Raw genomic sequence first — 138732 nt, 5'->3', positions numbered from 1 at the left:
ATTTCAGAAATTGGAGCAGAAACCTCTTGAGAAGATTATTGTGAAGCTTTACACAATTCTGGTGCAAACCAACGAGAAAGAATGGAATTGCATTTGGGAATTCAATTTGGCTGGCCAACATCTCAATTAGGTGGGGACCGCGAAGACTTGACCATTGTGTAAAGACCATTTCCTTTCTTGATTCACGGTGCCTTTGTGGAAAGTAGCCTTTGCTTTTGTTTTCGGTGGAGTTGATTAGGTAGGGAAAGGAATGTTTTCTTTGGTCAGCGTAGAGTGAAGTTTGGGGAATTGGTGTGTTTTATGGGGGAAGCCGCACATTTGGCCAGAGTCAGTTTTTCTTCTTCTCTTCCGTCTAGGCAGAGAAGTTTTAGTTTTGGGGTGAAGATTTCTTGCGTGTCTTGTTTTCTTCCGTCTCTTCCATGAAACTATTTTTATTGTATTAGACTACAGAGAATACAATTCTTATTTTCAATTATTAGTAAGAGATAAATGTCTTTGAGTTCAATTAAATTGCGTGGGAATTTTCTTATGAGGCGTGGCTAATTTTCTCATCTAGTCAAGGATCAACGCGAAGACGCAGTCCCAAATATCTGTGAGATCTAATTAATTTTACGTGTTCCTTAATTTGTTAATATTTGCATGTTTTCTATTTTAATTTCCATGGGATTATTTTGTTAGTTGGATATCAAGGGCCCGATGTGCAATTTGACTTATTAATCTCCTGTCAAATTAATCAATTAAATCCGTAATTGTTTAGTCGGTTAATATTAGTGACAACTAGTATTTTCACATACTAGGAGAACATGCAATCTGATTTAAATAACCCTCGTAGCGTGTTATTAATTTGGGTTAGGCTTTTCTAGTTTTTAATGCAATTAGGAAATTAATTCCTACGGTCGTACCTAGGAGTATTTCCTGGTTAGAGGTAATCAACGGTCGTACCTTGGTTATCAATAAATTAAGGAAAAGCTGGTCGTTAGAGTTTTTCGGCGACTATAACTAGCCTATTAATAAAATTAAGTGAACCTTCTTTGCATCAATGATAAGATGAATGGACTGTGTCTGCGTAGTTGTATCCTTGGCTAGAAATATAATATTAATAAATTTATAATATATATTATATAAGTATAATTATATTTAACTAAATAATTATAATATATAATTATATAATACAATAACATCATTATTATAAGTTTGTAACTAATTAAATTAAATATTATATATATAATTAATTATAATTATACAAACGCTATAAAATAAATGCATAATTAAAATTATATAATATATAAATATTAATTGTACTCATATTTTATATAAGTATAATGCACATTAATATTAGATATAGTAATTATTATATATTATTGTATTTAAAATAATAAATATAAATATAAATATAAATATAATTATATAATTTATTAATATTATATACATGTGTATATTATAATCATATGCACATATAATATGCATTTATAAATATACATATATATTATAAATATATTATTATATAATATTAATAAATTTATAATATATATTATATGAATATAATTATATTTAACTAAATAATTATAATATATATTTATATAATGTACTAATATTATAATTATAATATATTATATATATGTATATATTATAATATATAATATATATAATATATATAAATATTAATTATATCATTGTATAATTATAATATGTAATTGGATTTGTTTCTTGGAATCAAACTTGGAAATCGGACAAAACCCACCAAAATACTTGGGAATGGAGAAACACCAAATTTTTAGAAATCATTCCAAGATTTCAATTCCCATTCCAGTGAACCAAACACCATTTATAGGGTTCATTCCATTCCCCGAATCCGATACCCTCTTACCAAACGCCCCCTAACTCATGATGACTTGGTTTCCTACTTGATTTGATCAAGGTTGACCAAACTAATTTAATGTGTGGGGCTAAGTTGTAACTTAACCAACCAAATGGGCTAGATCACAAGTCCAACACAAAAGCAGATAAGCGAACGTGCTTGATTCTTGACCGAAAGCAAAATAAAACCTGCCTGCCTTAAGCTTAAATTATAGAGCCCACAGTCAAAGCAAGAAAGAACATAACATGCTACTAGAAGTGGAGCCCCGAGGGAGACGATTAAATTAATGGAAGAGGACAAGATGGAGAAGGGAAGAGCGTGTGTAACAGGTGGAACTGGATTCTTTGCATCATGGTTGGTCAAAAGACTTCTTGAAGATGGTTATTCTGTCAACGCCACAGTTAGGTCCTCTTCAGGTTCATTTTATCAAGGCCACTTCTCCTACTTAGTTTACCATTTTTTTTTTGTACTGTTTTCTCATTGAATCCCTGCTGGTTTTGTCATGGAACACTTCGTTTCTCATTGAACTGTTGTAATGATAATATTCTGTACAATGAGTTGGGCCCTTGGTTTCATCTGATGAGACACCTTCTTACACCACCTTCTAGCTTTGTTGATGATAGAAGTTTAGTGCTCAGTTCCCATTATGCATAAGAGGGACCAAGAAAAAGGGACAGAAAAAGAAAGAGAACAAAGAATAAATGGACGCACCTGATGGTCCTGATCCCCCCTTAGGTACCCTTGATGGTTTATTAAAGATTTCCCTGTTGAATTCGAGGTGGGATCTGTCAATAGTTTTATCAAGATTTAACTACGTTTCCAGTATGCAAATAACCATCCCGCATTTTATGACTTCACTATGATTTCCCAAGTTTTATTTCAAGATGTCTTCCCCACGAGATAGATAGCTTGTATCAGCTACAATTTTACAAAATATGCGTGATAATGTGTCCTAGCTTGTACTCTAGATAACGGTCCATAAATACAACAACACATCTATGGATACTGGACAAGGATTGGAACTATGTCAAATTAAGTCATGAAATGAACTCAATTTTGTTTCAGTACATGCTAAAGAAAGGTTTATCGGCTGAACGTAAAATGGAAATTCATAAAGTTATCCAATCTCAATTCAATTTTTAGAGTGAATGTTGATTAAGTGTTATTGGATTGTTATTTGTCAAAAATGACATTTGAAACTCACTGGTGCCAGACCGAAGGAAAAACATTAACTACCTCACAGAGCTACCCGGTGCATCAGAAAGACTGCAGATTTTCAATGCTGATCTTGATAAACCAGATAGCTTTGATGCAGCAATTGAGGGCTGCATTGGAGTCTTTCATGTTGCTCATCCTATTGACTTTGAAGGCAAAGACACTGAGGAAACAAAGATCAAAAAAGCGGTCAGTGGAATAATTGGGATTCTTCAGGCATGCCTTAATTCAAAGACAGTGAAGCGAGTTGTTTATACTTCCAGTGCATCCACTGTCGTTTTCAATGATGAGGGCCTAAACATGGTGGATGAAAGCATCTGGAGTGATGCAGATCATATTAGGAGGATCTTTGGTGGTAGTGGGCTGGCCTCTTATGCAATCACCAAGACGTTAACAGAAAAAGCTGGCTTAGAATTTGCAGAGAAAAATGGGCTTGATCTTGTGAGCATAATTCCTACCTGGATACATGGCCCCTTTGTATGCCCTTTTCTGCCTGGCTCTGTACGCTCCTCGATGGCAATGATCATTGGTAAGCTTTTGTTTATCAGAATAGCATGACTCACTTCTTTCTGTTACTCTTTCTTAATTAGTTTGCAAGCATCAGAAAGACAACATTAGGTATTTCTTCACTTGAATTTGTCTGCATGATTCGAAAAGTTTCAGATAGCACATGAAATTTAGGTTGAAGTTTGCAAGAAATATAACTGGGTAAACATATTTCACGAGTAGTGACTAGTGAGTAATGCTTGTCTGACTAATTTGCCTGAGCTACCTCAGAAATAGCTATCATCAACTCTGCATTAGCTTGAAAAAGGCAAAGAATGGTTTAAAGTCTAAGAATGCTAGTCATCAGAAGTTTCACTTAAGGATCCTATCAGCCCGGAACTTTTCTTATTGTGCAGGTCATCAAGATGAATTCAGCGTTAAGTATCTTTATAAAACACCATTTGTGCATACTGATGATGTGGCCAGGGCACACATCTTTCTGTTTGAGTATCCTGAAGCCAAAGGGAGGTATATTTGTTCTGCTGTTGAAATCACTATTGATAAGTTAGCCGAATGCCTGTCCGCTAGGTACCCGGAGTATGCAATACCAACTGCTGAGTAAGTTCTGTTATCTTACTGTTATTTGAGTACATATTGATGAAATGAAAATCTAAGTGAAGTCAGTTCCTTACAGTTCCTTGAAGGAGATTACAGGATCCGAAGAATCTGGTAGCCTTTCATCCAAGAAACTTTTGGACACTGGATTCGAATACAAATACAGCATTGAAGACATGTTTGATGCAGCAATTCAGTGTTGCAAACAAAATGGTTTTCTATGACTGGTGTTTGGCTTGCAAACTGAGTGACTTTGATTTATCTTCCACTGTCATAGTGCATGATTTTCCAAAGGCTAGCACTTGTTGTTACGTTTGGTTCAGTGTAGAAAACTGGAATACTTATTTCATCCTCGCGTTTGTTTAATTATGGGAAATTCTGTCACCAGAGTTTTTTTCCTTTTGATTCTCCAATATAGTTGTTGATCACTAAGGACTGGAAAATGAAACTCTTATTTCTTAATGACCATAGGATATCATGCAGTGATGAAATTAAAGTATTAGCCTGCTTGCTAATAAGATCGTTGCCTCTACTTTGGCCAAAAGAAGATCATAACCTGCTTTACTCTAAAACCGAATTCAGGAGAAAACTGATGACAGAAACTTTCCTTCTCCGTTCAGATAGGACATCTGAAACAACCCAAACAATAACATTCATTCTGGGTATTGCTACTCAAGAGTCCAACACAAACCATGATTGTATAGTTGATAGGCAGGAAATAATGCAGCAGAGGCCAAAACAAACCATGATCAGTCCAAGGAGATTCGAGTAATTTACAATTGGGTCCTCGGTCGTTTTCCTTGGGCTTGTTATGGATTCCCTTCTATTCGTTTCTGGAAGTTCTATTTTGTTTAGACCTTTTGGTTTTTATCCGTGGTCAAAATATTGCTGCTCTGGGCATTTGGAATATTTCATTTGGCTCAGCGATTGAGAAGTGAAATCTGATTTCCTGATGAGACTTACGTTGGAATGTTTGATTTTTTTTTCCACTTAAATTTCATTTTTTTTTAAGAATTAATATTCTATATACTGTCAATATTAGATGAATAATAAATTATATAAAATTTGAATTTAACATTCAACTTTTACACTATGCTATAAATGTAACAGTGATAATGTATACGCTATCAATATATATATATATATATATATATATATATATATATATATATATATATATATATATATATATAATTTACTCTTTTTTTAATCTATTCATTCATTTTAGTCATCTGCAATTCTGCATGCACATTTGACTAGGAAGTCCTCCCCCTCCAAGTAATCAAAACAATGAAAATGTACGGAGGGGATGTCGAGTGCATCAAAAGAGAAATAAACAGTACCAATAAGTCAAATTCCAATTTTTTTTTAATTAAAACAAAATGAAAAACTGTAATACTCCACAATACAATTCAAATAATGGCAACAAACAATGATAACACTTTTTTCTTTTTTTGAACAATGTGGTAACTGGTAAGTGGCCAGGGACGACCCATGCACTTCATCTCGAAGATTACGTCTCCTTTGATAAAGACTTGGAGCCAGCAGATGATGGATATCGACATTCTGCATTTTCCATGTAATCGACAAAACTCAGTACCTCATCATTATTTCCCCCTTTTGGGAAACAAATATATTGTTTATTTTGGCATAAAAAGAGATACCAAAGAGAGAAAGAAATCGGAATAGACGATAGACTGACCTGTTAGCAGCATAGGTAAAATGCCTCAGACTCGATGCTCGGCTGGTGTATCAGGCTGTTTTCCTGGCATATTATCTTGGAAAGCAGGTAGCTCCATATATGCCTCAAACAACCTTGATAGAAGAGGAAACTCATCCTAAGAAACAAAAAGTTCAATAAGCCATGAATCACTTGATAACAGAAACAACATATAACGCTAACTCGTTATAATGCAGCTAACATGCAATTGGATCTTCTCATAATAGAAGCTCTATATTTGAAGATTGGAAGGGAAGGATCCTTCATGAAACTAATGGTAAAAGTTAAGCAGCTGATCAATGACTTCAGCACAAAAGTTTATGAATCAAGTACTATAGCATGTATTTGCACATTAGAAATAAGGATACTTCATGAAACTCATGCCAAAAATTAAGCAGCTGGTCAAGAATTAAACTGAATTAGAGACTTAAACTTCAAGGCATAAGACAGTCCTTTGGGGACGTTACCATCTCGACCTTGAATCTTGTAATGGCAGCATGAATTTGGGGTGCTAGGAATAAATCAACCTGCATATTTTGGCCAATGAGATACTATATGTTTTAGAAAGCAGTAAGCACAGATATTGCTCATATTAATTCTTAAGTTGCAACCAGTGAGTACTTCAGTAGATTCTTCAATCGACATTAAGTATTTGCTGCATCAGATTTTCTCCTTTAGGAACAAAATGCAACATCAACATCGTCATCATATATTCAACTGTTGTTGTTTAGCGAGTCTTAGTCAAACATGCAATAGTAAGGAGTAGATAGTCTCGTCCATGAATAAGCTAAAAAGGTAATAAGGCTGGAAACAGACCAGGAAAACTTCATTGCCAGTGGCATATCGACCAGCATAATCTTTCAATAGCTTCTCCAGCGCTGAAAATGTGCATGAAGAATCAGGCAATATACTCGGGAGGTAATTGAAGGCACAAATGATTGTCAAATCTTACCAGCAAAGCCTGTTCGTATATCATCTTGCGCACAAGCGATAGCTTCTTGAGGTCCTAATTTTTCTCTCATATGTTGCTTCACAAAAAAGAGAAGTAAAATAGCCATCATATATTCCAAAACTTGAATCATACAAGAATGGCATTGTCTGAGCCATCAGCTCAAAAGCACTCTTACGTACAAGCATAAGTTGACGAGGCTGTATACTCGAAGAAATAACATTTGCCGCCTGCAAATAAATTATCAACCAGAGATTAGGTGATCTTACTGCTTGAACAGGGCACTTTAAGGTTTTCTTTTAAGGAATTTCCAAGTAGGCATCACTTCATAAAAAAGATTCATTTATGTAAAGACAGGATCGTTCCAGGTAAGAGGTTCAGAATCTTTACTCTTTTTTTTTTTTAATCAGAATGTTGTTTCAAGTGATGATATAAAGCAACAAATAGCATACTTATCTTACAAAAATACAAACCTTGCATCCATAAGTTCTGTTAATGAGATGGTACTAAAAAGAACATGAACATGTATTTACCTGGAAGTTGATAGCCCTCCTCACAGAATCCTTCGGTAACAACGGATGTTGAGGAAACTTCTCATCTAGATACTGTGCATTAAAGCCACACTTTAGCACAGTTATCTTATAGGACTCAATATCAAGTGCACAAATTGATGTAAGAAACTAAGAAGCACACCAACAAGATGGCAAAAGAGTCTGCAAGTACTATGTCCCCATCCACCAGTACCGGTACGTACCCCATGGGGTTCAGCTTCAAAAACTCTGCATCTCAAATTACCTCAGTTTAGCACAAATCCGTGGAAACTACTCTGAAAAACACTCGATCATATGATCGTTGATGATTGATAATAGCTCAGTGACTCAGTCGCACATGCTTCTGTTATATTTTCCTCAAACTTCACATCATTAATAAAGTAACAATATGTCATAAATGCTAACTGGAGAAGAGAGAAGAAGAGGTGTCTAACCAGGTGTCTGCTGTTCTCCTTCAGGAAAATTCACCGCTACGTACTCGTACTCCAATCCTGTGTCAAATTTTATTACCGGTTCAGAGACATTTTCTTTAACAAAATTTTCAATAATTTATCCAAGCAAACCAGATGATTAAATGAACTGGGATTTACAATGGATTAGAACCTTTTAAGTCGAGACCAATGCGAACGCGACAAGAACAAGAGCTCAGCCAGTATGAGTAAAGCTTCAGCTTCTTCGGCTCTGCCTCTTCTCTGGCACCATGACCGCCGGTCGCCTGCAATAACTTCTTTGAAATAAATTTGAAACTGAAACGATGCTTCTTAACTAGGAACCAAATATGAGATGAAAGTGAAATCAAACTTAAAAAAAAAAATTGACGGACTTGATGGTAGAGAGGACTACTGACCATGATGAAACAGAGAGGAAATGGATGGATAGACTAAAAACTGGAAAAATGGTAAATATTACACTGATGCCTGTATAATTCTTGGATGGACCATTGCTTCTGCGGCTAGTAAGACAAGACATTATTTATAGTCAAAGTGGGAAAGTTCCGTTTGTAAGCTATAGTCAAAGTCAAGCGCAAGGCCACTTATTTGTATCGCAAGTCTCCACGGGTAGGATCGAAGTTTACTTATTTGTACAGCTGTTGGGAATATTTTTGAAATATTTTATAGTAATAATATATATAAAAAAATTCTACTGTAAATATTTTTAGTAATATTTTCGGAGATATTTTTGGTATATATGTTGGGGTATTTTTAAAATTTAAAAATTTTTAGGATATTTTTAAAAAATTAATACTACTATCCATCACCACCATCGATCCCTCCCTTGTCCTCTCTAAACCTCCCTCCTCCTCCTCCTCCTCCTCCCTCTCTCCCTTCCTTTCCTTCCTTTACCCTCCTCTCTTCCCTTCCTTTTTTCCGCCAAACCCTATCCATCCTATCCCTTCCCCTCCTCTAGTACACCGCAGGAAACGGGAGGTGAAGAGGAAGGGAGGAGGAGAGGAGGAAAGGGAAGGAAGAGGAAGGAGGGGATGGTGATGATAGATGAAAAAAGAAAATGATGTAAATTTTTTATATATTTGAAGTTCATTTTGATATATTATATTGACGTGATATTTTTGGAGTTACTTTTGTTTATGTATTATTATAACATTTTTATATGAAAAACTTGTTTTTAAAAAAATAGAGAATCCAAAAAGAACCTAGTCAATGCAAGAACTCATAGAGTCATAGTTGTTAGACAATAATATTGATTAAGCTCAACTGCTCGAGTAGGACTTTTGTTTTTGTTGCCTTTTTTCTTTGAAAAAATCCTTTTAATGGCTACAGGAACGGTTTTGTGCATTTTGCACATCGCGTAATTTCGTTTTCGCACGGCGTAACTTTGTTTGTATAACGTGTAACTTTAGAACAAATTTTTGTGAGCTCCACACACGTTGTTAAAAACAAGGTACAAGAAATGATCTAAATCGTACATTTTTTTGGGGTCAAATCTTGGCCATTAACAGCTCAGAAGCGGTCCATCTGATGACCGCTTCTGCCCCTCATCCCAGCTAAGAGCAGATGAAACCAAGAAGCAAAAGCAAATTCGACACATCTTTTCGTGTATGCATTCGTCAATGCAAGAACTCATAGAGTCATAATTGTTACACAATATTTTGATTAAGCTCAACTGCTCAAGTAGGACTTTTGTTTTTGTTGCCTTTTTTTCTTTGAAAAAATCCTTTTGATGGCTATAGCAACCAGCTAAGAGGAGGTGAAACCAAGGCGCAAAAGCAAATTCGACGCATCTTTTCGTATTCGCATTGTTGGCCTGTTTGGTAGATTTTAGGTACAGTTGATATGATTGCTATATTCCTTTCAATATTTAATGTTCACTTACAAAAATTAGTTTTACTCATGTATTTAATTAATAAGATGAACAAAAAATTACACTAAATTTATGTAACATACACAAAAACAGCAGCAAAATCTCAATTATACGTGTCCTAATATGGGCGAATGGAGCTCTTATCTGTTTAGAGAACTAAAATGTGAAAAACTGGATTAAGTGTTTGAATGCGTTGGTGGCCAAGTTGTGGAACATGTGACAGCTTCCGGTTTCACAAATTGGAGCATATGTAAGGCGTTATATAGCTTCGATTATTTTCCTCTGCTTATTGAGAAAATAATAAATGTTTCTCTGTTCTTTTAAAGAATAAGGTATTATTACTTGCTCTCCTTAGTCAAAATTCAACAATAACTTGCTTTAAATAAAAATAAAAAATAAAAAACATTGATTTATTTTACTTGGTTTATCAAGTCGAAGACGACATGCTAAGGAACAAGTTAAACACAGTAGTATTGCTTACAAAGGTACTGCTGCATCCTGGGATGAAGTCAGTTCACTTCTTCTTTGGAAATGAAGCAAGTCGGCCATGGGAAATAAACAAACATGGATGAGTAACATTTGTACAAAGAAATGGTCTACAGAGTATAGACATCAGTGGATATTGGTCATCACTTATTTATCCTGCTTTCGTGATTTCCTGTTTCCACCACCCCATGTTTGCCATGCCATTTAGAAGAAAAAGCCGGGATTTCATATTGAATACCTGATGAAGAACAGCAAGCTGCAATACAAACGCACGTTAGAGTAGACTGAGAAGGGGACAAACATGCAAGACTCAGAAGGTAAAGAAAAATACAGGATTCTACTGATATCAGATGCACTGAAAAGCTAACATGCGACCACCGGATCACCAGTCAAGTTAGTTCTCTGTCTCTCTTCCTTCAGTCAAAGATACTTTTCTTAAGAAAAAGTTTGGTTTAAAAAAGAAGAAATCAGTTACTCTGTCAATAGGTTGAATACCTCAGTCTCGATGCTCAGCTGGTGTATCAGGTTGCCTTCCTGGCATAGCATCCCGAAATGCAGGTAGCTCTAAATATGCCTTGAAAATCCTCGCCAGAAGAGGAAACTCATCCTATGAATACAGAAGGTTAAAAGTCTTAAGAGTAATTTAACAACAGAAACAAATCCACTAATAATGCAGATGAAACCCAGGAAAGGTAATTACAAACGTTCTATAACATGCAAAACATATTACAAACTAGAAAGTCAGGATCCTTCATAAAACTCAAGGAAAAAGTTAAGCAGCAGCTTGAAGATGCATATTGCTAGAAAGAATCAGCATAACAGTGCAAAATGTATTTCAAGTAGGTGTTAATTCAGAACCGGAAAAACAGCTAAAAAAATAATACCATCTTCAAGTTAGCTCCAATCAGAATAGTGCGATTGACAATTAACCAAAATATAGATCTTTGATAATGCCACAGTAGCAAACAAGTACGCAGTTGCTAATCAATTGAAATTAGATGAGAAAAAGGTAAGCACCAAGTAAAAATGCACCCAAAACATAACACACTGAGGAGATTACCATGTCAACCTTGAATATTCTAATGGCACCATCAATCTGCGGTGCCAGAAATAAATCAGCCTGCAAATAATGGAAAAGCAGACATACTTATCAGAAGCAGCAGAAAAATTACATCTAATTCTATTTGCGAAGTTATAGCAGTAAAAATTCACTAAGCACCTATCCTTCAAGAAAGTCTGACTTGAACAGACCTTACAAAGTTACGTCCACCTCATTTTCTCCTCCAAGGAACCTAATGCATTATGATTCTCGCTGCTGACATCAGATTCATACATCACGTTGAATAATTGGAAGTTATCTAGACATTTAGGGGGACATGCAACACCTAAGTCTTCACTAAATTGAGACCTCAATGCACCTTTCAATACTACGCTACAGGAATTGTGATGGGAATATTAAGTAGTTTCTAGACCAAAATTGCCTGCTTTAATTGGTGTTAGAATTCATTCGTCATCTCAAACTCTGTCTGATTTCTCAAGTCTTTCATATGATGCTTTAATTGGCCTAAATATACCAACTTTTCTCAAGTAAAAACCCCATCTACCCTTCAGAAAAATGGGTGGAGACATATACAAATATCAGCTAAATGGGTTATCCCAGACCGAGAATAACATACAGGGTCCAAGTCACCAAATGCAAAAAGAGACGGAACTGAGTGCAAAATAAGTTCACTTGCACAAATCCACCAAATTTCTATATAAGAAGATACACTAGGCTAATTTATTTAAGAAGATAATCTAAACTAAAGATAGTCATATTAGCCACGAGACTTGCTATTAGCACTATCAGAGTAAAAAACAGAAACTTGCATGCATCAATAAAGGCAATAAAGTGCAATAAGAAGGAAACGGACCAGAAAAACTTCGTCCCCGGTAGCATACTTTCCAGAATAATCTTTCAACAGCTTCTCAAGAGCTGCCAGTAGAATTCCGGAATCAGCCGATGTGCATGGGAATAGAGATGGTAAATAGCAGCTAATAGAAAGGCTGACACAATTAAAAGTACTTTTACCAAATGTATGCCCAAACATAAAATACAATGATTAACTGAAATAATTCAAGTTCACAAGAATTGTTAGTCAACGAACTAATTCCTTGATTAGGATCAAAGAAAATATTAGGTCATTTCCTTAACATCCTTGTTACTTTGCCTGATAAAGGAGTAAATTGAAAAAAGAAACGGACAAAAAAAGGAACCAGCTGTGTTCGTCAAGCATTTTGATGTTCTTCAACTAATCAATATTTGGGGGACATATGTCAGAACATTATGCATCTCTTCCTTGTGATGGATGGCAAACCTCGGTATCTGTTGCCTCAGTCCAGGTCAGTCAAATCTCATCCTAAAAGTGTAAATTCCCCACAACTGTCTTCCCATACTACAATATGAGTTATGATGAAGAGTTGCAGTGACCAGTCAACTTGAGCACAAATCATAACTCATGCTCCTTGTATTGGACAAAATAATCACTACATAAGAGCTTGTCTCAAAAAGGAAGACAAGTTGTGGAATCAAAATGAGACTGCACCATAAGACAACTAGTCCTCCTCAAATTGTGAATGATCCAATAAACTAACAATTGAATATTGAACAAAACCTCCAAAAATATTGTGAATCACTTGCCTTACACCAATTGTAGTGACATTAAGTTATTTGTGTTGTGTTACCGCAAATGACAAGGACACTGTTTGCTTAAATGGACAAAATATAGCAGTAACACATAGGAATGCATGACATATCAAAAACTTGTGAGTTTTTCTGTCCACGTAAAATGACGATCAAGGAACATGGAAACCTATTAGATGAGAGAAAATTGACTTCATTACGATGTCTGATGGAGTTTCGTTTTGCCTAAGCCAACGAGCAAACCACACCAGAATCTGAAAAAAAAAATGATGACCAACCAATTCATCTGAATTGATTATAGTAAGTTGAGAAGGGCCCATTTTTCCAGAGCTGCATTAAGTACCTCAATTACCAACAGCAGAACCAAACCCATTGATTTTATATATATTTTGCGCTCCTCAGTCTCTTAACAACTAATTTCGTGTAACCTTTGTCAGGAAATAGCAGAATAGACACTCTTAAATAGTTGAAGATAAGTTGAGAAGGTATATCTTGGTAAGCCAGAAGGGTGATATAGTGATTCTTCTCAAGTAACAGAATTAGTACTATAATTGTTGTTGCAAAGGAAATTTAAAGGCTTACCAGCAAAGCCTCTTCGAATTTGATCTCGAGCCCAAGCAAAATCTGCATCAGGACCCAATTTTTCTTTCATAAATTTCTGCATAGATAAAGGAAATCAAACATGATTTCTTATGGTTAATATTTGAGACATGCACGAATGACCATATGTCAATGAAAATCCATAGAGCACTTCTTCTTACAAGAATAGATATATTCTGGTAAGGCTGAATACTTGAGCAAACGATATTCGCAGCCTCCACATAAATGACAAACAAGATAGGAAACATGTTAGGATTCAACCATAATGATCAAGAAAACACATACACAAGAATAAGTATTTACACCTTAAACTAGAAAACAACCTCTCATACTTTACATATAGGTAATTTAAGTTTCAACTCCTTTTTTTTTTTTTGGGGAAACAATAAGCTACTCCAACCAAACCAAAAATCTCAAAGCATATACCAGCACCAGCATTGAGTTAAAGGACAACCCTAGCAAACATGAAAAAGTCTCATGAGTGGCAGCTTACGTTTGTATAGACTGTCTATCCCAATTCCATTGACCTTAAAAAAGTTCCACCCTCTCCATATAATAGGTATAATTTGAGCAACCCATCTCAGATCACAAAGTGGGGTCTATATAACTTGAAAAACTATCTCTGTTGCAGGGGAAGTCAACCATAAGATCAACGTAGCTGATCCTTCTAGTTACTTGAACATTAATGGGCAAATTTCTCCCAAATGACTTGAGATTATAAGACGAGCCAGGGTAAAACTTTGTATCCATATTCTTAAAATGAACAAGACCACTCCAGGTTAGCAGGGGCAGAAAACAGTCGAAAGGAGTGACATAATGTTCCAACAAGATGTCAAGATCTTATGAGTCATAAAATTAGTCATAAGTCAATAATGGTAGAAGAATTCCCACAAGATTAGCATTTGCTTTACAGTGACGAAATAAAGAAAGCAGTGACTAGATAACGAATTGACCGGCAAACATAAGATCATTAACCAGCTATATACCACACCTTTTTTATGCCAAAAATAAAATAAAATTAAAGTCTTTAATATAGTGGTGAATTGGCAAGCAGTATATCCTGTAACTCCTATACCTGGTAGTTGATACCCCTTCCATGAAGATCCTTAGGTAACAAGGAATGCTGAGGAAACTTTTCTTCAAGATACTGCATAGAAAAGGCACACGCTAGCATCAGAACTGGGTATTATACAGCCAACTGGATGCATAAAATCAAACAAGATGCCCACCATCAAGATGGCAAAAGAGTCTGCAAGTACTACATCACCATCGACCAGCACGGGCACAAACCCAACAGGGTTAAGCTTCAAAAACTCTGCATTTTCAGTTACACAAAGTGTTAGATTTTTTTTCTTTGCACCAGATAAAATTATTGCAGAAATCCTTCGAAAGGATACTAATGGTCTAAAACCACACCAAACATTCACTTCGTTCCTTGTGTTAGTGCACCAGAAAACAATAATGATATCACTGACCCTCCTTAATTACCCTCTCCCCCCCCCCCCCAAAAAAAAAAAAGGACAGACATACGTTCATTACATTTTCTCTGTTGTTCCACCACATAGTTATGCAAATAGCTTAAAAAGTAAATCGTATATTGAATGAAGTTGATGATCAGATTGTTAAGGAACTGATATTCATTGAAGCCGATTATAACAGTACCTTAGCATATTACCAGGAATAACATAATTAATCACAAAAATTACAGATAGGAGAAAGAGTGGAAGAGGGTGTCTAACCAGGAGTCTGTTGTTCTCCTTTCAGCAAGTTCACTGGCACGTACTCGTACTCTAATCCTGATGCAAATACACATATATATATTTTTTATATTCAATTTCAATTAAATATCCACCACATTGATTTTTCGGGAATCAATCAAGAAAAAGGAGGATTATCATTAAAAATCAAATAAAAGCAGCGAAAAAAAAAAAAAGCGGAGGGATCAATGAGGAGAACCTTTCAAGTTGAGACCGATGCGAACGCGGCAAGCGCAAGAGCTCAGCCAGTCCGAGTAGAGCTTCAGTTTCTTTGACTCCTCTCCGGCCTGCAACCCAATTTTTTTTTTTTTCCAAAAAACAATATTGATACGAAATTTGGATTAAATTCCAGAAATAAGATAGAGAGAGCAATATGTTACTAACCATGAATATGATGATAACGATGAAGAAGAAGTTGAAAGTATGGAGTGGACTCGAAACCAAAGCCTGACGAGAATGAGAATTTGTGGACTTGTTTACACCATCAAACCCATCTTTTTATCCATAATTTAAAAAGTCCACTTTATAAACACACAGTAATGAGTTTTCTAAGAAATTTTACAATTTTTATAAATTTTGGTATTATTTTTCTCTGTTTCTGTTCACTTTTGGACAAAAAAGCCGGCTGACAAGAAATTCCTCGTATCCTGTCCTCTTCGTCCTTATCCTTTCATTTTTTTCTTCTGAAAAACTAGTCAAACATTAAAAATTTTACTCCTCCGTTTCATTTCTTTTATTTTCCCTCCTTTCCTGTTCCCTCAAAAAAGAAAAAGAGTCTTAGTACCTAGTACTACACTAGTACTCTGTATAGTTGGGTCGAGATTTTTTTTTTTCTCTTTAACACTCGAAGGCTGCGTTTGGATTGATCATTTTTTGAAAAACAAATATTCATATATAATGCTACGATAATACATAAATAAAAATATCAAAAACAACTTTAAAAACACCAAAAATAATCTCAAAAATACCAAAAACACTCTAAAAAATAGTTAATCCAAACGAAAATTTTTTTTTTTAAAAATTATACATATTGAATAGGTTGAAAACTTTTCTTTTTTTTTTTCTCTGGTTGAACAAGGAATATTTTATGGTCAAATATTTTTTATATTTTATGTTTTGGGTTTACTCACAAAATGAAAGGGAATTTGGGATTGAGGAAAGTTTGAGAGTTAAACAAGACCTGGGAGTAAGAAAGTAGAAGAGCTAATCAACTAAATAAAGCTTGAAATTACTTATATATAACCCACAATTATAGTATTAATTCAATGAATTACAACCGATTCAAATTACAAGTTTACAACTAATCCAAAACTCAATGAGACAAAACCAACATAAAATTCAAATAAACTCATAATTTGGTGGGACTTGGACCCAAGACTTCTCGATCCAAGATACTCAACCTTGATTTGTAAATTGTAGACCAAGACCATCTCAGCAAACTTCTTTTTTTTTTTTTTTTTTTAAGTTCAAGAGAGATTTACAAAATAGGAAGAAATAAGCAAAATCTTGGGAGTTGAACAAAATAGGAAGGATTGGACTCTTGCCCACTGGACCAAATCGCTTGTGGCAGTGGATCGTGGGTTAAGTGAATGGACCAATTCTCGACGCTGCTAAATGCTCTAGGTCCAAATAAAGTATTGTGCTTATTGGACAAAAAATGGTTTGTTACTTGAGGATCAGTTTATATCCCAGGCCTCTACTAGATAAACACTACTATATGCTGTAGACGGAGTACGACATTCCACCCCAATCTCTGCAAAATTTGGACCCTGATTGGCCTTGTTTGGTAAGCAAGTTTTTTGCCAAATTTATTTACTACAAGTTTTTTAATAACTTTAACTACAGTAATTTCAAAAAAATTTTCAAAATTTTAATTATACGCTTCAAAATATTAAAAAATTTACATACTTTAAAATTTTTTTCTACACCTTCTATAATAAGTTACAATAAAATTTTAGACAAACACCTAAAAAACTCACTTACCAAACGGGGGTTTTTTAGGCGCTTGTTTAAAAATTTACTGTAACTTACTATAGAATTTGTAGAAAAAAATTTTAAGATTGAAACCTTTTGTTTCTTTTTTCTTTTTTTTCTTTATTCTCCTCTCCTTCTCTCTCACATCACCACTAGCCAGCCACCCCCACCGGCAGCAACAGGCATTCTTTTTTTTTTTTCTCTTCTTCCTCTCCTTTTCCCTCTCCTCCTTCCTCTTCCCCTCCTTCTCCCCCTCCCCTCCTCTCTCAGCCGCCGCCTCTTCCTTCCCCCATAGATTGCGTGACGGATAGGGAGGGGTGACGGGGAAGGAATGGGGGGCAGAGAGGAAGCTGGTGAGAAGGGAGGGAAAGGGAGAGGGAGGAAAAAGAGAAAAAAAAAAAAAAAAAAACCCCCTCTATTGATGCCGAAAAAGGTGGCTAGCGTCGGAACTGACACAGAAGAGATGCCAGTCGGTGTTGGCTGGCAACGGACCAGCAGAAGTGGTGATGGGTTGAGGTGGGGGAGGAAGAAGGGAAATTTTTAGACCTTTTGGTTTTTATCCGTGATCAAAATATTGCTGCTCTGGGCATTTGGAATATTTCATTTTGTCCAGCGATTGAGAAGTGAAATCTGATTTCCTGATTAGACTAATGTTGAAATGTTTGATTTTATTCACTGATATTTCATTTTTTTAAAAAAATTAATCTTCTATACACTATCAGCATTAGATGAATGATAAATTATATAAAATTTGAATTTGAAATTCAACTTTTACACGTATTCTATGAATTCAACAGTGATAGTATATACACTATCAATATATATATATATAATTTACTTGTTTTCTAATCTATTCATTTGTTTTAGCCATCTGCATGCACATTTGACTAGGAAGTCCCCCCTCTCCCTCAAAAAAAAAGAAGCAAGCAATCAAACACAATGAAAATGTATGGAGGAGATGTCAAGTGCATCAAAAGAGAAATAAACAGTACCAATAAGTCAAATTCCAATTTTTTTTAATTAAAACAAAGTGGAAAACTGTAATACTCCACAATACAATTCAAACAATGGCAACAAACAATGATAACACTTTTTTTTTTTTTAACAATGTGATAACGGGTAAGTGGCCAAGGACGACCCATGCACTTCATCTCGAAGATTATGTCTCATTTGATAAAGACTTAGAGCCAGCAGATGGATATCGACATTCTGCATTTTCCATGTAATCAACAAAACTGAGTACGTCATCATTATTTCCCCCTTTTGGGAAACATTTTGTTTATTTTGGCATAAAAAGAGATACCAAAGAGAGACAGAGATCAGAATAGACAATAGAGTGACCTGTTAGCAGCATAGGTAAAATGCCTCAGACTCAATGCACGGCTGGTGTATCACGCTGTTTTCCTGGCATATTTGTTGAGATATGCCAAGTTTTCCTACAGATTTTATAAGATTGGATTTGATATCAAAATAATTTAGTTATTAGAAAATAAGGATATTTGTTAAGCAAAGATCATGTTGGATTGTTAACAAATATATTAGCTAAGATTTGCTAGTAGTAGAAGATTATATTTTGTTAAGATTTTTAAGATAATTATTAGTTGGATATTTTGCTAGTTTGTTTCATGTAATCACTATAAATAGTGAGTTGATGAATGTAAAATATAAACTCATTTTCTACTTTTAATACAAGTCTCTTATAAGTTTTTTTTTGCAACATTAAGGTGTTGTTTCTTAGTTTATACCCTAAAAAACCAACAAAGTGGTATCAAGAGTCTAAATCTTAAGGGTCTGTTTCTTTAAAAGTGAGTGAATCTGGTGAGAATTCCTTTTTCACACTTAAGCCTTCAACATCAAAATGCCAGGAAACAACTTATTGTCCAATCCTTCAAGTTTCACTGGTGAAAATTACCAAATCTGGGCTGTCAAAATGAAGTCCTATTTGGATGCTAATGATCTTTGGAATGTGGTAGAGACAGATCATGTTCCTGAATTGTCAGAAGATCCAACTATTACAGAAATGAGAGCCCATAGAGATGCAGTCAAAAGGAGATCAAAAGCCATGACTTGCATTCATTCAGCAATTTCTGATGCAGTATTCACAAAAATTATGACTTGTGAAACTGCAAAAGAAGCTTGGGATGCTCTCAAAGTGATTTTTCAAGGCAATGACAGAACAAGACAGATGCAAGTTTTGAACCTTAGGAGAGAATTTGAACTCCTTAGGATGAAAGACAAAGAAAATATTAAAGAGTATTCTGACAGACTCTTAAATGTTGTGAACAAAATCAGATTGATTGGAGAACAACTTTCAGATAGCAGAGTTGTGGAGAAAGTCTTGGTGAGTTTGAAGCCAAGATTTGCTCTCTTGAAGATTCAAGAGATCTCTCGGATGACCTTGCTAGAATTGATCAATGCTCTAGAGGCACAAGAACAAAGACGAGTCATAAGAACTGAAGAAGTCATTGAAGATGCTTTTCAAGCAATAAACAATGATCAAATTCGACAAGGTGAAAGAAATGATCAAGAAAAAATAGCAAATATGAGAAAAAAAATGGCAGAAATCCTCTGTGTCCACACTGTAAGAAAACCTCACATCTTTCAATATGTTGTTGGTTTAGACCTGACATTCAATGTAGATTTTGTAAGCAAATGGGGCATATGGAGAGAGTTTGCAAAAATAAAGGAAAAAGAGAACATCACGCTCAGATGGTTGATGAACAAGATGAGGAGCAACTTTTCATGGCCACATGTTTTGCAAGCAATAATTTCAATACTGAAACTTGGCTAATAGACAGTGGTTGCACTCATCACATGGCATATGATGAATCTATATTTAGGAAATTTGATAAATCGCAAATCTCCAAAGTCAGAATTGGAAATGGAGATTATATTAAGGTGAAAGGCAAATGTAGTGTTGCTATTGATTATGGTTCAGGTACCAAAATTATTTCTAATATTTTGTATGTACTTGAAATTAATCAAAATCTGTTAAGTGTTGGACAGTTATTGGAGAAGAATTATTCTATCATCTTCAAAAATAGGACCTGTGTTATACATAATCCAGTTCGAAATGAACTTTTCTCAGTGAAAATGAGAGGCAAAAATTTTGCTTTGAATTTGTCAAAAATTGACAATTCTAAGGTGCAGTATGGTGAACCAAAAAATTCAGATGTTGCTAAAATTCAAGAGGAGATCACTGATGAGGCAATTGAATGAGGTTACATTGTGAAAATTCATGAAATGCTACCCAAGGATGATGATGGTGACATAGCTGATAAAAGGCTATACAAAAATTTGAAGGATTGTTTTATGTCTCTCATAGCAATCATTTTTTGTATTGTGAATTTCTTCTTCAGGTTCATCTATTACGTATGGGAGTTCCACTTTCAAGTTGCAAAGAAATCATTTGAATACATCGAAAAAATTGGTATTAATTTTGAAGTTTGGCTCAAGAAACATTGCAAGACTGATGGCCAAATTGCAGACATTTTTATGAAAGCCTTGTCTAAAACAAGGTTCAAATATTTGAGAAGGCAATTGAAAATCTGCAGCAAAAGTGGCAAGGAGGAGTGTTGAGATATGCCAACTTTTCCTACAGATTTTATCAGATTGGATTTGATATCAAAATAATTTAGTTATTAGAAAATAAGGATATTTGTTAATCAAATATCATGTTGGGTTGTTAACAAATATATTAGCTAAGATTTGTTAGTAGTAGAAGATTATATTTTGTTGAGATTTTTAGAATAATTGTTAGTTGGATATTTTGCTAGTTTATTTCATGTAATCACTATAAATAGTGAGTTGATGAATGTAGAACATAAGCTCATTTTCTACCTTTAATACAAGTCTCTTATAAGTTTTTTTTGCAACACTAAAGTGTTGTTTCTTAGTTTATGCCCCAAAAAATCAACAATATTATCTTGGAAAGCAGGTAGCTCTATGTATGCCTCAAACAACCTTGATAGAAGAGGAAACTCATCCTAAGAAACAAAAAGTTCAATAAGCCATGAATCACTTGATAACAGAAAGAACATATAACGCTAACTCGTTATAATGCAGCTAACATGTAGGACAAATAATTCGATCTTCTCATAATAGAAGCTATATATTTGAAGATTGGAAGGGAAGGATCCTTCATGAAACTAATGGTAAAAGTTAAGCAGCTGATCAATGACTTCACCACAAAAGTTTATGAATCAAGTACTATAGCATGTATTTGCACATTAGAAATAAGGATACTTCATGAAACTCATGCCAAAAATTAAACAGCTGGTCAAGAATTAAATTGAATTAGAGACTTAAACTTCAAGGCATAAGACAGTCTTTTGGGGACATTACCATCTCGATCTTGAATCTTGTAATGGCAGCATAAATTTGGGGTGCTAGGAATAAATCAACCTGCATATTTTGGCCAATAAGATAATATATGTTTTAGAAAGCAGTAAGCACAGATATTGCTCATATTAATTCTTAAGTTGCAAGTAGTGAGTATTTCAGTAGATTCTTCAATCGACACTAAGTATTTGCTGCATCAGATTTTCTCCTTTAGGAACAAAACGCAACATCAACATCGTCATCATATATTCAACTGTTGTTGTTTAGCGAGTCTTAGTCAAACATGCAATAGTAAAGAGTAGATAGTCTTGTCCCTGAATATATATGAAAAATTTCCCTCTCCTCTCCAATTTGGCAAATTTTCCTAATATATATGAAAATTTTTACTACAAATATTTTTGGCATATATTTTAGGCTTTTGTAAAATTTAAAAAATTTTGAAATATTTTTTAAAAATTAAAACTACTATCTATCACCATCACCAATCCCTCCCTCCTCCGCTCCAAACCTCCATCCTCCTTCTTCCTCTCTTTCTTCCCGCTTATCTCTCTTCCTTCTCCCTCTCTCCTCTCCTTCGTTTCCCTTACCCTCCTCTCCTCCCCTATTCTTTCCTGTCACACCCCACCCCTCTCATCTCTCCCCCCTCCTCTAATACATTGCCTCGATAGGTGTGGCATGAAATGGAAGGAGAAGGGAGGAGAGGAGGAAGAAGATGAGAGGAGAAAAGGAAAGAGAGGATGGAGGAAGGAAGGGATGGTGGTGATAGATGAAAGAAGAAAATGATGTAAATTTTTTGTATATTTTTTAATTTTTTTGTATATATTTGAAGTTTTTTTATATATTATATGAATGTAGTGTTTTTGAAATTATTTTTATTTATATATTACTGTACCATTATATATGAAAAACTTATTTTTCAAGAAACGAAGAATCCAAACAGAACCATAGTCGATGCAAGAACTCATAGAGTCAATAGTTGTTAGACAATATTGATTAAGCTCAACTGCTCAAGTAGGACTTTTGTTTTTGTTGCCTTTTTTTTCTTTGAAAAAATCCCTTTAATGGTTATAGCAACCAGCTAAGAGGAGGTGAAACCAAGAAGCAAAAGCAAATTCGACACATCTTTTCGTATATGCATCGTTGGCCTGTTTGGTAGATTTTAGGTACAGTCGATATGATTGTTATATTCCTTTCAAGATTTAATGTACACTTACAAAAATTAGTTTTACTCATGTATTGAATTAATAAGATGAACAAAAATTTACACTAAATTCATGTAACATACACAAAAACAGCAGCAAAATCTCAACTATGCGTGTCCTAATATGGGCGGATGGAGCTCTTATCCGTTTAGAGAACTGAAATGAGAAAAACTGGAATAAGTTATGGAACATATGAAAGCTTCTCGTTTCACAAATTGGGCCATATGTAAGGCGTTGTATAGCTTGGATTATTTTCCTCTGCTTATTGAGAAAATAATAAATAATAAATGTTTCTCTGTTCTTTTAAAGAATAAGGTATTATTACTTGCTCTCCTTAGTCAAAATTCAACAATAACTTGCTTTAAATAAAAATAAAAAACATTGATTTACTTGACTTGGTTTATCAAGTCGAAGACGACATGCTAGATAACAAGTTAAACACAGTAGTATTGCTTACAAAGGTACTGCTGCATCCTGGGATGAAGTCAGTTCACTTCTTCTTTGGAAATGAAGCAAGTCCGCCATGGGAAATAAACAAACATGGATGAGTAACATTTGTACAAAGAAATGGTCTACAGAGTATAGACATCAGTGGAAATTGGTCATCACTTATTTATCCTGCTTTCGTGATTTCTTGTTTCCACCACCCCATGTTTGCCATGCCATTTACAAGAAAAAGCCAGGATTTCATATTGAATACCTGACGAAGAACAGCAAAGCTGCAATACAAACGCATGTTAAAGAGTAGACTGATCGGAATTCAAAAGACAAGGGGACAAACATGCAAGACTCAGAAGGTAAAGGAAAATATAGGATTCTACTGATATCAGATGCACTGAAAAGCTAACATGCGACTGCTGGATCACCAGTCAAGTTTACTTCTCTGTCTCTCTTCCTTCAGTCAAAGATGCTTCTCTTGAGAAAAAGTTTGGTTTAAAAAAGAAGAAATCAGTTACTCTATCAATAAGTTGAATACCTCAGTCTCGATGCTCAGCTGGTGCATCAGGCTGCCTTTCTGGCATAGCATCCCGAAATGCAGGTAGCTCTAAATATGCCTCGAAAATCCTCGCCAGAAGAGGAAACTCATCCTATGAATACAGACGGTTAAAAGTTTAGAGTAATTTAACAACAGAAACAAATCCGCTAATAATGCAGATGAAACCCAGGAAAGATAATTACAAACGTTCTATAACATACAAAACATATTACAAACTAGAAAGTCAGGATCCTTCATAAAACTCAAGGAAAAAGTCAAGCAGCAGCTTGAAGATGCATATTGCTAGAAAGAATCAGCATAACAGCTGCAAAATGAATTTCAAGTAGGTGTTAATTCAGAACTGGAGAAACAGCTGAAAAAATAAGATCATCTTCAAGTTAGTTCCAATCAGAATAGTGCAATTGGCAATTAACCAAAATATAGATCTTTGATAACGCCACAGTAGCAAACAAATATGCCGTTGGTAATCAACTGAAACTAGAAGAGAAAAAGGTAAGTGCTAAGCTAAAATGCCACCCAAAATATAACACATTGAGGAGATTACCATGTCAACCTTGAATCTTCTAATGGCACCATCAATCTGCGGTGCCAGAAATAAATCAGCCTGCAAATAATGGAAAAGAAGATATACTTATCAGAAGCAGCAGAAAAATTACCTCTAATTCTATTTGAGAAGTTATAGCCGTAAAAATTCACTAAGCGTCTATCCTTCAAGAAAGTCTGACATGAACAGACCTTACCAAGTTACGTCCACCTCATTTTCTCCTCCAAGGAACCTAATGCAATATGATTCTCACTGCTGACATCAGATTCATACATCATGTTGAATAATTGGAAGTTATCTAGACATTGAGGGGGACATGCAACACCTAAGTCTTCACTAAATTGAGACCGTAATGCACCTTTCAATGCTACGCTACAGGAATTGTGATGGGAATACTGAGTAGTTTCTAGACCAAAATTGCCTGCACTGATTGGTGTTAGAATTTATTTGTCGTCTCAAACTCGGTCTGATTTCTCAAGTCTTTCATATGCTGCTTTAATTGGCCTAAATATACCAACTTTTCTTAAGTAAAAACCCCATCTACCCTTTAGAAAAATGGGTGGAGACATATATAAACATCAGCTAAATGGGTTATCCCAGACCGAGAATAACATGCAGGGTCCAAGTCACCAAATGCAAAAGAGACGGAACTGAGTGCAAAATAAGTTCACTTGCACAAATCCACCATATTTCTATTTAAGAAGATACCCTGCTAATTTATTTAAGAAGATACATTGCTAATTGTGGAATCTAAACTAAAGATGGTCATATTAGCCACGTAACTTGCTATTAGCACTATCAGAGTAAAAAACAGAAACTTGCATGCATCAATACAGGCAATAAAGTGCAATAAGAAGGAAACAGACCAGAAAAACTTCGTCCCCGGTAGCATACTTTCCAGAATAATCTTTCAACAGCTTCTCAAGAGCTGCCAGTAGAATTCCAGAATCAGGCAATGTGCATGGGAATAGAGATGGTAAATAGCAGCTAATAGAAAGAATGAGACAATTAAGAGTACTTTTACCAAATTTATGCCCAAACATAAAATACAATGATTAACTGAAATAATTCAAGTTCACAAGAATTGTTAGTCAAAGAACTAATTCCTTGATTAGGATCAAAGAAAATATTAGGTCATTTCCTTAACATCCTTGTTACTTTGCCTGATAAAGGAGTAAATTAAAAAAAAGAAACGGAGAAAAAAAGGAACCAGCTATGTTCATCAAGCATTTTGATGTTCTTCAACTAATCAATACTTGGGGGACATATGTCAGAACATTATGCATCTCTTCCTTGTGATGGATGGCAAACCTCGGTATCTGTTGCCTCAGTCCAGGTCAGTCAAATCTCATCCTAAAAGTGTAAATTCCCCCACAACTGTCTTCCCATACTACAATGTGAGTTATGATGAAGAGTTGCAGTGACCAGTCAACTTGAGCACAAATCATAACTCATGCTCCTTGTATTGGACAAAATAATCACTGCATAAGAGCTTGTCTCAAAAAGGAAGACAAGTTGTGGAATCAAAATGAGACTGCACCATAAGACAACTAGTCCTCCTCAAATTGTGAATGATCCAATAAACTTACAATTGAATATTGAACAAAACATGTGAATCACTTGCCTTACACTAATTGTAGTGACATTAAGTTATTTGTGTTGTGTTAGTGAAAATGACAAGGACACTGTTTGCTTAAATGGACAAAATATAGCAGTAACACATAGGAATGCATGACATATCAAAAACTAGTGAGTTATTCTGTCCATGTAAAATGAAGATCAAGGAACTTGGAAACCTATTAGATGAGAGAAAATTGACTTCATTATGATGTCTGATGGAGTTTCGTTTTGCCTAAGCCAACGAGCAAACCACACCAGAATCTGAAAAAAAAAATGATGACCAACCAATTCATCTGAATTGATTATAGTAAGTTGAGAAGGGCCCATTTTTCCAGAGCTGCATTAAGTACCTCAATTACCAACAGCAGAACCAAACCCATTGATTTTATATATATTTTGCGCTCCTCAGTCTCTTAACAACTAATTTCGTGTAACCTTTGTCAGGAAATAGCAGAATAGACACTCTTAAATAGTTGAAGATAAGTTGAGAAGGTATATCTTGGTAAGCCAGAAGGGTGATATAGTGATTCTTCTCAAGTAACAGAATTAGTACTATAATTGTTGTTGCAAAGGAAATTTAAAGGCTTACCAGCAAAGCCTCTTCGAATTTGATCTCGAGCCCAAGCAAAATCTGCATCAGGACCCAATTTTTCTTTCATAAATTTCTGCATAGATAAAGGAAATCAAACATGATTTCTTATGGTTAATATTTGAGACATGCACGAATGACCATATGTCAATGAAAATCCATAGAGCACTTCTTCTTACAAGAATAGATATATTCTGGTAAGGCTGAATACTTGAGCAAACGATATTCGCAGCCTCCACATAAATGACAAACAAGATAGGAAACATGTTAGGATTCAACCATAATGATCAAGAAAACACATACACAAGAATAAGTATTTACACCTTAAACTAGAAAACAACCTCTCATACTTTACATATAGGTAATTTAAGTTTCAACTCCTTTTTTTTTTTTTGGGGAAACAATAAGCTACTCCAACCAAACCAAAAATCTCAAAGCATATACCAGCACCAGCATTGAGTTAAAGGACAACCCTAGCAAACATGAAAAAGTCTCATGAGTGGCAGCTTACGTTTGTATAGACTGTCTATCCCAATTCCATTGACCTTAAAAAAGTTCCACCCTCTCCATATAATAGGTATAATTTGAGCGACCCATCTCAGATCACAAAGTGGGGTCTATATAACTTGAAAAACTATCTCTGTTGCAGGGGAAGTCAACCATAAGATCAACGTAGCTGAACCTTCTAGTTACTTGAACATTAATGGACAAATTTCTCCCAAATGACTTGTGATTACAAGATGAGCCAGGGTAAAACTTTGTATCCATATTCTTAAAATGAACAAGACCACTCCAGGTTAGCAGGGGCAGAAAACAGTCGAAAGGAGTGACATAATGGAACAAGATCTTATGAGTCATAAAATTAGTCATAAGTCAATAATGGTAGAAGAATTCCTACAAGATTAGCATTTGCTTTACAGTGATGAAATAAAGAAAGCAGTGACTAGATAACGAATTCACCAGCAAACATAAGATCATTAACCAGATATATACCAGACTTTTTTTATGCCAAAAATAAAATAAAATAAAATAAAGTCTTTAATATAGTGGTGAATTGGCAAGCAGTATAACCTGAAACTCCTATACCTGGTAGTTGATACCCCTTCGATGAAGATCCTTGGGTAACAAGGGATGCTGAGGAAACTTTTCTTCAAGATACTGCATAGAAAAGGCACACGCTAGCATCAGAACTGGGTATTATACAGCCAACTGGAAGCATAAAATCAAACAAGAAGCCCACCATCAAAATGGCAAAAGAGTCTGCAAGTACTACATCACCATCGACCAGCACCGGCACTAACCCAACAGGGTTAAGCTTCAAAAACTCTGCATTTCCAGTTACACAAAGTATTAGAATTTTTTCCTTTGCACCAGATAAAATTATTGCAGAATAAGCAGAAATCCTTCGATATGATACTAATGGTCTAAAACCACACTAAACAGTCACTTCGTTCCTTGTGTTAGTGCAAAAGAAAACAATAATGCTATCACTGACCCTCCTTAATTAACACCCCCCCCCCAAAAAAAAAAAAAAACCAAACCCGAAAATATGACAGACATACATTCATTACATTTTCTCTGTGTTCCATTCCATAGTTATGAAAATAGCTTAAAAAAGTAAATCGTATATTGAACGAAGTTGATGATCAGATTGTTAAGGAACTGATATTCTTTGAAGCCGGTTATAACAGTACCTTAGCATATTTCCAGGAATAACATAATTAATCACAAAAATTACAGATAGGAGAAGGAGTGGAAGAGGGTGTCTAACCAGGAGTCTGTTGTTCTCCTTTCAGCAAGTTCACTGGCACGTACTCGTACTCTAATCCTGATGCATATACACATTTTTTTTTTATATTCAATTTCAATTAAATATCCACCACATTGATTTTTCGGGAATCAATCAAGAAAAAGGAGGATTATCATTAAAAATCAAATAAAAGCAGCGAAGAAAAAAGGGGGAGAGAGCAATGAGGAGAACCTTTCAAGTTGAGACCGATGCGAACGCGGCAAGAGCAAGAGCTCCGCCAGTAAGAGTAGAGCTTCAGTTTCTTTGACTCCTCTCCGGCCTACAACCCAATTTTTTTTTCCAAAAAAACATATTGATACAAAACTTGGATTAAATTCCAGAAATAAGATAGAGAGAGCAATATGTTACTAACCATGAATGCGATGATAACGATGAAGAAGAAGTTGAAACTTGAAAGTATGGAGTGGACTCAAAACCAAAACCTGACGACAATGAGAATTTATCAGAAACTGAACGGCCGTAATGGTTTTATTGCAAGACCGGTATCCCATGTGTCGCTTCCTACGTCTGCCACGTTAAGTGTGATACTTTATCAGTTTAATGAAGGGTTAATTACATTGACCTCCCCTGAGGTTTGACCAAATAACGAATCAATCCCTGAGATTTGATCAAATAACAAAAAGGTCCCTCAACCTTTAGTCTTTGCTGTTGACTGTTAGGGTTAATTACATTTACCCCCCTAAGATTTGATCAAATAACGAATCGATCCCTAAAATTTAATCAAATAACAGATTCCTCCCCCACACTAACTTCTGTCATTTATATGTAACGGAAATAGCCAAAAGCCAAAAGTATCGATTTTGAGTTTCCAACCTCCTCTTGATTATTAGGTACATCTTCTTTCAATACATATTTTTTTAAAAAAAAAGGCATGTTGATCTTCAATTGTAAGAGTTTAGTAACATATCTTGAATTTTGTTTTTTTTTGTTTGTTTTGTATGAAGACATAGAAATTGATTTAACATGCACGTTTTCAGTCCCAAAATATAGTTGATTTAATGTTATATATTTTAATTGGTTCAAAGACCACTTTGGGTAAAATAATTTTTTTACCGTCCCAAGTAGATAACTCTAAATAATTGAGTGATAAAATTATGCCACCTGCTCTTTGTAAGCAGAACATGACAAAACGAGCAAGATCCATTGAAAAATTGTCAAATAGAATTTCCATCAAATTTCTTTAATTGATCACATGCATCGAATCAGAAATAAGTTTTAAGGGAATCGCACATGCAGTCATGCACGCGTCAGTCCATTGAAATGGGTGCACCCGTTAAGTGGATAGCTTTGGAGTCTTTCTTTCGACCGATTAATGCGAAGATCAATCTCATGACCTTGACTAAAACGGAATCCTATTGGGCCTTTTCGAATACATGATAATTTTCAATTTTTAAACATGTCAAACAAATGAGAACAAACAATTGCTGAAAGATTCAAGTTTACAAGATGAATGAAAAGTTTAAAAATGATGCAGCTATGCTAAGTAAAAACTTCGGTAGACGGACAACTTCCTTGACTAACTAGGTTTCGCATGGATTGCCATTTTTTTTTTCAAAAATTACGTATGTTTTTCGTAAATATTTTTTAATCAAATTTTCACCTCATATATATAAATTTTCATGGGTTTTGTTGTCCAGAATTTTTGTAATAAAATTGTTTTCAGCGAGCCAAAAGATTCTTTTTTTAAAAAATATGTTCATCTTCAGATGTAAGAATTTTATGGAAGTAAATGTTATTGTTGATTACGTCCCATGTTGTTCTTAAATTTTTAATAATCAATTGACTAAGACATTTCTTCACGAAATTTGTGTCTTTAGCTATTATTACTGTTAGTTACTTTAGTTGAATTTTTTTTGCTATGTCTAACACTGCTGTTAAATATTTATATTATAAGCATTTGGCCTATGCCTCTTTAGTGATCATGAACTCAAAGGGAAAATTTTATTTTGGTTCCTTTTGCGAAATTTATGTATGTTGGTATTCAAGGATCAACACAACAAGATTTTCATGGGCATAATATATAGTCAATTAAGTCTACAAATATAATTTACTATAAAATTATTACCCACTTTAATACATCAAATACCATAAATAGTGTGGCTAATTAAATCTTGCTTTGCTATCATGCAATAATAATGGAAAATCAATAAATGCTGAGTTGTACGGACAAATGGAGGAGAATGTTCAAACAGAAAAAAAAAAAAAGTTTCTGAATAGTAGAATATTATTTGATACTATTTACTGCACTTTTTATTTATTTTCAAGTTTTTGAATGTTACGGTATTGTTGAATGTTATTTTTTCCATTTTTAAATTATTATTCACTGAATTAGATGTTCAAATTTATATTATGAGAATAATTTATATAAGTTTGTATACTTTACATAGTAATATACTTAAGACAAGTTATAATAGATTATACATTACAAGTTATAATAGATTATACATTAAATCTGTATTTTATATTGACATTTTTATAAAATTGACTAAATAGTTTATTTTTTTTCGACGATTCCGGTTCAACGAACGGGTACAAAACTAGTTTTCAAATACAATACTACAGTAATATAAAAAAAAATTCAAAAAACAACTTGTAAATACACATAAAAATTTTAAAAAATAAATTTTACAATATTTTCTACCCATCACCATTGCCACCGCCGCTGCCGCTGCCGCCGCCACTGTCACCACTCCCCTCCCTCTTCCTCCTCTCCTCCCTTTTAAAGACTGGAGGTGGAGTGGAAGGGGATGGGTGGAGAAAGAAAGAAATGGAAGAGAGAGAGAGGAGGAGGAAGAGAAAAGGGGTGGTGGTGATAGAGGGTGGCGTTGTAGTTGTGTGTAGTAGTATTAATTTTTGAAAAATACCTTAATTTTAAAAGGTACTCCAAAATATATTTCATAAACATTACAAAAACATCTACTGTAAATTATTTTAAAAACACCCTCAAAAACAGATAATTCAAGCTAAGAGTTTGTTTGGATTGCACATTATTTGTACCTTATTTACACACATTTAGGATTAATCTTTCCTACACTGACAGTGTATACACTATCAGCGTTGGATGATTGACAACTATGCAAAATTTGAATTTGAAATTCAACTTTTGCACATATGTCATGAATCTAACGATGATAGTGTATATACCGTCAGTGTAGGAAAGATTTACTCTTATTTCTTTGCATCATCAACACATTTTTTTATTCATAATTTAAAAGTCCAATTTATAAACACACAGTAATAAGTTTTTTAAGAAATTTTACAAATTTTATAAATTTTGGTATTATTTTCCTCTGTTTCTATCCACTTTTGGACGAAAAAACAAGCTAGCAAGAAATAACTAGACCTCGTTCACGTCCTTTTCCTTCCTATCCTTTCATTTATTTTTTCTTCAAAAAAACTATTCCAAACATTAAAAATTTTATTCCTTCATTTCCTTTCTTTTCTTTTCCCTCCTTTCTTGTTTCCCTCAAAACAAATACAGTTTTAGTACATACCTAGTACTACACTAGTACTCTCTATAGTTGGGTTGAGATTTTTCTTTTCTTTTTTATTCTCTTTAACACTCGGAATTTTTTTTTTAAAAAAATTATACATATTGACTAGGTTGAAGACTTTTCTTTTTTTTTTTCTCTGGTTGAACAAGGAATATATTATGGTCAAATATTTTTTATATTTTATTTTTTAGGTTGACTTACAAAATGAAAGGGAATTTGGGATTGAGGAAAGTTTGAGAGTAAGAAAGTAGAAGAGCTAATCAACTAAATAAAGCTTGAAATTACATATATATCACCCACAATTATAGTATTAATTTAATGAATTAAAACCGATTCAAATTACAAGTTTACAACTAATCCAAAACTCAGTGAGACAAAACCAACATAAAATTCAAATAAACTCATAATTTGGTGGGACTTGGACCCAAGATTTCTGGATCCAAGATCCTCAATCTTGATTTGTGATTGTAGACCGAGACCTTCTCAGCAAACTTTTTTTTTTTTTGAGTTCAAGAGAGATTTACAAAATAGGAAGAAATGTGCAAAATCTAGGGAGTTGGTCAAAATAAGAAGGATTGAACTCTTGCCCATTGGACCAAATCGCTTGTGGCAGTGGATCGTGGGTTAAGTGAATGGACCAATTCTCGACGTTGTTAAATGCTCAAGGTCGAAATAAAGTATTGAGCTTATTGGACCAAAAATGGTTTGTTACTTAAGGATCAGTTTATATCCCAGGCCTCTACTAGATAAACCCTACTAAGTGCTATAGACGGAGTACGACATTCCAGCCCAATCTCTGCAAAATTTGGGCCCCATTTGGCAAATGAGTTTGCTAAGTGTTTGTCTAAAATTTTACTGTAACTTACTAAAGAATTTGTAAACAAAAAAAATTTAGATGGAAAAATTTTTTCTTTTTTTATTATTCATTTTTTTTCTTTTTCCTTTTCTTTCCTCTCCTCTCCTTCTCCGTCATCTCACCACTCGCCGACCACCGATGCCCCAACCTCTGTCGGCAACAGCAGCTGGTTTTTTTTTTTTCTCTTCTCCCTCTCATTTTTCCTCTCCTCCTTCCTCCTCTCTTCTCACCCACCACCTGTCCCCCCCTCCATCCCTCCCTCTCTGTTGCGTGATCTAGTCGCGCGACGGAGAGGGAAAAGGAGGGAAAGGGTGTCCGTCGCAGGTGATCTGGTCATGCGACCAGATTGCGCGACAGAGGGGAGGGGGGAGGGTGGCTGATGAGAGGGGAGGGGAGGAAGAGAAGGAAATGAAGAAGGAGGAGAAAAAAAAAAAAACCTCTGTTGGCCTCGACATTGGAGCCGGAAGAAGTGGCCAACACCGGAACTGGCATCGAAAGAGATGCCAGCCAGTGTTAGGCGACGGCGAAGGTGGTGATGGGTTGAGGTGGAAGAGGAAGAAGGGAAAATTTTTGTGTCTTTGAGTATTTTGCAGTGTGTATTTTAAAAAATTTTACTAGTTTTTTTAGGCTATTGTAGATAATGTTGTTAAAAAAATCTGTAGGAGAAAGCCAAACAGGGCCCAGTTTGAGAAACACAAATGATTACGAGAAAAAAATTTTTTTTTTTTTGAGGGACTAATAATCACAAGATTAAAGCCTCGTTTAGATTGCCATTTTTATGAGTTTTTGTAAAAAAAATATATTATAACGATTTAATATATATGAATTGAAAAAGGTGTTAACAGAAAACAAAAAAACTTTATTGTGGAAAATCGCAATCCAATCAAGGAAGAATACGTGCGAATTAAGCTTCCGAGGATTTGAGAATGTGCAAAGATGTCACCTCAATTTGCAGAGGACAAATTTATAAAAAGTCCCTCTTGTAAAGGATACATATATTCTCACTTTCTCAAGTGTTTTATCATTACATAATTGTTAGTACAAAATTATATGAAAATGGTTCGATTCATGGATTCCAATCTTAGGCATTATTTGGATTAAAGTTTCTCAAACAAAAATTTTTGTATTTTATATAATCACATTTGTTTTATATCACACGTTACTTTACTTTTCAACAGACAATCCAAAAAAACAGCAATCTTAACAGGGCCACTGTCAATTGGGCCTAAAAGAATTAAGACATTCATGCGGTGGTCACCACCACTATTGAGTTGGAGGTATTATTTGCATTGATTGAGAAGCCTACGGAGGTGATAAATGTGATATGGATTTTTTTGTTGCATAAGCTTTGCCTGCGGTTGAGCAATTTTTGCCTTCAATTACCACACAAGTAACCATCATCTCATCATCTGTTTCCCAGAAAACACACACTTCAATCGCTTTAGATACAAGCGTTTTCAGGTTAAACTAATTTCTTTCCCTCGTTTCCATCAAGATGGCAAAATAGTCTATATATAACTTGAAAAACTATCTCTGTTGCAGGGGAAGCCAACCATAAGATCAACGTAGCTGATCCTTCTAGTTACTTGAACATGGGCAAATTTCTCCCAAATGACTTGTGATTACAAGACGAGCCAGGGTAAAACTTTGTATCCAAATTCTTGAAATGAACAACACCACCCCAAGTTAGCAGGGGCAGAAAACAGTCGAAAGGAGTGACATAATGGAACAAGATCTTATGAGTCATAAAATTAGTCATAAGTAAATAAAATGATAGAAGAATTCCCACAAGATTAGCATTTGCTTTACTGTGATGGAATAAAGAAAGCAGTGACTAGATAACGAATTGACCAGCAAACATAAGATCATTAACCAGATATATACCAGACTTTTTTTATGCCAAAAATAAAATAAAGTCTTTAATATAGTGGTGAATTGGCAAGCACTATAACCTGTCACTCCTATACCTGGTAGTTGATACCCCTTCCATGAAGCTCCTTAGGTAACAAGGAATGCTGAGGAAACTTTTCTTCAAGATACTGCATAGAAAAAGCACACGCTAGCATCAGAACTGGGTATTATACAGCCAACTGGATGCATAAAATCAAACAAGAAGCCCACCATCAAGATGGCAAAAGAGTCTGCAAGTACTACATCACCATCGACCAGCACAGGCACAAACCCAACAGGGTTAAGCTTCAAAAACTCTGCATTTCCAGTTGCACAAAGTATTAGATTTTTTTTCTTTGCACCAGATAAAATTATTGCAGAATAAGCAGAAATCCTTCGAAATGATACTAATGGTCTAAAACCACACTAAACATTCACTTCGTTCCTTGTGTTAGTGCACCAGAAAACAATAATGATATCACTGGCCCTCCTTAATTACACCACCACCCCCCCCCCCCCCCCCCCCCCCCCCCAAAAAAAAAGGCAGACATACATTCATTACATTTTCTCTGTGTTCCACCACATAGTTATGCAAATAGGTCCAATAAAAGTGTTGAGCTTATTGGACCAAAAATGGTCTGTTACTTGAGGATCAGTTTATATCCCAGGCCCCTACTAGATAAACATGACTAAGTGCTACAAGCGGAGTATGACATTCCAGCCCAATCTCTGCAAAATTTGGGCCTCGTTTGGCAAATGATTTTTTTAGGTGTTTGTCTAAAATTTTATTATAATTTACTATAAAATTTGTAAAAATAAATAAATTTAAGATTGAAAACTTTTTTTTTCTTTTTCTTTTTCCTTTTATTTCCTCTCCTTTCCTTCTTCCTCACCTCACTACTCGTCGACCGCCAATGCCCGAGCCTCTATTGGTGATAGCAGCAAGCTTTCTTTTTTTTCTCTCTCTCTCCTTTTCTTTCTCTTCTCCCTCTCCCTTTCCCTCTCGTCCTTCCTCCTCCCCTCCCCTCCTTTCCCCTCTCACCCACCACCTCTCTCCCCCCCCATCCCTCCTCCTTTGTTGCGTGATTTGGTCACGCGACGGAGAGGGAAAGAGAGGGAGAGGGCGTCCGCGCAACCAGATCACGTGACGGTGGGGGAGGGGAGAGGGTGGCTGGTCAGAGGGGAAGGGAGGAGGAGAGGGAAAGGAAGAAAGAGGAAAAAGAGGAAAAAAAACCTTTGTTGGCCTCGGCGTCTGTACCAATGCCGAAAGAGGTGGCCAGCGCCGGAACCGGCATCGAAAGAGATGCCAGCCGGTGTTGGGCGATGGCGAAAATGGTGATGGGTTGAGGTGGGAGAGGAAGAAGGGAAATTTTTTGTGTCTTTGAGTATTTTGAAGTATGTATTTTAAAAAAATTTACTAGTTTTTTAAAGTTATTGTAGATAAAGTTATTAAAAAAAATCTATAGGAGAAAGCCAAACAGGGCTCAGTTTGAGAAATACAAATGATTACGAGAAATTTTTTTTTTTTTTTTTTGAGGAACTAATAATCACAAGATCAAAGCCTCGTTTAGATTGCTATTTTTATGGGTTTTTGTAGAAAAATATACTGTAATGATTTAATATATATGAATTAAAAAGGTAATTGAAAAAGGCGTTAACAGAAACATAAAAACTTTATTGTGGAAAATCGCAATGCAATCAAGAAAGAATCTGTGCGAATTAAGCGTCCGAGGATTTGAGAACATGCAAAGATGTCACCTCAATTTGCAGAGGACATTAATTTATAAAAAGTCCCTCTTGTAAAGGATACATATATTCTCATTTTATCAAGTGTTTTATCATTACATAATTGTTAGTACAAAATTATATGAAAATGTTCGATTCATGGATTCCAATCTTAGGCCTTATTTGGATTAAAGTTTTTCAAGCAAAAATTTTTATATTTTATATAATCACATTTGCTTTATCTTAACAGACAATCCAAAAAAAAAAAACAGCAATCTTAACAGGGCCACTGTCAATTGGGCCTAAAAGAATTAAGACATTCATGTGGTGGTCACCACCACTATTGAGTTGGAGGTATTACTTGTATTGATTGAGAAGCCTACGGAGGTGATAAATGAGATATGGATTTTTTCGCATAAGCTTTGCCTACGGTTGAGAAATTTTTGCCTTCAATTACCACACAAGTAACCATCATCTCATCATCGTTTCCAGAAAACATACACTTCAATCGCTTTAGATACAAGCATTTTCAGGTTAAACGAATTTCTTTCCCTCGTCTCCATCAGACGCATTCAGTTGCATATATGCCACAAACTAACTTGACAATATACTGCATTATCGTGGCCTGCCAGATTATTTTTCCTGAATACAATAAAATGCTTTCAAGAACACTGGTACAAAAATCATCAAAGCTAGCCTGCCGTGGCCATTGTCCTATCCACCTAAAATCAAACCGAGCTGGGAAATAAAGAAGTTGTTCCACTGCTGCTTCGCATCGATCAACGCAAAAATCTTCCAACAGTTCTCATTTTAATTTTTAGAATAATTTGAAGTTTAGAGAAGAAGATGGTAACAAGTGTTTGCTCCTTTTTCTTAATTTCTGTAGGTAACAAGTGCTATTTCCTTCGTTCTAAATAAGAAAACTCTCACTTTTTATTTTCTTTTTCGACCAGAAATGCTTTTTTTTCTCAAGGGTTCTTTTTTGCTTTTCTCAGTTAGCTTTATAAAAGCTAACAAGTGTTACTCAGAAGCAAACAAAGATGTACGATGTTATGATGACACAGAAGAACAATTGACCCCTGTGCATATGTGGAGCGAATGCTTCCAACTGTCAAAGCAAAGGTAGAACATGTTTCTTTAGTAGTTGTCTTCATAGTTTTCCACAGTAATTTGGGTCCCCGTCGTAGACACTGAAAGGAATATAAAGATGGTTGATGACAACTAAAAGCAAGTTGCAATGTATGAAATTAGAGTCATATTTTGGTGACAGCAACTAAATTACTCAACAAATTTCTAGTCCTAAAAGTATGCCTCAGTTATTAATTTCCCTTAATCAAGTCTCCGATTTTGCAATTACCCTCATTGGAAATTCGTTAAACAAACTCAACGAAGAAAATGGCTGGCCTGGCCTAAGAAAAGATGTACTCGTAAATAGCATAATGAAAGCACTTTTCCATTCATGGCAGCGATGTCACATTAGAACTTAGCAAGTACAACCTGCTGGCATGCCTAAGGGCCTCTCAAAACTTTCTCTGTTTGTCATCCACCATTACTATTTTGATTGATGCTTGTTGAAGCACTCTGGCCTTTCATCCCTTATCTCATAAATGCACATTTTTTTGGGAATAACATCCTTACTGTCAAAAGAATTTACTGTGACAATCAGCAAAGTTTTTTTTTTTTCCAAAAAAAGTAACAATCTTCAAGCTAGTTATACACGAATGCTATATCTTACAAAATGAGCATTGATTCAAAACAATTTTGGCATGCAACTATGCATTGCATATTTGCATTACTTCTTGTAAGTCTCAAATTTTGGATGTCTGTCACTGTGATTACAATTGGTTGACACTTGATGAAATGCCTTGGACTTTCATCCCTTGTTCTAATTGACTGGCAGATACAGAGAAGTGACCTTGTTAATTATTCTCTGGAGTTATTATGATTTGTGTTAATTAAGAGAATTAATTTCTTCACATAATCTCCAATAATCTTATTACTAGAACGTTGCCAAATGTGCAAGTTTATAGTAGGGTGTACTCAACAACTTGCCGAGATATTTGTGAGTCATTCTTTACAGATTAGGCAAGCATTAGATGTATCACCTCATCCGCAACCATTTTACTGCCTATATGGGATTCACATTCAGTAATTTTGACTTCTCAAATCTGGGCTAAATTTTCTAATTTCTACTGCTTCAGTCAATATAATTGTCACCAATTGGATGAACAACGGTTCTTTGTAGGTCTCCCTTATATTGCTTTCAGACCGATATTTTACTCTTAAGTGGGTCTAAATTAGTTGGGTGTGTGTGTTCTTTTCGTTTCGAAAAAAAAAGAAGAAAGTCAATATAATTGTTTATTTTCTTCCTTCAATTTTGATATATGTATTGTGCTAGACAATCTGTGGTCATTTTCGGATCTGGCACAGACTTTATATTTTGTGCTGTTGCTTTGGCTTTTGTAGTTAAACTAGGCTTGGTGCCCCGCGGGGTTCCGCGGGGTGCCCATTATTAACTGTCTTAAGCTAATGTAAGATTTATTTAATAACATAAATTTAGAGTATTTTATATGATAATGGAGTTGGAATAGTGGATAGAGAAGTGATATATTGGATTGATTTATTTATAAATAGATATAGTAAAATTGATATGATTTGTATTGTGTTTTTTAAAATTAATATGATCTGTATTGTGTTTTTTAAAATTAATATGATATAAAGATTTGATGGATAATATTGGTTTCAAAAAATTTTGTTTTTTAATTTTAATTTAGTGATAAGTAAATATTATTTAAATTAATGGAATATATATTAATTTTTTAAAGTTCATATGATGGAAAATTAGGTGGAGAATTACATTGAGAGTGTTATAATTTATTGTACTTTGGGCATAGGTAGTTTATGTATTTTAGGATGATAATATTTTCATAAATTGGATAGCTAGGATGAGAAAGTGTGCATTGTTGCAGTGGAAAAGTGTATGGAAAGGATATAAAAGAATAGGAAGTTTGTTAAAAAATAAATGGATAATAGATATTTTTTTGACCAAATTTGATATAGTTTGGGTGTTGTGTGATGAGATAAATTAATAATTTGGAATAATTTGATACTATATCTTGGTAAAATATGTTTTATTCATTAAGTAGGTTTTTTCGATAAGTAAAGATGATATTGATTTAGTTATGAATGGATGTGATTGAAATATATGGAAGCTGTATTTTTTTAATTAATAGAATCTGAATAGGTAAAGGATAATATTAATTTTGAGAGCTGAGAGATTTTATATTAATAGTTTAGTAATAAATGGATATTATTGAAAGTAAGGTGATGTGTATAAATTTTGTTTTATAAGAAATAGAAATGATTGCACATGAAAATTATAGAGTCTAATCATTGTAATTTATAGTAGAATTTTTAAATATTTATTGTTTGATGTTTATGCGACTTATTTTATGGTACTCAAAGTTGTAGTGAATTTTGTATTAATATATATATAGGTATACGATATATTTTGTAATATGTGTGCATATATATATATATATATATGCGCGTGTGTGTTTAGTATTTTATTTAGGAGATATGATGGTTTAATTTTTTATCGTTTATATTTTTTGTGGTTTTGTTTGTTTGTTATATTTTTATTATTTATTTATTTATATATGTGTATATATATATGTGTGTGTGTATGTATATTTAATATTTTATTTGAGTTTGTATGATTGTTTAATATTGTTTTAGCGTGTCTATCTTTTCTAGTTTTGTTTGTTTGTTATATTTGTGGTGTTCCTATTTGTCTTGTGATTCATGTGTCAATATGATAATTTTTTTTTTAGTTGCATCATGTATATTTTTGCTATATATATAGGGGTGCGGTTTTAAGTATTTGTGTATAAATTTCTGGTAGTTTGGTTATCTTTGTTATAGTTTTAGAGAAAAGTTTGTCTTTTTTATTTTGGTTTTCAGTGGTATATTTTTGAATTTTGAAAATTTTGAAATATTATCGAAGTAACATTTTTGAAATAGAGGGAAATTATCCTGTATTTTTTAAAACAATTAGTCGTATTAATGCAAGCAAATACAAAGCGGCACAATTGATTTATATTTATTAGATGCACAAAAAATTTAATATTTGCATTAATTTTTTGAAAATTAATAAGATTCCAAAATCTAAAGATAACACAATTTCGAAGAGTTCGTTATTTCATTGATATCGAAAATTAATAATGCTTGATTGAATAGCATACATGAATAAATATCTATTTAATGATGAAGTAATTTATTTATTGATTAATCAATATCTTACTTTAAATCAACGAATAGCACATGGACTTATGCGTAAGGGAAATTTAAATTACAATTAGCTGACTCGAATAACACTCATTATCTGTTAATATGAAGTAGCATAGCGTAATACATAGAATTTGTATTGTTTTGTATATATTAGATGCACACAGAATTTTTATCGATTCGCATATTTTTTAGAAAATCAATATCTTTGTTAATATATATATTTTGGGGAAAGTTAATAAATATAAAAGAGCAGAGGAAAATATATTTTGAAGAAAGACACGTTAATACAAAGTTAGGAAATTGAGATTTTTGTGAGAATTATATTTTGAAAGGAAGTTATATGTTGAAGGAAGTTAATAAATGAAATCGATAAATTAATATTTTTGTTAATAAAGTCAGATAACAATTGCAGCAGTGGAAGATGCGCAAGAAAAAAAGGACGAAATCGATTGCAAAATTAAGTTAGACAACAATTGCAGCAGTGGAAGATGCAGAAGAAACAAAAGGACAAAATTGGCCACAAAATTACAAAGAAACCAGGACAAGGGCACAATCGGAAGAAGGGAACAAAAGCAGAAATGAGGAAAAGCGCACCAGGAACCAAAGCCGTTGCATGGAGCCTGCCAAAAGACCAAAAAGGACGAAATGAGCCGCAAAATCACAGCGAAACCGACACAATCAACTGTAGATGAAGCTTCCGCGCTTTATGTAGTTTAGGATAGGATATAGTCAGCTACACTTTTCAAGTTTTTTTTTCGCAATGATAATTTATCATAACATTTTTATAACTTAATATATTGTAATTTAAGGGGGGAGAGCCTCCGAAGGCGTATGAATTAACGGTGACATTTTTCAGGTCACATGAATTAAGTGAAATGACAACAACAAAACAGCGTAGTACATGGCTAAAGTCAGGACACTGTTTGCTTTGGCATGAATCCATTATCTAGTAGGTGTAGAATACCTTAAGCAAACTAGTTATACCGAACTCAATTAATGAGGACCTTGAATCTTTCCACAAGTTTCTACAGAAATGTCACCAAAAAGGACATCCATTTTTAAGGAAATTGAAATTATGAGTGGTGAGAGATTTTTATGGTATTGTGGTTTCAGTTTCTCCAAAATCCCTTCATCTTTAATGAAAGAGACAAAGTTGAATGTTGACATATTTGGCTTCTCCAGTGAAAGCTTGTATAATTACGGCTGCTGGTGATCCTGCACCGTTAAGAAGCTCTAAGCAAAGCTGAGAAGTGGTGAAGAATTAGGCTCTTCTTCACTACAGGGACGCTTTTCTCTTCTTTCCCTGAAAATGAATGGAAGTCCAGCCAAAGAACCTCTTCTTTCCAGTAAAGAAGATGAATTGGGATGTCTCAAGAAGACATCTTTATTGATATCATCAGCCAGATGGATTATTAAAGGTGCTATCTTGATCATTTTCATAGCCTGGGCAACATTTATATTTCTGTATCCATTGGAAGCCGTGAGTGACTGGTCTAGGAAATGGAGCAATGTTACGGCAGGATCCTTGTTTGGACATACTGGTAAGTTGGCTACTTAAGCCTTTGTTTCTTTCTCATAATTGTCATCATAATCTTGGAAAGACTTCAAAATGATCTCCCGATGTCAATGTTTTGCAGGAAGTACTTTCCTTCTGTTTGGTGTCCCTATTCTGATCATTGCATTTCTAGCCATTGCGTACCTTATAATCTCTGGGGAGGAGGAATTTCCCGAGTTCAAGTACATTTTTATGGCTTTTTTTGTTTTGCTTTCCGCCATTATGATCCTATGTGCTCATGAATTTCGCAAAATTCAACTGAGTAACTTGCGGTTGGAAAACTGTCTATGCAGGAAGAAGGTTTCTAAGATTCCACGTTTCAGCTTATGGACATTTCCTGTGCTTGTTGATGGCCCTTTTGGGGTTGTATCAGCAGCAGAGATGATTGGGATCCTTCTCTTCTCTTTGTACATCATCTGGGCTGTTTCTGTTTTTACGATGAGAAATTACGACTTATTGTCCTCGTTTGAATCACAAGGCTTTCCATCGAAAGATAAGCTGTATGATCCAATTACGATTGTGTTTGTTAACCATTTGATAGTATCTAGCTATGAGTGGTTTCTTTACCAGTTGACAAGTATGAGATTGCTTTCGTCCCACAATTTCCTTATCATTTCTTCATGTCGTTTCGTTTGCAAGGTTGTTACCGTAACTGAGTGACATATGCTGATTCTGAATTCCGGGACAAGTTTTCTTTTTGCCAATCGAAATGTGAATCTGTTTTCTTGACCAGTTACCCTCTGCTAATTTGTGCTATTTTAGTGCTTTGATGCTAGAACTCACGGGCCTTCGCTTCGGATTAATTGGACAAATGTGCTTGGCATTTCTGTTCTTGCCAGTCGCAAGGGGGTCAGTTCTTCTTCGATATATCCATATCCCTTTCGAGCATGCAACCAGATACCATGTTTGGCTAGGACACCTCACAATGTTGCTTTTTACTCTCCATGGCCTCTTCTATGTAGTTGGCTGGAAGATGCAGGGGCGTCTCGCAGAAGAAGTGAGTTCTATGGCAATATATTCCATGCATTTATCCCTCCAATCTCCCTAAAAGAAACCTATAAGCTAATGCATTTCCACGTTTGTATTGCGCAAAATGTTGTTTGATATCAACTGGAATAAAGGATATCTGCAACTGTACTAATATTGTAGAGTCTCAGCAATCAGCTTGAGATCAACCAACCTTGAATCAATTGATTCTGTATTCTTACAGTTAATCTTGATGTGTTGACTTACTACCTTGATAGAAATTGGACAAGCAAATGATAGTGAAAAGATAAAGAAACGAAGTACCACTTTGTTGAAACAATGCGAACAATTTCTCTAGTGAATGCAGGTATATTATCTGTAGGAAGATGTCTTCGTGATATCAATAAAATTAGATAACACATCCTTACTATCTGGTCCGAGCAGTAGATGTTTTCCTGGCTCTCTTAGTTATTTCGTGGTTCTCATCCAATCTAGTGAACAACAAGATAATCATCTAAAAATATTCTAGTACACAAATGCCTGCGAGTATATTTATGAGACAGTTCTACAATGGTTAGACTTATTGAGGAAAATGAAGGCTATACAGGAAAAGAGAAAAGAAATACAAAAAAAATTTTTGAAACCTATAATTTCCTGATGTGCAGCTAAGGCAATGGAGAAATATAGGCATTTCCAATTTTCCTGGAGTTATCAGCCTTTTAGCTGGCTTGTTAATGTGGGTGACATCACTTCCTGGAGTGAGGAGATGGAATTTTGAACTATTTTTCTACACGCACCAACTGTATGTGGTCTTCGTCGTCTTCTTGGCCATGCATGTTGGTGATTTCCTCTTCAGCATGGCTGCTGCTGGAATCTTCCTTTTCATGCTTGATCGTTTTCTAAGGTTCTGTCAGTCGCGCAGAACAGTAGACATACTCTCAGCCACATGCTTTCCATGTGGTACAGTGGAACTAGTCCTCTCAAAACCTGCAAGTAATGACATTTCTCCTTGTATCCTCCTATTTACTATTTGATGTTTTGCAAGTCTTTAACTTAGTGTAAATTTCTTCGATGTAGATCTGCAATATAATGCACTCGGTTGGGTTTTTCTTCAAGTTCGTGACCTATCCTGGCTGCAGTGGCATCCTTTCAGCGTCTCCTCCAGTCCCTTGGATGGTAAACATCATCTTGCAGTTCTTATTAAGGTTCTTGGGGGATGGACTAATAAACTAAAGGAGCATATCTTAAGTATTTCTAAGGATGGACCTGATAAGCAGCAACGCTTGCAGCCTCAGTCCAGGATATCTGCCTCAGTAGAAGGGCCATATGGGCATGAATCGCCATACCACCTTACGTAATTATTCTTCTGACTCTTGTTCTCAGAAATGTGACATCAGAGGTTGTTTGCAGATTAGGAGCATATAAGATAAAGGGATGTTGATTATTCTACTGCACCAAAAGCAAGCAAAAAGAGTATCCATAAATATCACCTTGATATATGGCTTATTGCAACAACCTTAGGCTTCATGAATCAAGAAATTGCACGATTTATTTAAAATACTTACTTATATGGTTGAATTAATATTCATTTGGCCAGAGTAACAAAGCTGTTCACACTGAAAGAGAATAATTCAAAGCTGTTCTGCCAAAATCTTCTTGATCATTCTCAAAAAATCAAATGCATGCGTTTTATGGACTTTGCCTGTTATGTACTTCAATGGATATCTATGAAGCATTTAACTGAGTCATATTTCATCTTCTAGGTATGAAAACCTCATTTTGGTAGCAGGTGGAATTGGAATTTCCCCATTCCTGGCCATCTTAAGTGACGTCCTGCACCACATAAAGGAGGGAAAACCATGTCTGCCGAAAAACATTTTGATAGTTTGGGCTGTGAAAAAATCAGATGAACTTCCACTTTTTCAGACAGTTGACATGGAGTCCATTTGTCCATTCTTTTCTGAAGCACTTAATCTTGAGGTTCAGACCTATGTTACTCGAGAATCAGAACCTCCATTGGTAGGTGCATTTTACTTTCTTGAATGGACTCTGATGCTCAACATCATTCTGTCAAATGCTGATGTTTGGCATTTTTTTCGATTCAGGAAGAGGGCGAAATTTACGAGCCTCCCAATTTTTGTGCCTTCCACCATTCAAAGAAAAGTGGAATGTCTGTTTTGGTAGGCACTGGCAGCATCATATGGCCTGGGATGTACGTCATCGTCTCTACAATTGGCTTAGCTGTTCTTGTTGGCTTGCTAAATGTGTTTTACATAAATCCCTTTAATATAACTTGCTGGTGGTACAAGGGGCTTCTGCTCGTAGCTTGCATGATTGCAAGCGTCCTCCTATTTGGTGGTCTTGTGATTGTCTTATGGCATCTCCGGGATAGACAAACTTCAGTAGAGGAGCAAACCAAGGATGCTGGGAAGATTGGCAGTGTTCAGCAGAATGGTCATGCAACGCATAAAAATGTTGGCCAGGAAAAATATGTTAGTTCCATTCTCTACGGTCAAAGACCAGATTTTGGAGGTATGATCCTATAAGTCTGCATCATAATGATTCCAACAGCAGGATCTAGAGGATCAAGATCACCCCAGAAAGAAAATTTATCACCACAAAAATATATCTCCCTACTTATCTAATTTGTAAAACCAAAAGGGCTTTCTGTAATTCTGATCAACTCTCTGACCTTTCGCTTTTTGCTGCAGAAATTTTTGGATCAATTTCAGAAAGCTGGGGAAGTGTGGATATTGGTGTGATTGTTTGTGGACCTTCAACTCTTCAGACAAGTGTTGCTAGGGAATGTAGAACTAAGAATTTGAAGAGAAGAAAGAATGAGCCAATATTCCATTTCAACAGCCACAGCTTCGACCTCTAGTCACCATCCCGTGCATACTGTATAAATTTTCTGTAGCTGTATGATGTATAGGAAGAATAAGTCCTTTCGTAGGGACTTAATTATTAGCTTCTTGATTGCACATTACGGATATATAAATAGATGCATGTATGTCTGAGTATGAAGATTATGTAGCTAAACTATTACCCCTACAGGGATTATAAATAGATGCATGTATACTTGAGTATGACGATTATGTAGCTAAACTATTACCCCTACAGGGATTATATTGTTGTTCTAAATTAGTTCGTTTAACCAAGTTAGCACTCATTGTTTCTGTCCTAAGTGATAACTTTTAGTTTCTGCTTTAGAAATCAGAACAATCAAGATATACAAGTCCAAGTTGGAAGATTGCAGGACTGCAGAAATTCCAATGTTAATAACCCTAGTCAAAAACCATTTGCTGATAGTTGAGGTTACCTTGCACTTCGAGTTTTCAGCTTTCCTGGAAAAATATCATGCTCTTATGAGTCTGTGACCAGTTCAACTAAGAAATCAAACTGCTCAACCTAAAAGAAACAATACCAACTCAACCCATCTCTAAAACGCGAAGCTTATCTAAAATCCCATGCAAAGCCCAAACTGAAGTCTTTATTGCATATTAGAGCAAGCTTCAACCATATTTTTTTTCCCTTTTAAGAGTAATCCCTGGCAATTGGAAAGCTAGAAGCAAGTTTTCCTACAGCAAAAGCTTTCCCTTGGGTTCCAAGATTGACCCGCCCAAGTTGTGCAGTATCAGACAAGAACTCAACGCATATGAAATAGTTTGCCTGGACACTATTGAGATATGCCAACTTTTCCTACAGATTTTATTAGATTAAGTTTGATAACAGAATCATTCAATTGGTAGAAGAATAAGTCTTATTGTTAGGATCAAATATTTTAGCTAAGATTTGCTAGGTAGAAGATCATGTTATCAAGTAGTTTTTGTTGAGATTTTCTAGAGAATTGTTAGCTAAAATTATTTTAGTTTGTTTCTTTGTAAGCACTATAAATAGGGTGTTGATGAATGAAGAAATTAAGTTCCTTTTTCAGCCCTCAATATAGTCTTGATATCTTTGTTTATGCTTCAAAAACCAACAAAGTGGTATCAAGAGCCTAAATCTTAAGGGCCTGTTTCTTTGAGAGTGAGTGAACTTGGTGAGAAACCCTTTTCACTATAAAATTATACACTTAAGCCTTCAACATCAAAATGCCAGGAAATAACTTCTTGTCCAATCCTCCAAATTTTACTGGTGAAAACTACCAAATCTGGGTTGTCAAAATGAAGTCCTATTTGGATGCTAATGATCTTTGGGATGTGGTAGAGACAGATCCTGTTCCTGAATTATCGGAAGATCCAACTATTGCAGAAATGAGAGCCCATAGAGATGCAGTCAAAAGGAGATCAAAAGCCATGACGTGCATTCATTCAGCAGTTTCTGATGCAGTATTCACAAAAATTATGACTTGTGAAACTGCAAAGGAAGCTTGGGATACTCTCAAAGTGGCTTTTCAAGGCAATGACAGAACAAGACAAATGCAGGTTTTGAACCTTAGGAGAGAGTTTGAGCTCCTTAGGATGAAAGACACAGAAAACATCAAAGAGTACTCTGACAAACTCTTAGATGTTGTGAATAAAATCAGATTGATTGGAGAACAATTACCATATAGCAGAGTTATAGAGAAAGTCTTGGTGAGCTTACCTGAAAGGTTTGAGACCAAGATTTCCTCCCTTGAAGATTCAAGGGATTTGTCTCAAATCACTTTGCCATAACTAATCAATGCATTACAAGCACAAGAGTAGAGAAGAGCTATCCGAAAGGAGGAAGCAGTAGAAGGTGCTTTTCAGGTGAAAGACAAAATTCAAAATCAACAAGGTGGCAAAGAAAAGAAACAGCAATGGAACAAGAAGAGCAAGAAAGAATGTGAGTCTAGCAGAGATGAAGGAAGAAGAGGAAAATTTCCTCAATGTCCACATTGCAAAAAGACTTCACATCTGCAACAATATTGTTGGTGGAGACCTGACGTCCAATGTAGGTCATGCAATCAGAAGGGACACGTCGAAAAGGTATGCAAAAATAACAGAAGAGACCAACATGCTCAAGTAGCTGACCAACAAGAGGAGGAGCAATTATTTGTGGCCACTTGCTTTGCAAGCAAGATCTCCAGTGAAGCTTGGCTAATTGATAGTGGCTGTACTCATCACATGGCATATGATGAGTCCATATTCAAGGAATTGGATAAATCATATATTTCCAAAGTTAAAATTGGAAATGGAGATTGTATTGGGGTGAAAGGCAAAGGTAATGTGGTTATTGATTATGGTTCAGATACTAAAATAATTTATGATGTTTTATATGTACCTGAAATTAATCAAAACCTGTTGAGTGTTGGACAATTGCTTGAGAAAAATTATTCTGTTGTCTTCAAAATAGGAGCTGCGTCATTTATGATCAAAATGGAGGTGAACTTTTTTCAGTAAAAATGAATGGAAAAAGTTTTTCTCTAAGTTGGTTGAAAGCAGGTTCAAGTGCATACCCAAGTTTAGTGGATCAATCTGAATTATGGCATAAACGATTGGGCCACTATCACTATTTTGCACTTAACTACATGCATAAGAATAGTCTTGTGCAGGACTTGCCTTTTATAGAAGATAAAGGTGGAGTTTGTGAAGTTTGTCAGTTGGGAAAACAAAGCAGATTGTCATTTCCTCACAACAAATCTTGGAGAGCTTCAGAAAGGCTTCAACTTGTTCACACAGATGTATGTGGTCCAATGAGAACTTCTTCATTAAATGGCAGCAGGTATTTCATAGTTTTCATTGATGACTTCAGTAGATATTGTTGGGTCTATTTCATGAAACAAAAATCAGAGGTTGATGCTATTTTTTTGAAGTTTAAAAATTGGATTGAAAATCAAAGTGGCAAGATGATTAAAGTGATTCGATCAGATAATGGAACAGAATATACTTCTAATCAGTTCAACAAGTTTTGTGAAGATGCAGGAATTGAACATCAATTAACTGTCACTTACACTCCACAACAAAATGGAGTAAGTGAAAGAAAGAACAGGACAATCATGGAGATGGCCAGGTGTTTGTTGTTTGAGAAAAAATTGCCAAAGAAGTTTTGGGCAGAAGCTGTCAATACTGCAGTGTATCTTTTAAACAGGTTGTCTACAAAATTATTGAATGGTAGAACCTCGTTTGAAACTTGGTTTGGATATAAACCTTCAGTACAAAACTTGAAGGTGTTCGGCTCCATTTGCTACACACATATTCCTGATGTAAAGAGAGGCAAGCTTGACGAAAAGGCAGAAGTTGGGATTCTAATTGGCTATTGCAGCAGTACCAAAGGTTATAAAGTTTATCAACCTTTGACTGCAAAAGTGATAGTCAGTAGAGACATCCATTTTGATGAATACGCAACATGGGACTGGATCAATTCCAAAGTTGAACATTTCAAGGGATTAGAATCTAAAGAATTGCAGGAGGAGAATATTGATGAATCAATAGATCATATTCCAGTTAGAAGTACCAAATTACTCTCTGACATTTATAACAAATGTAATGTTGCAGTTCTTGAACCTGCAGATTATGAAGAAGCTGCCAAAGACTTGAAGTGGATCGAGGCAATGAAGGAGGAGTTGAGAATGATTGAAAAGAACCAGACTTGGGCACTTGTGGACAGACCAATTCATAAGAAACCCATTGGTGTAAAGTGGGTTTTTAGAACCAAATTAAATGTTGATGGTTCCATCAACAAGCACAAGGCAAGGTTGGTCGTCAAGGGATATGCTCAACAATTTGGAGTGGACTTCTCAGATACATTTGCACCAGTAGCAAGATTTGACACCATCAGGTTGATCCTAGCACTTGCAGCTCAAAAAAATTGGAGAGTTTATCAACTTGACGTCAAGTCAGCATTTCTAAATGGCTATGTGGATGAGGAGATCTTTGTGGAGCAACCTCAAGGATTTGCAGTGAAAGGTCAAGAAGACAAGGTGTACTTACTTCACAAGACGCTATATGGCCTAAAACAGGCACCAAGAGCCTGGTACAGCAGGATTGATGATCATCTTCTGAAGATTGGATTTAAGAAGAGTTTGAGTGAATCAACTCTTTATGTAAAAATTGTCAATGATGATATAATTGTTATTTCACTATACGTTGATGATTTGCTTGTCACAGGAAGTAAGCCAATCTTGGTAAATCAGTTTAAGGAGCAAATGAAGCAAGTCTTTGAAATGACAGACTTGGGAGAGATGTCCTATTTTCTTGGTATGGAGGTTATTCAATCTCAACAAGAAATCTTCATAAGTCAGCACAAATATGCAAGAGATGTGTCGAAAAAGTTTAATATGAAAAGTTGCAAATCAATTAGCACTCCATTGATGGAGAACGAGAAGCTTAGTAAAGATGATGAAGCTGCCAAAGTTGATGAAGGCCTATACAGAAGTCTTGTAGGTTGTTTGATGTATCTTACAGCAACAAGGCCTGATATTATGTATGCTGTGAGTTTACTGTCTAGATTTATGCATTGTGCAAGTGAGTTGCACTTCAAAGCTGCAAAAAGAGTACTCAGGTATGTCAAAGGCACTGCTGACTTTGGAGTTTGTTTCAAAAAATCAGAAAAATTGGAGTTACATGGCTATTCAGATAGTGACTGGGCTGGTTCATATGATGATATGAGGAGCACTTCTGGATACTTGTTCAACCTGGGTTCTGGATGTTTTTCATGGAATTCTAAGAAGCAAGATGTGGTAGCTCAATCTACCGCTGAGGCAGAATATGTTGCTGCTACGGCCGCTGTTAATCAAGCCTTATGGCTTAGGAAATTGTTAGCTGATCTAAATCAAGTTCAACAAGAAGCTACTCAAATTTTTGTTGATAATGAAGCTGCTATAGCTATTTCCAACAATCCAGTGTTTCATGGGAAGACTAAGCACTTCAAAATTAAATATTATTTTCTTTGAGAAGTTCAAAAGAACGAAGAAATTGTTCTAGTTCATTGCAAGACTGATTATCAGATTGCAGATATTTTTACGAAGGCCTTGTCCAAAACAAGGTTTGAATGCCTAAGAAGACAGTTGGGGATCTGCAGTAAAAGTGCCAAGGAGGAGTGTTGAGGTATGCCAACTTTTCCTACAGATTTTATCAGATTAAGTTTGATAACAGAATCATTCAATTGGTAGAAGAATAAGTCTTATTGTTAGGATCAAATATTTTAGCTAAGATTTGCTAGGTAGAAGATCATGTTATCAAGTAGTTTTTGTTGAGATTTTCTAGAGAATTGTTAGCTAAAATTATTTTAGTTTGTTTCTTTGTAAGCACTATAAATAGGGTGTTGATGAATGAAGAAATTAAGCTCCTTTTTCAGCCCTCAATATAGTCTTGATATCTTTGTTTATGCTTCAAAAACCAACAGACACGAGTAAGAGGTTTCTTTTTTGTTGGTTTTCTTGTTTTTGGATCAATAGGCTGCGTGAGCTCAAAAAGTCACATTCCTCTAAGACGTCAACAATAAAAAACATGCAAATGCAATAGTATACAGCCTAGTAACATAGCAACAAAAATTGCATAATCCAGCAACTCCAAAATCTGTACTTAATCGGGCCACGAACTCATGTACAGCAGGTGTTAATATCTGCTTTTCCTCGATGCCAGCCAGAATCCCGACTCTCAAATTTGCCCAAGACCAGCGCACGGAACAAAAATTGACCATCATTGGATACAAATTTCACCTAAGCCGCGGCCTTGCCTGGCAATGCCAACAAATTATCCCCGTAGCAACTACTGCCAGCTCCACAATCTCTCTTGCAACAACACTTCCCATGTTTTTGGAATTTGTCAATGATTGGCAATCTTAATGGAGATCTAGGCTCACGTGCAACAACTTCAAGACCATCAAGAACTTCAAAAGGGATTGTCCCGTTACTCCACCATGAACACACGCTTTTGCCACAGATTCTTGTCTCAATATTTGTTTCCACAGGCCAAGAAATTAGTAGAAGAAATTTGACATCATTCTTCTTCAAGTCAGTCTAGACAAACAACAAGATAAGCAGCAATTAGCCGTGATCCCTACCCAGGAAACACTCACTCAAGAGACGCACACTCTAGTTGGTGCTTATCCTTTTTCCGCTAGCAACAATGGTCGGCATAATTAAACTTAAAATTATGGAAGGCTAGTGACAGTCTTATTGTTTGCAAAGGCAATCCTGTCTAGATTTTGTGTCGGTCTCAATATGAGAGTTCTTTTCTCACATATTTTTATATGTCAAATATCCTCCGTTGCAGATTTTATGTACTAACACCAGCTGATGTTCGTTACCAAAAGCAGCCCTCGGTTAACTCGTTTCTGTCCCCTCCCAGCGTCAGTTCACTCAAAAGATAATAGGGATAATTTCAGAAACCTCCAATCCAATGAGGTTTCTGACAATTTCACTAGCTTCTTCTGAAATTTGTAAGATTACACAAACCTCCCTTGAAATTAAGGTTTTGATAACAAAATTAGTTCAATTAGAAAAAGTAACATTAAAAAAATACTTTAAGAAGAGAGATGAAACTTTTATTTCATAAATACCCCTTACGCATATATATAAGTTGTATTAGTAAAAAAATAAGAATAATTAAAAGTTAAAAACAATTAATACATACATTTCACCGTTCGCATTTAATAAATTAAACAACACAAATAAGTAACAAAACTATACTAATGATCACAAGATTCAACAAAATATACTAGTCATCTCTTTTGACGTGATGTTTGCTATGATTCTTGTGATTTTGAATAGAAAAAATTTTCGAATTTTGTCTTTCTTTGCCCTCCATTCTCCTTTACTAATATCTAATGATTAAATAATTAGAGCACTAATTAACTATTAGTAACTAATTATTCAAAATAACTATTGAAAATTTCTTAATTGATGAACGATGACTTGTATTTACAAAATAACATCAATTGATATACCTAATAGAGAAATGAGGAATTAGAAAGGCAAAATTAGAAAATTTTTTCTGATACAAGAATCATAACAAATATCATCGTATCGAAAGAGATGACTATTCTATTTTGTTGAATCTTGTGATCATTTATAGTTTTGTTACTTATTTGTGTTGCTATGCGTGTATTAATTATTTCTAACTTTTAATTATTTTTATTCTTGTACTAATACAACTTATACACATGCATAAGGGGTATTTATGGAATAAAGTTTCATCTCTCTCCTCATCAAGGAAGGTTTGTGTAATTTTGTAAACTTCAGGGAGGCTAGTAAAATTGTTAGAAACATCAGGGGAGGTTTTTGAAATTATCCCAAGATAATAATAAGATGGAGCTTTAGGTTGTTAGAACGTTCTGACCTGAAGATTTTGAGAGGATTTGATTATGCCTTTCCTCGACAATGTAATATTTAACATAGGAGCCTCCATTTTATTCATAACCAAAATTAGCTTGGACACCCCGAGGATCTTTTCTGGCAGTTTGCTGGCCCTTTTGGGGTACTTAATGCTTCTACTGTTATGCACCACAAGGGATGCCACCAACCAATTACGCATGGCTGGAATCTACGACAAGCCGGACAAGACCAATGACAGAATGTATATACTCTGTAAACGACACTGGAAATTTAAAAGGTGAGAGGGAGAGAGAGAGAGAGACAAAAGGAAGAAAGACTCGAGAAAAGTACAATGGATTTTGGGGAGATTGCACCAAATTTTCCGCCTTGTAAATGGCAAGTTGAGTCGTTTTTCGAAGATGCATCAGCATGTAGCTAGAATATGGATCCGAATTTTTCAAGACAGCCTTAAATAAATCAGTATATTTGACAAGGACGTAAAATTACTGTATAAAGCAAGAACATATGATTGGCCGCTAAACCTCACTCAAGAATCCTATAATGAAATCAGACGGGATATGAACTCCGGATAATCCAATCAAGAAAGAATCAAATGAATATGCCCTTCTGCCGCAATTTTGTTTGAAGTATCTAACTTCCCCTTTCCTCCCTCACTTATCTCGACGAATCTCTATTCCCCACAGCAGGATTCACCCCAACATGGCTTTGGAAATGGAGAGTGATCATAAAGATGACCACCCCAGCAAAAGCCTCCTGCAAGCCCTCGTGCAATCTTCTGCCGATACCAACTTCCGATGGCTAGTCCGCCGGAGACTATCATTTCGGAGACGGAGGCTGCCCACAATCCGACTAGGAGGGAAGAAGAAGAATGTTAAGCCCCGGAGAGGATTCTTTCTTGCAAGACATTTCAGGAACAGGAGTGAAAAGCTGAGGTCCTTTAAGCATAGGTGTTTTTGCATGTTCAGAAGGTTCAAAAGCTATTGTCGTTCAGTGGTTAAAGAAATGATTCAAGCAGAAGGAACCATGGATTCATTGCGGCACAGAATGATTTGTGACAGCCCATTTGCAGCTCCTGTGATTTAGCAGTACGTCTCCCTTGTATCAATAACAATAATGACTTAAAGATCGACCACAGCTCTTGAAACTTCAATGTATTCGCTTTCCATGATCATACGTATGGTTCCTTTTTTTTTTTTTTTTTTTTTTCCTTTTTACGTACTTATAGCAGAGAAGCCGGTTAGAGTCGATCATGTAAATAGAATATTGTAAATTAAAGAATAAATTCTGTAGAGTGACTCCTGAAAATTTTTTTTCAACTCCTACAGATTGAGGTGTAGTAGTCTATCCAAAAAAAAAACTATATGGAAAAATAGCAAGGAATTAATACCGAGTCCTCATTTCTAGGAGCAATGGATTGTGAGTCAAAAGCAATTTTGGACATGTTGATAAAATATGACAAGAACAGACGTTTCATACATCTAGTCTATTTATATATTGTGTTTCTTTTTTTGGGTAAGAAATTATTTTTGGTGAGTTCAGTTCCGATCACCATCATGGATCAGGGCATGCTTTTGAAACAGAATTTCTTATAGATGGATCCGAACGCATATATTGTGTTTCACACCATATAAAATTACAAATGCATGCACATGAACATGAGATGTGGGAGCGCTACTGTTTGCAATTCACATCTTCACGGTTAAATTGGTTCAATTGGTCAAGAGTCTCAAAGACTTTCCGTAGAAAATATTATCATTTTCCGTGATCACATTTCCCTATCGCCTTTTTCCCTCACATATATCAAATCGCTACAGTAATTTTTGCATGAAAAATGACGGAAAATGCAATCCAAACACAACCTTTCTATTATTTTCTATTGGTATATATTGAACGTAATCTCTTCTCTTTTTTGGGTTATGTGTGTTTCTTATCCATCATGCTAACATTTGATTTTGTCCCATATTCCCTTTGTCGATCTTAAAATGAAAAAGTCTTTATCGGAACGTCATAGTGTGATTTCCAAGTCATGTGGGCTTTTAGTGAATACTTCATCTCTTGTCCAAATTAACCCAAAAGCCTATCACCAAGAATTGGATCATAGTGCAAATTAATTAACTATGGCGACTAAGAATGGCTTGAAATGTACCAATTGATTCGAAGAGGCAAAAGAATGCTAGTAATTAAATGATGATTTCAAAGAAGTTTGCTGGGGCTTAATCCGTGTTAACTTTGATATGTGTCTTGTGCGTGCATTGCAGATTAATCTTGTCATAAGTTTCAAAATCCCTATGAAAAGAACAAGGGATAATTTCAAAAACATTCCTTAGGGTTTCTAACAATTTCACTTAGCTTTTCTAAGGTTTAAAAAAATTACAACTACCTCCCTTACCGATTTAAAATGAGTATAACTTCAATAGTTTAATAAACCTCCCTATGTTTATAAAAAGGATGGATTTTATAATTTTTTCCTTTTTCCTTCTTATTCATTTCTCTTATATTTCATTAAAAATATAGAAGATCCATCAATGTTATTCTTAACCTCTATCTTGATCAAATATTTAACTAGTAATTTTTTTGATAACTTTTAATATCATCCAATTTTTTCATAACTTTTTTTTTGTATCAAAATCAAAAATAGATCAACAATAATAAAAATAAATGGCCCAAAGTGACGATCAAACTATGGTAGTTCTATCACTGAACTAATCTATAAACTTTTCTTCAAAGAAAAAAATAGTCCATAAACTTTAAAAAAGAGAAAGGTAACATTTGCTTCTTTATCTTAAAAGGAATCTATATCTCCAATAAAGCACTATGAAAAGTAACCTATTATAACAAAAGATTTATTATTGTAGTTGATTATCAAATAATAAGTATTGGCAGGAAAAACTTGACACTCATTCTTTGTATAATTGTGTCAAGTTACTTTATAAATGTTTAGAAGAATAAATTAAATTTTATAAGATAAGGGCATTTTAGGATATTTATTAAATTTCTAGCCCTATTTTAAGGTTTGATTATCAAAATATCAAATTAAGAGAGATAAGTATAATTTTAAAAATTTTGATGGAACTAAGTTAAATAGTCAGAAATTTCAAGGGAGGTTTCTTAAATTATCCCAACAAAAAAACCGCCCATGCATAGGAATTTTCGTCCTACAGAAAATTTTAGCGGCTCTTTCGACTAGGAAATCCAATCTATTCAATGTAAAAAAGTTTTCTAATCTGGCAACGTCTCAAACACTATTTTTTGAGGGATGTAGCAGTATAAATAAATACCAAGGACATACAAAGGTAGCGAAAAGGTGTCCTAACATTTTTTAAAATCTTTTTTTTTTAAGTGAGATAACTTGAACCCAAAATCTCTTATTTACAATCCTTCCCACCTAATATAATTTATATTTTGATTAATGGCAATATATTCCTTTTCAAGGAAAATTTTGATATTTTGCTCATAGGTAATTAAGACACTAAACAAGCTCCGTTTGGATGAGATGTTTTTTGAGATATTTTTGAAAAATTTTATTGTAGCAGAGTTTTTAGAGTATATTTTGGGATATTTTTAGAAAATATTTTGAAACATTTAAGAGTTTTTAAAATATATTTTGGGATATTTTTTAAACATTGAAAAAAATTTAGATTATTTTTTAGAGTACTTTTTAAAATTTTTTATAGTATTTGAAAAACTAGTTTTAAAAAAGAAAATCCAAATAGAAAGCCCACTTGTGTTTACAAGCAATGCATGAATACACTAAAGCCCACTTGTGCAAGAGCAAATGGTTGCTTCAAATATTCAAAATCCATCTTCAAAGGGATTTTTTTTTTTGGACTGGACATTCTAATATGTGGTTCGACGATACTCAAAACCATTTGAGGATTAGCTACTTCATATGAATACTTCGTGGTAGGCCTAATCTACTTTATATGAATTCTTCATTGAAGGCCTAAGCTATCCAAATCATGCCTCGTATCAGAATAAAATGCTTGCTTCTTTTTAAGCATCAAAATAAGATGCTTCCATCTCTTAACTCAATTACAATGTAGTACTTCAACGAAGGTAATAGAAATCTCTATGTAGAATTCTGCACGAACTGCATTAGATCTATTTGGAGTTGCGGTGCATTTACAAGAAAATCACTTTTAAATACTAGCAGTATTTTTAGGGCGTTTGATAATTAATTTTTCGAAACTTAAGGAGTCGAGTTTTTGATAATTTAAAAACACTTTGTGTCAAAAGTGTTGCTTTATAAGTCATCACAACTTCAAATATGGCCTTAGTTCAAAATGTTTCCTCTCGTTACCTATATAAATTGGAAGTCTCCCTCCTTTTTTTCAATTTATTAATGGATTTTTCTAACGAGTATCTTTAGGACACTCATTAACACATTTAATATTCAACTAATCTACCCCATATATATATATATACACACACACATATTAATAATAATTATCTTCTCTTATATTTATATATTTTTATTATTTAATCTTGCTTATCCTCCCTTATATTTATTTATTTTTTAATTAATTTTATATTTTAAAAAAATAACACTTGAAATATATCTTAATGAATTTAATTGATTCGTCAGCACTTGATAAACAAACCGTTTACTCATTGGTCAGCTAATCAAGTTTATTGATCTGTTAAGCAAAAGCAAAGTACCAAATCCAGCGGCGTCGGCAGTCGGCACTCCCAATTATCTGATTTTCGTTCTGGAAACAAATAAATACACAAATATATAAATAGTAACCGACACTTTCGCATGTGGGATCAGTCAGCAGTCAGCACCTCTTACAACAGGTCAGCAATTTCGCGTTAAGGGTCTCTTTTTGGTCAATTCGATAATGATAAAATGATATGTTTACGCACACTTGCCGCTTCTGTCGGTGAAGTGTAAAGAAATCGCGTAGTCGCCAACCAAAATCCAAAACCCATATTCTAATTGGATTCCTTTCCACGCGTAATTAATTTCTTAATCCTCCCTTCTTCAGTCTTGGATTTATTTTATCCCTCCCACTTAATCATCCCTTTCTTTGTTGTCTCAAATATTAATCGTTAACCAACTCCCTCTAGAGGAGATGACCACCGCATTAATTATGAGGTGGGAGGTCAAGAGTTCAAATTTTGTCTCCCATCAACGTGCCTCTATAAGAGGTTTGTTCTAAAATCCATACGAGTGCGTGGTGCATTCGTCTGGTCTGATGGTAGTTCAGTTCTCGTCAGATTTCTCCGACTCAGTTGGACCATCCCATACAGTAGACTCTCCCTCTTATGAGTAGGAATATATTAGGTTAGATTAGATTTGTCGTTATGTAAAAAAATAAAAAATAAAAAATAAAAAATAAAAAATAAACCGTTAGGTATAGAACAGCACGCTAGGATTAACCGCAGCAGCCTTTGTAGCCAAAAAGTTGGAGTGCACCTTAAGCAATTCCTTCACAAGCTAAAGCTATCTTTCAACCTCTCCTAATCACTTTTTGTTTCTTTTCTCCCCTTTGTACCATTAAGTTCACGGGGAACATAACATGATATATAGTGTACATATGGATAGTTTCACACCATTGATAGCTTTTACTTTACATTATGAATTTTATTTTTGAGAATGTCATTCAAAAATCACCTTTATCATTGACACTTAATCGTAACGATGAATTAAATTAAGGTTCAGGCTCCTATTACAATTTCATTTATTATAATCACCTATTGATTCAATTGATATTCAACGTGTAAGAAGGGTGTGTCAGAAAATAGATACAACCACACTTAAGTTAATTTTTTCCATATGTGATGCAACCACCATAGCTACAAATAAGTAATTTACCTGATAGTGTAGATAGATCAAGAAAGTGAATTAGTTGGAGAATTAGGTAACAAATCCAAGAAAAAGAGAAATACTACAAAAGATGTTAAATTATTAGCCAAATAATCAGTGGACAGATGGAAGTTGTCTTGTGTTAGTGTAATAATGAGTGTTAGGAGGAAAGTTAGACAGACTGTCTTTGTCGATTAGTGGACTCGTCACTCTCGTCCACCAAATGCTTTACCTTTCCTCCAGGGACACTTCTCCATTAAAATAATCCAAAAAAGAAAGAAAAAATGCCACCGAAAATACACAACAAAAAACAGCTCCATCACAGCCCAAAATCCATAATTGCCACTACTTCTCTCTCCATCTCTCACTCTACAGTCTGCCCCCTTCAGTAATACATCCCCTTTCTAACCTCCCCAACTCCCCAGCGGCACAAGTCCAACGTAGTCATCCAAAATCTGCAGCATTATTGAGTAAAAATGAGTATGTACGGGAGGGATCCGTGGGGTGGACCGCTGGAGATCAACGCGACGGATTCAGCCACAGATGATGATAGGAGTAGGAATTTGCAGGATTTTGATAGAGCTGCACTCTCACGGCCCCTCGATGAAACCCAACAGAGTTGGCTCTTGGGTCCGGGGGAGCAGAAGAAGAAGAAGTATGTGGATCTGGGTTGCATTATCGTCAGCAGGAAGATCTTTGTTTGGACTGTCGGATCAATTATTGCTGCTGGCTTGTTAGTTGGTTTTATTACTTTGATTGTTAAAACTGTCCCCAGGCATCATCATAAAGGCCCGCCCCCGGATAATTATACTCTGGCTCTTCACAAGGCTCTCATGTTCTTCAATGCCCAGCGTTGTAAGTGTTTCAGTAAAGTTGCGATTTTTTTGGGAGGTTTTTTGCTATTTTTTCTGTTTTTCTTGTTGATATGTTAAATGGGTCTTTAGATCCGATCAATGTTTGAGTTTTTGTTTCGGAATCTTTGATTTGTAAGGAATATACAAAAAACTGTTATCTTGGAAGAAAAAAAATACGGCTGGATTATTGTACTGAATTATGTGGTAGTAATAACACATAATTCAGTGTCGGTGGATTAGTGTAACGTTGATTGTGTTTTTGTACTTGTGTACTTGGGTACTGTCTTTTCTGTTTGGACAATTAGTCAATTAGGATCATCACATTTCAATGGATAACTAATTCTTTAACTCGTATTATTATGTCCTGTGTGCGAGAGCTTTTGACTTTAGCTTCCAGGAGAACGGTATTTTAATGTTTCCTCTGATCTAGTTGCAGTTTTTGACTTTCTAGAAATGGCAACTATGGGAACCTATGTGGATACCCGTGTTAATCAGCCGATCAGCCGGATCGGCATGGTTTGTTGCCTTATCAATTTAGTCCGTTAGCTTCATACTTCCTAATTCCAGATATTTTTGTTGACAGCTGGGAAATTGCCAAAGCATAACAATGTGTCATGGAGGGGGAACTCATGTTTGAATGATGGCAAATCTCAGTCGTCTTCAGCTATTAAAAATCTTGTAGGCGGTTATTACGATGCAGGGGATGCAATCAAGTTTAATTTCCCTGCATCGTTCGCTATGACAATGTTGAGTTGGAGTGTGATTGAGTATAGTGCAAAGTATGAAGCTGCTGGGGAACTTGCACATGTCAAAGAGATCATTAAATGGGGCACAGATTACTTCCTTAAGTGCTTTAATTCTACTGCTGATACTGTAGATCGTCTTGCATCACAGGTATGTTCCTATGGTTACGAATCTTTGGGAAAACTTTAATCTTTTGACTTTGTGCTAAATGTAAAGTATCGGTTCCAGTGCATGTCTTATTTGTTATTCTTCATCCTGGCCAGCATTATTCTACCTGTAGCATAAGGCAAATTATATCCTCTCTCCCGCAGAAAAAACGTCTGTGAAATTATATTTTTTTACGTTGGCCATGGTTTAATGTTTTTTCCATGAAAATGTGCTTGATCGGTCTTTTCAAAGTCACTTTAACCATTATCTGTTATTCAGAAATTTCTTAAGTATCTTCACCTTGAAAAATCATAAATGGACTTTAACACCATTCATCTGACAGGTTGGAGTTGGTGATACATCAAAAGGGCCCAACCCAAATGATCATTACTGTTGGATGCGCCCAGAGGACATTGATTATGAACGGCCTGTATCTGAATGCTCCAGTTGTTCGGACCTTGCTTCTGAGATGGCTGCTGCTCTAGCATCAGCATCCATTGTTTTCAAAGATGATAAAGCATACTCCCAGAAACTGGTCCATGGTGCCAGAGCACTGTTTGATTTTGGTAGGCGGCAGCGTGGAAGATACAGTTCTGGTGTTGATGCTGAAAAGTTTTATAATTCTTCCATGTATTGGGACGAATTTATCTGGGGTGCATCCTGGCTTTATTATGCCACTGGAAACTTGTCGTATCTTCAGCTTGCTACAGCTCCTGGTCTGGCTAAGCATGCTGGTGCTTTTTGGGGAGGCCCAGATTACGGGGTATTTAGCTGGGATAGCAAGCTGCCTGGGGCTCAGGTAAATTCATGGAGCTTCTTACTCTCTACATCAAGTAGGTTATCATGAGATGTGTCAACTGTCAAGTTAATTTCAGGTGAAAGATAAAGGTTTTACTTCCCACTACATCATGCTTTGATGGTCCTCAATCACCTTTTTGATCGGTGTTCCAGTTTTCTTGGCATTTGTTTATTACAATCTGAACTGCATTAGTCTTTATTTGTCACTACTAGGATTGTTAATGCTTCTAATGGCCTCATACCTAGAATGAAAATTTCTGCCCGAGAGTAGATAGTGCACTCTAGCCACAGGGTACATAAATTTTGTGCCCCCATTACGATGTTCTCTGCCTTCTTAGTGTAAAAATGGTAGCATTGTATCAATGTTTCTTTAACTGCTTACAGCTCTTTGACTATAAATTACCTACTTAAAGAGTTATAAAGACGCTTAACAGATTAGCTTTTTGGCACCTAAGATTTTCTGATTTTCTTCTTCCTCAATGCTTTTTCTTGGATCTTTTTTGTCCTTTCGATGGTCTGTGTACTTGTACCTGGGATTTCTTCTGTTGCTTCCCTTTTGTTCACACAGTTTGTGCATTTGACAGGCACTATAAAGTGTTATTGCTACCAAGTAGGCTTGCTTTTTATGGCTTGAAATTGCAGCCCTGATGACTTCTAATATCTATAAGTCTTCTTTCGACCCGATTGTTGCCTTGTATCTATTTGCGACCATATTTTCCATCCAAAAGATGACTTAGCTCACAAATGTCACCTGAAACTCTGAAGATTAGTAGAAGAAAATTAGACTAAATTCTGAAGATTGATTGAATAATATTATACAAGTCTGATTATTGAGCTTATATTTGAGGCTTTTTGAGATAATGTGGCTAGTTATATTGCTGAATTAATTTTTAGCTTTTTCTGTTTAGGTGCTTCTTAGCCGTTTGAGATTGTTTCTAAGCCCTGGCTATCCCTATGAGGAAATTCTGAGGACATTTCACAACCAGACAAGCATAGTCATGTGCTCATACCTGCCATTGTTCACATCTTTTAACAGAACAAGAGGTAAACATTTGTAACGGATTAGTATGTTAATGGTATATGTTTAAGAGTCTGGGTTCTGGTTTAGTTACTTTCTATCTCTTGCAGGAGGTTTGATCCAATTAAACCATGGTAGGCCTCAGCCTCTTCAGTATGTGGCCAATGCCGCTTTCCTGGCCGCTCTGTTCAGTGATTATCTTGCAGCTGCTGATACCCCTGGGTGGTATTGTGGACCCAATTTTTACTCCACAGATGTGTTGCGTCAATTCGCTGAAACCCAGGTACATTATACTCCCTTTCTGTCCGACTTAATTGAGGGAATGCTTGTCTTGTCAAATCTTTTCTCTGCATTTTGTGATCTGTGCTATACTGGACTCCTTAAATGTGAATTCCTCATGATTTATGGAGATTGTAACAGTAACTTCCTGCCATTCTGACCACTAGGCAAGAGAAAATTATTAAAAGAATCCAATAAATGTTTTAATTTGTTGAAACTAAAAAAAGTAATTTTTTGCTCCTTTTTAGATTGATTACATCCTCGGAAAGAATCCTAGAAAGATGAGCTATGTTGTGGGTTTTGGAAATCATTATCCTAGACGCGTTCACCATAGAGGGGCATCAATCCCGAAGAACAAGATCAAGTATAATTGTAAAGGAGGATGGAAGTTGAGAGATTCTCGGAATCCGAATCCAAATACTCTGGTTGGAGCCATGGTTGCTGGTCCAGACAAGTTTGATGGTTTTCATGATGTTCGTACCAACTATAATTACACAGAACCTACGCTAGCAGGCAATGCTGGTCTTGTTGCTGCCCTAGTTGCTTTATCTGGTGAAAAAAGTGTTGGAGTTGACAAGAATACAATATTCTCTGCAGTCCCGCCTATGTTTCCAACTCCACCGCCTCCACCAGCTCCTTGGAAACCATGACTTTATCCTACTGACATCATTGCTGCCGCCTGTTCTGTGACCTGTAGATTGTGATTTTTGATACTGCTGTCAATTTTGAGTCTTGGATATGGTGGAGGTTAAAGCAACATGTAGGAGATGGGGAACATAACGAAAACCTTGAAGACAGCTTTGGTGGTCCTGACAGAAAGGGACTAAAAGCTTGAAGAAGAAACAGACAGACATCTCTTTTATTGTTCCAGAAATGTGATTATATACAATATGTATGTATGTATGATATATGAGATCAACCATGTATTCATTGAAACACTAGAATTTGAAGATGAACAGTCTGCTACCAATTTGTTGAAATGAACTTTCACAATGGCTAAAGGGCCACACATTCTGTTTTGCTATCTTTATAAATCATGTCTGTAGCCTGAGAACAAATGCATATCCTGCAAGTGATTTCTTGTGCTGTGTGGTGTTGCGCGGACAAGGTGGCTTCCTACTCCATGCCCTATCTTTGCATGCATGAAAGGCCACTAGAACTCGATAACAAACTGAAATCATTTTCGAGGCCCACTTTAAACTCAGATCTGTTTGCTTGGGCTGTCAACCTTAGAATGTCAGTCAGGCTCAGATTTGTTTGCTTGGGTAGTTTCACTTGGATACAATTTAAAACTAGGGATAATTTCAGAAACCTCCCTTGAGGTCTCTAACAATTTCAGGAAGCTCTCCTTAGGCTTTAAAATTTTCACTCACCTCCCTTGCTTTCACTATTTATGCTTCAAAATAGGCTCAATAGGTTACCAATTCCTTCAAATATCCTAAACTACCCTTCTTGTCAAAAAGATAAAAAGGAAAAATGTAAAGAGCTTTGTTCCTTTCTTCTAACACCAAAACAACAAATTCTTTCAGCCAAAAACAAAAATTTGGAAAAAAATTTCAACTATGATGATTGCTTTCTTCCAAGCAACACCACCACAAAAGTCAAGAAAATACTCCAATTTAAATCAAAATAAATTCCAATAATTCTAGCACTCAAAACACTACAAACCTAATTTATGTCCAATAGTCCCAACCTCTACATTTACTACACAAGTCAATTAAATCAGTCACTTGGTGCTAAGTTAGATAAAACTCGATCTCAAATTTTATCCAAAACTAACACTTCATCAGAAATCAATAGCGCAGCTCTTTCGTCTTCCTCTCTTTACAGCCTCCTTTATTTTTTTTTAACCACCCATTTCCAAAGCCCAATCATCCCTCAAATTCTTGACTTTTGACATTACTAAGTTTTATCATCCATAATCACCAACATTGGATAAAATAGATAGACGCAGAAAAATCAAACCCATTACACTTAGAATTAAAAGGATAACAAGATTGAACTTAATCATATTTGCAAAAAAGAGATGAGAATAGAGATAAAAAAAAAAAGAGGAACAAGAAGGGAAGGAGAAGGATAAATACGGGCAAGGGATGATAAATAAAATTTGGTCTTGAATTGGAGGAAAAATATTAGGTAGAGAGGAATGGGTGACAGGAATTTAGCAAAAAAAAAAATGAAAAAAAAGAGTAAGGTAGAAAGGAGGAAGCGTGAGGGAAAAAGAAAGATAGAATAAGTCAATTTTGATTTTTCTTGGAATTTCTGAAATTTTCGAAAAAAAATATCATTAAGTATCCTATATAGGGGTAGTAGAGTACTTTTGCAGCAATAGGGGAGGTACGTGTAGTTTTGAAATATTAAGGGGAGCTTTGTGAGATTGTTAGAAACCTCAGGGGAGGTTTCTGAAATTATCCCTTAAAACTATTAAAGCTATAAAATCAATGTAAGGGCGTACTTTCTTTCTTTTTTTGTTTTTGTTTGGCGTCAAAGTATAAATGTTACTAGTATTTGCTACAATCAAAAGGGAAAACAAAAAAAAAAATCATTTCTTAATGTCAACACCATGAATCAAATTGCACTAAAAACTTTTTACATTTCCGTGAATGTATTTCTCAATTATGTTTTTACTTGACATAATCAAATTGCTATATCATTTAAAACGTCCATCACATTTTATAAAATGACTTTTTTCATCTCTCATTTTTAAAAGTGTAATTTTGTGTCCCTTATAAATTCACATTTGTCAAATTTGATTTCTACCTATATTTTCGACTAATTTTTGATCAAAATTTATCATGTGCCTTGCATGTGATCATTTTTAGGGACAAAATTATCAATCAAATTTTATATAATCCGATCTATAGTCATTTGTATTTCACAAAATGAATTGTTTCGTTCCTCATATTTCACAAAATAAATTTTTTCTTCCCTCATATTTCACAAAATGAATTTTTTCATCCTTCATTGACCATGTATACGAATATTTTTTTTAAAATTCATTTATATATTTATTTGATTTCACCTGAACAGTACGAATATCATATAATAGATATCTATTTGATTTCACCAAAACAGATTAATTGTAGTTGTATACATACTATTCAATAGATATATACGTTGGTTTAAATCTAACAATTTTGTTTTAAACCCATATATATATCTATTTGATTTCACCATGTAAATCTATTCAATATTTGTAATCTTTTTTTTTTGTAATAATTCATTTATTGAGTTGTATAAGAAGGTTATCTAATTAATCGGCCCTAACTCAAATTTTATAGTTATGCTAACAAATTGCAGTTTAAATCTGAAATTTCTACTTGTCACCTTTAAGACCAACAGTTGAATTTCTTATCTTGTGATTGTTTTAAAATTTGAAAGTGTCAATCACTTATTTCTTTTTGTCATACTTTTCCTTTGTTTATTTTTTATGTCCAAATTTAATTAAATGTAAATACTTGATAATGTTTAGAATTAAATATCTTCTTTGTTTTCAATTTTCAAGAAAAATGAAATGAACATGATTGAAAAACTAACAATTTTTTTAAACCCCTATATATATCTATTTAATTTCACCTGAATAGTATGTTCAGACGAAATTATGTAGAGATATATTACATGTTATTCGTATTGATCAAGTGAAATTAAATAGATATATATATGAGTTTAAAAAAAAGTTATTCGTACACATGATCAATGAAGGATGAAAATTTATTTTGTAAAATATGAGGGATGAAAAACTTCATTTTGTGAAAATGTGAGGGGTAAAACAATTCATTTTATGAAATATGAGGGATGAAAAAATTCACTTTATGAAATGTGAGGGACTATGGATCGGATTATGTAAATTTCGATTTGACAATTTTGCTCTTAAAAAATGATTAAATGCAAAACACATGGTAGATTCCTACAAAAACTAGTCGAAACCTAGTTAGGAACCAAATTTGACCAATATGAATTTGTAAGGGATGTAAAAGTACATTTTTAAAAGTAAAAGTATATTTTTAAAAGTGATGGACGAAAAAAATTATTTTATAAAATATGGGGGACGTTTAGAATGATTTTCTTCAAAAATAGCAAACCAAACAGGTAATAAGTTTGTGACCATAAGCAAAGTGAAAACCAAATCAAATTATTCTACTTGAATTAATTCTAGTTTTCTTTTGTGGTAGGTGGGAAGTTTTAAATTAGGTACTTCTCACTTATACTCTTTCATCCGTACCATTCAACCTATCGTTCTCCAAATTAATTCCAATTTTATCAAATCTAGTTTCATAAATTTTAAAATTTTCTAATTTGTTATTCTAACTACCAATAGAAAAAAACTCGCTCAATAATACCAAAATATCATTAAATGAAAAAAAAGTCGCCCAATATTCTGTCATTGAGACTAGAGGTGCTATCGAGCCGAGTCGAGCTCGAGTAGCACCATACTCGAGCTCGAGCTCGATCAAAATTTGTGCTACTCGAGCTCGAGCTCGAGCTCGATCGAGTAAAAAAATTTGGATTCGAGCTTGACTCGATGAAATAAAACTAAACTCGAGCTCGACTCGTTTGAGCTCGAGTAAATATCAAGCCCGAGCTACTCGAGCTCGAGCTCGAGTTTTGAAATAAATCTATAATTTTTTTAAAATATATAATATATAATATAATATAAATATATAATATAAATAAAATATAAATATATAATATAAATAAAATATGAAAACTCGATTAAGCTCGACGAGCACTCGAGTATTTATTTTTTGAGTTCGAACTCGACTCGTTAAATTTAACGAGTAGCTCGAGCTCGAGCTCGAGCTCGATTTTACCGAGCTCGAGTCAAGCTTTTGATCAAGCTGCTCGCGAGTAGCTTGACTTGCTAGCACCCCTAATTGAGACGGATTTCCGGATTCCGCAAAAAATGTTGCTGAGACGGGCGTTGTAGCTTTTGGACAAAGTGTCCCATTTTGAAGTTTAGGGACTGAAATGGAATTTTGTGCATAGTTGGATGGGCTAAAGTGGAATTAACCCTTTTCTTAAGAATCGAAAACGCCAATATTCTCCCTCCCATAGTCTGCACCGCAACTTCCTCTTCCTCCACCGTCCGCCCCACTCCCCACTTCCCGCTGCCGCTCTACGCCTCTTTACATCTCTTTTACACACAGTCACACAGTAAAACGAGCCCAAACTCACATGCTATATCTTTTTCTGAAACCCAACAATCTTCCCGAAGTCCAATTACTATAGAAATCCAAGAGCAAACTAGAAGAGATAATGGTGGGACGGTCATGTTTAGCAGGGATGGAGGTCCCAATAATCGGCAGCGATTCTATCAAGTGGTTTCAAGTTTCAGTTCCGTCTAATTCATCTTCTTCGGCTTCTTCGACATCCGCTCCTACTACTACTCTCAGTAGAGACTTCGCGTCCTGTTCTGCTATTGGAAATCCTCCTACTTATCTCATTTGGTAAACCCTTTTGCTGTGGCTTTCAAAAATTTGTGGTATTTTGTTTTTAGATTTTCGTATAATTTGCACACAATGTAGTTTTGCATTATCATTGTGCATTGGTTATTTTAGTTAGTTCTGAAATTCTCTTTATGTACTTTATGTTCTTTGAAAGAGGTAATATTTTTTTATTGTTTTTAATATAATGGATATTAGTTCATCTGTAGCATGCGAGTGTCTATTACAATTAGTTATAAAAATGCAGCATCTTGGTGTTTGCAATTCCCCCTGGAATCTAATCCTTTTGCATAGATTTTAGAATATTGTGTTTTAGAGTTGCACTTGAAACTAGTAGTTAAGGAATGGCTAACTGTTTAGATTCTTTAATATATGGATGATGGAACGCTTAAAATCCTCTATGCTGCTTTTGTACTCTTAAATTTTCTGGTATCTCCAATTGCTGTTTCAATTCTCTCTCGTCTTCTTTCCCCATTTGAACAATAGGAGTGTTGGTTTTTGTACTACAGGAAAACTAGCAAGGGTCAGCCAAATGTTCTTGAAATATTAGAGGTTTATGGTGACAAAGAATTCCCAAAGATTGGACTGCAGATTTCATTTCCGGACGCCCTCTTTCCATTTGTTTATATACAACAGGATGAGGTTTATATTTTTTTTTTACTAGTTTCATATGTAAAATAATGGTTCTTTTTTGTTGTGATTTTGAAATTTAAGATTCAAAGAAACTTCCTTTTATTTGCAGAGCAATTTTGGTTCCGAGAAAACTTACTTGCTTTATACCGTGACGGTTAATGGTGTTGCCTTCCTTGTAAAACTCAAAGGACTTCACAAATATGCTTCTTCCTCAGTTGTTGCATCCAATGACGTGGTCGAGTATAATACACAAGCTAATCCACAATGCGGAGTCATAACAGCAGCAGCAGCTTCTTCCAGATGTCTCATAGTTGGGAGAAATGATGGATCTATTGGTTGTTTTCAACTTGGCTTGCTCGATGCTACAGCTCCAGGTGTACATCATGTGTCATTTTCCAGTTCTCCGCATAGCTGTATGGGCTACTTTCTCTAGGACTTAGTTCTTATATATGGAACCAAAAGTGCAAAAACTTGGATAAGGTTTCCCAAATGGATGAGATTCTCATGTTTGAGTGTGCATGGCAAAAGTTTGATCTTTCTGCTAATAATGCTGAGTATGGGTCTTCATTTTTCATCTCCTCTCAGACTTGACTTGTTTCTTAAACTTCTATCATTTTTTAACTCTTCTGTTCAGGCTTCATGTGGGAGCTACGGGATGATGCTGGTTTTGGGCGATTGTGGGGTATAGTATCAAGGTACTGACTTTCTACACTAATTATGTTGTGCTATGGCAATTTTATCCGATTCTTTTTTTTTTTGTTGGTTTATTTATGTCTGCAGTGTGTTCTTAGAGTGTACTTACTTCAGAAACATTAGAGACATATCAAGTACCAATTGCCTTTTCTTTCCTTTGTTGATGTTACATGTGGTGTTCTTCTTGTTGATTCCTTATGGACAGAATGGTTAAACCTTCCCCCTTCCCCCTTCTCTTTAGGCAGTCATTTCAAAATCCGGCAGTGCCTTTGACATTTTAAAAAGTAGCTATTGTTTCATTATGATTCTTTCTCACATGGAAAATCTAAAGGCACTACCTTTTCTGTTGAAATTTGATTTTATGTAATGGAGGCTTGAAAACATCCTTCTGCATTCTGCTTTTGAATATTGAACTGGAACACCTTTTTCTGCAGGATCCACTATTAGATCCTCCTTAAATTCTTTGTCACTTAAGTGCTTTTTTCTATTTCTCTGGGAGAAGATATGTTTGCATTTGGATTGAAATTATCTGAAAATTTTTTTGGAAAAATTACTGTAGCACTTTTTGTGACATGATGTATGTGAGATAAAAAGGTGCTTGGGAAGGTGAAAAAGTAATTGAAAAATGTGTTTATGATGCAAACAAATAATGTTTTGCAAGAAATCACGAATCAGGTAGATAATTTACATTATCCTATTCCTGATGCATGTTTTCTAATCTATGTCACCTCAAGCAAATTCACCTTGCTCTTCCCCTCATGGTCCGATCTCAATGTTTGGAATCACATTAGTTTACTCCTGCTAAGAAAAACCGCTAAATCTCCTTTTAGTTATACTTGTGCAAGATCATCCATGCATATATGGATTCTCTTTCCCCATGATTAGCAACAGGGAAGAAGATGGCATAATTGGCATTTCCTTTAAAATTATTCTTCTGATGCATCTATTGTTAGCAACAAGGAAGAAGATTCCTCAAATGACATTCCCTTTTCAAGCTATTCTATTGATGTATGTTTGCTTGCCAATACATGCTGATTTGGGGGTAGGGAAGCTTTAGTTCCATGTAAACACCGTGCTCTTGTAATTCATTCTTATCTGTTTAAGATCAGCATGTTTAGGGTCACCATAACACACTGCTGGCACTAAGAGACAGAACTGTTGACTTTTTGTTGTCTCCTACACTGGATCCTGCATGCTTAGAATGATTAGGTATTCTCTGTGGTTTCCTGCCAAATTAATTTTGGTCTGATAGTTCTCTGAAGTGCACTCTCAGCTTCACTGAGTATTTGCATTCAACATGTAAGTAGCTGTCTATTTTGGATCTTTCACCTACTTTTGTGGCTTCTGCTTGTTAGATTCTTTTGTTTTTTATGACCAGAATGACTTGGAATTGGAGAAATTTGGTAAAACATTAATAGGCATCACATTCACCTTTAATCATCTTCGATAGTTAAAGTGTTGGAAGGCTGGGGGAAATGACTAATAAATCTTTTGACAAATCTTATAGATATGGCCTTTAAAGTGGTAATCTTATATGAGAATGTGTTGCTTGTTACCTTATATTTTGCATGTATACAAGTGCAATATGATGAGTATTTACCTTTTAAAAGTTTTCTTGGGATCTTACTGCTTAGCAATGTGCCTGAGCAAGAATATTGAAGTCTGAGCAAAATTCTCCCCACAAGTTGGGTCACTCCGTCTTAGCCACTAATGTTTCACTTTTCCTCCCTCTTTCTCTTTCTGTTTCTGTTTCTCAATCTCTGTCTCTCTCCATCTCTTCCTTTGCCTCTCTATTCCAAAACCTTAGCAAGCATATAAACACACTTAGATTTAGTCAATGGTTTGTGATCTTTGACAGCTGTAGGCTGTTGGCAAGGACGGACCAAATGCCTCTGGGTTGTTTCTTGGTTGAATTGTTGAGAAACCTTCAAATTACTTGTTTACAAGATAATAACACAACTGATAGGTTGTTGCAATTTGATTATTTTATATAAATCAGTTTTATTTTTAAGTTTGCATATTCAAAAAAATCCTAAATGGTCACAGGAGCAGGATTTCAGCTCCTGTGCAGGATTTGGCAGTTGTAGAGGTGCACCAGAGAAAGCTTCTTTTTGTGCTTCATTCTGATGGGATCTTTCGAGCTTGGGACCTGGCAAACCGGAGCAAAATTTTCAGTCATGCTATTACTGTTCCAACAGTTACAGGCAAGTTTACAATCTTAACTTGTTATGTTGTGTCAGCCGGTTGTTCTATCCATTTCTCTTAGATTATTCTACTAGCTGGATAACTTGTAAGCTTAGTGTATAAAGCATCAAGAGTTGTTCATCCATGAATTTTGTGAAAGTAATTTCCATGTAGCACTTCTCATTTGAAAGCAAAAGGAAGAGGACAAACATTAAGGAATGTCTTGAACTCAGTTTAAAGTGGTAAAAGCAGTTTATACGAACAAAAGGAAAGATTGCCATATTCCACATGGTTTAAAAGTAGAAAGACTGTGTGATCTTGCCTTGTAATTTTTTGACCTATAAATCTCACAAAATGCCTCCTTCCTACTCTTTGGTTCTCATTTTTTCTTCGCCCACAAATCTTCTGGATGAAGGCAGTTCATTCCTCACAAACTTCTGACACTAGGAAGCTAGATTTCAAAGTTGGATTTTATATTATAATTTATCAAAGGCAACAGTTACAGGAGGTTTAGGAATATGAACTTTGAAAAAGGCAAAACTACTCAAGGCTTTAGCAAGCTCTAGGTGCATGCTTTTCTAGTTTCTACCATGCATGCACATAAAAGTTGTTTATATCATCCACCTCCTTCTTAAGGCACCAAAGGTGGAAAAATAGAGTGAATTTAGGTTTAAATTTGAAATATGTTTGCAGAATTTTAGAGATTTTCCTTGGGTGAAGTCCTGATATATTGGTGACTTTCTCGGAATTGGGTTCTGAAGCGGTTTTATGCCCATTTATTCACTTTGTAGATATTTATTTTGTTATCTAATCTCTGATTTTCTTGTGATACTAATACTTCCATTTTTAGATTTTTGGAATGTTTTGTCATGTGAAACTTAACTTGTGTTTTGTCTTCAGGAACTATATTTCTTAAATTATGGGTGGGTGATGATAACAGGGCAATGAATATAATTCCGTTGGCAATTCTACATAAGAATAGTATGGTACGTAATTTTAGAATAATCAATATTACTTGTATTGTTTGCATGGTTTCATTTCTTGTGCTCTTCCCTTTCCTTTGGGTATGAACATCTGCATGGGCTATTGAATCAACACCTTGTCAAATGTTGCTTAGCCCAACAACATTAGTTTATGGGGTATCAAGTGAACAAGTCTGATGAAATTATGCTCTAAAAATATAACAGAATCATCTGCTGATTGCGGATGTCATTTATGTGCAAAATTGTGTGTTTCTACGACCTTACCTTATTGCTTTATGTGCACTCAAGTATATTTTCTACATTATTGTCATAACATGGAGAAAATTCTTTAACTCGAGTAATCCTTGGTGATTTTGTGATTAAACTTTGCTAAACAGGTTTTGAATTGGACCCATTTACTTTAAGCCATTTTAGTCAAGTTACATCAGTATCAGTAGTCACTAGTCTGTCTTGTGGTTAGAACAATGACTGAAGATCCTGGTTGCTTGCTTCTTCCTGTCATTCTTTTTATTCAGCCACTGAAGTACCTGGTTGTGGGCTGTGTATTTCGTTGATACTTGTTTTGATATCCTTATTGGTTGATGATATTGTGAGAGCTTATTATATATTCATAGAATCTCCCCTTTTAAAATTCTTTAATGATATACACTTGCTTTGCATTACTAAATGTTCAGGAAGTTGAGATGATATCTTTTTATGGCCTTAATTTGGGTTTTGGGGACAAGATGATTTTCACACTAGAACCTTCGATAACAGACATCACTCTGGAAGAGGTATGTGAGTTACCCTTGTTTAGGGTTCCCCGTCACTTTGTTATTCTCTAACTTTATGTTTCCAATTTTCTGTCTCCCTCTTGTACTCAATCAGGGTGGACCTGTTGATGTCATACTTACTTCAGACAAAGTTTGGATACTAAAAGAAGATGGATTGCTCATGCAGGAGCTATTCTGCCAAAAAGAGTAAGTTTTTAGATGCTGGGGAGTGATGTTTAACTGTTTATAGTTCTTTGTTTTTTTCCTTCCTGTGAGAGAAATTGATGAAACTTGATTGTGCCCCTTCACCCATTTCTTCATTGATCTTTTATAGCATTAAGTCTTCTTTGATATATGGTGTTCATTATGCTTGCGGATGATGTTTGAATTAACTGTTATATTTTTTTCCATCTTTTCTTCCTTTTAAAGGAATTGATGAAACTTCATTGTGTCCCTTTATTGGTTCCTTGGTTGACCTTTTATATCATGAAACCTTCCTTAGGCTTGATATGTAGTGAACCCTTCTACATATTACTTTGCTATTACAAGGCTGCTTCCACAGACTTGATATGTAGTTAAAGAAATATTATGAGAGAAACAGAAATATATAGAAGAAAGGATTCACTGATAAAAGTTTTTTATGTTATTGTTCCGCATTCTTGTGGCATGTGGTGCTTCATTTTCAAATTGCGAAATATAACTTCCTTCTCGAACTCCTTTTGTGTCTTTTTTGCGATCTAACTCATACAATGCGCTGCACTCACTAGATATGATTTAGTTTTACTTAAGCTTGGAGCTTTTTCTATTGACACTCGTAAATCTGGAAAATTGTACCACTTCAAATGTGGTTGTGATTACATTGATGCGTAGAAACTTGCTGTCATTTCAGTACATTTGTTACTTTTCCTTTAGCATTCAGATGCTCATTTCTATGTGAAGTGTGATTTTGCAACTTTCATGATTTTAGGGCAGTCACACATTCATACGGCTTGCAAGAAGCATTTGTAGCTGATCAGCTGTTTCAGAGTTCTGAACATTTTGCAGATGAAATCATTTGGCTAGCCCATACAGTTTTTTCATCTTCAAAGGTGCTTTAAAATAATCGCTTTCTGGATATAGTTCTGCTGATCTGCTTGACCGTGTCATTGATCAATGAATGAACTTCTAGCAATTTTATGAGATAGCTTCAGAAAAATTTGTATCTGTTCTAGTTGTGGATCTATGTAATTATACGTATCTGAATCTCCTCGTATATGGTTATATATATATAGTTGTAGACATTCTCATTTGTCATGATATGCATATCTATACTTTCCAAATCAAACATAGATTAAGTCTTGTGCTGTCTACAACACGCTTTAGACACGCTTTATGTTTGGGTCATTAGAACATCTTAAAGGACTAAGACCTTGTATATGAAGAGAACCCATTGAAAAATTTGACGCATCAAAGGAAAACAGAGTCCCTAAAGGTATTAGTTATGGAAACACAGATGTTACTTGCAAATTTATTGGTGATATAAATGACATATTTGTTGACAAGTTGTAGACAATTAGAAGCTATAGTTTTAGATTATTAGAGCAAGGGTTGTACTTCACAAATTGAAAGGGTTTTGGGTTCTACCGGTTTCACAAGTTCTATAAATTGGGTTGTAGTCCCCTTTATTGAATCTTGTGATGATTCAGTGGTCTGCAGTTCCTCCATTCAAATGAATATGAGCTTGTAGCCATTGGCAATTGCTGTTTTATTATTCTCTTTGCATTGAAGTTTTCAGTAGAGTGAAATATTTTTGTCATTTTCCGAGCTTGTTATTCAGATTGTGGAGGTTAAATATATCTGTCGAGGTCATTAATGAGTTACATTACAATTTGAGGTCATATTGGTTCCAACTATAGTGCCAGTGGTTTTCTTTTCTTTTACCTGGTTAAAAAAAAAAAAAATAGAATGAAGAGATACTTTGTCATGAGTTGGTTAAATTGGAATTTGAGAATTTGCAAATGGTCAGTGCAGTAGTCATGTGTGTGTGTGTGTGTGTATGTTTTTTTTTTTTTTTTTTGTGGAAAAGATTATACAGATCTTTAAGAAGTAAATTCCTCTCATCAGCTTTCAGCTTTATTCCACTGAATTTAGGAACCTTGCATTCTATAGTTTGACTTGATTAGATGTTTGCAATATATGATTTTCTGCCCTTTTCTTTGAGAAAAAGAAATTTTTTTTGTCTTTGAAAGAGATGTAACTTTTGGTGACATTATCCTACATAGCTTGAAGCTGGGTGCAGGAATTAAAAAAAAAAAAAGAGCAATTTGCTTCAGGTTTGTTGTGGAACTTAATTAGAGTACTTTTGTATTGCTTCATGCTAATTTCTTAGGTTTCAATTTTTGTTTCTATTATCTTTTCCTCACTTGTAAAATAGTTTCATATTTTTATCCCCACATGGCCTATTAGTTGATGACAACTTTTCTATAGCTAACGATGAGTCCATGAAAATTCTCTCCTTTTCAGGATCAAATCTCCCAAATTGTTTCTTCGATATTCTTACATAGGTTGCTTCTTCCTGGGGTGTATCACAGCACTGTCCTTCGGACAACATTACAGTATTACAACAAGCACTTTACTGATTCTGAGTTCGATTCCTTTACTATGGATGGACTGAAAAATGAAATCCAGTCACTCATTGAGAATGAGGTTGCCTTGTGAATCTTTTTCTTTTTGACCACCTAAAAATAAATAAATAAATAAAAGGAAGGGAAATTTAAGATAGCTGATAAGAATCTCTGTCGTTGTAGGGCTGTTCTGGAAGTCCTCTTCCAGTATTACAGTGGTGGAAAACGTTTTGTGCCCAGTATAGCCATAATTGGTGCAAAACTAATGCAGTTTGTGGTTTATTTCTTGATTCATCGACTGGTGCTGTTGGTTTGATCAGAAAGAATATGTTCTCTCTATGCCGAATGTTGGAGGACATTGAGCTTTTCATCTATGGTAAATTGAATTTCTTTTACTTCTAGTTCTCAATCATCTGCATGAGCTTTTTGACTAGACTTCTTTGGATATTCACTGTCTGTTTTTTATCAAGCACCTTCTTAATATCTTTGTATCAGGTTCTTTTGATGAAAGTGGGAATTCTACTAGTTCTGGAGCTGAATTTTCCAATGATGAACTTGACCGAGAGATTCTTTTTGGGGTACTTCAGTGCATTAGCAGTGTGAGCCAACAGTTGGGCAAAGCTGCTTCAGCTATATTTTATGAGTCCCTACGTAGCACACCAAATATATCATGCGAAGAAGTTCTTCCTTGTTTGCTGAAGATTTTAGAAACAGGATACAGTGCATCGATAGTGTCAGTGCATGTGTCAGAAATTGGAGCTGATATTGCATGGGAAAAGGAAGCGGCAAATCACAAGAATTTGAGGAAATTTTCTATGGATCTGTTTCTCTCTCTTCATGCATTGCGCTCTAGAGCTACTTCATGGGGCAGAGTTTTGGATGTCATTCAGAGCTATTTAAGGTTTCTAGTGCCTCGAAAAATCGTCCACAAAATGGATTTTCAAGCAATCCTAAATGTCAATATTTTTGCTGCAGTGCAGGCTACTTCCCAAGTTGCTAAAGTCATGTTTGAATCTGCACTAGAATTACTCGTACTGCTGACTTACATGGTTAACCTAAATGGGAAGGTTAGTAGAAGTTCAAACTGTACAATGTTTGACACTATCCCAGTTTGTGCTTTTTTTAAGTTCCGAAGTTAAACTATGCGATTTCTTGAGAGATCATTTCTTTAATTGATGTCTTCGTTTTACATCCTGGGAACCGATTGGGTGAATTCAAATGCAGAAAGAATTATTTGGATGATGTTCCTTGTGTGTGTTTTAAATATCTATATCTTCTGTGGTTCTAACCCATGATGTAGTGTTATGGTAGGATGTCTGATAGCTTCCGCTTACTAGTGATCCAGTGCTACTAGACTTGATATGCCAAAATGTATGCGATAAGTTTGATTTAGCAATATCTGGTTAAGAATTATTTTTCTTATTCCTTATCTAAAAATCCTTGTTTAGGTCAAGCTGCTATAGTATTCAAGGATGCCTTGGTACGAGGGAAGGGTTTAGCTCTGATCTCAGAGAGCTAAAAGCTGCAAATCAACCAAGGTTCTGCTTGTTTGCTTAAGATAGACACCATTGGTTCAGTTAACAATAGGATTTAGGATTGAGCTTGCTATTTAGGTCACTTATGGTGTGAGCTTGGCTTGTATAAGCTAACATGATCATCTCTATTTTGTTCTGATTTCACATTAAAGGCATCAGTTCACATGTATATGTCATAGTGATAAGCATATTCAGTTAGTGGTTATATCCCAATACTCTGGAAGATGCTGAGTTGATGAGTAAAGCCTTGTTTCTTTAGGTAAATCCAACAAAAGCATTTTGTGTTTTAAATAGATCAAGTTCATACTTGAAGACGATTTTGGATTCCACTTAGCCCAGTTAGATCTTAAAGCTTGAGCTTTTAGGTTCGGTAAATGAGCTTTTAGGTTCGGTAAATTTGAAGCTCTAATCTGGCTAGTTAATACTCAAATTGGCTAATGTCTTAAGCTTCTAGAATTAGTTGCCTATGCTTAAGTGGAAGTACATCTAACACAATTATTTTTTCCCCTGTGCCCCCAGTTTTGGGTGAGTTTGTTTGTGAATCGTTTGTAAATGCCTCTTACATTGTCACAGGTGAGAACTGGATGATTTGACTGGCTAACCATGCTTCATCTTATGCACAATATTGTATCAAAGTATGAAATCAGCAACCAATTGTGAAAGATAAAGCTGATGTATTAGGGATGAAAAGTTGGTGCACTTCCCAGTTAACATTTTTGTTTGTCAAACAGGTTTCGGTTTTAAGTGCCCATGAAGCATGATGGTATAAGATGTCATATAAAAGAGTATTTGAAATCCTAATGGATGTTGAACATTGGAGATTTTCCCATTTGTATTATATACAGTAGTTAAACATAGAACTATAATAAGCGAACAGCTTATTACCGTTTGTCTAGGTTCATCCTCTTTCTTACGTCTGCTTTCACTTTGTCTACTTTTGTTGGTTCATGCTCTAGGAATTTTGGGTTATTTTAAATGTAATACTTGCTTCCCTTGTGAACATTGCTGACAAAATTACACTGTTGGTTAGTGACGAAGCTTGACTGCATTTTGATTACATGGATGAGTGCAAAACTCGCTTCTCTTTTGTAGATCCACATGTCACATGATGATGCTTCTAGAATAAAGCTTGAGCTAGTCCCAATGATTCAAGAAATTCTGACTGAGTGGCATATCATTCATTTTGTTGTGACCACGCCCACTGAAGCTCCTGTCTTGGAAGATTTTAGTTATCAACTTTCATCCTTACACATTGGTAAGCATTTGAATTTAATTGCAATGACAAACTTCTTGTTCTGGTTTTGATAACGATGATGCTATAATTTACAAGAATATGGTTCCTATAACTTACGAGAATATGGTTCCTATCTTCCACAAAAGCATGTCTGATATAAGTTTTGTGTTTAGCTTTAATGAGTAGAAAGTGTTCTGATATAGATTTACTGGTCCACAGAGACATGGATCCTATATTCGTGTTGTCATTGAAATTGTTAATATAGAATTGGGAAACTCTTTTTGGTCTTTAAATTTAATCTGAAAGGCTTTCTAATTCTCCTTGGTTCAAGGATTGTTATTTCTGGATTATCCTAGCTGTGTACAGCTTCATGAAGTTTTATATCTATGGAAAATAACTTTTGAGAATTTGACTTTACGCCGTTGAATGCACGTGTGCTAGATTGCTTGTTGTATGCTAGTCGTTTTTTCTGGGATTTCATTCTTATTGACGTTATTGTCATTCATGGGTAGTAGATTTTTATGCACTAAATAATGTATTTATGTTTGATTGCTTCTCATAAATGAGGAAAAATATTAACTCAAGAATTCTTACTGCTTTTATTTTGGAGAGAGTCAGTCTTAATGCAAGAATGTGATGTACCAAAAAATCTGTGGTTCCTAATGGAATAGGTAACAAAGCCACTTTGCCACCCACTGCTACCAAAACACCACTTCCCCAAGTTAAACCGGTGCAACGGTGGGTGCTAAAGCATGGGTGTTTCATATCCGTTGAGTGAAAATGGGTTGTAATTGGATTGCAGTATCTGAAAACATATCTTGAGGACGCCCTAAAGTGCTCATGGTATCAATATGAATGTACAAACCAAAACTGTGAAAGCCTAGAAATATACATGCCCAGTTGAGATGTGATATAATTGCATCACAATGTCTTAGGACACGATCTAGTAGATCATTGTAGCGAGTAGTTGGATCATAGTCTCTTGCCATAATAATGGCTGCTTGTGCAGCAGCACCAACTATGAGAAATCCACCAATCCACATGTGATGTGTGAACAACAACAATTGTGTACCATACTCAGTAGCTAGATATGGATAAGGGGGCATGGAATACATGTGGTGAGCTACAACAATGGTTAAAGAGCCTAACATGGCTAGGTTAAGAGATAATTGAGCATGCCGTGACGTTATTAGGATCTCATATAGTCCTTTATGGCCCTGGTCTGTAAATGGACCTTTGTGTGCTTCTAAAATATCTTTCTGACTTTGTTTCTTTTCTTTTGGTTAGATAACAAGATTGATAGGAGATCCTTAAATGATAAGCTTGGAAAATGTGACTTCACATTGGGTTTTATCCTATTACTTAATCTTCGAAGTTCTTCTGGAGATCAGAGGCACCTCTCTTCGAGAAACCTGTCTGATTGTTGCAGCATAACTAATTTAGTCCGCGAGTTCACTAGCTGGATAATATGGGGAAGTAGTGGAGAAGAATCTTCTGTTTTCTTCATCCATTTAATTGAACTTGCTTTTATCTTTCTCAGACATGGCCAGTACAATGCACTTGAGGTTTGTATCTCTTTTCCATTCCTTCACATCATTATGGTATACTTCCTGTTTTACAATGGTTCAAGAACAACCTTATGACCCACAATTTTGATTTGTTCAGTATCTTCTCAAGTTGGTGGATGCATACTCTCGGAAGCAGAAAATTTGTGAAAGCCTTCAGAGTGCAGATGGGGAATGGCCAACTCTCCTCCATCTTCTTGGGTGTTGCCTCATTCAACAGACACAGCGTGGACTGCATAGGACGCTGAAAGAAAGAAAAATTTCTGAAGCTGTGTACTGCTTTTATAGGCATGTTATATCTTGCTAAAAGTTGTTCAGTTTTGAATATTGTTTAAATTTTTTAGATGAGAACAACTTTTTGTTTCTTTCTTTCTCTTCATTTTTCTTCTTAATGAATTTACTGTAGTACTTGCTTCTGGGTTGTGGTATCTGTTTCATTTATTTTCTTTGTTTGGTGACTGGGTCAGTAAGCATCAGTTCATAATATTCCAAACAACTTGTGAATATTTGTGTTGTTTCCAGTTCTAGAATGTCTTCCCAAGTGTACTGATGCAATCTTTAGAGCAGTGGTTGTTGGGAGGTGCATTTTTATCTGGGGGTTCTAATTTTTCTATTGGACGTGTACAGAGCTGCATCAGTGCAAGGAGCTCCTGATGCTTTGCAAAGTTTGCCACAAGAAGCAGGATTGGCATACCTTGGTTTCAGTATGTTTGTTTTGAATTTTGTTAAATTCTGTGGGAGAAGTAGATATTACCTTTTACGGCATCCCTTAAAACACAATTATCTTTGTCTTCCAGCTGGTTGCAGCTCAGATGCATTGTGGAAGCTTCATTACTATCAATGGGCTATGCAGATATTTGAACGATATAATATAAGTGAAGCTGCTTGCAATTTTGCTCTTGCTGCACTTGAGCAAGTTGATGAAGCTCTTGGCAGTAAGGATGACAGCTCTGGACAAGATCCTCTTGATGAATCAGCAACTGTTGTCAAAGGACGACTGTGGGCAAATGTCTTCAAGTTCACTTTGGATCTGAACTTTTATCATGATGCATATTGTGCTATAATTTCAAATCCAGATGAGGAGAGCAAGAATATTTGTCTGAGGCGATTCATCATTGTTCTTTTAGAGCGTGGTGCAGTTAAGGTTATGTCCGTCTCTCATCTATATATGTTTTCTTTCTTTCTTTTTTTCTTTTTTTGCTTCATGTTTATTTCTTCTGTTCCTCTTTTTCAGAAATCCTTCTTTCCAGCTGTTGGTTGTTGTTGTTTTCTCTTACCTTTTTTTTTTTAAATTTATGTTTCAGTTCTAATTGCTAGAGGTGAAAAAACAAAAGACCCCATTAACCCTGGTTGATGATAGCAAGTAATGTATTATTTGGTATTGCATAATTTGTTAGGAGTTTGAACCATGAATTGAGAAGGGTTTATGATTTTCTGCTCTTATTTGGTCTCTTCAGAATTGAAAAGGGATTAGATGTTGGTAACATGTCTTTCCTTTTTTTTTTTCTTCCCTTTTGTTTTGGCGCCTATTTCAAATTGATTGTTTAGGTGCTGTTCCTATGTTTCCTTGGAGGTTTCTTTTAATTGTTCAAATCCATTCCTTTGATGATGCATGAAAGCTGGAGGAGTAATGATTGGGTTTCTGTGCTTTATTTGTAGATTCTTTGTGACGGCCAGCTACCTTTTATTGGCTTAGTAGAGAAGGTTGAAAAAGAGCTTGCTTGGAAGGTATGAACTGATCCATTAAAAATTGAGAGATGAATATAAGATTTTCATTTTGCAGGCTTATATCATTGACATTGTTGATGTAAATTTTGTAGGCAGCACGCTCAGATATTTTGGCCAATCCGAACCCTTTAAAATTGCTCTATGCTTTTGAAGTGCATAGACAAAACTGGCGTAAAGCTGCTAGTTTTATTTATTTGCATTCTACTCAGCTTAAAACTGAAGCAGCAAATAAAGATAATCAGCACAGGTCCTTTGCCCTGCAAGAGAGGCTTAATGGGCTATCTGCTGCTATTAATGCTCTGCAACTTGTTCATCCTGCTTATGCTTGGATCGACTCTCTACATGAAGAATCCACTCACAAAAAAGAACATTATCCAAGTAAAAAGGCTAGGATAACAAGGCATGAACAGGGTAAAGTATCTATTTATTAAGGTTGTGGCTAATGATTGACTCTTCAGATTGGGTGATGAATTTATCCTTATATCAAATACTTGTTAACAGTAATACGTGTTCTTTGCCCTTGATTCACTTAATGATATTTTTATATGCTTTTCAAACACAGCTCCCGCTGATGTTGATGGACCTCAACATCTGTACTCCTTTTTGGAAATTGAAGAAATTGAGAATGAGTATGTCATAACATCTGCAGAATATTTGCTCTCACTAGCAAATATTAAATGGACTTTTACTGGTAAGATCTATATGCATTACCTTGTATTGGGAGGTAGCTTTGTCAGGTGCTACATTGATATGGTTTGTTGTTGTACATAGCTCAATTTTGAAATTCTTATCCTTCTAAAACTTATTCGTGGCCTCTGACTTTTATGGTAGCTGACCTGGATTAGCTTACTTCTATGTGTTCCATTCATGCTAATACTGCAATATTTTTCTCTGTTGTAATATGAAGAATTATCATAAAACTGATTTACATTCTAAGAATTTGAATTGTTTGATTATACACTTTCTTTCTTTCTTTCTTAGTTTTTCTGAAGGGGTGTATTTTTACTTTTATTTCTCTTTCTTCTTTTGCTTTACTTTTTTTTTCAGGAGATGACAAACCTCCAGAAAATTTGGTTGACCTGTTGGTGGAGGCAAATTTGTACGATATGGCTTTCACAGTGGTTTTGCGATTTTGGAAGGATTCAGGACTGAAGAAGTGTGTTTTAATTTCAAGTTATTTGAAACTGACAGGTGTTATGGTTTATTTATTTCTTTGCTGATTAATCATAGTCAATTACAATGTGGTTCCTCTTCAGGGAACTTGAAAGAGTATTTGCTGCAATGTCATTGAAATGCTGCCCAACTGGAATAAACCCCTCACTTTTTGGGTAGTATCTTTAATTTCTGTATTTTCATGATATGTCTTTTGACTTACCTAATTTTTAGTACCAGCTGGCAGTTTGTTTGACTGACTTTAATGGGGGTTGCTTTTAGGAATCATAGGATGCAAGGTTTTCTCTTAACTTCATCTCAGGAAGAGGAGAGCTTGCTTGATATGGGAGCTATAGCACAACAATCCAAGGGCAATAGTCAGTGGGAAACACTTGAAGTCTATCTTGTCCGTATATGTTCCTTTCTTATTATCTTCCTTGACTGCAATTCGTTAGTGTTTTTCTATTTTATTTTGTGGACAAAGCACTATTTTTAAATTGTTGCATGGACTTTGATGATACAACTCAATTTGTTGGTTTGAAAATTATTGAGCTGGGGATTTCCCTGTTCCTGTATTTGGTGGAGGATAATTTGGTGGTTGGTACCTCATGGCACTGCCATTTGGCGCCTTGGGGTATGAATTCCTTGTCATAAAATTACTTTTCCTTAATGTACACATTTGGCATGACATGTGGTATTTAAAGAAGAGATTACCTTCAACAAATAACATAGTTCTGAGATCTATATAAGCCAACACTTACCAGCATCAGTGTTGAGCTTGACAGATTGTATAACAAGAGCAATCAACTCAGTAGGGCCGTGAAACACATATATGTCTACATTGATTCTTGTAAAGGTATTATTAAGTGAAAATTGTCAAGAATCAGATTGGTTTGCTTTAATTAACCGATTTGAGCTAACCTGGTTGACAACATATTATATCTTATAGTACTTGAAACCTTATCACAATTGCCTTGTGATCATTTATAAAACTGCTAGGTTAGGCCAATAACAGCATTTTTTTCTCACAATTTCATGACTATGAAGACGATATGTGCTGCTAGCTTAGATCATTAAGTGCATTATAAGCACCAATTAGGTTTGGTAGCAAGGTAAATTTGTACCATACACCCTCTGATATGTCATCCTTCTGCAATTGTTGAATGCAGGGAAAATACAAACAGTACAACTCAAGATTACCTATAGTGGTTGCTGAAACTCTTCTTGCTTCTGATCCACAGATTGTTTTACCCCTTTGGTTGGTCCAATTGTTTAAGGTAAATTTTCTGTTTTACAAGTCAATGAACTGGTTGAATTACAAAAGTTTAATTAAACGTGCCTTATGAGTAACCGAGTGATGCACAATATTATCAATTCTTGAAGGCAAAACTTGACCACGATGGCAATAGGATTTAGCTGACAAAGAGTTGATCTAACACCTGGGGAGGTCACTACAGATAGGAAATAGATGAATATTTGTAAAATGGAAATGTCTTTGAGAGTTGAAACTTTATGGTTCCATGTTTTGTTGGACATAAAACTTGCAAGTGTTTTCAGTTAAATATTTCATGCTTTTCATCCTTCACTTTTTCTAATAATGGATGATACTTTGTCAAGTTCCAATGACGTAGGAGGATTTTTTGGAGATGATCTCATAGTTGCTGTTCAAAAAATTCTTAGAACTTGTGCTAGAGGCAAACCTGATGTGCGCAATTTAGAAACAATCACTTTTTACATGTAAGAATTTAGTGTGAAATTTTCTTAAAAAATGATCGTTTAATAGTTTTTTGAATAGGATTCTAATTAACTTGGTGGTTAAAATGTTTATGGGTGGTTGTGTAGGCGACGTGTGTTTAGATATTTCGGGTTAAAATTGGCTGTGGTTGTGTTGGTTGGCAATATGGGCAACATGTGGTTCCATAGTAAAGGTAAAAGTAAGTGATTTTGAGGGTAAAGTTGGAAATTTCAAAAGTTACAAAAAAAAAAAGTTACACCAAACCTAAGGCTCTTCCTTGATATATATTATAGTTCTTAAGGATGCTGAGCATGGACCTTTTCTTCGTTGATGCCATAATACCTTTTGAATGGACTGTATACGCTGTCAAGTTTTATGTTAAAAATGTGGAGTTTGTCATGTTTCTTCACTTTCTCCAAATTTAGTGTGGAAACAAATTGTTAATATGTCATAGTGATTTTTAACATATGTTGTGAATTTGTGATCTATCTAAGCTGTTAGTTAATTGAATATATTGTTTCCAAGCTTGACAGTTTGTCATGCTTTTCTTGAAATTGACTACATTTTATTGTTCTAGTTGTACTGGACACACTATCCTTTTAGTTGCAATAATTGCAACATAAGCTTTAAAGATCATGTAAGTAGTTCCTCATTGGGGTTCGCCACTACTACATGCTTTCTCATAGCAGACTGGAAGTCTCATAAAGCCAATTCCACGGCTTCAGCAAGTGCATGCTACCTTTATTAAGTTTTTTGCAGTAAAAATTTGCAAGTATGATATCTTAAGTAACTGATTTATGTTGTTTCAAGAACTCTTCATCTGCGACCTACATACAAAATACTGGTGCTAGTAACTGGGGTGATGGTACTTTAGCGGATATAGCAATATAAAGCACTTAAGATTCTTTTATTTTTAAACTATCTTTGATGCCTTTGGGTATTTGTGATGGATCATTTTTCTGGTAAATTCTCTACAGTCAACCAAAGGTCCCATCCTTTTTGTCAACAAAATGCATCCATAAAGTTTCTGTGTCCAAATTGCTTTCACATTTTGGTGGAAGGGATAACATCTCCAGTGATATCAAATGTCATGTGGATAACATATTTACAAGAATTGTCAAATTAGATTGGTCATAACTGTGATGTCGTAGCTGGGTTATGGTGATTAAAATATGCTTACATTCGTTTGAGAATGGGATTTGGTGGGACAATTCCAATTGATCAAAGAATGTTTTGGAAACAAATGGATAGACAATTCAGATTTTGGACTTTAAGAAACTTGCAAGCTGGTAAAAGTGTGTGAACCAAATTTGCGTGGTTATGGTTGGTCAAGTTCTTTTGGGGGGCCAGATCAGAATTAATTCTAGTGAACCTTTGATAAATAATAAGTCAGAATACCCAGGTTCTGGAGTCTGGAGTCTCTGCATGCATATTTTGGATAGATTGCTTGTGCCAGCTTGTACTGCCTTGTAAATTAGGATCTTGAACTTCATTCAACTAATTTGAGTTGTTATAACTCAAAATATTGAAATATACATACCTACATAGACACAAACATACATATGTATGTTAAGTTTGTTTATTTATACTTAGATACGTATGTATTTATGTGTGTATCTGTCTCACATATATATTCTTGTCACAGGTTTCTCGGCAGGAATATGGCTTTGGAATGATAGGAAGTGAATCTAGCCCTGCATCACTGTTTCGGTTATATGTTGATTATGGCCGATACGTGGAAGCAACTAATGTGCTACTTGAATATATTGAGTCTCTTGCGTCACTGGTAAATTCCTTAATCTCTACGATGATTAGTATTTTTTTCCCCAAACAAGATGATGATTTATTAATTCTCTGTTTGAACAATTGTGAAGATTTTAAGCTTTTTATTTCCTTAAGATTTATTCTCCAACAACAAGATCCACATCAGAGACACATACTGTCAGATCCTTGCGACCTGTTTGAACTTTTGAATGGTGTACACCAAATTTATGGCCATCACTTGCAGTCAGTAAACTACGCTTAACTACAATTTATTCTACTCAAGCATCTTTATGATGCTTCAAACTGTCCTATGAATGACTACCCATTGAGGACCTTGAGTCAATGGGGTGCCGCATGGGTGCTTTGCTCGTCAAACTGTAGCTTCCATGTATTTCTGTATGAACAATTTGTATTGTTGATAGTGTTAAATCCTGTTTAAGGTTGCATAAAATTACATAAGTCGCTGTTTCAGGGAATGTGCAAAACCATAGATGCTTCTGGTGGTTATAGGTTCTCTAGTTTAAAGTATGTGTACTTGGTTCTTGGCTAAATGGTGCTAGTGCTTTCTGGTCCCCTGTGGCTCCCAAAGGGCCCAAGCATAAGTCCCATGTTGACGTGGAAGTGAAACAAGTTGTTTTATCTGCAGAGACCAGCTGATATTATTCGCCGTAAAAGACAATGTGCAGTGTGGTTTCCATACACCACTATTGAGCGGTTATGGTGCCAACTTGAGGAGTCAATCAGGTTAGGTCACATGGTTGATCAAAGTGAGAAGCTGAAAAAGCTGTTGCATGGAGCTTTGCTCAAGCATCTTAATCTAGTATGTTAAATACTTCTTTGACCTTTTCCTTTGGATTTAATCTAGTTGCCCTTGAGACTCATGGTTTTGGCTTTCTTTACTTCAGATAAAGGTTGATTCAGATGATGTGCAGTCTTTCACTGTATAGTAGGGTTGATAAAGTTCTGCTAAGTGTACCGGTCAGTGTCAAGAGTGACATGGATCATGAGCCTCAGGACATGGAAGTCTTCAATCCCCAGCTTCCTTTTACCAAGCAAGTTACACAAAATTGGATCTCAGGTGGTGTATACTGTTTTCATTTTGGATATTGTCCTCCCCTCGCCTGCATCTCATGTGGCCACTGTCAACTGTGTTACTGTTGAATGCTGAGTTATCGTATGCTTCAAGTTCTGTGGTGTGTCACCAACTGCTTCACTTATCAGGCAGAAAGATAACCTTGCTAGTTGATTCGTTGGGCCCTTATCTTCTATCAACTGCCATTGCCGTATATATGTCAATCCTTTGGCCAGACAATTTTTTTTTTTTTTCTCAGAGATTTCTGTTGTACAAATCCGGCATCTTGAGACCAGGTTTGATTATGTGTAGCAGTCTCGTTCCAGAATCGCGTCACTTTAGTGAGTCTTGTAGTCGTTGTTTGTGCAATAGAGGATGTAGTTCTAGCTCACATATCCATATTCTTTTCTTTTGTAGCTGAAAGCGCAACCAATTCATCAGGGACCTTTTAGCTGACATTTCCATATTCTTTTGTTCCTGCTTTTACCCTGAAGTCATTGGCAATGGCGTATGCCAAAAAGGAAGGAAAAAGAAAGTGTTTTTTCCCAATTAGTTACAACAAAATGTAGCTGAGACAAGACTTAAAATCATCATCACACTTATCCGAACTAACTGCGATTATGAATAATGATTTCTTGGATTATTGATGATGTGTTGGGAGTGTATGGCCATGCTGATTTAGACCATCAAACCCCAGGAAAGGAAAACCCTGCACTTAAAATCAGTTTTTGGTCCCCATGAAGCCTTGGCCTGGCATTCAAGGTTTAAGAATGCCTTAGGAATTATTAAGAGTCATGGTTCAAGATTCACTAAATGTGAATTCATTCTAACAACTAAAGTAACAAGAAGTCAGATAATAATTCATTCATTTATGAATTTTTGCAAATTTGCCTGTGCACCTACCAGAATACGGCTAATGAAAAAGTGGAAGTTTACGCAGATACATTAAATGGAGGGATTTTCTGCCAGGATTGGATGGTATGGTAATCACTGATTTGAGTTTGCTTGCGGAAAAAAAAAATTAAAAGGGGATGAATTGATGGTATATACTTAAGACAGTCTGATTCTTGACTGTTAAACGTTGCGTGTTTTAGTTGAATCCAATAATCATATTCATATGAGGTGGTGTAGGACCAGTTGAATTTGTTGGAAAATGATTTCCCAGTTGATTTTCTCTAAAATCACTGTATAAAAATAATAAAAAGAAAAGACAAGATCCAGCATGCCTTCAAATTTAAGAATCATGTTCAGCACATTCTAGAATTAATTAATACTACTGCATAGTAAAAGAATTTGTAGGAAATCTATTATAGGAAGGCGTTTCAGTCAAATATGGCCCCCCCACCCAAAAAGAAAAAATTAATCCAACCTACACTATTAAAACTCTTGAGATTTTCTTCCGCAAAAATACTGGACTACTTGTTATTTGTTAAGGGAAAAGTCTTGCTGTTTCGCAAGTGAGTTTTCTGGGTGTTTTTCTAAAATTTTACTATAACTTACTGTAGAAGTTGTAGAAAAAACTTTTGAAATGAGCAAATTTTTGGATATTTTCAAGTGTATAATTTAAAATTTTTGAAAAGTTTTTAGAGGTTACTGTAACTATTAAAGTTGTTAAAAAACTTGTAGCAGACAAATTTGATTAAAAACGTGCTTGCCAAACAAGGCTTATAATAAAGTCCAAGAATCATTAATGGTGTATTATACACCGATAAGATGTAGATCAGCGAAAACAGATAGACATGACCCGTACGAATTTTCCAAATTCTTGGGGGAAGACGCTGAAAGTTGACTTTTCCTCTTTTTTTTTTTATTTTGATTTTGTCTTCACATTAATGTGTTTCTAGAAAGCAAACGATTTTGACTTGGAAATTACGTACATGTCTAGAAGCCAAGACAAAAAATGCAGAAACTGCAATTCTTGTCCCATGATTTTGGTGGTTTCCAATTTTTTTTTTTTCCTTTTCTTAAACTTGCAAGTTACTATCCCAAAAAATTTTAAAAAGATTTAGAAAAAAAATAAATGAAAAGGATCAAAATTAAGGAGAAAGGCATGCACGAAGCATTCAATAATTTTGACCAAAAAACAGCATCATCATAATTGATAATCTGTTGCTAAAGCAAAAGGGTTCTTCATGCCTCGCTTTCTTGTCACAATCCCCTCCTCTTGCTTTCTCCTTTTTTCACCACAAAAACATCCTCCTAAGCAAACGTTTCCAAAACGGCAACCACCAAGAGTGGTGCAACTAACGTTCCACATTCTATACTCACAAGAAAGAAAAGTAAAAATTTGATCAATCTGCAACTTTCCCAACTACTCATCCATTTCCAATAAGGAGCAATAAAATTACAGATCATATATACACTATCTTACGAGAATTTATTTGGATTGAGTTTTATATACAATCAGTGCAGAAAATTATATGTTATACTGAGACCCCATTTGGAGTTGCGGTGCATCCACAAAAAAAAGTGCTTTTAAAAACTAAAAGTGCTTGTTATGGTGCTTGATAATTAAAGTTCGTAAATTAAACGGTCCAGTTTTGATAACTTAGAAGTACTTTTGTTAAAAAAGCACTTATGTCAAAAAGTGCTTATTTATAAATCACCGGAACCCCAAATAGGATTTAAAAATTAGATTATGTGACATATGTCTACACCAAAATTATCTTATTTATTTACCTAATTTCTTGTACAAAAAAAAAGGGGCAGGTTTTTCTTTCTTTATGCTTAAAAAAAGAAAGAAAATCACAAATATTTGAGAGTTATAATTTGAAAATTAGTATGAAGTGTACGATAGTAAAAGTCAATTCAGGAAGGCGGAGTGATAATAAATATACTAAAGAAAACCAAGAAACCCAACCGAGTTAAACCTCTTTCCCAGGGCCCACTCTCTTCAAAGCCGTTAGCTTGACTTGTCTACTTTCCCTTATTATAGTAATCATAATCATCCGCCATCGATCAAAGCTTATTCAAGATTAGTAGTAGTCTTTTCTAAGCAAGCATATTTAGTTTCAATCTAGAAATGCTTTTCAGTTTGAAATAATCTTTTTTCTTTGACTACTAAATCTTTTAATACTAATCCAAAAATCACCACCATTTCGCTTGCTTGTTCTCTCCTTCCGGGCACCTCTTCATCGGTTACAGCGACTTGATCAGTACAGTACAGTAGCCGGAGCTCAACTCGGCCTTTTTGACACAGTGAGTTGTTCCGCTAAAATCCTCCCTTAAGGGATTTTCTCCACTCTTTTTCCCCCTTTTCCCTTGGGTTTACTTCTTTATTTTTTTTTATCTGGGTAGTAACATCGATATCTTTCTTCAGGAATGTGGAAATTTTGTTGTTTACTTCGGGTTTCAGTTATAAAGCTTAGGTTTTTTTTTTTTTTTTTTCATCTTTTATTCCTTTTGGTAGGGGTGTTTTTGTGGGGAGAAGGGGGGGGGGGGTTGGTTGGGTGGGTGGTGGGGTTGGATTTTACATATGGACCCAAATAAAGAAGAAGGTTGAAGAAAGAAATGGTTGGTTGGGATCTTTTTCTGGATGGGCATATTCTTGTTGGCATAGTTAGTTCCGGAGGTGGGTGCAAATGAATTCATTTTCCTTTTTTCTTTTTCTTTTCTTTTTGGTTTTCCTTGCTAACTACAGCTTGTTCTTCTCGTTGTTGTTTCTTTGTCAGAAATCATAAAAGCCAACTAATAAGCTTTTTGTTACACGTATCTTTTGTACTACCGTAGAATTCTACCAGTTGGAAATACGACTTGATACTACCATCTACTACTTCACTAATTTGTATTGGCAAGTGTTGATTACCAAAACGGGTATTTCTGTATTTGTTTGTAAAGTTTGAGAATTCACACTTTCAATCCGGGGTGTAGGTTTTTGCCTGCCAAAACTGCCTGATGATCATTAGAAGCTGAAGGCATACTATGGGCACAGTTTGTCAAGTTTCGCATTTATTTTTATTTCCGTCTTCCAAATTTATTTTCTTTGATCATGTTTGGTTTGCTTGCATATCGAGCTGAACTATTTCGTCATGCTCTATTCATCAGGGAACTATTTAGTTCCTGAAAGAAATGTTGAATAAAAACAGTTCTCAACTATGCATGTATAAAATTTAGCTATTATGTGTTCTCGATTTGCAGTTTCTTTGTCTGTGCGGGAAGGATAAAATGGTCAATTCTATGCTGATTCTGTATTTAGTACCACTAATGTTCTTCTTCTTGTTCTTTGTAATTGTAACACTATTAAAGATGTTGCCTTCTGGTGTTTATGCAGATTCCAAAATACTTGGGAAATGCTTTTCTGTTTCTAGGAAAATACTTCTCTAGCTGGAAGGGAGGATTCTTGGTTTTGAATGATTACAAGCACCTCCTGTTTAATAGGTATGGTACGCATTTATTCAAGACAGAATGGTTTATTACAGGATGAAGCAGTATAAATCATCACATCATCTTGTTACTGCTTGCACATGCCTTGGAATATAGCTGATTCCAGTCTTCTCCTTTGTTTGACATGTGAAGTCATTTTGATATGTAGCATACGGCTTTGTCTTCTATGGACATGATATAGCTATTGCAAATAGATCAGATAAGCTGCAGAAGTTACGAAGTAGAGCCCTTAATTATGTGAAGAACTTTTTGGACCCAAAATCTACGAGATTTTGTAATGTTCTGTTGCTAGACTAATATGGTCATGCTGTCTTACAATTGCAAACATATTGGAGACAAATTACTTGATCTTGCTGCTATGTCCGTGTACTTTCTACCTCCTAATTTTTTTGTTTTTAATAATTATCGCTATAGAAATGAGTCTCCTTTTGCTTATGTTTTTTCTAGTACATTGTCTATTTGGCTGCAAATTGATGCAAGGAAATTATATTGATTGAAAAATTTGAGCTCTGCACTGAAAAACAAAAAAGTTGTAAGTTGATGAAAGGAAATATCGCTTCTTCACTGAAGCAGGAGCTTATGCTTAAATACCCATTGACAGAGCTCAATCCCTTTTGGGGAGATCATTTTGCATCTTTTGTACTGTGGCTATGCTTTGAAAAATAGTAGCTTAATCCAGAAGTTGGCTGTTATATGCTCAATTAGCTGAAGAAATCTAGCATCTGATGGCCTTTCTTGTTCTATGGGTTAACAACAATAACTCAACTCATGAGTCATGAACCTTCAGTGTCTGTAAATTAGAGTACATGATATTTGATAATAAGAACCTTAGCAGAAGAGTTGTTTTCCCCCACTGTGCTAAAGATCTACATCTTTCAGATGGTTTGATGCCTTATTTATAGCTGTTAGATAAAATTTACATTGTTTAATCCTGACCTAGCAAGTTTTCTATTTAACCTTTAATTTGCAGTGTGTGTGTCAGTTATGTTTCTGAGAAATAATTTTCCCTTGTTCATGACGGAAAATCTAATATTTTTATTTCAATTCTATTTCGAGTGTAACTACAATATTGGGTCTTTTGATGAGCGCTTAATCTTCTTTTTCTTAAATTCTTTTTTGACAGATTTTCTGGTGTCTCAATAAAGATGCCAGATTCGGCTGAAAAATTTGGAAAAACCCATACAAACACTGCAGGTGTTAGGGGAGAGAGTGAGTATGTGAGGCTTGTTATTTCTGATGAACCTAGAACAGCTGGAGACGTTAATTTGCAACCTCAAGCTTCAAGCAGATGGTCTCTTATTTGGTGGATCAAGGCCTTCATATGGTGTTCAAGCACAGTTATTATTCTTCTTGTTCTTCTCAAATGGGGACTTCCCTTTCTTTTTGAGAAGGTATCTCCTATGCTTCATTAAGCTTCTACTTCTCTTCCTCTTCCTCCCATACCCTAGCCCCTCCCAAAAAAGATAAATAATAAAAACTGGGGAGAAAATCATAACCTGATAGGATAAAAACAAAAAAAAGCTAAATCTGTTGATTAAATTAAGAAAATCTTTTGGTCAGTAATCGATTTTCACTTCATGTAAATAGCATGATGAAGTCCTAAAATTCTGTAAACTGGGGTCCAACTAGAAGGATGTAGGTGTGTAGATGGGCCAGATGGTTTTTTCAAGCAATTGTTATAGAAAGAACTTTTTACACTCACTCTGGTTCTGAGTATTTGCACAACCCTGTCGATCTCTCTCTCCAGAAGTGGCCATGAATTGCCTATAACACCAGTCTTGATGGCTTCCTGTTACCTACAATTCTGGATATGTGTTAATGGCTTCTAATTTGACATTTTGTATTCTACAATGTATAAAGCCCTGCATTCCAGATTTATCTGGAGAATGTTCCAGCTATTCGTGGTTGCTTGTTAGTCCAATTGGCGATTTGTATCTACTCGTGCAATTTGTTACTTATAGCACCAGAACTCCAGTCATTTTATGCTGTAGGTCATGATAATGGTGAACATTTCATCATGAAAATTGTTTGGGGTTTGTTACATATATCCTATTGTACCCTAGGACAATACAACTGCTAGGTACTGAGCTATTTTGTTTAAATACTGGCTTAGGTACTTATGCCTATTCTGCAATGGGAAGCTACTTCTTTTGGTCGTCCAACACTTGCACTGGTGCTTGTTGCTTCTTTGGCACTATTTCCTGTGTTTCTAATTCCATCTGGCCCTTCCATGTGGCTGGCTGGGATGATATTTGGATATGGTCTTGGATTTGTGATAATAATGGTTGGAACCACTGTTGGGATGGTCCTGCCCTATTGGATTGGTTTACTTTTCAGAGACAAAATTCATGTAAGACAGCTGTTGCCTTCTTCTTCTTCTTCTTCTTTTCCCGGGAAAAAAGAGAGGGGGGGCGGGGGGGGGTTCTTATGGACGTCCTTCTTCTCCTATGATATATGGCTCCTTGATTTTCTAACTAGTAAATCTGCTTTCTCTGCTGAATCTGCAGCAATGGTTAAAGAGATGGCCCGATAAAGCTGCTATGATCAGACTGGCAGCAGAAGGAAGTTGGTTTCACCAATTTCAAGTGGTTGCCCTGTTCAGGGTCTCGCCATTTCCATATACAATTTTCAACTATGCTGTAGTCGTGACAAGCATGAGATTTTGGCCATACTTAGGTGGATCAATTGCAGGGATGATTCCTGAAGCCTTCCTTTACATCTACAGGTTAGTTGCAATACCTGTTTTTTCTCTACAACTATTGGCTGGTTATCTAAATACATACATATTTACATTAGGCCCTCTACAAAATAAAGGAGCAGTGAGGCATTTTTTTTTATTGGATTATCACTTAATCAACTCTTAATTTCATTCGCATACTTCTGCATCTCTTTTACTGTCTGTTTGATGATAAGTGCATCACCGAGTAAACCAGTTTTAGAGCTATAGTTAGCAAACCTGTTTTTGATGTAGATCAATTAAATATGAAACATGTGCTTTCTTGAAATCCTCGTTATACAACACTGGTGCTAATGTCTGATTTTGTGTATTTTATGTTCCTCTTGCAGTGGTCGGCTAATAAGAACATTTGCAGATGTCAAGTACGGGAACTATCATTTGACTCCATTGGAGATAATCTACAATGTCATTTCTTTTGTTGTAGCAATCATCACTGTAGTTCTCTTCACAGTCTACACAAAGAGGAAAATGGATGAACTTAAAAGGGCAGAGACCAATGACTCAGAATCTGCCCATGGCAATGAAAATCGTGAGATGGAGAAGCTTCCTCTTGAAAAGCCCAAGCAAATGAGTTTCCAATCATGACGGTGACTTATATATACATAGCTTAGGCATATTTGGGAGTGTATATAATCTGACTGAGCTTCCAGGGGAGTTCTTTTAGATCCCTTGGGAAATTGACAACTTGTAACTAGATAAATTGAAATCCATCCATTGAGAATATATATCAAAGCCTAACATCTTCTAGTTCTAGAGGTTTCCTTGGTGTCTCCAGTTTCTTTATAATCTGGCACATGAAATATCAGCTGTCAGCTCATGACAGTTAATCTTTATTCCATCAAAATTCATATTTGCTTTTTCTTTTGTATCATTTAGTTTGTTTATTTAACCGTTTAAAAGTTTTACACTCTTCTCTATATATCTTTATATATTGCGAGATAATTTTTCAAACTAAATAAAATTTGCTAGATACGAAATTCACAAAAGACTATCTTCATATAAGTAAGTGGATGAATAATTTTTTTTTTTTTTTTTTGAGTTCATGCTGACTGTAAGCATCCTTCAAAAGAACTGCAACTAAATGACGTTAAATAGATAAAATTCTGTTGATCACCAAAATTTAAGTCACAACAAAATCCATCTACTCATGTATGTTATTTTAGTCCTTAACCTTCCAGACCCAAGCTAATAATTTTTCCAATTCTAAGGCCATTCCGTCGTGTCTGCTGACTTTTTGTGGAAGCGTGATGGGCTTTCTTCAGATGTGGGTGCTGAACTTTGGAGAATTTGGCCGGTTGAGGCTTGAAGAAAATGGGAAAGAAAGACTGTTTGTTATTTTGATAGATACCCGAGAAGAAAATGCACTCCATTGTTTAGTGCATGCTCATTATTGATTCCTGCCTGCGTATCCATAAAAATGGTTTTATGGGATCAAGCCCCACGTAGTTCTGTAGTAGATATTGTCAGCTGAAGATCTTCTTTGCATCGAAGTCTTTGTGGGTTGTCCTTCAAGTCTACCAGCTTCAAATCTGGAGTTTTGGCCGAACACTGCTCTTCTATATACTGCAACACATGAGAGTCATTGTTAACTCTGCATCTTTAACGTGGACGAACTGATATACTCGTAATTCATGCGTGTTACTTGCCTCTGAATCTTCCCCGCAATCTTGTACTTCTCATGCCAGGAGACGGTAGATCGATTCTATTCCACAAGGAATAGAAAACGGGCCTCCAACGGCTCGTGTATTGCATTGAATTGGGAAAAGCTGATATGAACCATTCTCTTTAGGACGGGAGGGTTGAGACAAGAAGGAAGGATATGACTGAGGTTGAATCGGAGTCGAGAACAGGTGCTCGATAACAATCCATCTATCGTAGATGCCAAAAGGGTTGTTCTGAAATTGAGTTTCTTCGACTGGAGGTAATCCCTTGATATTTCGTGTAATAAACGGATGATCAAGAAGCATGGGAGCGGTCCATCTACAATTTGGATCCGCTAGGAAGAATCTGCTCAGAAAGTCTTTTCCAAGTTCGGAAATTACTGAGGATGGACCTTGCACCATCTCAACATACAAATCCCACATCTCCTCGTCCGTCCAAGTTTGCCTTCCCGTCATCATCTCCAAGATAGTGCATCCAAGTGACCATACATCGGTTGCCGTCCCGTGCATCCCAAACATTATGGACTCCGGCGATGCATAAACCCGCGTGCCACGATGGCGACGCAACAATTCGACTCGATCCTCCTCCCAAACGTGCTTGGCTAGTCCAAAATCAGCGATCTTCAGATGGAGCAAATCAGTCCCATTTATTTTTGGGAAAAGGAGGATGTTGCAGGGCTTCAAGTCACAGTGAACTAACCCTCTCCGATGAACATGGGAAAGACCACTAAGCAACATGCAGGCGTAAGCGGCTGCATGGGATTCTGGCATAAGACTTCCCTTAACGTTGTAAGCGACGATCAGATCATGAAGGGTGCCTCCGGGTGCATATTCCATTAACATGTTGTAAACTTCTTTTCCATTCTCGATGCTAATATCCTCGGCAAAGCACCGAACAATATAGGGATTATCTGCTACTTCTTTCAAGAACTCCGCCTCCTTTATAGTTTCTTTTGAGTGCCGAAACTCAGCACTCTTAACTGCTGCAAACGAACGTCCCAGGAATAGAGAATTGGCTTCACCAGCCAAGTATACAGTCCCGTACGATCCGGCTCCAAGTTTTTTGTACTTCTTCCACTTCAAAGTTGTAGCGGTGAATACACTCGTCATCTTGACCATCTTGAGAACGCCGCAGCCGAATCACTTGTTGATGAAACTGCTGCACAATTATTGATCTCGAAGAGGGGATGGTGGCTTAGAATGCGATATTATCTTGATAGTATTGGCGTTTGTATCATCCACAGGAAACTCTTTTGCAGGGCTCAACTTTTGTGGCGAAACGATCTCTCTTATTATGTATAGTACTAGCACATTATTAATCCTTGTCTAGATTGGATTCGGTATTCTTATTTGTCAACATGTTGTTAATCCTTGTCGAGATAGACTTCTAGATTCTGTTCTATAGTTCATTTTTGGAAACTGGACATTAGGAATTTGCATCAGTGTTGTATTTGTTACCTAAATCAACTTATCTACTTATATCGGATTTGTTACCTAAATTAATTTATCAACTTATATGAGAAAGTAGCCGTGTTTATATAGACCAAATGCATTAGAAAATCAAATGTTTTTCATAGCTTGCTTTTATATACTGTTTAGCGTAATTTCTAAATGTGATTGGTTGCCAACGAAATCATGCTCAAGATTATTCTTTAACCCTTCAAACATGAGCCATCTGCTCTAGTTAATTAGCAATTAAATTAGAAATTAACCTTATGATTAATTTAATGCTGTTATTTACAAACAAGAAAATAAAAAACAAAAAAAAAATTCATTATCTACTCGTTTATGAATTAAATAGTACATCTTCCTCGAGTTAAAAGATAAGAAAATGGTATTTCAGATATGTTTTGATGTGTAAGCACAATTACTGAGGTTGTAATGTCACACCAAGAGATGGATGCTCAACAAAATAAATGCTACTAATAGATTCGTTAACCTGCTGCCTATGACTTCCAAGTCTTCCAAAGCATCTTGCCCGCCCCAAAATTTGCCCTTATGTATAGGCATCAAGCGTGTCTGACAGGTGATTTGTAAGAATATGATTTCGATGGCATACTGTGATCCATGATCGGAGTCGAATTCATTTAAACTTTTTTTCACTCAAAAAAAAAAAGTTAAGCGTGTTTGGCTTAAAACACGCTACATGTCCGTATAAAACAGATTAAACGATCAGAAATCAAAATTTAAGTAAAAAATCAATATTATGTTATTCCTAAACTTTTGCCAAAGCTTGTGAGAATTAGGGTAGTCATAAATGTGGTAATTAAAAAAAATTGCTTCTTCCAATTGGTTGAATATCCATGCTAAAATATGGGCTATACCAAATGTACTCAAAATTTTTTCCAAAAAAAAAAAAAATAGAGATAGAAAATACATTTTTTCAGATAGAAAATAATTAACGTCTTCTATATTTAATATCTGTGAGAGTAAAGCACGCGAAGGTAAAGTGTTGCAACTGGAAAGGACTTGAACAGTTATTCTGCATGAGCAATATATATATAGTTATCAATGTGTATACATTTAGTCACAAGAAGAAACCAAAGATATTAGTCCTTCCAAGTGATTACCCTAAGTAAGTCTCGGAATAATAAATCCCAATTCTCCCATAATTTATGATTTGAAAAGTTTGAACCCATATGTGCCCTACAGAGTGATAAAAAGGGCTTTGGATTAGTACACTTGAAGATATTCAACATGATATCAAGAACAATGAATCAGCCAAAATGTCAATTTACTTACCCAAACCCAGAAAAGAAAAGCAAATCTCAAATGAATTCTGAAACAGTATGAAGTGAATCAAGTACAGAACCAGAGCTGGGAGGTGAAACCAAAACAGTTCATCCGAATGCTCCACTCATGTTCTAATTTTGCACCTACTAGAAATAATAGCTTCAATTGGACAAAGATTAAAATCTCAATGCTGCACAAAATAAGTAGTTAACTGCAGCTCTATAAGTGGGTAATTAAGTTGGATTGAATTCCATCACCATATCAATATGTAAACAGAACAGAAAGGATCCACCTACCTGATAAATTCATTAACAAAAAGAGCATAACAAAGATCCACAAGTACCAGCTGAGTTAAGGATCAGCCATCAATTTTATTGGCATGAAGAATTCCAGTGACTTCTCATTCAGTTTTCTAGAATGGAGGAAACTAATTTCTTGAAGTCCTGTACATCGTTACACACCTGCCACATATAGGTATGAAAATCAAAATTAGGCATGGATTGGAGGGACAATGGCCCTGAAAGCAAGATAGGGACAAGAAATCAAGAATGCTAATTAAGAAGAAAAGTATTGGTTACATCAGAAATTACAAGTTTTAGTTATTAGCAATATATTATGATCATTGTACGTGCATAATATATTAAGCAAGTTCCTGCGCATATTATAGGGTTAAAAAAGAAGAAGAAAGAAAGAAAGAAAGAAGAATGAAAGGAGATAGTCCGAAGTAGCACCTCTATGAATTGAATCCTACCTGAAGTGTAAAGTGTAAACTGATGTAGAAACCATGCAAGCTAGCTTTTCGTCCTTTACTTGTATGCAATGGAAAAAGATATAGGATGGGAACTGAGGTTAATTTGCATAAACAAAAAACCCCCTAAATTTTCATCAAATCCAAGCATACTAGAATCTTTGGTTCTTTGGACATAGAACACTAAAATATTTACAATTCCTTCTTTTTTTATTTTTTGTGGGCCATTCTCATTCGTTTCTCATCTCATCTAATTTTTCCATAGGGATAATTTCAGAAACCTCCCCTGAGGTTTCTGACACTTTCACTGACATCCCCTGAGGTTCTCAAAATTTCACTTACCTCCCTTGCTTTTGATTTTGTGGTAACAATCCAGTCCAAATCAGATTAAAATATTATTTTCATGTGTGAGAAGGTATTTTTATTCCATAGCTACCCTTTGCAGAAGTTGTATTAGTAGAAGATTCAAAGAAGAATAAATGATTTGGACTAATTAGTAAAGTTGAGGGGGGGTAAGTGCAATACAAAAAATTGCATGCACCAGATGTGCCATGCAACAGTTATTTGGCAGATTTTGCAACGGCTAGCTGCAAATTGCAACGGCCAGAAGGTTTGCTGTTTTAGTAGCAATAGCATATAAAGCAAAGCAACTTAACTACCTCTGAGGTTTCAAGCTATTAACATTCTTTGCTACTAATTTGGAGTGATAACAAATGCATTTGCTGTGCTACAATTAGAGCTCTGAGTAAAAAGTTTTAGCTGCAACCATGGCCTCTTCAAGCCATAGGGGAGAATCATGGAATTCACCTACATCTTTCTCCATTAAAAACAGGTTTTGCCGCTGTAATCGCAAAGCAACCGTAATGATATCAGAGAGTGAAAGGAATCCAGACAAGTTGTATTTCTATTGAGAAATTTCCAACTTTGTGATGAATTTTAAAAAAATTCTACAAAAGGGGTGATTTTGGGTTTAATTTCCGTCAGGGGGGTCTTCGCATTTGTGAATTTCACAAATGCGAGCTTACAAGAGCTCGCATTCGTGGAATGCGAGCTCTGGTTATTGAGCTCGCATTCCACGAATGCGAGCTCTTCTCAATTTTTTTTTTCCTTTTTTAAGAGCTAGGGAATTATTTCTAGGAAGCAAATGCGAGCTCTTATCTTTTTTATTTTGGTATTTTTTGAGAGGTAGGGAATTATTTGCAGAAAGCTTCTAATTTTTGTTTTAAAAAATGTTGCAAATATTTAAAATTTTGCAAATAGCTCGCATTTGTTAAATTTGACCTGCAAAAATTGTATTTAACTTTTTTGTTAGATTTCGCATTTATAAGTATGACTTGTAGAAAATTAGATTCAAATTTAGATGTATTAGGGTTTTAAAAATATTATATAAGTGATAAAAATTTTATAAATTGTAAAAATAAAATCAAACTGCTTGGATAATTAAATGTTATATTTGCATAAGAAATAATACAATAATCATAATAATGATAATACAATAATATTGGTGTAATAAAACTGCCATTAATTTAAATATTTACTTATAATGCCCAAAGAGCCTAATTACCAATTTTTTCTTCTCGCGCTCAAATATAACATTAACCCGCATGCGAGCTAACCTTGAAATAGAAAAAACACAGAATCCCGCTTGCGGGTTTCAGGAGTATTCGGATATTCTCATATGCACCTATGCAAATCGAACCAACCGGATATCTTATCCGTATCCCATTTTTTTAAATAAAAATCTTATAAATTTGAAAAATAAAATCAAATTTAGATGTATTAGGGTTTTAAAAATATTATATAAGTGATAAAAATTTTATAAATTGTAAAAATAAAATCAAACTGCTTGGATAATTAAATGTTATATTTGCATAAGAAATAATACAATAATCATAATAATGATAATACAATAATATTGGTGTAATAAAACTGCCATTAATTTAAATATTTACTTATAATGCCCAAAGAGCCTAATTACCAATTTTTTCTTCTCGCGCTCAAATATAACATTAACCCGCATGCGAGCTAACCTTGAAATAGAAAAAACACAGAATCCCGCTTGCGGGTTTCAACGTTATTCTGCGCTTCGTGTGTTTGCTTTTGTTTTGCTTTTGTCTTTTTTTTTTCGAAATGGAGGGTTGGCGGTGGAGCTTAGTAACAATTAATTCTTCACTTTGTTGCCGCTACTCCAGTGCATATTAGGACCACTGGTTTGATCACAATTTCCTTTCCATTTTTGTTCTTGTTATTTCCTCTGTTTCTTTTCCTATATCCAGAATGTCGTATAAGACCACATATAAGTGATCTTATATGTGATCTTGTTATTTCCTCTTGTCAAATCACACCAGGCACAAAAAATGGCGCCAATATTGCAGCTCAATTGGCGCCTTACTCCCAAAATGACTGGATTAATTCATGTATCAGGAATCAAGTTTCTATTATTGTTGTTAAGCTTAATTAATCATATCAGATGCCATTATGTAACTAAACGGTAGTAATTAACCCCAACTACTTGGGATATATCTGTAATTTTGGCCCTGATGACGTCAGAAAAGGGGCCCAATTTTTTATCAAGGGAGGTAAGTGAAATTTTGAGAACCTCAGGGGATGTCAGTGAAAGTGTCAGAAACCTCAGGGGAGGTTTCTGAAATTATCCTTTTCCATACTATACGACTACTTAATTTGACACTTCCACGAACTACTCAGTCAGTTAACGGCAAGTATCGGAAATGGAAATCCAGAGCAGCTTAACCGGCGGAAACCACCTGACCACGGTGGTGGAGCTGCCGCTTGGAGAGGCTGCAGCCACATTCAAACTGGAAAAAGCAGTCTGCAGCCATGGGCTATTCATGATGGCACCAAATTTCTGGGACCCAAAATCCAAGACCCTTCAACGCCCTCTTCGTCTCAGCCTCAATCTCAACGACCCTGATCACCAAAAGTCAGTCACCGTCAAAATCTCACAGCCCTGTCGCCCTTCTCAATCCCTCGAACTTCAAGTCTTTGGGACTGATTCTCTATCTTCTCAACAACAACACTCTTTGCTGGTACTCTTCTTCCTAATCTCTTCTGGGCTTTTTCATTTCTTTCTTATATCTTGTTGGCGTGAATTTTGAAAATCAGTAAAGCAAATGAAAGGAATTAAGGAGAAAATTGACATTTGATTAAAATGGGTGGGGATGCTTTCAGGTTGTATGATTCATAGCTTTTAATGATTCCTAATGTTTTGGTGTATGAGATTTATTATTATTATTGTTATTATTACTATCCTAATATATGAGATTCATAATTGTAAAAGCAGCCTTAAAAATAAGCACATTATTTCGCCTTCTAATACCCCTATTATCAATAATATAGTAGTTGTTCAACTAAAATTGGGAAAATTAATGCAAACGGCACACCCCGATTGCCCTGCTAAGAGGGCGAAAATCAAGAATTATTTAGTGTAAAGCATTCATATGATGATTTGTACGTGCAATGTTAACTGTGCATTCCCTGGACAAAGCTGTAGAAATGTGTTTTGCAATAACTACAATCAAAATTGTGGCTATTTATATTCATTGGGCTAGGGAGTGCATCCTTCTCACAAATTTTGTGTGTAGAATCAAGTAAGGCGAATGCTACGATTGTCAGAGGAAGATAATAGGACTGTGAGGGACTTTCAAGAGATCCACACGGAAGCAAAAGAGAGGGAATTTGGGAGAATATTCCGGTCACCAACCTTGTTCGAGGACATGATTAAGTGTATCCTCCTCTGCAATTGCCAGTAAGTGGGTCTGCCCTGCTTGTAGAATCTGTCTCGTGCAAGTATGTACGGTCATTGTCTTGTACCTTCGATGTGTTGAGGTAATGAAACTTTGAGTTTATCCTTTGGGTCTACCCTTCGATGAATAAATAAAGATCATGTTTGCCAACAATGTAGTAAAAGGTCCAACAATTTGTGCTTGGTAGCTGGCAGTTAAATTAACAGACTTCTCATCTGACAAAGCCCCATATAAGAGGCAGGTTATTTCAAGTTTGGTAGAGTAGGGAAAAATGCTTTCCCGAAAAGCAGTTGTCATTAGAGCCTTGATTGCTTTTGAATGTTCTTTCCTACTCTACCAAATTCAAAATATTCTTATCCATGGGATTTGCATATGAGAACTCTATTGATTTAACTGCAAACTATTCTTTTTAAGAATAGCTTGCATTCAGTATATATTTAAGGCAACGATATTCGGATGTCATGGATTTATGTTAATAGATTCATAGTAATCGACTAGACCACTAGAAGGTCTTAGGATGTCAGTCGTGATGGCATATCTAGACATTTGGTTGCTGTGATTACGCTTCATATAACAACTAACAAGGTTGCAAAGGTTTTTCACAAATGATTAGTTGGTTACTGGTTTTATCTCTGTGTTGTGAAACTGATAATGGGGCTCTTTTTGCCTGCAAAGCATAGAATGGTCGTGAAGAGTTAGATTTTGAGATGTTTTGGACTTAAAGAAGTAGATAATTGTCGTAGTTTTTCCCTCTTTCAGGTGGCCAAGGAGTTTGAGCATGGCTACAGCCCTTTGTGAGCTTCAGTGGGAACTGCAATACCCATTGTCAAGGGATAAAGTTCATAATGACACAGATTCCAGAAGTCAAACAGCTGACAGTGAGCATTTTATTCCAAAAACACCTGCTGGGAAGGAAACAAAGAGAAAGATGGAAGTTCAAAAGTGTCCAGAGAATTTAGCAAACAAGTTTACTGATGCAAATGCTGTCGGTGAAGAAGTTTCAGTGTTCAAAATGGCTTGTGATCATGTTTTACACTGCTCCAAAAGGGTTGGGGATGGAAGGCTAATAAATTTTCCCCAATTGGATGACTTTTCATGTTCAGATGGGTCCGAACCTTATAATTGCTATAGGATGGGTAATTTCCCAAGCCCAAATGAATTAGCAAGTCTTGATGAATCTGTTTTAGCAAGGCGTTGCAATCTTGGTTATCGAGCTAGTCGCATATTGAAACTTGCCCAGCTTGTGGTTCAAGGTGGTATCAAGTTGGGAGAACTTGAAGAAACTGGTAGACAACCAACCTTATCTAGCTACAATATTTTGGCTGAGCAATTAAAAGAAATTGATGGATTCGGCCCTTTTACATGTGCTAATGTTCTTATGTGCATGGGATTTTATCATGTCATTCCCTCTGATTCAGAAACAATTAGGCATATGAAACAGGTACTTTCTTTAATAATCTTGTGCATTTTTGGTCCCATGCATATTTACTTTCTGACCTGGTATATACTACAAAATTTAAAATATGCATTTCAGGTTCATGCCAGACAGACTACCATCAAGACAGTTGATGGGGATCTCGAAATAATCTATGGAAAGTATGCACCATTTCAGTTTTTGGCATACTGGTAAATGAACAGTTTCAATTTCTCTGTCTGTGACCTTATACTTCTTTACTTCCCTAGTGCATAGGTACTATATTCTTGATTTTTCTCTTGAACAGGTCAGAGATATGGAGCTTTTATGAGGATTGGTTTGGGAAGCTAAGTGAAATGCCTCCAACTAACTATAAGCTTATTACTGCAACTAATATGAGACCCAAAAGGAATGCCAAATGTAAGAGGAAAAAGATATCTGTGTCAGAGAAGCATCTTCAGTAAATGAAACAACAAAGGTGTGGCAATTCTAAGCCCAGTGGTTTGTCTGGCCTCAACATGTTAAATTATGTGCCAACATATAGGCTCCACTACCATAGAACTCTTTCTGCCTCATTAGGTTTCCCCATCTTATCAACTAAGTGGCTTCTGTAACGATGCTTAGGCTGTAATTCTTGCCTGTCTAAGGGGCAAAAGTAGTCTTTCATGGTTTACTTAAGATCAGTATACAATTTTACGTTTATTCATTCAATGCTTGTCCTTCTGCTCAAGTCATCAAGAAGGATCTCACCATGTTGATGTACACTGTATAACATGAAATAACTAAGCAGAATACATGGGAAGTTGCAGCATAGCATGATTACTCCGATCAAACTGCTGCCTAGTTTGTTCTGCTTGGTCTAGTTGCTCTGTTGGATATGTTTTCCTAATGAATCAGAAAGTCACCTGCTTGAATTAAAAGATGGTCCATATGATTATAGAAGTATGTGACTACTGTAAACATCCTTCAGTGATAATTTAGCCGTATAACTAGTAGCCCAAATATTTTGGTCTTTCAAATATAATCGATACTATTTGCTCCGTTTGGATTCCTCAATTTTTTAAAAACATGTTTTTTATATACAATGCTACAGTAATATACAAATAAAAATAATTTCAAAACACCATATCCATACAATATATCAAAAACAATTCCAAATATACAAAAAAATAAAAACACCACCACCCGCCACCCCTTCCCCTTCTCTCCTCCCTCCTCCCCCTCCTTCTTCCACCTCCCTCCTCCCCTCCCCTTTCTCCGCTCTTTCTACCTCCCCCTCCCTTTTCCTCCCTCTTTCTCCCCTCCCCTCCTCTCCTCCTTCCTCCTCACGTCTCTCTCATGGGACCCCTCCCCCTCTCCCTCTCTCTGGTCATGACCCGTGACCAAAGAGGGGGGGAGGGGGTGGCGAAAAAGAGTGGAGAGGAGAGAGGAGGGGAGGGGTGGTATAGTGGTAGATGGTTGTAAGATTTTATAAAATTTTAAAAATATCTCACTTAAATTTTAAATTTTAAAAATATTCTAAAATATATTTTCAAAAATATTCCAAAAATACCAGAAAAAAAATATCTATAATAAAAATGTTTTATCTACATGGTTATAATAAAATATTTCAAAAATATCTCGAAAAATAGCTAATCCAAATGGAGCATTGTTCTATGTTTGAATTGATAACTTCGCAATTTGGATAAAGTGGCTAAAAATATTATTATTATTTCAAGAGTCCTTTTTTTATTATTATTTTAACCCTTTAAACATGAGCTATCACTTAAATTAGAATCTAATCTCATTAATCATGATGCTGTTATTTACAGAAGACAAGAAAAGAAAAACACAAAAAAAAAAGAAAAGAAAAGAAGAAACTTTAGTTATCTGCTCATTCATGAATTGGATACACGATAGTACATCTTCCTCGAATTAAAAGATCATCATGAAAATGGTGTTTGAGATTCGTTGTGATGATTAAGCTCAATTACTGATGTTGCAATAGCATCATCAAGAGTTGGCTGCTCAGAAGCATGAATGCTCTCCGTAGATTGGCTAGCCAACCTGTGACTTTCACCTGCGGCAGAACTAGGTGTCCTCCTTGCCCATTTCAAAATGAGCTCGCGTATGTATTCATCGAACATCGTTTGCTTAAACAAGCTACCCATCTATAATAATAAATAAATAAAAATAAAAAGTTAGGAAAAAATATAAAATTTTTAATTCGACATCAGATTCATTCCTAATTTATAGTACCTGTGTGACTAAAGCATATAAAGGTAAGGTACTGTAACTGCAAAGAACTTGGACAAGTATCCTGCATGGATGAAATATTTGTCAATGGACAAAATAAGGGCAGGGAAGCTACAGTATTTATTTTTCTCATTTCCTAGTAATTACCCTATAGTGAGTCTTGGGATAATAAACCCCAATTTTTCCATAATGCATGATTTGAACCCATAAGTGGTCTGGAGGGTGATGAAACGGGTTTGGGTTAGTACACTTGGAAGTTGTTCCACATGATCAAGAACAATGCATCAGCAAAAATTATCAACTCACTTACCCAAACCCAAAAAAGAAAAGCAATCTCGAATGAATTTTGAAACAATATGAAGTGAATCAAGTATAGGAAAAGATTTGGGCTATGAAACCAAAAAAGTTCATCAGAAGGCTTCACCGGTGCAGCATCAGCTTCTCCATTCCTTTGTTCTGCAACCCCCTTAGCTAATTCAGTAATTATGTGCTCTAATTCAGCACCCACAAGAAGTAATAGCTGCAATTTGAACCTCATGAAAACCTTAGTAGCTGCATGAACTGAGCAGGTAACAGCTATTTAAGGGGGTAAATTAAGTTGATTTACTCACTACTAAAGGCAAGAATGATAGCCAGAAGTATGAGTGCCACCCTGCAGCAATTGACCATGCACAGAAGGGCAGGATCAATATAAATTTTCCAAATGTGGTCATGACAAGAATGAAATACAGAAACCAAAGAAGAATTTGACATACCTGCCAAATCCATCAACAAAAAGACCATTACAAAGACCCACAAGTACCAGCTGTTGTTAAGGATCAGGCATCAACATTGTTGGAATGACTTTTCATTATAGTCTAGAATATGAGAAGTTGAATGTGTATAGGTAGGCAGCTAGTTATACCTTATACCAACTATTTGCTTGAAGTCCAGTTCGAGGGTTCGCATCATGTAAGTGTGAAAATCGAAGTGAGGCATGGAGGGACAATGAGCCTGAAAGCAAGATAGGTGGACAGCACACACAATGAAGAATGATGGAAGAAAAATATTTGTTTACACCAGAAATTACATGTTTGAATCAGAGCAATGTTAATTGATAATTGTACACGTATAAATCCTCTTCGCAAAGCAATGTAGTCTGACTTGGTGACTGAGCCATAAAACTGCTTGAAGAACGATACCTGCAAAAGATTTTGGACCAACAAAAAAATTTTGTATGAGATGAAAGATTGGAAGTTACTTCACCAAGCCATAGACAAATTAAATCAAGAGAAAATGCATCTCAAAATGGTGTTTCCAACCAAAAATATTTATATATATATATATATGGTTCGTTTTTACTCAATATATCTCCGGAGAAAGTAGATAGTAATCATAAACGATAATACGTGGTTCATTTTTACTCAAATTAAGTAATTAAATGCCTTCTCAAATATGAGAGTCATCTTCTCAAATATGGATCATTCATTTGCCAATTTTTAGCGGAACGTTATAGGATCAAGAAAATCTGTTATAGACTAAGAAGAAAATTCATAGGAAAACAGAAATTCCCTAGTTTTTCAGGGTTATTCAATGTTAGAATAAAAGAATTGGGTATTTTAATTGCTGGTATATTTTGTCTGGGATGGCCAAATTATAAGGGAGGCAAAAGTAATTAACCCCTAAACTAACTACTACTTCTAGTAAATGATATTTACAATGAGCAAGTAAAATGTACTATCATATGACAATGGGTACTAAAGCTAAATATTTAACATGGATAAGTCAAATTATTTTTAGTACAATTCATTAATGAAGAAGGTAAAGAAACTCACCACCCAACTCACAACAGCAAACTTTCTCCAATATCTCCCTGCTCTCTCCTTGAATATTCGGTGGTGGTGGATATGAATTGCATGAGCTGCAACAATGAAAAGTGCAACAAACCCCACAAAAAAAAAAATTTTTTTTTTTACACCAACGGAACCAAATAATTCTTGGTAGAATATATATAATTCTTAAATAGTTGCTAGTAATTGTTATTTAAAAGCATAATTTTGTTTATAAAAAAAGTAATAATTTGCCAGAAAAATTACCCCTGTGTGGTTGTGATGTCTCGCTTCTAATTGAATTCTCCCAGTGCTTCCATAGTCTTATCTACGATGAGATCAAGTTTATGAATTAAAAAAAAAATTGCTAAATTTAGACAAAAACAAACAATTCACTTTGTTTGATTAAATATATAGATCGAATATGGGATTTGCACTTTGAAAAACTACTGTAACTTCTCCGGAAGATAATTTAAGCAGCAAGATTTGAGATCATATTTGATGCAGTTGTCGGAACACAACTTTTACCAAACTAGAAATTTTTAGTGTGTAATTCAGATTTTTCGGAATGGATAACCAAAAGATAAATTAAAACACATACTAAATATCTTTTTTTTTTTTTCACTTAGGAGTATTCCAACTTTTCGACCAGACTAAATACCATTTGACGCCGTAAAATTCACTTTGCAACTTGTCTTCCGAACAGAGGCAACAAAAATTCCAGCGGGACTGTATGATTTTCATATTATTGTACAACGAGCTTCGAATGCAGTACCTTTGCTCCTCCAAGAAGCATGGTGGTAACACAGAAGATCACATGAACCACAGCCAACACAAAGATGAAAATGTGAAGCTGATGCAATGCTTCCAGTGACAACAGTGGGAGTTTTCCCTGTAAATGTAATCCAACATATAAACAGGAAAAGAAAAAAAAAACAATTGAAACCTCGAACATAACTTGGAAATTATCTTCTTTTAAGTAGTAGAATGGAACCCATGTATACATGAATTCTGTGCGTTTAGACCAGAAAGTAAAAGTAAAGATTATCCCTTTTTTTTTTTTTTGAAACATCATGATACCTGGCGTGCACAAGTTTCCAAGCTCACATCTTCAGCCAAAAGCCTCCTCCCATGTTTGGCGATGCCAAGATGCTCAGAACCACCAGAGGATGCCTCAGTTTTAAGCTTGCATGGGAGCATGATGTTTGCAGAATCACGAGGAATGCATACATGGCTTATTAGACCTTGAAACACCGTCAAGAGTAAGGAAATAAACCCCAAAAGCATCAATTCTGCAACAATGGAAAGGAAAACAGCACATGCATCGTAAGGCAAAGTTGTGAATACTGTTGTTGATCAGAAATTCTGGGATACTTAATTAACAATCACAGACCTCCCTTGACCTTCTCTAATGCCTCATACAACGCGTGTAGCTTCCTGTGCTTGAACAACTGAATCCAAAACAACAGACAATCAGATTAAATAGGCCGAACGCTAAGTTGGAAAAACGGATTTTCTTGCGAGCAAGGAAGATTTTGGATACCTTTCCGAGTCGATGAAGACCACGCTCAGCCCCGAGAGATATGAGAACAATGATGAAGCAGACGACGGTCACAACCCATGTTGGTGTGTATTCGAAAGACCGGGGCTCCCCTGCCGCCATGGACAGATCTTAATCGCGTATTTTTGCCAGTAAACTCGTAGCAATTAGTGTTATCAGCTTGAGAAAAATGGCGGAATGCGATGAAAGATGTATAGAAGTATAATATGCATTTATTTATATACGCTGTTTAATGAGATATTATGTGACTCTGAACACTGTAGAATGAGGGGCAGAAGACTAGAGAAGCTGATCATCCTGAGGTAAAGAATATTTCGGAATGAAGGAAGAGTAGAGAGTTCAAGATTGCCAAGCAACGAACAAAGCCGACATGACATACACTTGCTAGTTTCCTTTCTCAACGAAACAAAAATGGGAGGCAGAAGCCAGCCACTTTGCGTCCCATTTTCCAACGTAAGAGGCTTGTCAGTGCACACCTTAGCCCTGAGACTGTAGTAAGGCACCAATCCACCATCCTTAAGTAAGGCCACAGAAGGACTAGAATAGAATAGGATAATATATACAAAATGACGATTAAAAAAAAAAAAAAAAAAAGTAAGGCCACAGCAGTTTCTTTTGGCTTACGAAGCAGCTTCACGCGAAGGATACTGCAAGAGAGGTTACACATTCTGCAAGGTCACCCCACTAACAACAAAGATCTACCCAGAGATGATTTAAATGAAGCAATAAGCTGGCCAAATTAGACCACATGCTTATCAGCAGGGGTAGTAGCCAAGACACCGACATGCCTGAAGCATTGTTGATAGCAAGGCCAAACAAGCTTCCCAAGCTGCAATCACCCTTTACATCCATGAAAAGATTAAAAAGACGATATGCCTGATTCAGAAAGCCACAAATTTATACAAGTTTGAAACAACCCTATCTATTTTTAACTTATTTGTCTTCACTTCATCCATAAAATTTACAACAAAACCATACATTTGGGTAAAAAGCTATCAAAGCAGGAAGTCAATTTGAACAACTACCTCACTATCTAAGCCTACGCTAAAGAGAGAGGGAGAGAGAGAGGAAAAAAAAATAGAGGCCCTTTTTCCCTTTCATCCTCACCGGAATCATTGTACAATTGGCAAAGGTAAATGAAAAAGCATACTCCTCCAAGAAGGAATTATCTCCTGATCACTGCCTACAAGAAGGCAGGAGAACTGGCTGCCTATATAAAATGCCAGTAAACAGGCGTTGAAAGCAACTAAGTCCAGGCGCTACTCATGTATCTCAGCCATCATCAACAAATACAACATCTCGATACATACAGATGGAGGCACCTTTACCAAAGAAACAGTAGTGACAAAATCAAGGATTTACAGCCTGTCGGGGTTTTGGCGGTACATAGCAAGTTTCACCAGAGTCAGGTGGAGTAAGCATAAGAGGATTGCATCTATCAAAAATAATTCGACCCCCACGTCCAATTCTTCCACAGAAACTGGGAAAGTTGACTGATGGTGTAGATTCTCCATCTGGTATTAAAGAAGCCTGTGGCGGAACAATGCCAGCAGCAGCCAACTTTTCTGGATCTAGGGGCTTTGTAAACAACATAACTGGCTCATCTGGATCCTGTATTTATCCCAAAAGAAGATTTTAGTAGCTTACCATATCAGATAAGCTTTTTTTTTTTTTGGTTTTGTGGGGGGGGGGGGGGGGGGGGGGGAGGGAGTGTGGCTGGGGAGAGGAAAGGGGGGTGGTGAAGGGGGCTGGGTAGCAGGAATGGCTGCTGCAACTGTTACTAAAATCTTTTAGCTCAACCAACAAGGGCAAGGAAATATTTGAGGTGATTAAGAGAAAGAACATTTGGGAGACAATTACTGGTTTAGACTACAGGGCAAGTACCAATTTATTCAGCCATCCATTTTGCCGTTTGACATCCCGCCTTGTGCTTGCTGCAGAAGCCATTACCAGTTTTGAATCCATAAAAGGTGGATTTTGTGCAGCCACAGGCCGCAGGTGTGGACGACTGTTAGCAACATCGTCAGAATCAACAAATTCCTCATCACTTGACACCACCTTGCTGGGGAATGATGGCAATCCTGGCAGGGCCAAACTGTCTTCAAGAAGCTCGGTTTCATTCTGAAAATACCGAAACCAGTCACTATCAGTTACTTGACTCAAAACACAACTTGATTTCTTGTAAATGGGCCGATACAGTTTAAAATATCGATCATGCGTACATTGTTAGGGATAAAGCTAACAAGTGAGTAGTAACATAATTGTATGTTCAGAAATGTACTATCAAAAGTCAAACCCATCTACAATGTGCTAAAATGGCAGAAAGAATCTCAAGCATGCACACAGCGAGATATTTTGAAATTTTTCCTCAATGACTGCACGGAAGCCTAGAAGGCAATTCCATTCTCAACCATTTTTTTAGATGCAAGAACAGTGCAAAAACAATGAACGGCAAACTCAGGCTTCGAAGGCTCATTGCCTGCATCTTGCCATTCATGTCTCCGAACTTGTCTCTTTCCATATATGAAGTCATGAACTAGGTCGCACAAGAGAGAATGACGGGTCATAGAGATATGCCCAAAGTCAACTGAGAAGAACCTCAGTGATAAAAGGGAATGACCATGCAGTTTTCAGACATAGAAAACCAAGTTATGCAACACTCTCAAGACTCCAGACTCTAAATTGACATGCTAAGTGAAGATTCACAATAACAAAATGAGCTTTCATCTCTAACAGCCATACTTTACGATCCCCTACTCCCTAGCACCATATATGAGGGCTGTACAAAGATCTTGAGAAGGGCCTCGTGTCATAAAATTTGAGCAGCATGCTGCCTCCTCAATCCTCATTGCAGATAGGAACTTTTAGTGGTGGGATTAACTTTTGGTACATAACTAATTAACGGTGAAATTAACTTTTGGTATATAAATAATTAAGCAACTAGCATCTGTAACATGTGTTGGAAATGCAAATGAGTCAATTCTTACCTTGTACTTCATTTGAATCCTTTGAAGGCTAACCTCGCTCTCCATAACATCTCTTTTCTTCTCTTCTCTCTATACAAAATCATGTTGGACAAATTAGAATTGTCTGGATATAGATATTCAAAGGCATGTTTGATCCTAATTTTACATGTAATATTTCAAAGTCGACAGCTGGCAAAACATACCCTGACCAAAGCATCCAATATGGTTTTTGCTTGTTCAAGATTGCGTCTGACCTGAAACAGTCAATCAAAGAACACATTAATCAAACAACTACAATGTCAAAATAGTAGTATGAACAATATTACAAAGATGTATAGGCCAAAATACTTCAAATAGAGGTTCAATTACAGGAATAGACAGTTATGGTTTAGCTATTTTAACCCAAATCTTTCAATGATGACGCCAGAGAGTGACCTTCATACCTCGACAATATTGTTAAACCTACAATTGCTCTTTTTTCATTTTCTAATATATTAAGCAATCCAATATGCTTGGACAGAATTACTTTTCAAACATTATGCATCACTAAACTGCACAGAACTGCTTATGCAGCCCGCCAACCACAGGGATTGGGCAATATGTATATTGGCTTAGTTAAGTAGCAGATAGTAGCACGTCCATACATATGTTAACGAGTTACAAAGATCTATAGTTTGTCACAGTAACATCCATGATCCATAAATATATTGTTCACCAGAGAGAAGCAAGCAGCATACAAACATACGGATAGGAGTGCAGGCACAAGTACAGTATCATCACATAGAATATATGGCCTTTAGATAAGCAAGGAGATGGGGAAAAAAGAAAACTAAAACAAAGAACAGATGTTTCCATACGAGCTATCAAGCACAAAATGCAAAGAAAAGATATGACCATGCTACAGTGTCAGGCTGCTAACCTGACGAAGCTTTTCAAACGACTGCACATTGTTTTCCCTCCTTTGCATCTAAAAAGGTAATAAGTGGACATGAAAAAATTCCACCTGTCAAATTTCTCTTGCCACAAACTGAAATTGACACAAACCAAAACTTAACTGTCTAGGTCAAATCAACTGGTAAAGCAAGCAGAGGATTTACCCTCCTCGTGTGAAGTCTGTGAGCTTTCTCCCTCGGCCTAAACACATTATAGGGATTGGTGTCATTAACTGGAGGAGGTGGCTGTAAGACAGAATGCAGGAAATAATTGTCATTCAATAACAATAAAGGAATGCGCCAACATAAATAAAATGCAGAAAGGCACTATTGAATCCCAATTATCAAATGTAACAGGCCTCTGTTGAAATTCTAAGACACTAGAGTATCCAAGCAAACTTAAATATGGCAAAGAAAAATACTACCCAAAGGGTTATCTTTCAAAGGCATCTAAAACACATTCAATAAAACCACTCCACAAATGATACGTCACTATTCTTTTATACCTCAACAAGCTGTAAAATCAAGATAAATTTTGACTTGTGCAGTCTGTTGCTTAATAACATTACGAGTCTTCAGCAAGAATGGGTCTGAGACGGAAAACTTGGATTTTTTGTGTATCAAGATATGGTTAGTCAAACTATAATTCAATGCACTGACTTTTGCTCAAGTTGTGGGTATCAGGAACTAAAGGGAATATTGAACTCTGGCAACATCAGTTACAGCTCAGCAATGATAACCATGCAGCACAGAATAACGTAATTTAGATCAAGACTGCAGCAACCAAGCAAGAGAGAAATTTCTGAATCCTTGCAACATTTAAACTTCAAAGCACCAAACAACATACCCAAAACCCAACACTCCCTGGCCAAAATTCAAAAATACACAATGCAAAAGGAATAAGAAGAATAGAAGAAGCAATGGATGAAACTGGAGAAGGATAAGTACAAGAGTGAAAAGAAAAGAACTAATATTTACACAAATACCCATCTACATCAATCTACTAAAACTTTGTCAACTCCTCAATGGAACAAAAATGCGACTGACCTGCAAACGCCGTAGAACAGGCTTTTGCCATCTTTCCCGCTGCAAAAGCCAGAAGCAAAAGGTAAATACAAAATGAGATAGTGTTTAACAGATGTACAGGAATCAGGTAAATTATCCACTAGTGAAATTGTTTGATTATCTTCAATGAACTATCATACGTTGCACAAAACATCGACATAAACAGGTGCTTGCTGGATTTCATGAAAATCTAATCCCAAAAGAGAATTACCGACAATGCATGCTTTTCTTAAATTATGTTATTGCCACAAATGATCCATCTAGAACTTCAAAGCAGCTTTATTGTACTTATTTTAAGGAAGGGGCTTTGAATGTAAACACAATATGCCACAGAATAACAACTATAACAATATTACTAGCAAGAAGCCCTTTGCAAAGACAAAAAACAGCTGTTAACAAGCTATACCTGTTAATCATCAAATCAAAAGTAACTTGGAATTCCAAACTACAGTTTATTTTGAGATTGCAGAAGTGGGATAGAACTACAGATGCTATCAATGCATAACTATTTTTCAAGAAAGATTAAAGATGAACAGTTGACAATACAACTCAAAAAACTAAACCAAGAGTACAAATGGAAGTGAATATGCATGCCTCAGATCAACAACCAAAGACTCTTTATATTATCCTATATTTTCTTCTTTCTTATAAAGCATCAAATCAAGTTGATAACATCTTTTGCCAAGTAAATGCACCAAGGCACATCTAAAATAGATGGACAAGACAGTGCAATTTTGGCAATCTGTGAATCAGGAAATCATGGCAGGGATGCAAGCGATTATAAGGATTCCAGAACAAGTTGAAGCTCCTTGACCATAAGTAGTATTCTCAAACAAGTTCCAGATTGGAAAACCCCAGAGGATAAATCCACATCTCATCCATATGTTTTTTCAGTACCAACGCATGGATGATGCTTACCTTTTCTTTCCAGTAATTGTAAATAGACTGGAAAACTCCGTACTTGATTGACAGGGATTGTAAAGCCTGGCATTGCAAACCAACACAAACTATTACAAGCAGAAAGCTTTCTATAGATACAAATGAAAAACCATTTATCAGATAGATAAACTATATGGAAACCAAGAGAAATGAATATCTGCACATTTCCTGGACAGATGCCAATAGTCTAAACCAAATATGAAAGTTTTTAATGAATGAAAAACCAAGTTCCCACAAGTTGAGCATGAATTGACATCATAATAACCCAAATTGATCTACCATTTGAGCATCTATAACTTTCCTGCATTCACATTCCCAGCCTACCATTAACATAATATGAACCTGTCCATAAAATAAAGAGCCCCAAGCCTATCACAGAGCTTCCTTCACCCACAACTTCAGTTTTACACAACTTTCCAGGCAGTCAATTAACGATATTTTTTGACAAGCTGAGTTTAGTCCACATATAAACATCATATTTTGGTGTACTATAGAAACTTAACTGATGACTGCAGATTGAAATTTGCTATTCGATAATCTTTTCACTGAACAGATTTTGCTCATAATGTACCAGTCAAGCCAAATATAGTCAATCCCATACTTCACCAGCTTTAGCTTGAAGCCATTGCAAACAGGGCGTCATGTTCGGATCAAGAAGTTATATCATGGCTACATTCAACTCCTACATGTCCAAACCATCGCTCTTCCTAAATGTAGCTTTTATTCAACTTAAATCCCTCTTTTCCAATTAAGGATGCTAGATTCCAGAATGAAGTCCCTGATTCCTGTCCTCGAAATAGCCTTAAATTTGACAATATGACAATTACTTGCTAAAACTATAATCAGTCCAATCTTTGCATTGCTTCTTTACAGGCATACAAGTATTAACTCAAGTAGACCTATAAGGCCACCAACTAATGACGTGTTACCTTAACCTGAAGACAAGTATGGCAATCAACTAATACCTTACCTCCAGGCTTCGCATTTAAAGAAAAAATCAGAAAAAGGGAATGACTCATTCAACTAAACAAGCTGACAATGGGTGCTCTCTTTTAATTAGCAAGTTGCCATCCTCAAACATTAAAGCAACTTTTGGACCATGCAAACAAAAAAATTAATATATCTACAAAACAAAAATTTCACCTCAACAGCAGCATCAAAAGTCAGAAGCACAGGAACTGGTGGGCCAAGTGTGGGAGTAATAATTCCTGCTCTTTCCCGAGCCTTATGGTCCAAAACCTCTAACTTAAAAAGAATGGTCTCAAACCTGCATCAAGAGGCAAGCAAATGTCAGTACACGCAGAAGTTTAACAAGAAAAACTAACCAAGAAACAACAAAGGAACCTTGAGCTGTCACCTGATCCAGCATTCACCAAATGTAAAGAGTATCAGAGATGATAATACATTATGGGAATTTAAAAATGAGGAAATTCCAGAGAGTATTTTGACAAAGTCTGGGACACCGATACCTTAAAAGAACTATATGAATAAGCTCATAAAGCATAAAATGGCTAGATTAAATTATCAGACGAGAAAAATATTCCGACCAAGGATGGCATCAGTATTACCTCAGAGGTACTAAAAGAAATATCATACGTAGATTCCCTCCTAGTTACTCTAAACCTATATTAAGCTCTTTTCTTGAACATCCATTAATGGTTTACAGCCCCATTATCTGTTTATTCAGGAGTATAGGTGAGTGCGTCAATTCAAAGCTTAGTCCTTGTTAGCATTTCCTCTCTCTGCTGCTCCTAAATTCAAAAGATTCTCAATAGTAAATAGGTAGTCAAGGCACAAAATCCACAAATTTATACCCCGTCCATCCAACTTGCGGAAGGGATTAAATCTTTTACTCTCTCCATAGAAATACAATAAGAAACAGACATGCGGTAAGAAAGAAAACAAAGCTCATAGTAATTACTTGCTACGTAAAGGAATATGAGCAAATGCATTTTATTCTAAAAAGCAACATTAAAATAATTTGCTTATCTCTTCAATAAGTGATACAAGTACCTTAGAGCTTGTATAGACAACTACTCTATTTATTATCAAGAAGTTCAAAGTTTAGCACCTCTAGTGAGCGAGAGAGACAGAGAGAGAGGAAACAATAAACATTGACTCAGCATAGCTTTCTATACCAAATTCCAAGTAACATTAACATTATTAAGAGTGTGGCACCTCATGGTAAAGCAAAATGATTACCCGCTGCAGACCACAAAGATCCTTACTCTTCATATGGTTAGGATATTTTACATGACATACCATATATGGTTTTCTATCGGCAACAGAAGCACTGAAGACCTATTAATCTGAAAGTGCCGACTAAGCATTTGTCACGGCTTCATTGAGTCATTCACAGACTAATACTTTTATAACTCGGTAAGACAAACATGTTTCTACCGAGTTTAGTCATTCTTCGACAGCTAAACGGTGCAACCAAACTTACCACGAAACAACAAGGCATGTGAAGAAAAAATCATCAGAGCAAAATCATTACTTTTCAGCCAGTAGGATCTTTCTTTCTCTGTTGAACTCTTGTAGCCAATCCTCATCCTCGTTATCGAGATCATATTCGATAAACTCCCCGATCTCAGCTCGAGCTAGAATTTGTCAAACCAAGGGTCAGCAAAAGACAATAACTATCATTGCAAACGCCGAAAAGAAAAAAAAAATCATGGTTCACAGACCTCCTCTTGCACGTAGATACGACGTTGGTTGACCAAAAGTGCGGGAGTAGTCTCTTTCATATGTGTCAACAACCACGAATTGTGGTGTAGGTATTTCAGCAGCAGATTTCTTGCTAGAAACTTGTGGTACCTGAAGAGTAGAATTGTAACTCTGCATGCAACTTAGTATTAAAGGTAGATTTACACTCCCTTTAATTTGTACAGCAAGAATGTTCAAATTTCAAATGAATCTAGACATTAATATTCTATGAAGACTTCCCATTTTGTTGCATAAAATTTGAAAATCATCATATCAACTTCTGGTAAACTATGTAAAAGATCAAATCAAAGCTTAAGATTACTAATGGGCATAAAGACTTTCCTAACTACAGCAGCATTCTAAATATGATATATGATGTGATATCTTGAGGAACAAAATTCCGAAGTTTGGAAGATACCGGAATCCCTGGTTGGCATCCATCATCTTTCAATATTACTTAATTAACAACTTAATGCAGATTCCAGCTATAATAAAAACTTGTTAAACACACAGCTGCCCTAAGGGAAAGATCCCGATCTCTTTTTTCTTTCCAATTTCAAAAATGTTAAGTAGAACTAAGAGGTTGGGCTATTAAAACTAGTTACCAGATAATGAAATTGCAAAACACAAGTCAACCAATCAAAAAGGTTTAACTGGTTAAAAATCAAACCAACCCATGTCACTCCTTTATAATTTTGAGCCACAAAAGTGCTTCCTTCTTTTCTAAACCCACTTCATTTCTTTTCTCATTTAGTCTTCGCCACTTTCTATCTAAAGCTAAGGATCCGAAACTAATTGCTTTGTATTTGCATCTCTCTGGCTAAAATATTATGGTTTCATGTCATTGTGGCTCTACTATCTAATAACATAAGCACGCCCAGTGTCTCCTGATTCATCCATGTCAGACTCATTTTAGACACACGTCAAGATACTATGTCGTATCGTGTCGATTTGTCCAACCGAATACATCTCAGGCTGTAATAACCTTATTAGGCTCTATCTCTAGGTAGTTCAAAAACTTTTTAAGTGATCTCGAGGTTATAATGAAGTTATTAGGATCCTTCTCTATGTGGTTCAAATATTATTCATGTGATTTCTGGGTTATAATTCGCGTTATACAAAATCCTACTTTCTCTTGTAGTACATCCACAGCCAACTCATTTATATGAAGTTTGAAGATATCTATGCAGCATCATGTCAAGTTTGAGTTCAATGTTCCATAGGGCATAACAACATCATTGGCCAGCAACGCCTAAAATAACATCATCATAGCAACACCTAAATCTTTAGGTAAAGATAACTGTATGCCAAAAATAAAATCTAAGGTTGTGTAACCTTATTAGGTTCTATCTCTAGGTAGTTCAAAAAATATTCATGTGATCTCTAGGTTATAATGACATTATTAGGCTCTTGATCTATGTGGTCCAGAAACCTTTCGTGTGATTTCTGAGTTCTAACTCATGCTATACAGAAACCTACATTTTCTTGTAATACGACAGCAGCTAACTCATTTATATGAAGTTCGATATCTACATGGCATCATGTCAACATCGTTGTTCCGAAGGGCATAACAACATCATTGGCCAGCAACTCCTAAAATATGTCAATTTTAAATGGGTTAATTCCACTTTGCACCCTTTAATTATATCAAAAATCTCACTTTGATCCCTAAACTTTAAAATGAAACACTTTAGTCCCTAAACTATAAATTTTATCCCATTTAACTAGGATCATTGAGGAAGTGGAACAGATTTTAGATTTAAGTGGATATACTTTAGGGACTATAATAGAAACAATTTTATATTTTAAGGACTAAAGTAGAATAAGTTATATACTTTAGGGACTAAAATGGAACAAATTTATAGTTTAGAGATTAAAGTGTCCCATTTTAAAGTTTATAGACCAAAGTGAGGGCTTGCATTTAGTTAAAGGGTGCAAAGTGAAATTAACCCATTTTAAATGGTTAAATTGTTATCAACAGATGCATTGTTAATCTTTCTATGATAGATGAAAGTAGCTAAGGCATTATTTCCCATCAAATCTTTGCCCAACATGATCCTGTTATCATGCTAGGCGAGCTAATCCAAGAATTTACTCTTTATTTAAAATGGAGACCATAACATAATGACGGAGCCCCAATTTCTTAGTTCAAGAACAATACCAAAGTCAAGTGCTTGGAGCTTCTATTTAACCTTCTATAAAGCAGCGGCGCCTAACTTCTTGAAGAAAAGGGACTGGAAACAGTGTTATTTTATTTACATTTTTGCATCTCCGATTAGAATTTTGCAACTTCTTTTTTCTTTTGTTGACCATCTTCCGAATGGACATGCATTACTTAGATGTATTCAGTCATTAAAGGATATCTAGCCAGAAGTACACTATGTTCAAAAACCACTTGAAAATTAACAAGCCACATGTTACGTTGTCTGGATAAAGGTTGCAAAATCACAACAATTTAGAGCTATAAGTGAGAAATGGCCAAGTTTCAGATATTGCGCGTGGAAAATAATGTTGACCAGAACATAAAATGGAAAGTTAGTGATATAGGCAATCTGGTAAGAAGAAAAACAGTTAGGTAACTCATTTGACAGTTAGCAATCAGATAATCAATTATCAAAATGCAATAGTCAATTAGAATAGTCTTTCCATACCGCTGGGTAACCGACTCCCAAAAAGATGATCTTGGAATCAAAGGTCAAAAAACCCAAGTTACAACAATTATATGAGGACAATATACCCGATAATCTGGTAGGAATAAAATTAAATGTGGAGAATATACCAGATAATCCAACAAGAAAAAGAAAAGAAGGATTTATAACCTTCACTCGATAAATTTCATATATTCAGTTCAAAAATGATAATTAACATTACCTAAAAACCAATAAGTCAGCAACTAGAAAAAGCTGAATTAACAAATAAAAAAATTTTACTTAATAGATTATGTTCCAGAAAGAATAATTCTCACGGAGAAATCATCAAGAAGCTTGAAAATAGGCCAAACTGTATGAACTGTAAACTTCTCCAAATTTCAAAAGACTGACTGCCGATAAAATCCTTACCACATCTGACACATTTGGCATGCGAAAATTGTCAGCAACATAACTTAATAAGTCTTCCATTTAGGCCTAATGTGGATCTAATTTGTGTAAACACTGCTAGTACAATTTGGGGTTACGGTTGCCTCCCCTTTTCCCTTTACCTGTTTGGTTCAAAAAGATAGAGTTGGGGATGCTCACAAGAAACTCATTTACTTCTAGCACTAATTTTTGCAATCCAAGTGGGACCAACTGAAGAGTAAAGCCGGTTTACTAGCACTTTAGTGGCAAATTGCAATCAACACATGAAGACAAAACTAGGATTGAAAAACAATGAGCAGTGCACTTAATACTTTCCAAACTAAGAGAGAGGGAGGGGAGATTTTTGTACCTCAATGTCAGCCTCAGCAGCAAAGCGGAGTATCTGAGAGTTACGAGTAGTTGTAGGTGTATCATCATCCTCAAAATCCTTTACAGATTTTACAATGGGAAGTTTCTTGTGAATGTCAAGCGGACGCGGCCTAAATGACAATCTACTCATATCAACTCAGCCCTGTTCTGCTCTCATTTCCAATATCAAAATAAACTCACTTCGCTTCACTTGCAATCCACCACTACCGCCACCATCACTCTCTCACCACTTCAGAAAAATAAATATTTTTTGAAAATTGAAAAAAAAAAAAAATCAATCATAATCACTAACGAGCAAGCTAGCAACAAATTTAAAAAGGAAATACCATTTCTAATCAGAATATTAAGATACCTGGGATACAGCATTCATCAATTCCGATTAAGAATCCGTTTTTCAAAAAAAACCCTAATTCGTTTTCTGCAAAATTTCAAAATTCGCGCCTTCCTGCCGTTAAAACCCTAAAATATACATCACGTGAATATGAATACATAATAATACAAATGCATATAAGCATTCATAAATACACGTACTTGTACGCGCATTTCATTCGTATAACGACATAAATACGAGTTTAGATTAAAAACATACCTAAATGCAGAGATTTGCGAGAGCAGGGGAAAGACAACTAGCAAAACGGGAAAGAAGAATTTGAATTGAGTGAAATTTAACTGTTTAAGTGTGTGTTGTGCGTGTGCTTTTTGTTTTGCTGGGAAATTTGGGGCTTTTGGAGAGGCAGAGGGGAGAAAATAGATTAAGGGGGCAGGGGCTATGGTGAAGAGAAAAGCTCCAGACCCGATTACCCGAACCTTTAAAGCAGTGAATCTGGGCGCGAGTTTTAATTGTGTATGGATGTAACTGTTGCTTCGAGGAAGAAGACGGGTCGGTCCTTTGTAAATGTCCCAAATGTAATGGAAGGCTGTATCCTTCGGGCCAACTGGCTATACTCCGTCACCATACCAAAATGGGCTTTGGTGTGGTCCAGAACCCAAATTGGGAAAATTTGGAAAAGTTTTTCGTTTATATTTTTCGGTGAATTTATACGTAGAATACCTTGTCATCATCGATTGTTTAGTCTCTAAGTAACAAAGACGATCAAAATTTCAATGAAGAGCTTAGAATCGTTTGAATTGCTATTTTTAGAAATTTTAATTGAAAATGTATCGTAATAATTTTATCTATATGAGATGCAAGAGATAAAAATAATTACAAAAAGTTCACAAAAGAATATAAAATTTTTTCTATAAAAACCATCAATTCAAACAAAACCTAAGGCTACTAATCAACATGAATATGAATTTTCCCAAAAAAAAAAGACATGTTTCCATTCATAAATTCCAATTAATTCAGCAGAAACTTTAGAGTAACTATTCTCGATTTCTTTTAATTTTGTTTGTCCTTTTCTCGACTTTGCACTAATATAGAATAGGATATTAAGAGTCCTTTAAGGTTAAAAAGAAGAAAACCAATAAGTTGGAAAAAATTATTCCATCTATTAATCATCAAGGTTTATTAGTTTTATATATCATTTCGCTTATATGTAGCAAATTATAAATTGTACATTTATATATTAGCAAACAAGTACTCAACAACCATCGCATCCTCTCTTGTCGACATAATTTTTCCTCTCAAGAAATAACTAAACCATTATTTTACAAGCTAACTAAATTTTTAATTCGTGCAGTGCAAGGATAATTAGTTAATTACACGAGAAGCTAAAAAATTATAGAAATTTCAAATGGAGTAAACAATACAAGGATATTTTAGGTTCATAATTACTTGCATCTGATATTCTTTAGGTAAAGGTGTTTAGATGGTTAATGCGAGGAATGCGAATAATATTTCTCTCTTCCATTTACCATATTAGTTAGAAGGCAACTTATCAAAATAAATTCATGGCTTTAGAAGGTTAACAATTATATATGAAAGCAAAGCATATAAATGCATATTCATATGCTACAAAATAGAAACATAAATGGAAAGTGAAAAAAAAAGTAAACAAATAAAGGAATCGCAAAAATCTCACCCTGCATCGTTTCACAAACTAAAATCATTTACCTCAGTGAGAGTAAATTTAGCACGGTAGTTTTAAGTTAAAACCAGTTAAAACTTTTACCTCTTTACTGTCATTTTTATTTTCATGTGAATTCTTCCTGGTGCCAAGTTCAACTAGTTTTCGTTTTTTCACCATTTTCGATTTTCTTCTTTAAGCAGCCCAGCCAGAGAAAAGCATTTCTGCTAGTCTTGCTTGCTTCTTCCTTCTTCTCTCTAATTTTGGTTGCCCTGAAGCTTCAGCCAGGCTTTCAACTGAATATCCATTGGAATTGGAATGCCACCGCACCGGACCGCAATTGGAGGCCTCGATCCAATCCTGTAACGAGAAGGGAATTCCCTGTTAGATCCGTACCCTGTTTCTTGTATAAACTTCAACTTATTTGAAATTGTTGGACAAAATTTAGACTGAAAAAAAATGCTGAGGTTAAAGGCTTTTCGTCCCACAAATGATAAGATCGTCAAGATCCAAATGCACCCAACTCACCCCTGGCTTGTCACCTCCGATGCATCCGATCACGTCTCCGTTTGGAATTGGGAACACCGCCAGGTTTTTCCTTTTAACATTTTTCCATTTAAAACACTATATCTGGGTTTTGGCCTATTTGTATTGGAATTACTTCGGTTATTTTGCTTCTCCTTTCTGTTTCTCGAATTTTGATTGGTTGTGTATACATATATTTTTTGTGGGTATTAGGTGATTTATGAGCTGAAAGGTGGGGGTGTTGATGAGAGGCGTTTGGTTGGTGCTAAATTGGAGAAGCTCGCAGAGGGCGAGTCAGGTACCCTTTATTGCTTTACGATTTCTCTGCATTTTTTCTGGGTCGAATTTTCCATATGGGTTTTAATGGTTAAATAAGTTTGAGCAATAGGTTACCAAATGACACATTGTGGATATGTGCCCTCATTGAGCTCTGAGAGCTGTGAAATCTGTATTCATCTAAGTGTTAGTATAAAGTTTAAAATTTGAGTACTGCTACGAGTAAACGTCTTAGCTGGAATGCTAGTGAACTCTGACTATTATGGCATACTGCAACCTTTGTTTTCATCTTTCTTTGTATGCTGCGACTCTGTTTCTTCCCCTGTTTGTGTCGCAATATTTGAATTTGAAATTTTACGTGAAGAATAATATTTAAGACAGAGTAGGTGGAGATTAGTACTATTACAGGGTTTTGCAAATTGATGGAACTTTTGGGAATTGATGGTTTAAATTTCCAAATTTTATTCCTAAAATTCAGTTGTAGCTGCTGCTCAGGGATGCTTTGGTTTATTAGAAGCTAGAAACCAAAATACAAGAAATTTTGCAACCTGAATTTGCTTGGTTTCCAAGTCTTGTTTAATCATGAAATGCTTTCCCCTCATTTGTTCTTGGAATAAGTCATTATTTATTTGTACCCCAGAGCCTAAAGGGAAACCTACAGAAGCAATCAGAGGTGGGAGGTAATGGATCAATCCCCTGACTTGCCAAAATTTCTGACTTTTGTGGATTTGTTTGTTAAACCTGAGCCATTCAGTGCATGGTTGAAGTGTTAAGCAGGTAAGCTTTTATGATGATGATGTGCGGTTTTGGCAACTTTGGCGCAACCGCTCTGCTGCTGCTGAGGCTCCATCCGCTGTGAATAATGTTACTTCGGCTTTTAGTACTCCAGCCCCTTCAACTAAAGGACGGCATTTTCTTGTAATATGTTGTGAGAACAAAGCCATTTTTCTAGATTTGGTGACAATGCGTGGGCGTGATGTTCCAAAGCAAGATCTTGACAACAAATCACTTCTTTGGTAAGGCATTGCTTCATATAATTCGGTATGTTCTTAAAAACTTGAGGATGGGATTATTTTGCTCAACTCTTTTATGCTATGTTACTCAGACTCAGTAATCAAGTCCTATTGACATGGCTACACTAGTGCAAAATGGAGAGTCGGCCACGGTAAGGTAGTGCAAAGTTGAGAGTCCGAGTAACATAGCTTTTATGTATGTGAGAGTCCATTAGTCAGAATATCACCAACAGGAGCTTGAATAATCATGCATCCTTAAGGTGCAAAACTAGTTACATAATCAAATGAATGATGTGGGTTACCATGTGCAACTCGGACGGAAGCAAACAAACGGAGATACATACTTTCTTTTTGGTGTTCTTGCTTGTGATTAAGTCAATTGATGCAAGGGGCTGCCTTTGAAAGAGTCTTAAGTTACATTGTAGTAAAGGATGGCATACTTATTTGGGTTACTTAACAATTGACATCTCCTTCCAAGAAAATTCATTTCTTCCCTCTATATCTCCAATTTTGGTGGTCCCTCACATTAAACTTATATTCTTAATCTTTTATAAGATGGGTCTTTCTTCTCCAAGGCTGTAATTGGGAGCATATAAGCTGAACAGAGACTCTGATAAGAGTTAAATTTCCACTCATCGAAAGGTTTTATGATACTAGGATAGATCCCCATGTTACTGCTATACCTCATTAATCTACACCAAAAGGATGGTTAGTTCTGCAATTGCATCATTTAAATCCAACAGATAATCTAATTTACTGGAATTCCTGCTTTGCTGGGGCCCCTTAACTATGATATGCATTGCACCTTTCATATGGCAACTACGTGGCTGTTTCAAACTATTCCCAGATGATATAACAAAAGTTAGATTATCGATTTTCTCCATCTCTCTCTCTCTCTCTCTCTCTCTCTCTCTAAATTTTTTGAATGTCTTTGTGACAGTATGGAATTTCTGGCAAAGTCGGCGGCTAATGAGGGTCCTCTAGTGGCTTTTGGTGGATCAGATGGTGTAATAAGAGTCCTTTCAATGATAACGTGGAAGGTTCCTTCTTCTAAGTGCTTTGCTCTTTTAATTTGGCCATTGATATTTTGCCCAGTTGTGTCTGAGAATATGAAAGTGCCAAGGATTGGTGTGATGTGGTTTCTCTTCCCTCTGCAGCTTGCTCGTAGGTATACTGGAGGTCACAAGGGGTCAATTGCTTGTTTGATGACCTTCATGGCTTCATCTGGCGAGGTAGTTTCTCTAAGTCTGTCAACCCTTTCTTTTTAGTTTGAATCTATTATTAAGTGTTTCTCTCTTCCTTTTGTATATGTAGTGTATCTTAGTTTATAGGAGGAAGCATCCGTAGCTTGGTGTGTTGAAATTGATATGTCACAATTCTCTAGTGGATGTCCTTTGTTTTATTAGTCATCTTTGTACTGGTGAATATTACATCTCCTTGTATTTTGGCACAGGCATTTTTGGTTTCTGGCGGTAGTGATGGTTTGCTTGTCCTGTGGAGTGCAGATTATGGGCATGATTCACGAGAACTTGTGCCTAAGCTGAGCTTAAAAGTAGTATTCTTCTTAACCAGTTGCTGTACATTTTAATTGTTTTTCTTCCCTTCTTGTCTTTTCACTCTAGTTACTTTATAAAATTATGTTTAACTTGTACTTGATCTGCTAATGCCTTTTCTTAGATTCCTTGCTATTCATGTATCAGGATGAAGAGTGTCTCTTCTCTTTCCTATGTAACATAGTCTGTTGTTTAGGTGCTAAATTTTGACTTTTTGAAATGTTAAAGTTGCTTCTCTGACTCCAATACCCAATTCTTTGTATTTATATCCCGGTTAAGTTCTTTCATATACTGATTTGCTAAGATAGCGAAATCACAAGAGGTAATAAGTTTTTCTGGGTAGGTCTAGTATTATTTGGAAAAAAGTTCCTTGAGGTGGTGCGCACCATTTAGCTTCAAAACAGAGTTTGGATTCAGAAAAAGTGAACTAATTTTTTTATTCAAGTGGATGTTACTAGTTGTCGTTCATTCTGGAATGACATACTTCTTAGGGAGTGATGCAAAATTTACTGTTAGGTTGTCCTTACAGGAACTTTTTTTTACTTCTTCTTTAGCTATTCATTTTGTATTTTATATCATAAATACGCATTTAAGCTCTTTTTACCTGGATGATTAATAGTTGCAATTTGCAGTAACAGGATTTGTTAACACTTTTACGTTGACTGCAATAGTATTCTGGAAAACTCTTTCATTCATTTTCCTACAACAATTTTTAGGCCCATGAAGGTGGTGTTACAGCTGTCGAGCTGTCTAGAGTGATTGGTGGTGCACCCCAGCTAATCACAATTGGTGCAGACAAAACTTTAGCTATCTGGGACACGATTTCGTTTAAGGTGTTGTATTGATTGTTTTTAGTTGTATTGTCTCCTTTACAGTGTGAAAGTTGATTTATGCCTGTGCCTTTGCTTGTTCCAATCGTTTTCCCTTTTCCAGGAATTGCGTCGAATAAAACCTGTGTCAAAATTGGCTTGTCATAGTGTGGCATCCTGGTGCCATCCTCGGGCTCCCAACCTTGACATCCTAACCTGTGTCAAGGATTCTCATATATGGTATGCTTATTTCATTCCGCTTTATCTGATGTTACTAATTTGCTAATATTTGTTTTATGCATACTCGAAAGAGACTGCTGTGATGGAGAAGCCTTTGATTTATGACTTTGGATGAAGAAAATAAATGTTTTCCTTCGCAGTGGAAATTTTGATGTCTTTTGGACCCTTTTTTACAGGGCTATTGAGCACCCAACTTACTCTGCTCTTACAAGGCCATTATGCGAACTGTCCTCATTAGTGCCACCTCAACTACTTGCATCTCATAAGAAGCTAAGAGTATGTTTCTAGTCTTTCATTTGTTGTTGCTGATCTTTTTTGACTTGATATGTTGAGATCTTGAATTTAGTTTTGCAGATAGAGTTTTCTCTAACAACTTAAATTAAGATAACTTCTTTTTTGCGCACTGCATTGTGTTGAAATTTCATCCCATGAACTTTTTTGTTTGCGCACTGCATTGTCTTAACATGGATGAGGTCTTCTGATTGTTGTAGCCAAGTCGATCCTGGATTAGAAGTGAATGTTAGAATTATTAGCAATTTTAGATGAGAAACATTCAATGTGCTATTTTATCAGTGGAAATTTGGCAATAACTGATAGTTAGGTGGCCTATGTTGTCAAGACTAGACAAGTGACTTAATCAATGACCTTAAGGTAAGATTACAAGACGCATTCTCATGAAATCAAGTGCCACACAGAGAATAGGACCATGGAAAGTGACACTGCTCATGTAGGTTAAGGCCAGAACTCATCCTCTCTTGGGACCTAGCAAATAATTCCTAACCCAATAGGTCTTCCTTCAGCCAAATTTACTAGCACCTCGAGTGTAGCTCACAAATAGGCTCGAGTCTCACATGTATTTTATGCATGAAAGTCTTCTGCACTTTTCATGTTTTAAAAATTTAATTTTGGCTTTACAAATCAAGGTCAAGCATGTTAACACGAGCTCAGGTTGATGCTTAATGTTCAACTTGGATTTACAAGTTTAATGCCCTATGTGTGTGGATCTATGTGTGTCTGTACATTTTAACCATAATATGATGATCAAAGAAGGCCAGCTTTTATGGCCTACCTTCATTCCTTTCTGATGGACAGTCCTATTGGCCAATAGTAATCTCTTTTCTTCAATACCAAGAAGAGGATAAATATAAAGTTATAGAACTTTTTCTTGGAACTGGCTGTGTTGGTTTTTTAGGGCATAAATTAAGAAACAACACCTTAGTGTTGCGAAAAAAGGGCTAACAAAAGACTTGTATTGAAGGCTGAAAATAACCTTATGTCTTCATTGATCAACTCACTATTTATGGTATTTACATGAAACAAACATAATTTCCAGCTAACAACTCTCCATAAAAATCTAAACAAAATGACTTGCTAACAAATTAACACAATCTAAGTTTTAGCAAAAATATTTGTTAACAACTCGACATGATTTTCTGTTAACAAATATCCTAACAATAGCATTTATTCAACAATTAACTAACTTATTCTAGTACCAAATGAATCTAGAAAAATCTGCAAAAGTTGGCATATCTCAATAGGCTGCCCAAGTGTCCAGAATTAGGTTATCTCGTATGGATATTCTGTACAAAGAACTCTATGAAGAATATAATACTCGTTGACTTTCTTATGCAGGTCTATTCTATGGTTGCACATCCTCTTCAGCCTCATTTTGTTGCTACTGGAACCAATATTGGTATCATTGTTTGTGAGTTCGATCCTAGATCTCTTCCACCTGTAGCTGCACTGCCAACAGCTCCAGGAAGCCGAGAACATGCTGCTGTATATGTCATTGAGAGGGAATTGAAGCTAGTACAATTTCAATTATCTAATACAGTGAATCCGGCACTTGGGAGTAATGGTTCCTTGAGTGACACCGGAAGGATCAGGGGAGATGCACCTGATCAACTGCATGTTAAGCAAATCAAAAAGCATATTAGTACTCCCGTTCCACATGATTCATACTCGGTTCTTTCTGTGAGCAGTTCTGGGAAGTATGTGCTCCATGATTTTTGCTTCTACACTTTAATGTCTGGGAAGAATATTGATTATTGTTACTAAGATATTGTCAATCAAATTTCAAATATTCAAATTATTTTCAGTTGTTGTTTTGTTTTTGTTATCTCTCTTCCTTGCCTTTTATATTTATGCTTGACGCATAACACTTTAGTGGAAAGGATTGTTGGAGTATTTGTTTATTCAGTTTCTGGAATTTCGCTGCTAATACAATTTATTGAACTGCTTTTTTCTATCATGGATCACAGGTACCTGGGTATTGTGTGGCCTGACATTCCATACTTCTCCATTTACAAGGTCAGTGATTGGTCAATTGTTGATTCAGGCAGTGCAAGGCTTTTGTCTTGGGACACGTGTCGAGATAGGTTTGCGATACTTGAATCTGCTGTAACTCCTAGAATGCCTATAATGCCTAAAGGCTCGTCAAGAAAAGCTAAGGAAGCTGCTGCTGTTGCAGCACAAGCAGCTGCTGCTGTTGCAGCACAAGCAGCTGCAGCTGCTGCTTCAGCTGCTTCATCCGCCAGTGTTCAAGTTCGCATACTTCTGGATGATGGGACATCAAATATATTGATGAGGTCAGTTGGCAGTCGCAGTGAACCAGTCATTGGTTTGCACGGGGGTGCACTACTTGGTGTTGCTTATCGAACGTCGCGAAGGGTCAGTCCTGGGGCTGCTACTGCTATTTCAACAATTCAGTCAATGCCCTTGTCCGGCTTTTCAAGTGCTGTTTCCTCTTTCAGTGCTTTAGATGATGGTTTTTCTTCTCAGAGACCTTCAACTGAAGCAACACCATTGAACTTCCAACTATACAGCTGGGAGAGTTTCCAGCCAGTTGGTGATCTTCTTCCTCAGCCTGAATGGACTGCATGGGATCAAACAGTTGAGTATTGTGCTTTTGCCTATCAGCATTACATAGTCATATCTTCTTTGCGTCCTCAGTATCGGTGTTTGGGAGATGTGGCAATTCCTCATGCTACTGGGGCTGTTTGGCACCGGAGGCAGTTATTTGTTGTCACACCGACTGCGATAGAGTGTGTTTTTGTTGATGCTGGTGTTGCACCTATTGATATAGAAACCAAGAAAAGAAAAGAAGAGATGCGACTTAAAGAGGCTCAGGCAAGAGCTGTTGCAGAACATGGGGAATTAGCATTAATTACAGTTGATAGCCAGCAAACTACATCACAAGATAGGGTAAAATTGAGACCGCCAATGCTCCAAGTTGTGCGATTAGCTTCTTTTCAGCATTCTCCCTCTGTGCCTCCATTTCTAAGTTTGCCAAAGCAATCTAAAGGTGAGAATGATGATTCAGCAATGCCAAGAGAGGCGGAAGAAAGGAAAGTCAATGAAGTTGCTGTTGGTGGTGGTGGAGTTGCTGTTGCAGTTACTCGGTTTCCAGGTGAGCAAAAGCGACCAGTTGGACCTCTTGTAGTTGTGGGTGTTCGAGATGGTGTCCTTTGGCTTATAGATAGGTACATGTGTGCCCATGCAATATCCCTTGGCCATCCTGGTATTCGTTGCCGATGTCTTGCAGCCTATGGAGATGCAGTTAGTGCAGTGAAATGGGCTAGTAGGCTGGGCAGAGAACATCATGATGATTTAGCACAGTTCATGCTTGGGATGGGTTATGCTACTGAAGCACTTCATTTGCCCGGGATATCCAAGAGGCTGGAATTTGATCTGGCCATGCAGAGCAGTGATCTTAAAAGAGCTCTTCAATGCCTTCTAACAATGAGCAACAGCAGGGATTTAGGACAAGAAACTCTTGGTTTGGACTTGAATGACATCATGAGTCTAAATGCAAAAAAGGAAAATGTTGTCGATGCTGTAGAAGGGATAGTTAAATTTGCGAAGGAATTTTTGGATCTTATAGATGCTGCAGATGCAACTGCTCAAGCTGACATTGCCCGTGAAGCTCTTAAGCGTTTAGCTGCTGCTGGGTCCTTGAAGGGAGCTTTACGTGGACATGAGTTGCGAGGACTTGCTTTGCGTCTTGCAAATCACGGGGAGTTGACAAGGCTGAGTGTATGTTAATCATGTTTGGTTCTTTTTTATTGCATGCTTTTGCAATGTTTGCCAATCTGTTGACAAAAAATGCCATAGAATGTTTCTTATGTTCTGTCTCTTAATCTGTTACCAGTTTTGGAAAAAGTATAGAATTCCAGGTAATGCCATGCTAGAATTTTCGAAGACATAGTTAATTGCCACTTCATCTAAAAGGTCGAATCCTTAGAGAATAGGGTAGTCAATTTATCTATGCACTCTGACATAACCTCTCTGATGTGTTATTTTTGGATAGCCAAGCATGTAAATCTACAGCAAGGGGTGGTAGAAGGACTTGAGAGCATGACCCTATACTTGCTTTTACTAATGTCATGTGACTGTACACGAAAGCATCTTGCACCAAAACTTTTTTTGACTTCATGATCTTGTGCCAAGGATAGGTTGTGGTGGAAATCTTTCAGCAACTGAGGATGCTTTTATGTCTATATTCCTCTCACTTGCCAGTTTTGCATCTGCTGAGAATGATAAGATTCTTGAATTGCAAGCCTTCAATGAGATTTTTTTGGCTCTATTAAAAGGAAGTACGTGGATATGTACAGAACTTAACGTATCACTGTGGAATGAACAGAACCTTTAGAATCATTGGGTTACATCTTTCTTTGAGTTAGAATGTAACATATAAATCACGGAATGTAAAAGATGAGAATGATTAATAAGCAATTAGCAGGATGGTTGTCTACCAAGTACTTTTTATGGATGAATTTAGCTGTATTTATGGAGGCTTAATGGCTCCTTCAGGATCATATAGATGCTCTCTAATTTTCTGCAACTCCGATGTTTAAATTAGATATCTTTCTTCTTCCCTTGTCTCCGTAGTGACTGTAAAAGCATCTTTTTCAGAATCTGGTCAACAATATGATATCGGTCGGCTCAGGGAGGGAAGCAGCATTTGCTGCTGCTGTTTTGGGAGACAATGCTCTCATGGAGAAAGCATGGAAGGAAACTGGGATGCTTGCTGAGGCTGTGCTCCATGCTCAGGTATAATTTTCTATCTTTGCAGTTTTGTTCTTGTAATGGAATTTAGAACTTTAATTTGACCATCGTAAATCTTTACACATCACAGGCTCATGGGCGACCTACACTGAGGAGTTTGGTTCAGGAATGGAATAAAGAGCTACAGAAGGAGATGGAACCCATTCCCTCATCGAAAACAGATGCTGCTACTGCATTTCTGGCTTCCCTCGAGGAACCTAAGTTCACAAGTTTGGCCGATGCTGCAAAGAAGCCCCCAATTGAAATTCTGCCTCCAGGAATGGCATCTCTGTATGGTCCTAATCCTGGTCAGGGCAAACCTCCTCCAGCCGCTCAAGGTCAAAAGCAGCAGACGGCTAAGCAGTTGCTCTTGGAAGGACCAAATGCCACTGCTCAAAATGCATCGGCTCAATCAGAAATGGTTGCCCCAACTACATCAGAATCCATTGCTCCGCCCAAATCAGATTCTGATGCTCCGAATACATCACAATCAGGTACCGCACCTACATCAGAGTCTAGTGTGCCACCTTCTGAGTCAGGTGCGACCTCATTGGAGGCGGACACTTCAGTTCCTCCAGAATCAAATACTGAAGTACCTGCAGAGTCAAATGGAAAAGCTGCAGAAAACCAAAGGCCCGTTTCATCAACTGGTGTCGACAATCCAAATGCAACACCAGAAAGTGTGCCTTCGGTATCCAGTAATAGTCCATCCACATCAGACACTGCTTCCCATCCACCAAACAATCAGGGTGCAGATGTTAACTCAGCACCTCCAATGATTGATTTCTCCTGACGGGCAGTCTACCTGCTGATTGCGTTATTACCTGTGTACACTAGTCACTCTTTTTATTCAGCCCACTGTATAGAGAAACTTTGTGAATTGAACGCTTGTCTTATGCGATAGGGAGCTTCACGATTGTACACATTTCTTGAAATTGGTCGGTGGGAGGTTTTGCTCCCAGCGCCCATTGTAGTTGCATACCGGGGACGACAATGTTTTGGGCGAGTACTGAGTACCCCTCCTTTTGTACACATTAGTTTGTCAAATTTTTGTCTTTACTTTTTTTTTTTTTTGGTTTTCTTGTGTAGAGATTCTAGTAGACTGATGACAGCTTGCAGTTTATAGAACCTTATTGTACCATCAATCTTGATCAAAACCCTCTTGCCTTGTACCGCAATTCTTCATCAAAGTATTTGCTATGTTGAAATTGGGTGATTATGCTTTTCATTCTTTTTTAAATAGATTAAATGTTGATAGCATTTAATCGTCCAACTTTTAGATATTTTAATTGTTATCTTAAGGAAACTCTTTTAGCTCCAATGAAAGCAAACCTTTTGCATTGAAAAATTGCTACCATCTATTTCTATGATGTGGCCTTGTTTGGAAAGGAATTTTCTATCAAAAATCTCTACATTTTTCGTGAACATATTTTTCAATCATTTTTTTATTTTATATATATCAAATTGTTAAAGTATATTTTTTTCAAAAACTCCAAAAAATTGCAATCCAAACGCAACCAATTTTTTTTATAAAAATTTCAGAAAATTGTAATCCAAACACAACCAATTGCAAAACACTTCAAAGTAGTACAGCTGTGAGCGTAGCAAAGAGAATGGGCAAACGTCTATCTCAGTCTTTACTGCAAGCACGATTTAGACGAATAGAAATCTAGCAGTCAGACCTAGCATAGATGATACTATACAAAAAAAGTATAAAGGTCGTATAAAAGTGAAAATTTGAAAAGGAAAAAGGGCCTCTATTTGTTTTTTCCTCTCTCTCTCTCTTTTATAGCTAGTTTGGGAGGAAGGAAATGGATAGAAAAGAAAGGTTTTGAAAGGATTATAAATTTTTTTCATCGTTTGAGAGCAAAAGTGAGAAAGAAAAGAAAGGATTTGGAAAGACTTCACTTCCCTTTGTATATTGGAAAACTTTCTGCCCAAAGTTGGGCGGAAAAGGAAGGAAGGCACGGTGCTTTAAGTGAATTTTTCAATATGACAATATTGCTCTCAAAATCATGATACAAAAATTTTTAATTTCCGATGAATCCCTCAACTTACTTAATTCACATTTGTTTACAAAAATGACAAATTTGTAAAGTAACTTATTTGAGTATCTTTTCTTTTCATTTGTTTTCAACTCCCAAACAAAAGAAAATCACTTACCTTCTTTTCTTTTTTAAAACTCCCAAACAACTTAGGTAGAGATTTTGATCATTTCCCATCCTTTCTTTTCTTTTCTAACTTCTCATTTCTCTTCTTTTCTTTTCTATTCTAAACTCCCAAATTAGCTATCAGCGTAGGTAAGATATTGAGGTACGTACTTGTTCAAATTGACTTCTTGCTTTGATGGCTTTTGCCCAAATGTATGATTTTGTTGCAAATTTTATGGATGAAGTGAAGGCATACAAGTTAAAAATACTTGTATAAATTTGTGACTTTCTGAATCAAGCATATCATCTTTCTAATCTTTTCATGGATACGATGCTCCGGGCATGTTGGTGTCTCGACTGCTGCCCCTGCTTATAAGCATTTGGTCTACTTTGGCCAGCTTATCGCTTCATTTTAGAGGTGGCAAAAAGTCCCAAGACTCAATGCGCTCCCATGCTCAAATTTGATTTGGACGGACCGGTTTGCAAAATATGGGACTAGATCTAATTGGACTGCACAAATATGTATAAAACCCATATACTAGAAGAAACACGGGCATCGTTTAGTCATAGGAAGTAGAAATTTGGACAAGTACAAAACTGAACCATCAAACATTTCAAGAAAATGGATGACTTTGATGGTGAAAAGTTTTACAAAGTTAAACAAACTAATTAAATGATATACAAAAAAGAAAAAGTAATATTGAGACATTTGATTAGGGAAAAAAAGAATTAAAAAAATAAATTAAAATTTATGTAATATTTGGACGGTATTAAAATGGATCTAACCCATTTTAATGATTCCATGACTAATACGAGACTACTTGGATATAACACATATTTTACGATCCCAAATAAGTTCCGCCCATCCTGCTCATTTGCCATCTCTACTTCACTTAAATCATCCTAGGCTAGATCTATGTTGTTAGTGGGACGGATGACCTTGCAGAACATTTAACCTCTCCTCTTCCTATGATATCCTTGGTAAGCCAAAAGAAACTGCTGCGGCCTTACTGCAGGATGATGTCAGGATTTAACCTGATAATTTCTCAGAAGAAGAAATAATAAGAGGGAAATAGGAAGGGGGGAACATGAATTGAGAGAAAATGAGGGAAGTAAGGGAAATCTTATTGAGAATATTTCTGTAATGAATCCTGTCTGCCAAGCCTTTCCTATACTTGGCTATTTATAGAAATTTCCTACACCTCCATGCAACGTGACTGAAGCTGACAACTAACCATGCAACTAACTATAACAAACTGCAACAGAATTCCCAACTAACTTCTTAAGTGCAACGACACCGTATGTGCCAGAAGTCTGAGCTGCCTTCAAAACGACTCCGCATTCCCCAAAGCTACGACGCATTACCTAGTGTTCCTGACAATACCCTTCCCTTTAGCGCATTCTTGTCCTCAAGGATGGAATTCTGGAAACTGGTTCTTGATGAAGTCAAGATCCTCCCAGGTGGCTTCCTCGAACCCCAGGTTAATCCACTTGATCAGAACCTGTGACACAGGTAATTGATTTCGCAGAATAGCCCTTCGTTTGAGAACCATTTCCGGAGCAACCTGAATTTGATCATCAGGACCAACCAATGGTAGTGCAGGCATGACCTCCTGAGAACCTCCTACCTTCTTTTTAAGCATCGAAATGTGGAACACTGGATGAATTCGGGATCCCTGTGGCAATTCCAGTCGGTAAGCTACTTCCCCAATGCGAGCAATGACAGGGAAGGGACCATAGTACTTGGAGGCAAGTTTCAAGGAACGCCTCACTTCTACTGACTGCTGTCGATAAGGTTGAAGCTTCAGGTAGACCATATCACCAACCTCCAGAGCTCGTTCACTCCTCTTTCTATCCGCAAAATACTTCATGCGTTGCTGCGCCTGCGTCAAATTCTGGCGAAGAATCTGTAAGACAGCCTGCTTATCCCTGACAAGGTCACTAGCTGCAGGGAC

The 138732-nt window shown here is 35.8% G+C and overlaps 15 protein-coding genes across 26 annotated transcripts; 9 read left to right on the top strand and 6 right to left on the bottom strand.

Annotated features, from left to right (window-relative positions):
- Nucleotides 1-2042: 2042 nt before the first annotated feature.
- Nucleotides 2043-4558, top strand: LOC113727921 (vestitone reductase-like). The gene is made up of 4 exons (XM_027252328.2): nucleotides 2043-2274; nucleotides 3072-3602; nucleotides 3976-4177; nucleotides 4254-4558. Exons 1-4 carry the CDS (start codon nucleotides 2145-2147, stop codon nucleotides 4396-4398), a joined length of 1008 nt encoding a protein of 335 aa, XP_027108129.1. The 5' UTR covers nucleotides 2043-2144; the 3' UTR covers nucleotides 4399-4558.
- A 962-nt stretch (nucleotides 4559-5520) lies between these two features.
- LOC113727917 (glutathione S-transferase zeta class-like) lies at nucleotides 5521-8354 on the bottom strand. Of its 3 annotated transcripts, none has more exons than XM_027252325.2 (11): nucleotides 8242-8354; nucleotides 7998-8109; nucleotides 7829-7885; nucleotides 7537-7622; nucleotides 7377-7448; nucleotides 7026-7073; nucleotides 6847-6922; nucleotides 6711-6772; nucleotides 6362-6421; nucleotides 5877-6012; nucleotides 5521-5740 (listed from the first exon to the last, which is right to left on the bottom strand). In XM_027252325.2, exons 1-10 carry the CDS (start codon nucleotides 8242-8244, stop codon nucleotides 5902-5904), a joined length of 687 nt encoding a protein of 228 aa, XP_027108126.1. In that variant the 5' UTR covers nucleotides 8245-8354; the 3' UTR covers nucleotides 5521-5740; nucleotides 5877-5901. The 3 variants fall into 3 exon arrangements, with proteins under 3 accessions (XP_027108126.1, XP_027108124.1, XP_027108125.1); XM_027252323.2 differs by having other exon boundaries at nucleotides 7998-8121; nucleotides 8242-8259; XM_027252324.2 differs by having other exon boundaries at nucleotides 7998-8118; nucleotides 8242-8259.
- Nucleotides 8355-10109: 1755 nt separating this feature from the next.
- Nucleotides 10110-15778, bottom strand: LOC113727918 (glutathione S-transferase zeta class-like). 3 transcript variants are annotated; one of them, XR_003457936.2, is made up of 12 exons: nucleotides 15624-15778; nucleotides 15439-15526; nucleotides 15222-15278; nucleotides 14712-14797; nucleotides 14558-14629; nucleotides 13644-13697; nucleotides 13465-13540; nucleotides 12113-12174; nucleotides 11260-11319; nucleotides 10695-10806; nucleotides 10531-10613; nucleotides 10110-10455 (listed from the first exon to the last, which is right to left on the bottom strand). XR_003457936.2 is itself a non-coding variant. In XM_027252326.2 (11 exons), the coding sequence occupies exons 1-10, from the start codon at nucleotides 15624-15626 to the stop codon at nucleotides 10696-10698; spliced, it is 669 nt and encodes a 222-aa protein (XP_027108127.2). In that variant the 5' UTR covers nucleotides 15627-15778; the 3' UTR covers nucleotides 10110-10455; nucleotide 10695. The 3 variants fall into 3 exon arrangements, 2 of the variants coding, with proteins under 2 accessions (XP_027108127.2, XP_071937155.1); XM_027252326.2 differs by lacking the exon at nucleotides 10531-10613; XM_072081054.1 differs by lacking the exons at nucleotides 10531-10613; nucleotides 13644-13697 and having other exon boundaries at nucleotides 15624-15764.
- A 3293-nt stretch (nucleotides 15779-19071) lies between these two features.
- Nucleotides 19072-20432, top strand: LOC113724672 (uncharacterized). Its single transcript, XM_027247551.1, has 3 exons — nucleotides 19072-19723; nucleotides 20008-20151; nucleotides 20302-20432. Exons 1-3 carry the CDS (start codon nucleotides 19072-19074, stop codon nucleotides 20430-20432), a joined length of 927 nt encoding a protein of 308 aa, XP_027103352.1.
- A 2709-nt stretch (nucleotides 20433-23141) lies between these two features.
- LOC113727920 (glutathione S-transferase zeta class-like) lies at nucleotides 23142-35866 on the bottom strand. 4 transcript variants are annotated; one of them, XM_027252327.2, is made up of 11 exons: nucleotides 28669-28813; nucleotides 28488-28575; nucleotides 28278-28334; nucleotides 27747-27832; nucleotides 27593-27664; nucleotides 26686-26739; nucleotides 26507-26582; nucleotides 25164-25225; nucleotides 24298-24357; nucleotides 23733-23844; nucleotides 23142-23475 (listed from the first exon to the last, which is right to left on the bottom strand). In XM_027252327.2, exons 1-10 carry the CDS (start codon nucleotides 28669-28671, stop codon nucleotides 23734-23736), a joined length of 669 nt encoding a protein of 222 aa, XP_027108128.1. In that variant the 5' UTR covers nucleotides 28672-28813; the 3' UTR covers nucleotides 23142-23475; nucleotide 23733. The 4 variants fall into 4 exon arrangements, with proteins under 4 accessions (XP_027108128.1, XP_071937153.1, XP_071937154.1 ...); XM_072081051.1 differs by having other exon boundaries at nucleotides 23379-23651; XM_072081052.1 differs by lacking the exon at nucleotides 26686-26739.
- Nucleotides 35867-41785: 5919 nt separating this feature from the next.
- LOC113727916 (ferric reduction oxidase 6) lies at nucleotides 41786-46181 on the top strand. Its single transcript, XM_027252322.2, has 9 exons — nucleotides 41786-42112; nucleotides 42209-42308; nucleotides 42420-42626; nucleotides 42889-43123; nucleotides 43758-44085; nucleotides 44170-44446; nucleotides 44856-45111; nucleotides 45198-45624; nucleotides 45804-46181. Exons 1-9 carry the CDS (start codon nucleotides 41881-41883, stop codon nucleotides 45971-45973), a joined length of 2232 nt encoding a protein of 743 aa, XP_027108123.1. The 5' UTR covers nucleotides 41786-41880; the 3' UTR covers nucleotides 45974-46181.
- Nucleotides 46182-47183: 1002 nt separating this feature from the next.
- Nucleotides 47184-48752, top strand: LOC140036462 (uncharacterized). Its single transcript, XM_072077890.1, has 3 exons — nucleotides 47184-47666; nucleotides 47778-48437; nucleotides 48624-48752. Exons 1-3 carry the CDS (start codon nucleotides 47184-47186, stop codon nucleotides 48750-48752), a joined length of 1272 nt encoding a protein of 423 aa, XP_071933991.1.
- A 10723-nt stretch (nucleotides 48753-59475) lies between these two features.
- Nucleotides 59476-64005, top strand: LOC113727915 (endoglucanase 25-like). Its single transcript, XM_027252321.2, has 6 exons — nucleotides 59476-59996; nucleotides 60579-60889; nucleotides 61230-61685; nucleotides 62593-62728; nucleotides 62813-62985; nucleotides 63230-64005. The coding sequence occupies exons 1-6, from the start codon at nucleotides 59618-59620 to the stop codon at nucleotides 63629-63631; spliced, it is 1857 nt and encodes a 618-aa protein (XP_027108122.1). The 5' UTR covers nucleotides 59476-59617; the 3' UTR covers nucleotides 63632-64005.
- A 4027-nt stretch (nucleotides 64006-68032) lies between these two features.
- Nucleotides 68033-88516, top strand: LOC113727728 (nuclear pore complex protein NUP160-like). 2 transcript variants are annotated; one of them, XM_072081049.1, is made up of 27 exons: nucleotides 68033-68428; nucleotides 68935-69067; nucleotides 69168-69432; nucleotides 69693-69753; nucleotides 71798-71955; nucleotides 72836-72921; nucleotides 73593-73691; nucleotides 73786-73877; nucleotides 74638-74758; nucleotides 76173-76355; nucleotides 76457-76649; nucleotides 76769-77340; nucleotides 78901-79063; nucleotides 80330-80607; nucleotides 80708-80895; nucleotides 81235-81311; nucleotides 81405-81751; nucleotides 82267-82335; nucleotides 82428-82746; nucleotides 82898-83026; nucleotides 83383-83491; nucleotides 83592-83663; nucleotides 83770-83893; nucleotides 84657-84764; nucleotides 86868-87008; nucleotides 87633-87806; nucleotides 87892-88516. In XM_072081049.1, the coding sequence occupies exons 1-27, from the start codon at nucleotides 68238-68240 to the stop codon at nucleotides 87931-87933; spliced, it is 4494 nt and encodes a 1497-aa protein (XP_071937150.1). In that variant the 5' UTR covers nucleotides 68033-68237; the 3' UTR covers nucleotides 87934-88516. The 2 variants fall into 2 exon arrangements, with proteins under 2 accessions (XP_071937150.1, XP_071937151.1); XM_072081050.1 differs by having other exon boundaries at nucleotides 69168-69612.
- A 2473-nt stretch (nucleotides 88517-90989) lies between these two features.
- Nucleotides 90990-95937, top strand: LOC140003774 (uncharacterized). 2 transcript variants are annotated; one of them, XM_072081047.1, is made up of 6 exons: nucleotides 90990-91256; nucleotides 92329-92435; nucleotides 93565-93832; nucleotides 94555-94791; nucleotides 94949-95166; nucleotides 95508-95937. In XM_072081047.1, exons 3-6 carry the CDS (start codon nucleotides 93587-93589, stop codon nucleotides 95761-95763), a joined length of 957 nt encoding a protein of 318 aa, XP_071937148.1. In that variant the 5' UTR covers nucleotides 90990-91256; nucleotides 92329-92435; nucleotides 93565-93586; the 3' UTR covers nucleotides 95764-95937. The 2 variants fall into 2 exon arrangements, with proteins under 2 accessions (XP_071937148.1, XP_071937149.1); XM_072081048.1 differs by lacking the exon at nucleotides 90990-91256 and adding an exon at nucleotides 91492-91629.
- A 672-nt stretch (nucleotides 95938-96609) lies between these two features.
- On the bottom strand, nucleotides 96610-97949 carry LOC113723740 (mitogen-activated protein kinase kinase kinase 20-like). The gene is made up of 2 exons (XM_072077888.1): nucleotides 97221-97949; nucleotides 96610-96741 (listed from the first exon to the last, which is right to left on the bottom strand). The coding sequence occupies exons 1-2, from the start codon at nucleotides 97947-97949 to the stop codon at nucleotides 96610-96612; spliced, it is 861 nt and encodes a 286-aa protein (XP_071933989.1).
- Nucleotides 97950-103006: 5057 nt separating this feature from the next.
- On the top strand, nucleotides 103007-106309 carry LOC113727910 (uncharacterized). The gene is made up of 5 exons (XM_027252311.2): nucleotides 103007-103367; nucleotides 103923-104086; nucleotides 104844-105525; nucleotides 105619-105710; nucleotides 105806-106309. Exons 1-5 carry the CDS (start codon nucleotides 103050-103052, stop codon nucleotides 105960-105962), a joined length of 1413 nt encoding a protein of 470 aa, XP_027108112.2. The 5' UTR covers nucleotides 103007-103049; the 3' UTR covers nucleotides 105963-106309.
- Nucleotides 106310-107259: 950 nt separating this feature from the next.
- Nucleotides 107260-111823, bottom strand: LOC140037077 (MLO-like protein 13). The gene is made up of 14 exons (XM_072081043.1): nucleotides 111085-111823; nucleotides 110935-110992; nucleotides 110622-110833; nucleotides 110317-110433; nucleotides 109809-109869; nucleotides 109548-109633; nucleotides 108840-108914; nucleotides 108638-108726; nucleotides 108489-108538; nucleotides 108345-108385; nucleotides 108044-108253; nucleotides 107881-107948; nucleotides 107737-107797; nucleotides 107260-107648 (listed from the first exon to the last, which is right to left on the bottom strand). Exons 1-14 carry the CDS (start codon nucleotides 111202-111204, stop codon nucleotides 107424-107426), a joined length of 1473 nt encoding a protein of 490 aa, XP_071937144.1. The 5' UTR covers nucleotides 111205-111823; the 3' UTR covers nucleotides 107260-107423.
- Nucleotides 111824-111979: 156 nt separating this feature from the next.
- LOC113729477 (uncharacterized) lies at nucleotides 111980-124095 on the bottom strand. 3 transcript variants are annotated; one of them, XM_072081044.1, is made up of 14 exons: nucleotides 123746-124095; nucleotides 123509-123615; nucleotides 123137-123385; nucleotides 119692-119842; nucleotides 119502-119604; nucleotides 118148-118271; nucleotides 116984-117049; nucleotides 116048-116086; nucleotides 115166-115246; nucleotides 114988-115035; nucleotides 114272-114322; nucleotides 114090-114158; nucleotides 112987-113223; nucleotides 111980-112713 (listed from the first exon to the last, which is right to left on the bottom strand). In XM_072081044.1, exons 3-14 carry the CDS (start codon nucleotides 123284-123286, stop codon nucleotides 112453-112455), a joined length of 1380 nt encoding a protein of 459 aa, XP_071937145.1. In that variant the 5' UTR covers nucleotides 123287-123385; nucleotides 123509-123615; nucleotides 123746-124095; the 3' UTR covers nucleotides 111980-112452. The 3 variants fall into 3 exon arrangements, with proteins under 3 accessions (XP_071937145.1, XP_071937146.1, XP_071937147.1); XM_072081045.1 differs by having other exon boundaries at nucleotides 123509-123574; XM_072081046.1 differs by having other exon boundaries at nucleotides 119692-119821; nucleotides 123746-124087.
- Nucleotides 124096-125276: 1181 nt separating this feature from the next.
- Nucleotides 125277-135805, top strand: LOC113733066 (uncharacterized). Its single transcript, XM_027259210.2, has 14 exons — nucleotides 125277-125756; nucleotides 125904-125988; nucleotides 126607-126646; nucleotides 126734-126982; nucleotides 127920-128019; nucleotides 128137-128211; nucleotides 128433-128531; nucleotides 129249-129365; nucleotides 129466-129581; nucleotides 129758-129857; nucleotides 131214-131572; nucleotides 131843-133616; nucleotides 134496-134633; nucleotides 134719-135805. The coding sequence occupies exons 1-14, from the start codon at nucleotides 125625-125627 to the stop codon at nucleotides 135418-135420; spliced, it is 4086 nt and encodes a 1361-aa protein (XP_027115011.1). The 5' UTR covers nucleotides 125277-125624; the 3' UTR covers nucleotides 135421-135805.
- The last annotated feature ends 2927 nt before the right edge of the window (nucleotides 135806-138732 follow it).

This window comes from Coffea arabica, chromosome 2e (assembly GCF_036785885.1).
Source record: "Coffea arabica cultivar ET-39 chromosome 2e, Coffea Arabica ET-39 HiFi, whole genome shotgun sequence".
In the NCBI taxonomy this organism is placed as follows: Eukaryota; Viridiplantae; Streptophyta; class Magnoliopsida; order Gentianales; family Rubiaceae; genus Coffea; species Coffea arabica.
Note: the sequence above shows the minus strand (reverse complement) of the source record. Positions and strands in the feature narration are given on the sequence as shown.

Excerpts from the sequence above, each read along its gene's own strand:
- LOC113727920 (XM_027252327.2), bottom strand. Across the intron at positions 28,335-28,487 it reads CATCGGTCTCAACTTGAAAG|GATTAGAGTACGAGTACGTG; the intron begins GTTCTCCTCATT and ends TATATGCATCAG. Across the intron at positions 25,226-26,506 it reads AATTCGAAGAGGCTTTGCTG|CTCTTGAGAAGCTGTTGAAA; the intron begins GTAAGCCTTTAA and ends TTCTACTGGCAG.
- LOC113727918 (XM_027252326.2), bottom strand. Across the intron at positions 13,698-14,557 it reads GAAGGGGTATCAACTACCAG|GCTGCGAATATCGTTTGCTC; the intron begins GTATAGGAGTTA and ends ATTTATGTGGAG. Across the intron at positions 11,320-12,112 it reads CCGGGGACGAAGTTTTTCTG|GCTGATTTATTTCTGGCACC; the intron begins GTCCGTTTCCTT and ends CATTATTTGCAG.
- LOC113727917 (XM_027252323.2), bottom strand. Across the intron at positions 6,422-6,710 it reads CTGGCAATGAAGTTTTCCTG|GTTGATTTATTCCTAGCACC; the intron begins GTCTGTTTCCAG and ends CAAAATATGCAG. Across the intron at positions 6,013-6,361 it reads CAAGATTCAAGGTCGAGATG|GATGAGTTTCCTCTTCTATC; the intron begins GTAACGTCCCCA and ends TTTGTTTCTTAG.
- LOC113727921 (XM_027252328.2), top strand. The coding sequence starts at position 2,145 with ATGGAAGAGGACAAGATGGAGAAGGGAAGAGCGTGTGTAACAGGTGGA. Across the intron at positions 3,603-3,975 it reads CTCGATGGCAATGATCATTG|GTCATCAAGATGAATTCAGC; the intron begins GTAAGCTTTTGT and ends CTTATTGTGCAG. Across the intron at positions 4,178-4,253 it reads TATGCAATACCAACTGCTGA|TTCCTTGAAGGAGATTACAG; the intron begins GTAAGTTCTGTT and ends AGTTCCTTACAG.
- LOC113724672 (XM_027247551.1), top strand. The coding sequence starts at position 19,072 with ATGCCAGGAAACAACTTATTGTCCAATCCTTCAAGTTTCACTGGTGAA. Across the intron at positions 19,724-20,007 it reads CAATGATCAAATTCGACAAG|ACAGTGGTTGCACTCATCAC; the intron begins GTGAAAGAAATG and ends CTTGGCTAATAG. Across the intron at positions 20,152-20,301 it reads TGCTATTGATTATGGTTCAG|TGAAAATGAGAGGCAAAAAT; the intron begins GTACCAAAATTA and ends AACTTTTCTCAG.
- LOC113729477 (XM_072081044.1), bottom strand. The coding sequence starts at position 123,286 with ATGAGTAGATTGTCATTTAGGCCGCGTCCGCTTGACATTCACAAGAAA. Across the intron at positions 115,247-116,047 it reads CTGTTCTACGGCGTTTGCAG|CCACCTCCTCCAGTTAATGA; the intron begins GTCAGTCGCATT and ends TCTGTCTTACAG. Across the intron at positions 114,323-114,987 it reads CGTTTGAAAAGCTTCGTCAG|GTCAGACGCAATCTTGAACA; the intron begins GTTAGCAGCCTG and ends TGACTGTTTCAG.
- LOC140003774 (XM_072081047.1), top strand. The coding sequence starts at position 93,587 with ATGCCAGATTCGGCTGAAAAATTTGGAAAAACCCATACAAACACTGCA. Across the intron at positions 94,792-94,948 it reads TTTTCAGAGACAAAATTCAT|CAATGGTTAAAGAGATGGCC; the intron begins GTAAGACAGCTG and ends CTGAATCTGCAG. Across the intron at positions 95,167-95,507 it reads GCCTTCCTTTACATCTACAG|TGGTCGGCTAATAAGAACAT; the intron begins GTTAGTTGCAAT and ends TTCCTCTTGCAG.
- LOC113727916 (XM_027252322.2), top strand. The coding sequence starts at position 41,881 with ATGAATGGAAGTCCAGCCAAAGAACCTCTTCTTTCCAGTAAAGAAGAT. Across the intron at positions 42,309-42,419 it reads GAGGAATTTCCCGAGTTCAA|GAAGAAGGTTTCTAAGATTC; the intron begins GTACATTTTTAT and ends CTGTCTATGCAG. Across the intron at positions 43,124-43,757 it reads AGGGGCGTCTCGCAGAAGAA|CTAAGGCAATGGAGAAATAT; the intron begins GTGAGTTCTATG and ends CCTGATGTGCAG.
- LOC140037077 (XM_072081043.1), bottom strand. The coding sequence starts at position 111,204 with ATGGCGGCAGGGGAGCCCCGGTCTTTCGAATACACACCAACATGGGTT. Across the intron at positions 108,915-109,547 it reads TTGCTGTTGTGAGTTGGGTG|GTATCGTTCTTCAAGCAGTT; the intron begins GTGAGTTTCTTT and ends AATCTTTTGCAG. Across the intron at positions 108,386-108,488 it reads TTTGTTGATGGATTTGGCAG|GGTGGCACTCATACTTCTGG; the intron begins GTATGTCAAATT and ends CAATTGCTGCAG.
- LOC140036462 (XM_072077890.1), top strand. The coding sequence starts at position 47,184 with ATGCCAGGAAATAACTTCTTGTCCAATCCTCCAAATTTTACTGGTGAA. Across the intron at positions 47,667-47,777 it reads GAGTTATAGAGAAAGTCTTG|AGAAGAGCTATCCGAAAGGA; the intron begins GTGAGCTTACCT and ends GCACAAGAGTAG. Across the intron at positions 48,438-48,623 it reads CATTTATGATCAAAATGGAG|AAGATAAAGGTGGAGTTTGT; the intron begins GTGAACTTTTTT and ends TGCCTTTTATAG.
- LOC113727728 (XM_072081049.1), top strand. The coding sequence starts at position 68,238 with ATGGTGGGACGGTCATGTTTAGCAGGGATGGAGGTCCCAATAATCGGC. Across the intron at positions 68,429-68,934 it reads CCTCCTACTTATCTCATTTG|GAAAACTAGCAAGGGTCAGC; the intron begins GTAAACCCTTTT and ends TTTGTACTACAG. Across the intron at positions 80,608-80,707 it reads GCCAGTACAATGCACTTGAG|TATCTTCTCAAGTTGGTGGA; the intron begins GTTTGTATCTCT and ends TGATTTGTTCAG.
- LOC113727910 (XM_027252311.2), top strand. The coding sequence starts at position 103,050 with ATGGAAATCCAGAGCAGCTTAACCGGCGGAAACCACCTGACCACGGTG. Across the intron at positions 105,526-105,618 it reads CAATTAGGCATATGAAACAG|GTTCATGCCAGACAGACTAC; the intron begins GTACTTTCTTTA and ends TATGCATTTCAG. Across the intron at positions 105,711-105,805 it reads TTTCAGTTTTTGGCATACTG|GTCAGAGATATGGAGCTTTT; the intron begins GTAAATGAACAG and ends TCTCTTGAACAG.
- LOC113723740 (XM_072077888.1), bottom strand. The coding sequence starts at position 97,949 with ATGACGAGTGTATTCACCGCTACAACTTTGAAGTGGAAGAAGTACAAA. Across the intron at positions 96,742-97,220 it reads TGGTGCAAGGTCCATCCTCA|TATATAGAAGAGCAGTGTTC; the intron begins GTAATTTCCGAA and ends CATGTGTTGCAG.
- LOC113733066 (XM_027259210.2), top strand. The coding sequence starts at position 125,625 with ATGCTGAGGTTAAAGGCTTTTCGTCCCACAAATGATAAGATCGTCAAG. Across the intron at positions 128,020-128,136 it reads TTTCAATGATAACGTGGAAG|CTTGCTCGTAGGTATACTGG; the intron begins GTTCCTTCTTCT and ends TTCCCTCTGCAG. Across the intron at positions 134,634-134,718 it reads AGGCTGTGCTCCATGCTCAG|GCTCATGGGCGACCTACACT; the intron begins GTATAATTTTCT and ends TACACATCACAG.
- LOC113727915 (XM_027252321.2), top strand. The coding sequence starts at position 59,618 with ATGAGTATGTACGGGAGGGATCCGTGGGGTGGACCGCTGGAGATCAAC. Across the intron at positions 60,890-61,229 it reads TAGATCGTCTTGCATCACAG|GTTGGAGTTGGTGATACATC; the intron begins GTATGTTCCTAT and ends TTCATCTGACAG. Across the intron at positions 62,986-63,229 it reads GTCAATTCGCTGAAACCCAG|ATTGATTACATCCTCGGAAA; the intron begins GTACATTATACT and ends GCTCCTTTTTAG.